Source organism: Schistocerca americana, chromosome X (assembly GCF_021461395.2).
Source record: "Schistocerca americana isolate TAMUIC-IGC-003095 chromosome X, iqSchAmer2.1, whole genome shotgun sequence".
NCBI classification, from domain to species: domain Eukaryota; kingdom Metazoa; phylum Arthropoda; class Insecta; order Orthoptera; family Acrididae; genus Schistocerca; species Schistocerca americana.
Window position 1 is genome coordinate 359,134,084 of NC_060130.1, and position 144,179 is coordinate 359,278,262.

Sequence of the window (144,179 nt, forward strand, 5' to 3'; positions counted from 1 at the left end):
AAGTTAAGTCCCATAGTGCTCAGAGCCATTTGAACCAGTATAATGGTATTTTTTGTAAAGAAGGAGAAAACAGATGAAAAGCGGAGTGAAAAGGAGGAAACAGACAGTCCCAACTTCGTTCTTCAGTGGAGAAAGTACGTGTTCAAGCTCAAATTCGATATTTCATCTTCATGTGTGACGAAATGTCATAACAGTCTGCCGGAGCTGTAGCGTAATGTTTCACTTTAATTTTTTGCATTTACCGTGGCATTCAGTACATCATCGCAACACCGCAATGCTATACCGAAGGGAGTAATTACACTTTAATAATTTCTAAATTAACGTCAATGAGCTTTAGGAAATTGCTGCAGTTTTGTTGTGCATGCAAAAACACATTTAATTTTTTCTGCACCGACACTGCTTGGTACAAGAAGAGTTCTATATAGAATAGTCACAACTCCTTTGTTAATTTAAATTAATTTGTCATTTAACCTAGTTTAGCTTAATTGATTGACTTATTTTTAGTAAGTGTAACCGCCCTTTAGAGAGTGGTTATACAGAAAAGAGTATTAGATTAAGTTCTGTAATACGAAATTACCTAAGAGCCAAAAAACGGTAGTAGTATTTCGAAGTAATAATTAGTTAAAATTTTACAAAGAGTAGATATTCGAAATAGCGTAACGCAAAGTAGTACAAAGGGAATCCAAGGAAGACATAACAGAGCTGCGTTTTGTTTTGAATGTCATATATAAACCAATGCGCAACATTGTTAGCTCTCTTGAGTTTTTGTTTTCAGCTGTGGCGAGTGTGTTCGCAGTTCTTCCGTGGTAGTCGGAATTTTGGGATTAGAATCCTAATTAAATTGCGTTCTTAGAACTGGATTAGACATTGGAGTGGTGGAGAATAGATTATTTTGGGACAAATTCAGAGACGGAGTCAATTAGAGGTGATTGTGTGTACGAACATTGATATTCAAGTGAATGGTGATTGTACGTGTTAAACGAAACGCTACGATCGTATACTTACGATTGTGAAGAGATTTATTGACAATAAGGGAATTTTTATGTTGAATTAGCACTTTATTCACTGTATGCGAATTATTAAAGAGTATTGGGACCGAAAATAGTTTGGACCTTATCACACTAGTATCTTTGCCGCTCGTTGTCGAGGTGATTCCGCTAATAAACGAGAAGTGAAAATGATCGACTCTCCTTTCATTGATCCCCTGGTACCAACTCTCATTAATTTAAGAACTTAATTGTGTCAATAAAACAGAAATATACGAGACATTCCCAGTGTTTACTAAATTCCATAATCAGCTAGTACAGAGACAGTAATATCTGCGAACGTACAAGGGTTATTGAATGAAGCTGATAAACCTTTTTACAAACAGATTTAATGGGATTCAATGAACTCATACAGAATGCTAAAGTAACTAAATCAAATTACTGAGGGCAAGAAATTATTAAAAATAGAGTGGAACTCAATTGATATCTTACTCCAGAGTGATAAAAAAACAGTTTTTGGATCCTTCGTGGTTGAAAGTGTATGAAAAATCTCTGGAAAAAACGCGATCAATTTTCAACTGCTAGTTTACACGACGAGATTCCCATCGTGATTAAGAGATATTTTATGCCCGAACCACGCGGCAGGGAATGGTTCTTAACTAGCCGGGGCAATATATACACAAACTTTTGAGATCAGCTCCAATGCCAGGGGGGAAACGGCGAAGCGATATCTGTGCAATCGCGACGACGGTAATTGTGCGGCCATATAAGGAAGTCACGAACCAAACGACTGAATGCAGACCATAAGTCTTGAAATTGACTATATTCCCACAATTCATAACTTACTTATTTTTCGTTTTACCTCATGGTTCATATGAAACAACAGTTATGGCATTATTGAGGATGGTTAACAATTGCAGTCTTACAAGGGGAAGGCCTGTTTAAGAAATTTAGCCTTCATGTCGCTCAATCGACTCAAAATTGTCAGGATCAATAGATAATTAAAAACCGGGCATTTTTCATCATCATACATGGGGTCCGCAAAAGCATGGTTTCCTAGAATTCGAGGAAAGAACGTTTTTGGCTGCTGGTTATGTATCCACAAAGCAAACGCTGTGCAGCAAAAGCACCGCTGGAGCACTGACCAACGCATAGGGCTGGCGAACAAAGAACCTGTGTTGGGATCCCAAATTTATTTCTTTACTTGTGTATTTTCTCCATTTCGAAATTGGTAGGAACAGGACCGTAAGTAAGTTAAATAAATCAATAACAAATAATAACAAGGTAGATAAATTTCTCGAATGAAATGGATTAATAAAGAATTAAATTTTTAAGCCTCATTGTATGAACAGTTATGAGTAACAGTGATGCAAAGACGATCATTCACCACATTTTATCGCATGAGGGGAAAAAACGAACCCTTGTGAGCCGTGTTTCCTTCTCGAGTTTACGGGCGCCACTGTGTTTGCTAACGTTGTCTGTCCACGAGTGGCAGCAGCGGCGGTTATCGATATCTAGCACTGTGGTACTATCTTTGGAGAGATATCAAGTGTTTTCTGGGTTGGAGAGTGTTGCGGGAGTTCGGCTGATACCGAGCAGCAGTGAGGTCCGGCAGCGCGAGGACATACCGGGACCGCTGGCGGCACACAGACACTACCGGAGCGAGAGACTGTAGTTGCAAGGGCCGCAGCCTCGTTGTCCACTGGACCCTGGACGTTTCAGTTGAGTGAACATTAACCCAGTTCTGAAACCTCCACTATTTTGAGATCACATCAGTTGTTCAAGCGTTGCTGCTCGCAGGGTCGCTGAGACGAAGAGCAACGAGTGAGTGTTTGCAGCCGGTGAAATTAATTAACCATCCTCCACATCTTATTATTAATCATTGAATTCCTTGTGTTATTCAAATGGTTCAAATGACTCTAAGCACTATGGGACTTAACACCTGAAGTCATCAGTCCCATAGACTTAGAACTACTTAAACCTAAGTAACCTAAGGACATCACACACATTCATACCTGAGGCAGGATTCGAACCTGCGACCGTAGCAGCCTCGTGGTTCCGGACTGAAGCACCTAGAACCGCTCGGCCACCACGGCCGGCCCTTGTGTTATTATTGGTGAAGTTCAACCAGCGGTATTTTTCTGCCTAGTGGCCTCTAACGCCCCAGTTACCTGCCCTGAAGGTTAGCGTATTTTTGCGGCAGTGTACCTTTCCTCGCCTTGCCGCTGCTGTCCGGTAGGGCGTGTAATTCGACAGCCTCCTTGATTGTGGTTCAGATATTTTGTTTCTTTTGGTCGTTGTGGTTCTTTCTGCTTATGAATGTTCAAAACACCGGATTCTGAAGACGCAGTGCTGTCCGCCAGTTGAGCCTTGTCTGGGTTATTGCATTGTTGCATTGGTTATCAGACGTTAGGTAGATTTTGCAAGAGTGGTGGCCTTCGTTTAAACTGTCACTAGCTTGAGATGCCATTCGGTTAAATGACTAAAACGCTTGGCTACCTGTCTCATCGTCTACGAAGTTGAGTGACTTTCCCAGGTCGATCCTGAGAGCGCTGCCTGAGGCCCACTTCTCTCTTGATTTGGTCAGATTGTGATGATTTTTTTTAAATTTAATTTTGAATTATTACTGTTTGGGCCTTCACCCGACAAAAAGTTTGAATTTCTTGTTAATAAGGCCTTCTCCCGTGAGTGTAACTTGTCTTAAGAAATTTTAATTAGACAAAATATCCTGACATTGAAATGTTGATGATTGTTCTTTAACTATCTCTCGAAGAAGTTTAATTGCTTCTCAAAATTTTGCTATCCAGTCCTTCAGCCATCAAATTGTTTTTTGAGTTATTACTGTTGGGGACTTCAGCTGACAAATAATTTGAATTTCTTGTCAGTAAGGCCTTCAGATATGAATGCAATTGGTCTTTAGAAATTTTAATTAGATATTGCCTCTTAATAATGAAATTTTGATGATTGTCATTTTAAAAATATTTTAGTTTCTCTTGGAGAAATTTAACTGTTTCTTAAGAATTTGCTATCCAGGCCTTCAGCTGTGAAACTGTCTCTTGAGTTATTACTATTGGGGCCTTCAGCCAACAAATAATTTGAATTTCTTACCAATAAGGCCTTCAGCCGTGAATGCGATTGTTCTTAAGAATTATATTAGATATTGTCTCTTAATAGTGTAATTTTGATGATTGTCTTTTTTTAAAAAAAATATTTAAGTATCTCTTGGAGAAGTTTAACTGGTTCTTAAGAATTTTCTATCTAGGCCTTCAGCCGTCAAATTGTTTTTTGAGTTATTACTATTGGGGCCTTGACAAAGAATTTGAATTTCCGGTCAATAAGGCCTTCAGCCGCAAGTGCAACTTGCTTAAGAATTTCTTAAATTAGACAGTGTGTCTTAACAGCAAAATTTGATAATTGTTCCTTATTGTCAACTTTATTTGTAATTGTTTCCAAATAAAGTGTACGTGATTTAAAAAAGAAAACTGAGCAACCAATGGTAATTGATTACAGCCACGTCCATATTGAATCTTGCCTTCCCTTAGTACCAGGTTTCAGCTTCTCTGGGTTGGTAATATACATAAAACACGCAATATTGCATCACAACATCTGAAAACTTGTTTCGTGAAGCTCTCCTGTGCTTATACAGAACGAATGATTAACATGTTTACATCACTTGTTCCAAATTCAGTAAATTGACAAACTAAACTTCCAAAACGTATCTAGAGAACGTTTTGAAACCGTATGTTTCTAATAACAAGTTCTGTTTGCCTCTGGAATCCTGGGATGGACAAACCAATACCGTAATGTTTGATTGCATGTTTATAGATGATGACGGTCAACTAACTTGCACAGCACGAGTAATACCGGCAAACTGCACGCATGTGTGCTAGCTATGTGATTTTTATTTTTATCGTCAAGTTAAAAACTTTATTTCGAGGCTTCTAAATTGTAATTTTTAATTCTTTACTAATCCAAGTCGTTTGAGAAATTTATTTGTCAACCTTACTACCAACCTCGAAATAAAAAAAATTGAAAATTGTATGCTCTTGGGAGTCGAACATAATTTCTCTGCTCACCAGTCAGATACTTTGGTGGCGTTCACAACGTTTATTTTATGGCTACATAACCAGAAGGCAAAAACGTTTCTTTCCTCAATTTATAAGAGAATACTGGTTTGTAGATTCTGTATATGATGATGAAAAGCAATCGGATTTGAACTACTTATCATTCCCGTCAGTTCTGAGTCGATTGCGCCTCATGAACTTTATACGTGGCTTTCTCAAAAACGGGGCGGTAGTGGGGGTGTTGAAACTAGATATCTTAGAGACTAATTTCAGGTTGTTCACAAGCGACCTGCCAAATAGAAGCCGAATCGGTTGGCCGTGTCTGAGACCTTCCCCTTGTTCGTGTATCCATATTATGATCATGTACAACACACAGTAAAACGCTAACAAGGTCTAGTCATACTATGAAAGAATGCTATTCGTCAAGTGTAGCTGCCACCTATACTCCACTGCTTCACTGTAACATGTAAAACAGGTAACATCTGTGAGAGAGAAATACATTAAAAGCGAGCACGCAGAGGCTGTCTATGTCGGCGTGGATCTGAGATCGGTATCTTGTGATTGGAATACACTCAAAACCCTGAAGGAAAATTTTATCCATAGATTGGTTTACATTCTATTTATTTAGCCTATTTATAAATAAATAAGTAAATAAATGCGTTCTGTCTAACGTACGTAGGGGACGGCCCTTCGACATGATATGCTACGTACTGCAAGGGGATCAAAATTGTCGTAAGAACTATATTACAGGAACTCTTTCAAAATATTTAACGTCAACGAATTAATTTCCCCATTGAGGAAAGTCGTCTGTAATGTAAAGTCATACACTACCTTGTTTCCCTTCCTCTGCTACTCATTTGTGTAAAAAGTACATTCGCAGCAATTTTGCTGTCGATATGAACTACAAGTTACCTAAGAATTAATGATCTCAGACATTTTTAGGTTGGATTTAAATGTTTAAAACACATTTGTGTGGAGCCCGGTCCTCGCACTACGCTGCGCTACGTCCTCTTGTCATTGCTGCGTCAACTTCTTCGCCAATGTCCACGCTAGGAAGAAAGGGCTGAACAAACCTCAGTTACAAGCAGTTTGTCGTGCTGCAAAGATGAGATGATTTAACATTTTAAAAAATACTTTCAGTGCGCCCTAGCAGCTGCAATTGTGATAGTGCATTTCTTCCCATATATTCATCCTGCGTGAAATTTTTCGGGGTAAGTTTCCATATGTCGGACTGGAACATTCCCTTGTGAGTTGTGTTTGAACCACTATTAGGAAACGCAGAGCAATATCAGGGAAGGCAAAAATTCGAATTACTGATTTTACACTGCTGTATATCTACGTGGAAACTCTGCAATTAACACTGTTTGGAAGAGGGTTCATAGAATCGCTTTCAAGTCACTGCGCTACCATTTCACTCTTGAATGGCTTGTGGGAAAAACGAATACTTAAATCTTCCTGTGCCAGCTCTAATTTCTCTTATCTTATTGCGATGTACATTTCATCCCCATGTAGATGAGTGTAAACGAAACATTTTCGCATTCGCCACACTGGGCGACGTGCGCGCCGTATGGGGATGAAATGATGATGAAGACAGCACAACACCCAGTCCCTGGGCGGAGAAAATCCCCGACCCAGCCGGGAATCGAACCCGGGCACGTATGACGTTAATCCTTCACGCTGACCACTCAGCTATCAGGGTGGACTGCATTCGGAGGTGAAAGTTCGTGACTGAAATTTCGCGGAAAGATGTCACCGCAATGACAAACTCTTCTGCTTCGATGTGTGCTACCCCAATTCACGTACCATATCTCTGACAGTTTCTCACCTTTTACGCAATGATACAATACTAGCTACTCGTATTACAACTTTTTCTATGTCCTCCGTCAATCATATGTGGCATGCATTCCATACAGAGTAGCAATACTGCAGAAAATAACGCAAAAGCATAATGTAAGAAGTTGTTTAAGTATATTTGTTGCATCTTCCAAGTGTTTTGCCAGTAAAACGCAGTCCTTAAATAGCCTTCCTCACTGTATTTCCTATGAAGTGGTTCCAATTTAAGTTGTTCGTAAGTCTGTTGCTATCCGTGGCTTGAAATATGTGAGCAGCCAATAGTGGCTTGCCTTCCACGGATTATTTATTAAAAATTTTGTGACTAAAGCCTTACCACACGATATGTATTTTATACGTGACGTGTACGTACTGTTCCTTTCTTGTGCTGTTAGACAGTACTTACACTTGAAAAAAAATCCCATAATAATTTCTACTTATGTTATAGGCCAATTTCAATATTTAATTTTCTGATGAAGGCGTTCATAGAAGTATCGAAACCGAGTCAAAAGACTTTAATTTGTTCATAATTGTATTTGCTAAGTATTTAGCTGAATTTATAACATTTAAATTATTGTGAAATAATCGCGTAACCGAAAGTTAAAGGATTCCCTTTAGTATTCATGTGGATAACCTAACAGTTTTTACAGCTTAGAGTCAATTGCTCCTTTTTGCACCCCATGATTATCGTCTCTAAATCATTTTACAATTGGTTTTGATTTCCTGATGATTGTGGTGGACGGCAAAGGACAACATCATCTGCAAACAATCTAAGAAAGCGACTTAGGTTGTCTCCTACATCATTTATATAGATTAAGAAGAGCAGAGGATTATAACTAACATCAGTTATTTAATGACAAGAATAAAAATAGCGTCTGCTAATTCATCTAACAATGGTACAATGTATGAAGTTTGAATAGCAGACATACATTTCCTGCATTTCCGATGATATAATAAGTGCTTTTTCAGAATAATTATATTTCTTTGATAGGAAACGTGCATTGAGTCTTAAGACAAGCGGAAGATTATTTGATGTTTGCTAATTTTGATAGCCCTTCAGCGCTCTCAGCCGAATAGCACTTTTCTTGTCCTTCTGCTAATACTTGGTTTAATCTGTAATGTGGCCACCACTGACATGAGTAACAACCACAGAGAATTTCGCAAGCAAGGAATTTCCTAAACCGTAATGTACGAATGGTAAATAGCTTCTCTTGTACCTGAGGCTGCCGTATCACGGCATAAATGGACGGGAAATGTATATACACATTAACTTTATACTGTGGAGTACTAAAGAAATAAATGTTGTGGACAGGCAATTACAGGTTGTGTAATGTAATGCTACAGATCCAGACTGGACATGGTACTTCTGTTTTCGTACTGTTTGTAAACATCTCGCTCTATCAAATTTCGCTGTTTAACAAAGTTGCTATTTGAGCTTTAGTTGTGAATTTTATGTCAGTTCCCTTGAAGGGATTGTTAATGCGACCATACGTATGAATTTGTGACTGTAGGACGCAGGAGTTGCGTTTGTAGTATTTTTTAACAATCGATCAACAACCGGTAAGAAAATATTGTAATTTGTTCATAGGACAGGCTATTTAAATCACAAGACATCCTACTATTTTACTTTTTGTAATAACAAAAAGTGGTTAACAGCGGAAGGAAGCAGCTGACTAACATGGTATTTAGACAGTGTTGTCAGCCACTTCTTTTCAGCTGTTGTCCATAAAATGCAAATTCAGATCAGAAGCTTACTCCCGGCAAAACGATGGACCATTGTTTCATCATGATCGGATAGAACTGGCCATGGCCACATAACCAAAAGGCAGAAAAGTTTCTTTCCCCAATTTCTAAGAAAAGACTAGTTTTTAGATTTGTATATGATGATGAAAAACGCTCAGATTTGAACGACTTATCAATCCCGTCAGTTCTGAGTCGATTGCGCCTCGTGGGCTTTAGACGTGGCTTTCTCAAAAACGGGGCGGTAGTGGGGGTGTTGAGCCTAGATACCTTAAAGGCTCTCATTTCAGGTTGCTCACAAGCGACCTGCCAAATAGAAGCCAAATCGGTTGACCGTGTCTGAGACCTTCCCCCTGTTAGTGTATTCATATTATGATCATGTCCAACGGGCAGTAAAACGCTATCAAAGTCTAGTCATATTATGAAGGACTGCTATTCGTCAAGTGTAGCGGCCACCTACACGCCACTGCTTCACTGTAACATGTAAAACAGGTAACATCTGCCTATGTCGGCGTGGCTCTGAGATCGGTATCTTGCGAATGGAATACACTCAAAACCGTGAAGGAAAATTTTATCCATAGATTGGTTTACAATCTATTTATTTAGCCTATTTATAAATAAATAAGTAAATAAATGAGTTCTGTATAAGGTATGCAGGGAACAACCCATTGACTACGTACTGCAAGGGGATCAACGAGACCTGAAGGTCAGTAAATAGAGAATGACGGAAAACTACAGAGAGTTAACAAAGAACCGTTTCACTGTTAGAAAAATATACATTATTCCAAAAATTTCGCAAGAACTATGTTACTCATGCCAGATGTGGCCACATTACAGATGAAACCAAGTATTAGCAGGAGCGCAAAAAAACTGCTGTTCGGCTGAGAGCGCTGAACGGCTATAAGAATTAGCGCACCTCAAATAATCTTTCGCTTGTCTTAAGACTCAATGCACGTTTCCTATCAAAGAAATATAATTATTCTGAAAAAGCACTAATTATTTCATCGGAAATGCTGGAAATGTATGTCTGCTATTCAAACTGCATACATTGTACCTTTGTTAGAGGATATAGCAGACTCTCTTTTTATTCTTGTCATTAAATATCTGATGTTAGTTATAGGCCTCTGCTCTTCCTAATCTATATAAATGATGTAGGAGACAACCTGAGTCGCTTTCTTAGACTGTTTGCAGATGATGTTGTCTTTTAGCGTCCACCACAGTCATCAGGAAATCAAAACCACTTGTAAAATGATTCAGAGACGATAATCAAAGGGTGCGAAAAGGAGCAATTGAATCTAAACAATGAAAAGTGTTAGGTTATCAACATGAATACTAAAAGCATTCCGTTAACAATCACAGACAATTTCGCAGGCAAGGAATTTCCTAAATCATAATGTACGAATTATAAATAGCTTCTCTTATACCTGAGGCTGCTGTATCACGGCGTAAATGGACGGGAAATGTATATACATATGGACTTTATACTGTAGAGTACTAAAGAAATAAATGTTGTGGACAGGCAATTACAGGTTGTGTAATGTAATGCTGGGCGGGAGATACCGTTACAGAGTCAGACGGGACATGACACATTCCTTTTCGTACCGTTTGTAAACATCTCGCTCTATCAAATGGTTCAAATGGCTCTGAGCACTATGGGACTTAACAGCTTAGGTCATAAGTCCCCTATGACTTAGAACTACTTAAACCTAACTAACCTAAGGACATCACACACACCCATGCCCGAGGCAGGATTCGAACCTGCGACCGTAGCAGCCACGCGGTTCCGGACTGCAGCGCCAGAACCGCACGGCCACCGCGGCCGGCTCGCTCTATCAATTTTCGCTGTTTAACACAATTGCTATTTGAGCTTTAGTTGTTAAATTTATGTCAGTTCCCTTGAAGGAATTGTTAATGCGACCATAGGTATGAATTTGTGACTGTAGAACGCAAAAGTTGCGTTCGTAGTATTTTTTAACAATCGAGCAACAACTAGTAAGAAAATATTGCAATTTGTTCATAGTACAGGCTATTTAAATCACAAGACATCCTACCATTTTAGTTTTTGTAACAACAAAAAGTGGTTAACAGCTGAAGGAAGCAGCTGACTAACATGGTATTTAGACAGTGTTGTCCGCTACCTCTTTTCAGCTGTTGTCCATAAAATGCAAATTCAGATCAGTAGCTGAACAAACCTCAGTTATAAGCAGTTTGTCGAGATTCAAAGATGAGTTAATTTAACATCTAAAGAAAACTTTCAGTGCGCCTTAGCAGCTGCAATTGTGATAGTGCATTTGTTCCTGTATATCCTGCTTGGAAATTTTCAGGGTAGGTTTCCATATGTCGGACTGGATCATTCCCTTGTGAGTTGTGTTTGACCACTATTAGGAAACGCTGAGCAATATGAGGGAAGGCAAAAAATCAAATTACTGATTTTACACAGCTCTATATCTACATGGAAACTCTGCAATTAATACTGTTTGGAAGAGGCTTCATCGAATCGCTTTCATGTCATTGCCCTACCATTTCACTCTCGAATGGCTTATGGGAAAAACGAATGCTTAAATCTTCCAGTGCCAGCTTTAATTTCTCTTATCTTATTGCGATGTACATTTCATCTCTATGTAGATGAGTGTAAACGAAATATTTTCGCATTCGGAGGAAAATGGAATTGAGCGTTTGGCGTCATTGGACGGGAGGCCCCTTGCGTAGCAGGTCCGACCGCCTTGGTGCAGGTCTTATTACACTCGACGCCACATTGCGCGACATGCGCGCCGGATGGGGATGAAATTATGATGAAGACAGCACAACACCCAATCCCCGAGCGGAGAAAATCTACGACGCAGCCGGGAATCGAACCTGGGCACGTATGACGGCAACCGACACGCTGACCACTTAGCTATCGGGGCGTACTGCATTCAGAGGAGAAAGTTCGTGATGGAAATTTCGCGGAAAGATGTCGCCGCAATGAAAAACTCCTCTCCTTCGATGTGTGCTACCCCAATTCACATACCATATCTCTGAGAATTTCTCAGCTTTCACGCGATGATACAAAACTAGCTACCTTTATTACCACTTTTTCTATGTCCTCCGTCAATCCTATGTGGTAAGGATTCCAAACAGCGTAGCAATGCTCCAGAAAAGGACGCCAAAGAATAATGTAAGAAGTTGTTTAAGTATATTTGTTGCATCTTCCAAGTGTTTTGCCAGTAAAACGCGGTCCTTGAATAGCCTTCCTCACTGTATTTCCTATGTGGTGGTACCAATTTAAGTTGTTCGTAAGTCTGTTGCTATCTGTGGCTTGAAATATGTGAGCAGCCCATAGTGGCTTGCCTTCCACGGATTATTTTTTTAAAGTTTTGTGACTAAAGCCTTACCACATGATATTTATATTGTACGTGTCGTTTAAATACTGCTTCTCTCTTGTGCTTTTAGTCACTACTTACACTTTTATTAAAATTTTTCCCATAATCTTTGTTCTTACGTTATAGGCCAATTTGAATATTCAATTTTCTGATGAAGGCACTCATAGAAGCATCGGAACCGTGTCATAAGACTTTAATTTGTTCATAATTGTATTTCTAGGTATTTAGCTGAATTTATAACATTTAAATTATTGTGAAATAATCACGTAACCAATAGTTAACGGATTCCTTTCAGTATTCATGTGGGTAACCTAACACTTTTCATTGTTTAGAGTCAATTGCTCCTTTTTGCACCCCATGATTATCGTCTCTAAATGATTTTACAATTGGTTTTGATTTCCTGGTGACTGTGGTGGACGATAAAGGACAACATTATCTGCAAACAATCTAAGAAAGCGACTCAGATATTCTCCTACATCATTTATATAGATTAAGAAGAGCAGAGGCCTATAACTCAAATCAGTTATTTAATGACAAGTATAAAAATAGCGTCTGCTATTTCTTCTAACAAAGGTACAATGTATACAGTTTGAATAACGGACATACATTTCCAACATTTCAGATGACATAATAAGTTCATTGTCAGAATAATTATATTTCTTTGATAGGAAACGTGCAATGGGTCTTAAGACAAGCGAAAAAATGGTTCAAATGGCTCTGAGCACTATGGGACTTAACATCTATGGTAATCAGTCCCCTAGAACTTAGTACTACTTAAACCTAACTAACCTAAGGACAGCACACAACACCCAGTCATCACGAGGCAGAGAAATAAGGCAAGCGAAAGTTTATTTGAGGTGTGCTAATTTTGATAGCCGTTCAGCGCTCTCAGTCGAACAGCACTTCTTTTTGTCCTTCTGCTAATACTTGGTTTCATCTGTAATGTGACCACCACTGGCATGAGCAGCAATCACAGACAATTTCGCAGTCAAGGGATTTCCTAAATCATAATGTACGAATTATAAATAACTTCTCTTACACCTGAGGCTGCCGTATCACAGCATAAATGCAATTTATACTAAGGAGCACTAAAGAAATAAATGTTGCGTACAGGCAATTACAGGTTGTGTAATGTAATGCTGAGCCGGAGATACCGTTACAGATCCACACGGGACATGACACTTTCGTAATGTTTGTAAACATCTCGCTCTATCAATTTTTCGCTATTTAACGCAGTTGCTATTTGAGATTTAGCTGTCAAATTTATGTCAGTTCCCTTCAAGGAATTGTTAATGCGACCATACATATGAATTTGTGAGTGTAGAACGCAGGCGTTGCGTTTGTATTATTTTTTAACAATCGATCAACAACTAGTAAGAAAATATTGTAATTTGTTCGTAGTACAGGCTATTTAAATCACAAGACATCCTACCGTTTTACTTTTTGTAATAACAAAAAGTGGTTAACAGCTGAAGGTAGCAGCTGACTAACATGGTATTTAGACAGTGTTGTCAGCTACTTCTTTTCAGCTGTTGTCCATAGAATGCAAATTCAGATCAGTAGCTTACACCAGGGAAAACGATGGACCATTGATTCATCATGGTCGGATAGAACTGCAGTAAATTATTGCTTGGCGCTTTTATTTATACCAATAGCCCAAGGTTTAATTTCGCTTGGATTTTCCGTAATTTTTTCTGCATAGGTAAATACGTGGAGACGCTAATTTCCGGCTTTATGTAATTTATCTTGTTCATATACACCAGCGCTGTATTAGTGATTAATCGATGAATAGAAAACGCCTGGCAACAGTTTTTCACAGGATAATCTAGAATTTTAGGAAAGGTAGGTCTGAATTTGACTCGTTTCTTTATCTTCAGTCTAAGCAACAGTTCCCAAGTATTCACTCTTCATGTCGAATTGAAGAATAATAGGAGAAAGACGAAGAAGAAGTATACGATTACGTAGCCTGCAAAAGCTGTTGGTGACTTCGAATATTTCATCTACTAACAGGACGCCAGATAGGTGGTGAGAGTATTGTGGTGTTGGGGATATTTACGTCGGATGAAGCAGGACCGTTGATTATCTCACATCTGCTTTCACCATTGAATAACAAATGAAAGTAGTGTCCGATCAAACGTACACGTTTTTTACACCTTCTGCACACCCGAAGTCACTTGTACGCTTGTCTAAACGATGCAAAACCAATACCTCCTCAATTGTGTCAAAATGGGTTGAGGAAATCTGATTGGACCTAATGGTGGTTGTGTGCCTTGCCGCTCCCTCCTCTACCACGTACCTCAGACTACTTCAAGTTAGATAAATTTAACACATCTAGGATGCCATAGAATAAGATTAGCTTCCCCAGGGCCCAACTCCGATTACTGCCTGTGGATTTTGGGCGACGGTTGAGCAGTCATCACTCAGTGTGGTCCGTAGGTGTGGAACTACCCTTATAAAACAAAAGCAGGTGGATAACCAGAAATTTTAAGTGGAATAGTTAGAGATGGAAGAGCGAGAAAACTTATGAGCTTCTGTTAATAACATGACGTCTATTTCGGAAGCCGTCATCTTGGGTGCAGATCCCAATATTCAACTAGAAATAGGGTCATGTGAGACATGTAACAGGTAGGCGACTACACTAGAAGAATAAAGGTGTCTTCGATATGAGCAATTCATTCTAGAGTTATGACTGATGTTTCTTTCTTACAGGCTAAGTGAGAGCTGATGGTGTTAACACAAGAAGGGCGTACCGAGATCGTCCAGTTATTAGGAGGGAGGAGAAGTTGTGTTGTCCCGGAGGGTTTCAGCCAACACCACACCGGACACAACCCATTACCAACAAAGCGGATAGTGAAATTTCTCGTGAAATTCCTCCCCCCTTCCAGTCCCCACCCCTCCCAGGAAACAGGGAATTGGCTCCGTAGCGAACAGAAAGGAGACTGGACGATCGAAAACAGCTACGAATGAAACAACATCAACTTCTGTTCTGGTGTCGTTGGGTAAGAGGAAAGAACGCATTCTTTGATGCATTCCGCAGGGGTAAAATGAAAATTTCGGAGGGGTAAAAGCAAAATGTATTCATTTACGATTTAGTGACCTCTCAAAACAAGTTTTTGAAAGTAATCACTATTATTGTATAGTCTAATATACAAGAGAGCATCATCGTCTGCCATTTGGCATCCACTGCTGAATAAAAGCCTCCACTAAATATTTCCATGCACTGCGATTTTGGGTGATACTGTCCTGACTATTTTCTATTACCATCTACCTACCTACCTTCCGTTAAATTTTCTCAGTCTTCAGGTATTTGTTGGAATCCACAAGCGAATTTCCTTTGGCCCTGTATCATCTATAACGAGAATTTTGACTATACACAAAGCAACATAACACGGGAATGATAGTATGCTCAAATGGAAGATACCATTGCTTTTATAGTGCAATTCTTTGTCTGTATGATATGTCTCATGATCTCCTTTCCATTTGAAAGTAACGAGCTGCATACAAGATGGCGACTTTAAAACTGGCCACCATATTAGTAAAATAGCCTCATATTTTATAGGGATTAATTCCAGTCCAAGTGAGCTTGATAGGGATTAATTCCTGTCCAAGTGAGTTTGATGCACTGGTAGTTTTGAGGTGGGCAGTAAATACAATCAGACATCTACAAAAAGATAACTCATTAATAGGTTTATTTACAGTCTGTACACTTAATGTACTTTGAAGTGCTGAGTTATAACCAGTCAGAGTAAAGTTCTATATGGGAACAACTAGCCTTGAATGCTAACAGCAATCTGATAAGACACCGACATGTAGTGGAGTGTAGTAGCGTGGTGCTGTGTCGATGTATTGTCGTCACTGCAGTCTAACATACTAATATTGATAAGCCAGTAGATGCACTTAATCTCGGTCGATGCTCTGAGTGCGGGTGTTTAAACAGACGTGACGGCCAATCAGAGTCACAGGCAATGAGGTCACGTGCATCTAGCGTCCTCTGGTGGCGTGTATGCATGTGGGCCCCTCAGAACTTTAGACGTGGCTTTCTCAAAAACGGGGCGGTAGTGGGGGTGTTGAGCCTAGATACTTTAGAGACTTTAATTTCAGGTTGTTCACAAGCGACCTGCCAAATAGAAGCCAAATTGGTTGGCCGTGTCTGAGCCCTTCCCCTTGTTAGTGTATCCATATTATGATGATGCCCAACGGGCAGTAAAACGCTAACAAGGTCTAGTCATACAATGAAAGACTGCTATTCGTCAAGTGTAGCGGCCACCTATACTCCACTGCTTCACTGTAACATGTAAAACAGGCAACATCTGTGAGAGAGAAATACATTAAAAGCGAGCACGCAGAGGCTGCCTTGCTTGTGATCGTAATAAAGAATATCCCATTAAGTACAAAATAACAACAATAATTATACAGCTTTTTATAGCTGTCAATGTAAACTGTATTTGCATAAAAAATAAATGCTTTAGTTACGTATGAGCGCAGAAATTACGTGGCCGACTAATTTTTGCTTTCTATAAAATGCAGTTTGAATTTTGTAAGGATATGAAATACACAATGGACTATCATCGAATCACATGTGGTTGTCATAATATGGAAAACAAACAAACAAAAAACAAAAAGAAGTCGTTGGCTCTCAGTTTCTCTCATTCACATTCGCTTATGTTTCCAGTGCCACCAAAACTGTTGGTGAGCCTAACACTTACTACGTCATTTATGTGCCGTACCAAAATTACTGAATCATAGTTTTGGTACAGAGTAACGCTCTTTTAGAGCGAGATGGGCCAACGACGCGCTGGCGGGGGATTTAAAAGTGCCTTTTCCCGTGTAGCTATGGGCAGCTCTTGGCGCGCTATGTGGGGTGGACGAAGATGCCGTCAATACTGCCGAGTTGCTGAAGAAGAACAAAATACTGACTTCGACTATTTCTTCGTGCATCCTCATTGTGACTTTCAGCATTGGCTCATCTGAGCGAACTTTAACACCAGAACAGCTCGCAATGAGACCAATCAACATCGTAAGAGAATCTTAGAATGCAGAGGATCAAACGGAACTTATTGAGGGCTAATCCGAGCCCATCAAAACTGTTAACGCAAAAAATGTATAGAAAGATTATTTAATGGAGTGAGATTAGTCATGAACAAATAGAATACGCTCATAACGTTAGTGGAATACAGATTCACTTAATCTGTGGAAAGGTTTATGATTGATGAGGGATCACACACATGAATTGCGACTTTATTGAAACCACAATTCACTGAATTATGGATTTAAGATATAAGTTTATATAAATGGGAATTAAAAAAAGGAACGTGTTAAGAATCAAGTGTAAGGACAGTAGAAGAATAAACATAAACATCCTTGAGTTGGGGGACGATGCATCACTGTGAACCAAAAAGCGTGTAAATGATGTCATAAACAATGAAGTATTCGATCAATCGTGAACAAAAAATCAATAAGGAGAACGTAATAAATTATGTTAGAACTAATACTCATGATCATAATTTCTGCAATACAGTCCTATAACGGAAGCAGGGTATGAGCTAGAATTAGGAAAGTCGTAGATAATGGTGTTACTGTGCGCTAATGGAGAAATCGTTTGCTGGGGCTGATTATAGCGGGAATACCTTACAGCCCATACGCTACTTGTGGTGTCACCGCCAGACACCACACTTGCTAGGTGGTAGCCTTTAAATCGGCCACGGTCCCTTAGTATACGTCGGACCCGCGTGTCGCCACTGTCAGTGATTGCAGACCAGGCGCCGCCACACGGCAGGTCTGGTCTAGAGAGACTCCCTAGCACTCGCCCCAGTTGTACAGCCGACTTTGCTAGCGATAGTTCACTGTCTACATACGCTCTCATTTGCAGAGACGACAGTTTAGCATAGCCTTCAGCTACGTCATTTGCTACGACCTAGCAAGGCGCCATATTCAGTTTCTATGAATGCATTCTGAACAGATAATATTGTGAATCATGTACCGTCAAGAGCGACGCTCATCATTAATGGATTAAAGTTAAGTATCAAACTAATTCCGCCCGCTTTCTGAATTCTAATTCCTTGTCATGTTCCAGACCTCACGTCAGTATAGTTCTTCCCTCCTCTCGCCAGCCTGCGTGAGCTAAAACGCGTGGATTTCGGCCTCCACTAGTAACACTGTGTTGGCTCTTCTGCCAACACAACGTTACCTATGACGGACTCATTAGTATACTGAACATAAAACGCGTGGCAATAAAAGGAATCCACCATGTTTACCTCCTAAATTATTGAAGACGACTGCCTGATGACGACGAAATTATGTTATAAAGCAATCACGGGCGCTTACTCAGCCTGCGAGGCTCAGTCTGGCGTGCGGCGCTTCGTGGTGTAGCAGACAGGACATGTAAGCAAGTGTTATTGTACGTGTTAGAGGTAACATCAGGAGTGTCCCAGGGATGTTTGATATGAGCGGTGCTATCTTCTACATACAAAAATGATCTGGCAGACAGGGTGGGTAACACTCTGCGGTCGTGAGCTGATAATGCTGTGGGGCACAGTAAGGGGTCAAAGATAAGTGACTGTAGGATAATACAAGATGACCCAGTCAAAATTTATAGTTGGTCTGATATATGTCAGCTGGCTCATAATGTAGGGGAATGTAAGTTAAAGGGAATGAGTAGGAAAAACAAACCCGTAATCTTCGGGTACAGCATTAGTAGTGTCCTGCTTGACACAGTCACGTCTTTTAAGTATCTGGGCGCAACGTTGCAAACCGATATGAAATGGAACGAGCATGTGAGGACTGTAGTAGGGAATACGAATGGTCGACATCGGTTAATTGGGAGAATTTTAGGGAAGTGTGGTTCATCTGTAAAGGAGACCGAATATAGAACACGAGTGCGACGTATTCTTCAGTAATGCTCGAGTGTCTGGGACCCGCATCGGGTCGGAATGACAGAACGCATCGAACCAATTCAGAGGCGACCTGCTAAATTTGTTATTGCTAGGTTCGATCAGCATGCAAGAGTTGCGGTTATGCTTTGGGAGCTCAAGTGGGAATCCCTGGAGGGAGGAAGACATTCATTCCGAAGAACACTACTGAGAAATTTTAGAGAACCGGTATTTGAAGCTGACTGTAGAACGATCCTGCTGTTGCCAACATATATTTAGCCCAGGACCACGAAGATAAGATACGAGAAATTAGGGTTCATACGGAGGCACATAGACACTCGTTTTTCCTCGCTCTATCTGCGAGTGGAACTGGAAACGAAACAAGTTGTGGTACAGGGCACCCTCTAACACACAACGTACGGTGGCTTGCGGAGTACGTATGTAGATGTAGATGTAGACATACATATCATGTTCCTTGTGAAGCCACCGAACTTGAAAGTAGTTAATCCTAATTGTTCATCCCCTTTTTTGTGTCGTTGGTGAAACAGAGGTTCCGCTTAGAACCCGTAAATCATCTTATGTATTCGATCAGAATAAATACATTGAGGTTCGCCTTTGACAATAAACAAGGCATATTCAGTGTACAACGTTGGAAGTTTATGATAGGTTGTATGATAATTTCGGTATTTCTGGTGATAATGCTGAGTTTATTCAAACGGGTAGTGAGACATACTGCGTTTTTGCTAAATTGTATAATTCTGTTTTTATGAATGTTACCGAAAATCCAGGCAAAAGTGAATTCCATGCCTCTGTCATTACTGTTGAAACAAGTAACGCAAATAGTGAACTTAGAACTGTGACGACGCTAAATCTTCCTCTAGAATTAATCAGCAAGAACTTCATACGGGTACTTTCTAAATGTGGACAGATAAAAGGTATTGTATTCGAAAAGTGGTCTAATAGATACAAGACTGTGCAACAACGGGATTAGTTCTGTGCGATTGTTTGCTACTTCCGGTATTACATTGTTGTAGGCGGTTACAAGGATGACGTAAACATTCACATGTCACGTGTGCCATGAGCCAGAGCATTATTGAGAAAACTGCCTAAATCGAGCGTTCATTCTATGAAATATTCTGCAATAGCGGATAAGACTAGAGTGGCAGGATATGGCCCCCTCCTGTAATGCAACAGGTGACACCGAGAACACTGCCAATGATCCACTGGACAATCCCTTATTTAGGATGAAAAGAACTTCGGACTCGGCGAGATACCAGACAACGCTGAAACGAATGAAACGAGTAAAGATCAGTCTGAAAATACTTTCCAGGAATAAAGCTTACAGAGTGCATCAAATTTCAGTTCATCATCAATACAGTGAACTATAAATGATAAATTATAGTGCTTCCAGTTCTAATCCAGATCACAATTGAAGAAAAGGCCATCAGAAAATGAAAGAACAAATTTCGAAGAAGATGCAAAAGAAAAAGCAGCACAGATATCAAGGAAACATAAGTCTGATAACATTACAATATTACAGGATATTAAGAAACGAAAAAACATGCAGAAGGGATGTTATCAACTTATTGCTTCCTAATGAAGAAATATTTTCTTTCAACACTGAAAAACTAACAGAAGATGAAGACATGTTTTGTTAACTGTTACTTCCGTCTCTTCATGGTAGAGCAACTTCATAAATATAAGTGAAAGGCACAGAATTATATTTGGTGTACACTATCCGTATAGTTCATTAACCGGTTATCAGCCTACAAGACTGACTGATGATAGCCTTCTAAATCGAAAACCGGATAACGAAATAAATTAATACTGTAGGACACACACAATTTAGTGTGTATCATTTATAGTTAGGAATTTTTCGTGCCGAAAGAAGACGGTGTCAAGGGTGGCGATATTGAACAGTAAAATCAATGCTGTGAACGGAGATTTGAAGCGAAATAATATGAATAAAAACCAAAAGAACAATAAAAAGAAGTAGCTCTGTCACCACCGAATTAAGATGCAGTACATATTAGTGAAAGTAAATGCCGAATTTTACTTAAGTGTAACTGATATCGAGGAAATGGTTTTATAAAATTTTTGCGATTGAAGAATTTTTGTTTTAACATTGAAGATAACGTGTTTTCTTACAAACACAGAAGAAGATTAAAGTGCCAATAATGACGGTTTTGAAGAGTAAAAGGCAGACTATAAGTGAAGCTGGAGGAATGAAATGTGAAAAAAATAGATAAAAGAGCTATCTTCGATTTGATATTGACAAGCAAAAGCCCAACTTAAAGCTCAGATTTTCTTTCATCGAATTAGAAAATATCATATAGTCCCCCTGATCTGTAGAGTAATGAACATAGAATTCGTGCAAGTGAAGCGAATCACAAAGTTAATTTCGAAAATTACGTAAGAAGCTAGGATGTAGTGCCATGCGGAATGATATGCGTTTATCAACGGAAACATGATATACACGTGGAACTATCTATTTCATTTAGATCGACTGCAGAATACGTAAATAACCAGTTAGTTTCCTCCGGCTGCTATATTAATTGTAGAGTCAGTGTTAGTTCTCATCCAGTACACATGAAGATAAAAACGAGCCTTTACTCAACTGAAGCTTATGTGAAGTATCCACCGTCTGAAGTCCCTAGATTTGTGTCATCGTATTTAACATGCAATTTCTTTGTAAATCGTTTTTTGTATAGAACTGCAGTTCATATTATTTCGGTCATTTCTTTATCACAATTCGATAATACGAAAAACAATGTTTTGTTTCTTTACTGTTATGTAGCTGTCGAAACGCATTATAATACATAGAGACTATGTGTCATATTGGCACTCTGTTCTAGCTTAAGCTGAAGCAGTAACAGTTTTATAAAAAGTCGAGAATTGACTTCTGTCAATCCAGAGTTTCTCTTAGATTTGTCAACCGCGGGCTCAGACATTATATACTTTCCATTTCTGACATTGTTATCCTATGCTATGTTCAGTACACATTATAAATCGTGAATACTGTAATAGATTGAAGTACGAAGCTCCTGCTGTGGATAACGGTAATTTCTCAGATGGAGCAGCAGTTGGTTTTTGATAATTTGATGATTTACGTCTGTTGATTCGTAGTGTTTCTCAGAATTGGCAACTGCTTCCATAGAATAAAACCTGTAATGCTATTTGTTTCCTTCCCATCACCGAACAATTTCCATTTTCATGAGGAATTAAGATGATAGATTTTCAGCTCGAGTCTTCCATTAACGTAAAGGGTAAAGCATCTCGTTCTAAATGCAGATTTTTTTCGAAGAAGCCGTTATATAGCTGGTACAGGACTATAACATGCAAAAAAAATTAACAAACTGAGTGTAACATCTAATTTAAAGAAATATGTTCAGACTAAGTTCTAAAGTAAGTGAAAAGTTTCGGGTATTTCCTTATCATTAGCTATACGATCGTTTCAGATCCAAAAGAAATTTTCTGTGGAAAACGGTATTCAATTTTAGAGACGAGCGGAAAATATAATTAGCTGAGCTACTTCCAACATAGCTTTAGTGTTCTGTTTTATGTTCGGCCAACTAAGTTACAACTTCCTGTATCTGTGCTCTCAAAAGCATCTACAGTGTAAGATCAACTGTAAACACCAGCAGTGTATCTCAGTTACTCAGGTAAGAGTATTCCTACATGCAGTGAAGAAACGCAATATAAAATCTGTAGCAACTGATTATCAATTCTTACAACGAACTTAGTGCAAGGAGGTAACAAATTGCTTTAGATTTCATTTTGAGTGACAAACGCTAAAGACAAGAAAGCTGTTCTTAAACAGCTGGTTTTTGAGCTATTTTAGGTTCATAACAAGAGATAAATAATATTCTAAAAATTATATGGGACCATTAAATTACGAAACTTAAAGTATTCGACACTTGTTAAGGTATTTCCTTACAATTTTCCTACCGACGGCAGTTTAACTAGTTCCCATACCTATGTCAAAGAATTCAGTATCTGTAACATACGGAGTAGTAGGAAGCTGTGATTAACAGCTACATGTTTTCGTTAACGAATCGTAAATGTGAACCCTGTTACACAATATATGTCTACAAAAATCAGGGGCAGTAATTATTGTTCATGTAAAGAGTCAGCGACAAAGATGTGATGAAATATGTGTTTAATTTCTTACTGAGTTGATTTTCCATTCTCAACAGTCTATACTGTTTGTAAGCACTGCCATGAAAGAGGATGTAAACTTCCTAAATGTTGAATGGTGCGGTGAATTATCATCCACTGTACCGACGCACGGTAATCCTAAGGACTTCATCTAGGAGCGCTTACATTACTTCGGACGCGGAACACTTGATACAAGAACTAGAATGTCTTACATGTGTATTCAAGCATAACTAATGTAGATTGTTTGCTTTCCTGCCATTTGCTGGAAGCGTATCTTCAAAGACAGGAAGGGTTCTGAAAAGATAAAATATTAAAAGAGAATTCGTTCGTCAGTCAACGTTAGGCTCGGTTAGAGATGACCTATGTAAGTAAAGCAGTTATCAATCCGAAGATCTCATGTGTTTTTCTTGGGACACCTGAGTTTCTCCCGTCGTATTGAATGTTGTGCTTTGAAAATGACAGCGTGTGCTCCTGTCGAAATATCGGCGATTGTCGGCGACGTCACCCGGTTGCAATCCCATTAGTTATTTTAATATTGTAATCTTGTTTGCAAATTCAGATTGCTGAAGGTGAAGATAAAAAAGCATTTGATAATGAACCTCACTCATCCATAGACGAGATTCATTCAAGAGCAGCTGTAAAGTTGAAGGTTGCTCTGGCTGAAGCCGAGGAAGAAGAATGTTAAGTAAGACGTTGCCCAGGAGGAACTGATCAACTGGAAGTCCTAGACAGCCTCCCCAATCCAAAGCACAAAACGTGATTTGATGTAAAACATTTTCAAGAACCAATTCTGAATATAATTGAACAAGACTCACATTCGTGTCAGAATCAGTATTGGTCTTCAAATATTTAATTTACTTTTATGTATGTGCGTAATATGACATTACTTAGGTAAATTCTATAAGTCAATATTGTTGGGAAATTACTTCTGCAGAAACGATGTTTCTGACTGAAATATGTTGTTAGGAAGGCATACAGTTTTTGACATACTAAAATCAGGATTTTTAGAAACTATAAAATTAAATTAAAAAAACACAAATACAAAATTAAAAGTGGGAAACTTACGAACTAAACATCAAGATGTCTCGGATTCGACATCTTTTTATTCTGATAATATTCTTGTCGGTTAGATGGAAGGCTACCAAAGAAATATAAAATGCTGAAGTGCAGATGTTTTCCGGTTTATCCATATGTTGCCAATGAGCTTAAGTGAACGTGGTGGCCTACAGTAAATGGAAAGACACTGAAATATCTGACGTTGAAGATGATACACATCCTTATATCGAGACGTCATCATTTCGATGGAGACATCAGGCACGAATAGCACGCATGGAAGAGCAAAGACGATGCAAGAAAGAAACTGAAAAAGGTAGAATAAAAAATGATAATAAAACAAAGAAACTAAAAAATTAACTATTGTGAAAGGAATGGGACAACTAACTCTTCTATAGCTTGAGAAAGAATCTAAAGAAAGAAAGAAAGGAGAAGAGAAATTCGAGAAGAAAGAAAATACAACTCAATGGACCGCTGATAGCATAGGTAAAACTGGATGCGTCAGAACCGTAATACACACAGCTCCAAAACCCCAAGAGGTACAAGGAATACTTTAGAAAGAACATATTGTGAAATATGAAAAGTTCGTAAAGAATTCTGAAATGCTACGACGGTATAATGACAGCAAGCGTTCCCTGACGCGTCAACCAGAACATGAAAGTGAACATACAGCAAATTATTTGGTTATTTGGTGCATACATTTGGAGATGGAGGAGAAACATGACCTAATGGATCATGTGTCTCACCTAAGTATTTGTATTCAGTACATACAGGAACGGCACAAAAAGTCTGTCTTTTTTGCTTCATATGTATTACCTACAAAGGAAGACAATGTTCAAGATATTAAAATCAGAACTTAAAAAAATACTGAAACAAAATAAAATTAAAAGTGGGGAAATGCCAGACTACAAATCTAAATGTATGGGGTTCTATCACCGGTCAGTCTCAGAAGTTTTTCTGTCACTTATCACTTCTTTCACGAAAGACAATGTTTGTTGGTGTGAAAAATGCCGAGTCAGAGCGTGGTTTCGAATGCATGACTATAGGGCCTCCTATAGCTGGCTGGGTAAGTTAGTTCAAAGGATAGAGGAAGGCAACGGCATGCCGTCTCGAACAGGACCATGTTTATTAAAACACTGGAGCGTTCAAAGGAGTCTTCGGAATGATTTCTGCTTTACTTACTTAGATCATCTTTAACCGTATCTGACCTTGACAGGCGGACGAAACTCTCTTCTAATATTTTATCCTTTCGAAACCGTTCGTGTGATTGAAGTTACACTCCCAGCAAATGGTAGAAACGCAAACGATCTACATTCGCTTTCCACCCATTGGTTTTCTGTAAACACTCATCACTTTTACCTAAGAAGTCTGCGGTGGCGCAGCACTGCCTAACCGAGGCATGGAATAATGTATAATGTGACACAGATATTTGGGATCTGTATCCACATTCATTGACTTGACATCCACCATCCTCAGATGAAGTTGAGTAATTGCTATTACTTGAAATCGGAATTCCTTATTTACGTTTCCCACAGTTTCCAGGTATTGTATTGCATACAACTTACGACGTAATTATAGAGACAAATCAAAGCCTTTTTCATTTAAAAAATGTTAATAAAATAACAACAAATATCAAGTAAACTAATGTTTTGGAAGAACAGCAGCTTTCTAACTGGTTGCTTATGGCAGATCTATGATAACAGCGACCTGAAACACACTAAATGATACTCACATTAAGATTCCTGTAAGAGAAATAACATTTCATCGTTTACCCTGACTAATGAACGGAGCATAATATTTCATTCTGCTAGTAATAGACAAGAGGAGAATACTCGTGGAGCTGGTGACAGATTCTACTATATATGTTAACAGGCAATCCGTTCAACTGTGCGCCATTTCATTTAGGTAGTCTACAACCTTTTCCATTATTTTCAAGCAGCGTTGATTATTGTAAATAGACAACGCTTAGGGTTCTTTGCCCCGTAAAATAGAAACCAGTTCTACGACAAAATAAATACACACAGAGTAGTTCTTCACATTTTTGTAACCGACTCTTTACGTGAACAGTAATTAGTACTCTTGATTTTTGTATATTTCTATTGTGTAACAAGATTTGTATTAATGATTCGTAAGGGAAAAAAGCTTCGTACTTTTTCGTATGCTAGCGATACTGAATTCGGTTTACAGTTACGTAAACAAGCAAACTTGTGTTCGGTACCGAAAACTGTTGTAGGAAATACCTGCGTAAGTGTTGAAAACTCGAAGTTTCGTATTTTAGTGGTTACAGGTCATTATGAAATCACTATTTATCTTTTGTTACGATTCCGAAATAGCTCACTAACCAATTGCTTCAGAACAACTTTATCGTCTTTACTGTTTGCCACTAAAAATGAAATTTGAGGCAGTTTTTTACTTCCTTCTACTAATTTCGTGTTAAAAATTGTTAATTAGTAGCTACAAATTTTATATTGCAGTTGTTCTTTGTGTGTACGAAAATTCTTACCTGAATAACTGAGTTACGTTGTTGGTGGTGTTTTATTGATCTTACTTTGCAAATTATTCTGCAAGCCACTTATACAGAAAAACGTAACGTGATTGGCTGAATGGAAAACGAAACGCTAAAGGTATGTTGAATGTAGCTCACCGTTTTATATTTTTTGCTCTTCCTTAAAGTGAAATACCGTTTTTCACGTAAGATTTCTTTTGGATCTGAAGCTATTTTGTAGCTAATTGTAAGAAAGCACTTGGAACCCTTCAATTCATTTAAGACTTTTCCTGTTCTGGATAACACTATGAGTCAGCAGAAGTAATTGAGTGATTTAACAGACACCAATTGCTGCTGCTTCTGAGCAGCTACCATCACACCTGGTTGGGGTTCATGCTTTAGTATATTACAGTATCCACGATTTATAACGTTAACTAAACATATTGTAATAGCGGAACAGATCGAAAGTACATGATGGCACAGCCCGTCGTTACGAGAACCTCCGGAATAACAGAAGTAAGTAATCAACTTTTCATAATACGTTTGTTTGCGTTGCTATTTTCCGCAGCGGCTGTTAACATCTGTTATTAAGTGTTATCTCTTTTGAACTGACTGCATTAGAGCATGTTGTCTTCATTTTCTTCCGTGTTTATAACGACACTCCTCAGTATTAAAACAAAAATATCTTAAATCGCAAAAATTTTATAAAATTATTTCATCGATGTAAGTTACTCCTAAATTAATTTCACGATTTCTTTTCGCTAACATGTACTTCATGTTCATTCAGTGGTGAAAATGGACCTTCTTTTTGTTTTTATTCATATTATTAGGCTTACAATGTCCGTATTACCATGCTTTTCACAGTCCAATATCGCCATCTTGACGCCATGAAAAATTTCTAATTATAAATGGAAGAGATCAAGTTGTGCATGTTCTATGTAAAGGCTCTCTGCTGTTTCACTCCAGACTAAACTACGGGCGACGGACTTTTTCCGCTGACACCAACGTCCGCAAGAATGGCTTACGCTATTTCGGTCGCGGAAACCTTGAAACAAGAACTAGAATGCCATATGTATGTATTCAAGCAGACTAGCTGCACAGCGAAACAGATCCGTTGTGCTTTGGTGTTTGGACCTTCCACGGAACCTATAGAAGATGAATGCATAACGTTTGCCTTCCTATCATAAACTATGGCGACACAAGTTATGGGATAGCCATATACACACATACAGAAGGCGGTCGCATCGCCTACACAACGTATAAATGGGAAGTATATTGGCGGCGCTGTCATCTGTACTCAGGTATTTCGTGTAATAAGGTTACCGACGTGACTGGGACGGTACGACAGGCTTTGAATGCGGAATGGAAACTATAGCTAGACGCTTGGGACATCCCATTTCTGAAATCGTTATGGAGCTGAGTATTCCTCAGGTGATTCATGTGAAAAAGTTTCCGAGGTGGCTGTGGCCGTACGACGGGAATTAACAGACTCTGAACGTGGAACTGTAATAGGAGCTGGACTCATGGGAATTTCATTTCGGAAATCCTTACGGAATTCAGTATTCCTACATCAGCAGTATCTAGAATGTGCAGAGAAAACCAAATTTCGGGCATTACGTCTCACCATGGACAGAGTAGCGGCTTTTGCGTAGTTTTGTCCGTGTTGACGGACAAGCAACACAGCGTCAAATAACCTCAGAAATCAACCTGAGACGTACGACGAACATATAACAGTGTGGTGACATTAGGCGTTAATGGGCTCTGTCAGCAGATGACCGGCACGAATGCCTTTGCTAACTGCACGATATCGCCTGCAGCGCCTCTCCTGGCCCCGTGACCATATGGGTTGGATCTTAGACGACTGGTACACAGTAGCCTGTTCATATAAGTCCCGATTTCATTTGGTAAGAGCTGATGGTAGGGTTTGAGCGTCTTGCAGACACCAGAGTATGGACCTAATTGGTCAACAAGGCACTGAGCAAGGTGATGGTGGTTCTGTATTGGTATGGATTATGTTTACATGGAATGAACCGACAGTTGATTGAAAATCATTACGTTCGGCTTCTTGCAGACCATTTGCACCCATTTATGAATTTCATGTTCATGAAAAACGATGGAAATTTTATGGACGACAAAGGCTACATCACCGGCCACAATTTTTTGCGATTAGTTTGAGAAAAATTCAGGACAATTCGAGCGAATGATTTGGCAGCCAGATCGCCCATCCAGTATGAATTGGACGTAATTGAAAAGTCAGTTGTGAAGAAAATCCTGCACCGGAACTACGTTAACAGTTATGAACGACTATAGAGGCAGCATGTCCCAATAGTTTTGCAGGGTACTTCGAACGACTAGTTCAGGCTATGCCACGTCAAGGTACGGAAATACACCCGGCGAAAGGAGGGTCCGACACGACATTAGGAGTTATCCCATGAGTCCTGTCACCACAGTGTATGATGTGAGCGTGTCTTCAAAGACAAGAAGGGTTTTCAAAGAGTAAAACGTTAGACTAGAATTTCGTGCGAAATCCAAGGTTAGGCTGATGCTCTATTGAAGTCAAGCAACCATCATTCCAAAGATACCTTTGAACCCCACAGCACTTGAATAGTCGTGGTCCTGTTGGAGGTGGTATGCAATTGCCTCCTCCGACTTTTAAATTGTCTTACCCAGCCAGCTACAGGGAAATCTAAAGTTTAACGTGGATTTCCAAACACATCCCGATTCGTCACTTTTCACAGCAACAAAGACTCCATTCGAGAAAGAAGTGATAAGTGATAGATAAAACTACTGTGAATGACTGGACATAGAACACGAGACATTTGGATTTGGAATATGGCACTTTTCCACTTTTAATTTAATTTTGTTTTAGTATGTATTTAGCTCTGATTACAGTATGTCAAAAATTGTCTGCTTTTGTAGTAAGACAAATAAATCACAAACAGACATTTATCTTTAAATCAGAAATATCTTCATCTCTGCAACTAAATGTTATTGACTGATATTCAATATTTGCCTTATAATATTTGCGTAAGTACTTTAATATTACTTACATTCATGAAAACATATGAAATATTTTAAGTTTAACACTATTTCAAAACAACTTAATGGTCATCAGAAGCTGTAATTTCTCTTTCTGTAGATTCTTTTTTTTGTGTCTGGAACCCACAAATCCAGAACCTATGCAGCGTTTCATGTGGTACTGTGCTTCTTGTTCAGGCACGTTCAGATTTATTTGTTGAAGTAGTCTTACATCTTGACCTTCAAAACACTTTTCCAATTGTCTTGAGAGGGTTTCTAATATTTTCAGTATATTAAATCCTCCTGAGGCAAGTCTTGCTTTACGTTCCTCTTCTTCGGCTTCAGCCAGAGCGGTCTTCCGTTTCATAGTTGCTCTTGCCTGAATCATTTCTCTGAATGAGTAGAATTAATCATCAAATGGCGTTTTACATTCCTTTCAGTTATCTCAATAAAACAGGATCCAGTACATTCTCGTGCCTTAATATCTAGTTTTTGTGCCATTCCTGTGTGTGCTAAATACAGATACGTAGGTGAGCCACATGATACATTAGGTCATGTTTCTCCTCCATCTCCAAACGAATGCACCAAGTAACCAAATAATTTGCTGTATGTTCACTTACATGTTCTGGATGGTCCTTCAGGAAACACAGCATTTCAGAATTCTTTATGAACTTTTCATATTTCGCAAATTGTTCTTTCAAACGTTTTCCTTGTTCCTCTTCAGACAAAACTTCTCGTTTTGGTTTTGGAGCTGTGTTTATTACGGTTCTGACGAATCCTGGTTTACCTATGGCATCAACGCTCCATGGATAGAAGAGCTAGTTTCAGCTTATCCAAATTTTCTTTCTCATTCCTTTCACTTTAGTTAATTTTTTATTTTCTGTGTTTTATTTTCATTTGTTGTTCTACCATTTCCAGTTTATTCCTTCTATCGTCTTTGCTCTTCCATGCGTTCTATTCGTGCCTGATATCTCCATCGGAATAACGATGACGTGTCAATATTAATATGTGTATCATCCTCAAAGTCAGATATTTCAATGTCTTTCCATTTACTGTAGTCCACCATGTTCACTTCAGCTGATTAGGAACATATGGATACACCTGAAAACAACTGCACTTCAGCATTTTATATTTCCATGGGATCTATACCTCTCGCTCATTTCTGTGAAAACATGCATCAAACAGTGCCATTTCCATATTTTACAAAACGCTTTTTTGTCTGTAGGTCTCGACTAGATTACGGTAATTTTATCCCGTAAAATATCCCAAAGATTGGTTGCTTCAACGGATGGCTCCATCTACACAGGGGATAGGGGGCTGCAGCGATGGCTTCTGGCCCACACACTTTTGGTTTTCCGCGGCATATAAAGGAGCTGCCGTTTACGGTATTAATCAGTTCTGGCGAGACGTAGCAAACAGTGTTCTGACTTGAAGATGGCGGCCAGGGGGACCCATGAAATATCGTGTCAAGATGATTGCATAATAAGGCAGCATAACCGACAAGAATATTAACAGAACAAGAAGATACGTTATGTTCATGCCCGACGTCAAGTGTCGTGATATTGGAGAGTGAAAGGAAAACTGTAGTTTCAGGATGGATGTTTAAAAAAGGAGAGACAGATGAAAAGTATAAAGTACTGATACGTCAGAAAATATCACAGGAACGTGCCATAGCTGCAGAGTAACGAGTCATTATTGTTCTTGCTGCTTATTACAGCATTATAAACATTCTCGTAAAGACACATTGAAGCAAATAGTATCACTTATTTTCGCTTTTGACGCTATCAGTCTTTCAAAATATTTTATAGTGCGATATATTATGCTTCCTGTGTCGAAATGAAGCTGTAGGCTAAGGAAAGGTACGTCCACATTAAGCTGTAAAGAAGTAATCAGAATACGTTGCGGTGTGTACTGCACAAAAAAATTAAGGGACTGATATCATTCTTACTTACACGTTATATAAGATTTTATCAACGCTCATTTCATATAAGGCAGTTCCGTGTTTCCAGTGCTCCACATAATCTCCCAACAAAGCTTCCACAGCCCTTCGCCCTTCCTCCCCCACCTCCTAGACAACTGAATTCGCCCTGAGATATGTCCCTCCTGACAGGTACAATCCATTCGTCCCTATCTTTTCTCACATCACAGCTCTCTTCCCACAGTAGACTCTTCTTTTCTTTCCATAATCTTGATCTGGTTCTTATGCAAGTCACATCGATTCCAAATATATTCTCTCCTACCACCAACCCTCCAACATTACACATCTCCACATACCAATCCTCGAGCTTCAGTCACACTCCTCTCAGCAGCACTTAACCCTCTTAACAGCAGTTTATTCTGTCCTGATACAGTGTTCAGAGTTTCTAGAGTAAAATGAAGGATTCCGTCTTTATTAGAAGGAATGCCATCAGAATTTGTGTTTTAAAAGATAGCTATCGGTTTTTAACATTATCGTGATAGAACAGTTCTCTTTAATACTAGCAATACCAACGAATTTTTGGTAACGCCCATTGCCAATGGTGGGTGGGCGATCGGAGGGAGTACTTTATAGCAACCATCAAAAGTTTGAAAAAAGTATAATTAGTTATTTGTTGTTTACTTACGTGGACAACGTACTTTTTAAAGACATAATGGTTTGTAAGTAGGGTACAGAAACTGAAAGTATCTTTCAGCACGCTCTTATTTATATCAACTCTCTTTCAATCTACTACCGATGCGGGGGTTACTTTAGTCCCACAGTAAAAAATTTAGGAAATAAATTTCTTTAGTTGTTATTGTCTTCGCCTTGCAACATACTCCATGAATAGATATTCATATATAAGTAAGTAAGGCATAAAGTACCCCGACCACTTGGTTATCTGAGGGTTAGTTAAATGAACAAGTAAATCTTTTTGATTAATGTAGACCACCAACTGAAGAACAGAAGCGTTGAGTTCTTGAAAGAAAGAAAAATTACTAGATTCTGGAGTTATGCTTTGACAAGATAGAGTGAAATGCATATAGAAAACTCTCATGTCCCTGTGGCATACCAAGGTACAAGACTTGCCTATTCCATAGATCCAGCACCTCCTACTCCAGTCCTGTCACACGCTTATCCTTCCTGATCATAGTATATGCCACCTGTGAAAGCAGCTGTGTCATATACCGACTCTGCTGCAAACACTGCACAACTTTTAAGGTCGGTATGACTACGAGCTAGCTGCCCACCAGGACGAATGGCCACTGCTAAACTGTTGCTTAGAACAAAGCTGAACACCTGGTGGCACAACATGCTGATGAGCACAGCGTGATGAATTTCAATGGCTGCTTCACAACTCTGGCCACTAGGATATTTCCCTTCGCCACCAGCTTCTATAAATCGTGCAGATGGGAGCTATCCTTCAACACAACTTCTGTTCCCGTTATTTTCCTGGCCTCAGTCTCTGGTAACCCACTGTCCCCACACCCTCCATCCAAAACTTCTTCCTTCGTCCATCCTGTCAACCACGTCCCAGTTTACGTCCCCACATCGCCTTCAGTGAGCATCGCTTCCCACCGGCCTCTACCATCATACATTACATGCCCAGCCCATATACTTGCCATCCTCCCCTGGCACATTTTTAGCAGTCAAACTGCGTGCTTCCCTCTGAGACACCAGTCAGCGACCTAGAAGAAAACTACAGAGAACGGGCATTTAAAGCTGACTGCAGAACGATCCTACTGTTGTCAACATATAATTCGCGTAAGACCACGAACACAAGATACAAGAAATTAAGGGTCATACGGAGGCCCATAGACAGTCGTTTCCATCGCTGTATAAGCACAGAAAAAGAAACGATAGGTTGCGGTACATGGTAACCTCCAGTTCGCACCGCGGAGTATGTATGTAGATGTAGATAAAGGTATCATGTTCCTTGTGAAGCCGCCGAACTTGTAAGTAGTTAACCCTAATTGTTCATCCCCTTTTGTATGTCGTTTGTGAAACAGAGATTCGTCTTCGAACCTGTAAATCATGTTGCGTATTAGATCGGGATAAATACACAGAAGTTCTCCTTCGACAAGAAAAAAGGCATGTACAATCTACAACGTTGGAAATTTATGATAGGCTGTATGATAATTTACTTATTTCTGGTGAAAATGCTGAGTTTATTCAATCCGAAAACCCAAGACAAAAGCGAATTCCATGATCATGATTGCTCTGTCATTACTATTGCTATAAGTATCGCAAACAGCGAACTTAGAACTGTCAGGACGCTAAATATTCCTGCAGAATTAAACAGCAAGAACTTCATTGGGTAATCATTAAATGTGGCAAATAAAAGGTACTGAATTCGAAAAGTGGTTTAATTGACAGAAGATTGTGGTACAAAGGGACTGGGTCTGTCCGAATGTTTGCTACGTCCGATATTACATTCTTGTGGGAGTTTACGTAATCCTTCTAAATACCTACATGTCATGTGTGCAATGAGCCAGAGCATTTTTGAGAAAACTGCCTAAATCGAGTTTTCATTCTATGAAATATTCTGCAATAGCGGATAAGACTAGAGTGGCAGGGAATGGCCCCCTCCTGTAACGCAACGGGTAACACCGAGAACACTGCCAATGAGTCCACTGGACAAACCCTTATTTAGGATGAAAAAAAAAAATTCGCACTAGACGAGATATCGGACAACGCTGAAACGAATGAAACGGTTAAATATCAGTTTAAAAATACTTACCAGGAAAAAAGCTAACAGAGTGCATCAAATTTCTGTTCCTCATCAGTATAATGCAAGAAAGGTGCCGTAAGAAAGTATCAGGGCGACGAAATGGGAGAAACGGAAAATGAATCTATTTGAAGCGAATCCGAACAAGTCAATTAAATGCAGGAATAAGAAGGAACAGGAAAACTTCGAAATAGCTTGCAATGGGCGATATGACAATGCTGACTCTACTCATGCGTCATGTCTGTGGAATAACAAATGAAACGAGGATGAGGATTTTGGGGAATTTCTTAAAAGCCAATGACGTGGACATTGCTTTCCGTCAAGAAATAGCTTGCTAAGAGATGAACCTGCTGCCGCAATACAATCTATAGAACAAGATTCGTCTCTAGCGTCTGGGGCTGCCGAATCTTAACCAAAATGGGACTAGAATCAGAGAACTTAGAAAAGCAGCAGGATGGACGTGTCGTCAAAGCCAAACCATACGAAACTAAAATATTGTACTTTTATGTCCCATCAATATCAGATAACAGAGGTAGCAGATGAAAGTTTCTTAGTGAAACAATCCCGAACTTTCTGAGGCATACAAAGGGTGATGTTAGAATGGGGGAACAATTCAGTTGTCTTGTAAAGTAAGCAGGCACAACAGGATCAACCCCTACACAACATGATTAGAGGACTAAATCTGACCGATGTCATAGATCGAGCAGTCATCACGGTATCCCACTGGAAGCCTGCGGTTGAACGAAATTTTATAACTCATACCACAGTCATTTACAGAATACGACTAAGTGGAAGCGTTTGGCGTTAAACTGTGAAAGAACACGGCTAACTCTTACATAATAATTCAGAATCAATAGCTTAGGAAGTAAGAGGCGCCTTAATAGTGAACAGCAGTAGAAACGTAATTTTTATTCAAAAAAATCAATACGTTAATGTGCTGGCACTCTAAAAATGTGTTATACAGCTAAATAATACCCACAGAGCGAAAATGTAATGCTCAAATACAGAAATACTTAGAATGGTCCAGGGGGAAAGAGGTGCTACTCCGTATAACCACATACCAGTTAACTAAACAATCAAATGAGGGTGGATTAGGCTGAATAGACTGTGAGGAATAAAGCACAGCTCTCTTAGTTACAAATCTCGAAAGCCCCTTGAAACGACCACCGAGACAATCGTATGTATTGGAATTCGCATGACGAATTACCAGAAGATGTAGAGCTTATCGACGGATACCAAAATATATAACTCACACTCTCAAAATCACAACGAGAATTCTGTAAAAACTCCTAAATGAAAAGAACTCCATTACGAAAAGAATTACGGGAGAACTGCAGAATGAAACAGTACACACACCACTCGCCCAAATCAAACACAATTATATTAACTGAAAGATAGCGTAGTCTAAAGTTTCGGATGCGTCTGTAAGTTCAATGCTGCACTCCTCCTTAAAGAATCTGTTTCTGGCGGCGACACCAAGTGAGATTCATGTGAAATTCGCATTGCGAACACTGTGGTTTGACTGACACAGTGCGTATCTGAACAATAGGCTTTTCAAGAATCCTACGCTAATGGAAGTGGATTAAAATGAAATGTACAATGTTATTAACAACAATACGGCTTAAATTAACGCCACAAAAAAACAATGTATGCAGATCTCAAAATGTCCCTGCTTCAAAGACGATCACACGAGAACAGTCACGTGGCTTATAAATTCCTATAGAAACTACTTCATCAGCTATGGAAGTGAATCTGTAACTGAATTCAAACAGTACTTAAACCAAGGAAGGGACAACATAGTCAACAGCATCTGGAAAAAGAAAGAAATTGGCCCGTTCATACAATTTTTGTAAATACCAGGAATATTAAAAATATTTAACAGGAAAACCCAAAACTTACGTTTCAGAGGAAGAAGTTTCGAGTTTATGTTCAAGTACAATTGAATTCCATAATTTCGAATAAAATAAGAACATACTTGTAATACTTGTAAATCTTTGTAGACTCCACAAATGAATTAATAACACGCACTTAATAAGAAGAATCAATTTAATTAAGGAAAATATAGATATAGCTGAAGGAAGCTAGCTGATGAAGGCATAATCTGGAGAGGGAAAGGACGGGCTGTAGGGGTGGATGGAGGCCCGAAAAAAAAGTAAATGAAGAAATAAAGTGATATTGTGCGAAGGTGGAGACCGTGAGGTCGCGGAACTGAAGCAAGATCAGACACTGGAATTTTAAATTTTGCGTTTACTTTAGCCTTCAGGTCTCATAATGTGAACTTGCACCAGGAACAACACGTGGTTTAGATTCCAAATTAAACTGTAGTCTTTATCCAGTGGCATTACTGGGGTAGGTTGAGGGCGCACAAGTCTCAGAAGTAGAGTCCAACCGAGGAAACTTGCGAAGAGCCAGCTGAACATACCTGTTGAGGGACTCACAGTCAATCAAGGACATACGTATTTACTTTTGTCCTTACAAACATAACAGAACGCGAAGTCAACATGTGTTCGTGTTAAATGATAGCGACGTTACTAGTGACATTTTGGAGAGTGAAGGAAAGGCTGTAAGGGCAGAATTGAAGTCTAAATGTAGGAAATAAAGTAAAGAACAGTTCAAAAAGAAAGGACAGTGGCAAGTGTGCTAGTGAATGCTAATAGGCCAGGTTGAGGCTCATTTTTATTTACACAGCAGGAAATACTGCAGTCGGCCGCAAGTTTATTTGAAATGGTTTTATTGTACAATAATTATTTCCCGATTGAGCCCATTTTCAAATGGTTGCATTGACTTCTTTGCAAGTTTTACATTTGTGTCCTAAAACATAACAAAATTTTTGTAATTGTATAGTTTAAAAAAGGTTTTATATCTGCGTCCTAAAGTATAATGAAGTTTTTGTGATTATGTAGTTCTGCGCTTATATGATCTGTACATTGTATTTACTACATAAAAAGCCATCTTTTACGCATTGTGATACATAGGTTTAATTTTCTTTTACAGTCGTGTATTTAATTCAGTTCAATGATCAGCATGGATTGTAAAAGAAAATTGAGCCCACGTCGTAGAATATGTATACTGATCAGCATGGATTGTAAAACGAAATGCGGTGTTCTCTAACCAAAATGGATAAAATAACGTCATTTTTAATTATTTTTGGCGACTCTAAAGAAGTCACGATAGTCTTTGGGTGATATAGAGAAATGAATAAAGCATACGTGAAAGTGAAACGAATCACGAAGTTAGTTTCTAAATTATTTTGAAGACTGTTTGTCGACAAAAAGATGTTATCAACTCATTGTGTACTAATGAAGAAATGTTTTCTTCCAACACTAAAAAACTAACAGAAATGAAGACATGTTTTGTTATCTGTTACTTTCGTCTCTTCTTGGTAGAGCAACTTCATAAATATAAGTGAAACGAACAAAACTGAATGTGGTCTACGCCATCGGTGTAGTTCATTAACTGGTTGTCAGCTTGCAAGGCCATTAAATGATTGATAATAGTCTTCTAAGTCGAGCACCAGTTAACGATATAAATTAATACTGTAGAAAATACACAATTTAGTGTGCTTCATTTATAATTAGGTATTTTTCATGCTGAATGAAGACGCCATCGAGAGTGGCGATACTGGACAGTAAAAACAATGCTATAAACAGAGACTTGATGCCGAATAACATCATTAAAAACGAAAAGAAGAACCGAACGCAGTTGCACTGTCAACACTGAAGGAGTTTGCGGTATATGTTACTAAAAAGAAATGACGAATTTAACTTAAAAGTAACTGATATCGAGGAAATGTTTTTATAAAATTTTTCGGATTGAAGAATTTTTATTTTAAAATTGAAGGTAATGGGTTTTCTTACAAACACAGAACTAGATGAAGACAACATGCGTGAAAGGGGGCTGAAGCCGACGCCAATAATGACGGTTTGGAAGAGTAAAAGGTAGGATATAAGTGAAGGTTAGAGGAATAAAATGCGAAGAAAAATAAAAAAAAGATATCTTGCATTTGTTATTGACAGGCAAAAGATCAGCTTAACGCTCGTATTTCGTTTTAACGGATTAGAAAGTACCATATAGTCCCTCTGGTCTATATCATAATGAAAAAAAGAATTCATGGAGGTGAATTACGTAAGAAGCCAGGATGTTATGAAAGCAGGATCTGTGTGTGTGTGTGTGTTTTCCTTTTTCTTTTCAACTCAAGAAATGTCTCCATCTAATCCCGAAGACATTGAAGGTTAGACGTTTGGTTTTTTAACTGACGAAGTTTATGTGGCTCAATATCTGGCATTTTTTACAATAATTAATATTGGAGTGTAGTCTCATGCGAAACGTTATGCGTTTCTCAGGTGAAACATGGTATACACGCGGAACTGCAGAATAAGTAATCAGTCAGCTGCTGTATTAATAGCACAGTCAGTGTTAGTACTCATCTAGTACACATGACGATAAAAACGAATCTTTGCTCCACTGAAGCTAATGTGAAATATCCGCCGTCTGAAGTCTGTAGATTTGTGTCATCGTATTTAACGTGCAGTTACTTTGTAAATAGTTTTTCTTTTAGAACTGCACTTCATCTGATTTGGGTTATTTCCTTATCACAATTCGAAAATTCGAAAGACATTTTTTTATTATTTTCTATTATGTAGATATCAAAACGTATTATAATACGTAGAGAGTATGAGTAATATTGACACACTGTTCTAGCTTACGCTGAACCAGTAACAATTTTATGAAAAGTCGATTTCTCACTTCTGTTAATCCAGAGTTTCTCTTAAATTTGTCAACAGGGGGCTCAGATATTATATACTGTCGATTTCTTCCTTTGTTATCTTATGCTATGTTTAGTACACATTATAAATCATGAGTACTATAAAAGATTGAAGTACGAGGCTCCTGCTATCGGTAACGGTAATTTCCCAGATGGAGAAGCAGTTGCTTTTTGATAAATCGATGATTTACTTCTGCTGACTCGTAGCGTTTCTCAGAATCGGCAATTGCTTCCATAGATTTAAGCCTGTAATGCTATTTATTTCCTTCCCATCACCGAATAATTTCCACTCTCATGAGGAACTGATATGATACATTTTCAGCTCGAGTCTTCCAATAATAGTCTTGTTCTAAAGATAGACTTTTTTGACGAAGCCGTTCTATAGCTGGTACAGGACTATAACGTGCTAAACAAATTAACAAACTGAGTGTAGCACCTAATTCAACGAAATATGTTCATACTAAGTTTTAAAATAGCTGAGAAGTTTCGGGTATTTCCTTATAATTAGCTGTCCGCTGAGGCCGAGCGGTTCTAGGCGCTTCAATCCGGAGCCGCGCTGCTGCTACGGTCCCAGGTTTGGATCCTACCTCGGGCATGGATGTTTGTGATGTCCTTAGGTTAGTTTGGTGTAAGTAGTTCTAAGTCTAGGGGACTGATGACCTCAGATGTTAAGTCCCATAGTGTTTCGAGCCATCTGAACCATTTGAGCCTTATAATTAGATACGATAGTTTCAGATGCAAAAGGAATTTTCTGTGGAAAACGGTGTTCCATTTTACAGACGAGCGAAAAATATAATAAGGAGAGCTACTTCCAACATAGCTTTAGTTTTCTGTTTTATATTCGGCCAACTAAGTTACATCTGCCTGTATCTGTGCACTCAAAAGCATCTGCAGTGTAAGATCAATTGCATACACCAACATTGTATCTCAGTTCCTCAGGCAAGAATATTCCTACAGGCAGTGAACAAATACAACATAAAATTGGTAGCAACTGATTATCAGTTTTTACCTCTAACTTAGTATAAAGAGGTAAAAAATTGCCTCAGATTTCATTTAGAATGACAAACGCTAAAGACAAGAAAGCTGTTCTTAAACAGCTGGTTTTGAGCTATTTTAGGTTCATAACAAGAGATAAATAGTATTCTATAAATGATTTGGAATCAATAAATTACGAAACTTCAAGTATTCGACTCTTGGTAAGGAGTTTCCCTATAACTTTTGCTACCGAGGTCAGTCTTAGTGGTTTCCAGAACTACGTCAAAGATCTCAGTAGTAGGAAGCTATGATTAACAGCTACATGTTTTGCTCAACGAATCTTTGATATGAACCCTGTTACACAGTAGAAGTCTACAAAAATCAGGCGTAGTAATTGCTGCTCATGCAATGAGTCAGCGACAAAGATGTGACGAAATATGTGTTCATTTTCTTACGGAACTGGTTTCCATTTTCAACAATCAATATTGTTTGAAAGCAATATCACGAAAGAGGATGTAAACCTCCTGAATGATGAATGGTGCGCAGCTGAACGGAGTGCCTGTTGGCATAGAGGGTAAAATATGTCCCCAGCTACCTTTACGAGTTTTCTGCAGATTTTTATTACTAGTAGTATAAAATATAACGTTCCGTAGCACCAGTCATGATATGCGATGTACATATACTCCACCGACAAGAATATTACCATACGTTTTATAACTACGTCGTTGTTATCAAACATCTGCCGTGCGCCACCAGTAGGAAAGCTGCTGTTCTTCCAAAACTTTACTTTATTCGACATTGTTGTTATTTTGTTAACATTTTTGTGTCTATTTTACGCAGTAAATCGTTTAGTAGAATACCTGGAGACTGTATGAAATGTGAATGCAAAATTCCGACTTGGAGTAACAGTAATTACTCAGCTGCATCTGTGGATGGTGCATAACAACGTATTGGTTGGAGAGACCGGTCCCACTCATTTTACACCACTCTGGGTGCGTCGGTTAAACAGTGCTCTGCCACTACAGTCTTCTCAGGTTGTAAGTAATCTGTGTTTACAGAAAACCAACGCATGCTGACATGTATCCACATGTGGTGAGTACCACATCCTGAGGAGTTGATGTAGAAGCGCTTACATTACTTCGGACGCGGAATCCTTGATACAAAAGCCAGAACGTCTGAAATGTGTATTCAAGCAGACTATCTACACTGAGAAGAGATATGCTATGCTTTGGTGACTGGCCATTAGTCAGAGCCATTAGAAATCTACTGTAGATTGTTTGCTTTCCTATCATTTACTGGGAGATATCTTCAAAGACAGGAATTATTTTGAAAAGGTAAAATATTAAACGAGGTTTCGTTCGTGAGTCATCGTTAGACTCGGTTAGAGATGATCAATGTAAGAATCCGAAGACATCCGTTATGTTGTGTAGACAATTTTCAAAGATATAGTTAAACATCAGTTACGTCTGTTTCTGATTCAAATGTCTCATTACGAAGGCAGACAGTGTAGGACATATTAAAGGAAGAATTTAAAAACAATAATAAAATAAAATTAAAAAGAAAATACAAACAATTTTCAAGTGAGAACACTATTTGCTGCATCTCGTCGGAACTGATTCCTACCGTAAATGGCAGCTCTTTTGTATACTGCGGAAAATCAACACTGTGTGGACCAAAAGCCGTCGCTGCTACCCTCTGTAGCAGACTTCCGATGATGAGAATGATGTACATCCCAGTATTGATACGGCATCACTATTCCGTTGGAGACATCAGGGACGAATAGAACACTTGCAAGAGAAAAGACGATACAGCGAAGAAACTGAAAAACCCAGAACAACAAATGAACAAACGAACGTAGTAGGAATTGGGCAGAAAATATGAATAAGCTGAAACCAGATCTTCTATCGATGGAACGTTGATACCATAGGAAAACGATGATTCGGTAAAACCGTAATAAACACAGCTCCAAAACCATAACGAGAAGTTTTGTCTGAAGAGGTACAAGGAAAACGTTTGAAAGAACATATTGCGAAATATGAAAAGTTCATGAAGAATTCTGGAATGCTGCGATGGTATAATGACAGCAAGCGTTTCCTGAAGGATCGTTCAGAATTTGTAAGTGAATATACAGCAAATGTTTTGGTTACTTGATACATTAATTTGGAGATGGACGAGAAATATAACCTAATGAAGCGTGTGGGTCATCAATGTACTTTCATTTAGTATACGCTAGAATGGAACAAAAACTTTATATTCAGGCACGAGAATGTGCTGGATCCTTCTTCAGCAAAATTGACTTAACTGTAAGAAATATAAAACACCATTTGATGATGAGCTCTACTCATTCATAGAAAGGAGCTCCACTCATTCAAGAAAGGATTCAGGCAAGAGCAACTGCGAATACTAAGGCCGCTCTGGCTGTAGCCAAAGAAGAAGAAGGTAAAGCAAGACTTGCCTGAGGAGGCTTTCATGTACTGCAAGTCCTAGAAAGCCTCCCACCACAACTGAAAAAGTGTTTTGAAGATCAGGATGTAGGACTACTTCAACAAATAAATCTGAAGATGCCTGAACGATACGCACAGTACCACATGAAACGCTGCATAGTTTCAGGATGCAAAAAGGAAAGAATCTACAAAAAAAGATACTACAGCTTCTGATGACCAAGAAGGTGTATAGTAACAGTGTTGAACTTAAAATGTTTCATGGATTTTCATCTATTTATTTAATATCAAATCATTTATCCAAATCGTATAAGTTACGTATTGAAAATCAGTTAGTAGTATCTGAAAAAGCTTTTGTAGTTTGCGAAATTTCTTTTTGACATTTTTCGAAGATGAAGCTATAAGTAAATTTTCTCTTTTTTGCTTCATATGTCTTACTACAAAGGCAGACATTGTTTGACATATTAAAGTCAGAACTCAAAATAATACTAAAACAAAATAAAATTAGAAGTGGGAAAGTGCCAGACTACGAATCTAAATGTGTCGCATTCGATCACCGGTCAGTCTCAGGAATTTTATCTGTTACTCAGCACTTCTATCATGAATGGCAGTTTGTTGCTGTGAAACACGCCGAGTCAGAGCGTGGTTCGGAATCCACGACTGTATGGCCTCCTATAGCTGGCTGTTAAGTTTGTTCAAAGGCTGGAGGAAGACAAACGGCCATGTCTAATAAAATACTGTGGCGTTCAAAGGAATCTACGGAATGATTACTGCTTTACTTACTTAGTCATCTTTAACCGTACCTGACCTTGACCGGCAGACAAAACTTTCTTTTAATATTCAATCGTTTCGAAACCCTTCGTGTGGTTGAAGTTACACTCCCAGAATATGGTAGAAATACAAACGATCTGCATTCGCTTTCTACGTATTCGTTTCGTGTCAACACTGATCACTAACCGAGACATGGAATGATGTATAATGAGACACGCGTTTTTGGGACCGGTATCCATATTCCATGATTTGACGTCCACCATCCACAGATGAAGCTGAGTAATTGCTATTACTTCAAATTGGAATTTTGCATTTACGTTTCCTACAGTCTCAAGATACTCTATTGCATACCACTTATGACGTAATGATAGAGACAAATCAAAGCTATTTCATTAAAAAAATTTAATAAAGTAAACATTAAGTAAACTAATGTTTTGGAAGAACAGCAGCTATCCAACTGGTCGCTTATGGCAGTTATGTGATAACAGCGACTTGAAACAAGGAAAATGATGCTCACATTAAGATTCCTGTCAGGAGCAGTTCATCGTTCACCCAGACTGATGCAATGGAGTAATTTATTTTATTCTGAATTAACGGACGTCAGTAATTGACTTTTCATAAATCTGTTACTGCTTCAACTGCGCAGCTGAGCAATGTATCTCATAGTCTCTTCGTATTATAACACGTTTGACAGATACATAATAGTAAATATACAAATAATCGTTTCTGTGTTAACAATTTGCGGTAAAAAAACTCTCGAAATAACAAGAAGTATATTTAGATAGGAAAAACTATTTAAATGCATATTATATACGATGACACAAACCTAGTGACTTTAAACGGCGTTTATTTCACATTAACTTCAATGGAGTAAAAGGTGGCTCTTATCTTTGTGTGTACTAGATGAAAACTAACTCTTATTCTGCAATAAATATACAGCAACCAGAGGAAACTGTTTGATTACTTATTCTGCAGTCGATCTAAATGCACAGCAACCAGACGAAACTGCCTGATAACTTATTCTCCAGTCTATCTAAATGAAATAGGTAGTTCCACGTTTACACCGTGTTTCAGTTCAGAAACGTATATCTTTCCGAATTTCGCTATCTCCGTGAGTGATTAATTGTTGTAAGAAATGTAAAATGTTTGTGTCGCAAAAATTTTGTTAGTCAAAAATGCAAACGCATAACCCTTATTTACACCTGGATTAAAGGTAAACGTGTGTTGAGTAAGATGAAACAGAATTCCTTCTTTTATAACGTCCTTTCGCCGACAACAGCTAGGCCTGCGGCAGCTCTTTTTTTCTAACTTCCTTTTAAGCCTCCCACCTTTCTTTATAGCCTTCCTTTCAGTCTCAAAAAACGTCATTCTTGGTGTCGGCTTCGTCCCCCATTAGAGGATGTTGTCTTCAACTTCTTCTGTGTTTATAAGGAAACTCATCCTCAGTATTAAAACAAAAATATCTTAAATCGCAAAAATTTTATAAAATTATTTCATCGATATCAGTTGCTCTTAAAATAATTTCAGGATTTATTTCACTAACATGTACTTCATTCAGTGGCGGAAATGGAACTGATTTTTTTATACATATTATTAGGCTTACATCCACCCTATTAGCACTCTTTTCATCGTCCAATATCGCCACTCTTGACGCCATGGAAAATTCCTAGTTATAAATGGAAGAAATCAAGTTGTGCATGTTTCACGTAAAGGCTCTCTACTGTTTCACGCCAGACTAAACTTGGGGCGACGGACCTCTTCCGATGACACCAACTTCCACAAGGAGGGCTTACACTATTTCGGACGCAGAAACCTTGGCACAAGAACTGGATCCCCGTAAGTCTGTATTCAAGTGGACTAAGTACACTGAGAAATAGATCAGTTGTGCTTTGGAGTTTGGACCTTCGTTTTAACCTGTAGAAGACGAATGCAGAACGTTTGCTTTCCTGTCAGAAACTGTGGTGAAAAAAGTCATGGGATAGCCATATTCACATATACAGACGGCTGTCGTTTCGCATACACACGCTATAAAAGGGCAATATATTGGCTTAGCTGTCATATGTACACAGCTGATTCATGCGATAAGGTTTTCGACGTGATCGTGGCCGTACGACGTGAATAAACGGGCTTTGAACGCGCAATGACAACTGGAGCTAAATGCATGGGACATTTAGTAAATCGTTATGGACTTCAGTATTGCGACATCAACAGGGTCAAGAATGTGTCGAGAATACCAAATTTCAGGCATTATGTCTCACCTTGGACAGAGCAGTGGCCGACGGCCTTCACTTAACGACCGAGAGCAGCGGCTTTTGCATAAATTTGTCAGTGTTGACAGACAAGCAGAAATCAATCGGAGACTACGACGAACGTATCCGTTTCGACAGTTCGGCGGCATTTCGTTCAAATGGTTCAATTGGCTCTGAGCACTATGGGACTCAACTGCTGAGGTCATTAGTCCCCTAGAACTTAGAACTAGTTAAACCTAACTAACCTAAGGACATCACAAACATCCATTCCCGAGGCATTGTCAGATGTGAAAGAAGTAGTAAGTGGCAGCTAAAACCCCTATGACTGACCGGAGAGACATCTGCATTTGGAAGCTGCCACTTTTCCACTTTTATTTTCATTTTGTTTTAGTATTTTTTACAAACATTTTCTACCTTTGTAGTAAGACAAATAAGTCACGAAGAGACATTTACATTTAGCTTTATCTTCGAAAATTAACTGTATGAAATCATAAATTTCTTCATTTCTGCAACTACATGCTATTGGCTGATATTCAATATTTACCTTATAATATTTGTATAAGTACTTTAATATTACATACATTCATGAAAAAAACATGAAATATTTTAAGGTCAACACTATTTCAAAACAACTTATTGGTCATCAAAGCTGTATTTTCTTTTTCTGTAGATTCTTTCTTTTTTGCATCTGGAACCCACAAATCCAGAAACTATGCAGCGTTTCATGTGGTACTGTGCTTCTCGTTCAGGAATGTTCAGATTTCTTTGTTGAAGTTACATCCTGATCTTCAAAACACCTTTTCAATTGTCTTGAGGGGGTTTCTGATACTTCCAGTAGATCAAATCCTCCTGAGGCAAGTCTTGCTTTACGTTCTTCTTCTTCGGCTTTAGCCAGAGTGGCCTTCAGCTTCGCAGTTGCTCTTCCCTGAATGAATGAATAGAGCTAATGATCAAATGGTGTTTTACATTCCCTTCAGTAACCTCAATTTGCTAACGTAGGATCCAGTACATTCTCGTGCTTCAACATCTAGTCATTCGTGAAGGAAGTGATAAGTGTCAGATAAAACTCCTGAGACCGACCAGTGATGGAACCCCCTCATATACATCTGTAGTCTGGCACTTTCCCACTTATAACTTTTTTCAGTATTTTTTTTAGGTTTTGATTTTAGTATCTCAAACATTGTCTGCTTTTTAGGTAAGACATATCAAGCTAAAGACAGAATTTTCTTGTGTCGTTCTAGTACGTGCTGAATACAAATACGTTGGTGAGCCAAATGCTTCATTAGGCCATGTTTCTCCTCCATCTCCAAATGCATGCACGAAATAAAGAAATAATTTGCTGTGTATTCACTTACAAGTTAAGGATGGTCCTTCAGGAAACGCTTGCTGTCATTATTCCGTTGCAGCATTTCAGAATTCTTCATGAAGTTTTCATATTTCGCTATATCTTCTTTCAAACGTTTTCCTTGTTCCTCTTCAGACAAAACTTCTCGTTTTGGTTTTGGAGCTGTGTTTATTACTGTTATGACGAATCCAGATTTACCTATGGTATCAGCGTTCCATGGATAAAAGAGCTAGTTTCATCTTATCCAAATTTTCTGTCCGATTCCTTTCACTTTAGTTAATTTTTTATTTTCTTTGTTTTATATTCATTTGTTGTTTAACCATTTTCAGTTTCTTCCTTCTATAGTTTTTGCTCTTCCATGCGTTCTATTCGTGCCTGATGTCTCCATCGGAATAATGATGACGTATCAGTATTAGGGTGTGTCTCATCCTCATCGTCAGTTATTTCAATGTCTTTCCATTTGCTGTAGTCCATCACATTCACTTCACCTCATTTGCAACATATATATTTACACGTGGAAACAACTGCACTTCAGCATTTTATATTTACATGGTATCTATCCCTCTCGTTCATTTCTGTAAAAGCATACATCAAACACTACCATTTTCATAATTTACAAAACGTATTTTTGACTGTAGGTCTCGATTAGATTACGGTGATTTTATTTCGTACAGTATTCCAAAGATTCGTTGCTTCACCGAATGGCTCCATCTACACAGGGGATAGGGGGAAGCAGCGACGGCTTCTGGTCCACACACTGTTTGTTTTCCGCGGGATGTAAAGGAGCTGCCGTTTACGGTATTAGTCAGTTCCGGCAAAAGGTAGCAAACAGCGTTCTTACTTGAAGATGTCGGCCAGATGGATTCCGTCTTTATTATAAGGAATACTATCTACATCTACATCTACATGACTACTCTGCAACTCACTTTTAAGTGCTTGGCAGAGGGTTCATCGAACCACAATCATACTATCTCTCTACCATTCCACTCCCGAACAGCGCGCGGGAAAACCGAACACCTAAACCTTTCAGTTCGAGCTCTGATTTCTCTTATTTTATTTTGATGATCATTCCTACATATGTAGGTTGGGCTCAACAAAATATTTTCGCATTCGGAAGAGAAAATTGATGACAGAAATTTCGTAAATAGATCTAGCCGCGACGAAAAACGTCTTTGCTAGGATGTTTTAATGGCAGGATCTATGGTTTTATTTTCCTTATTCAAGAAATGCTTCCCTATAATCCTGAAGATACTCAGGTTAAGCATTTGGTTTTTTAACTAACGAAGTTTTGTGGCACAAATATTTTGCATTTTTTTACATTAATTTATATTGAGGGTAGTGCCGTTTGGTTTTTTTAACTAACGAAGTTTTGTGGCACAAATATTTTGCATTTTTTTACATTAATTAATATTGAGGGTAGTGCCATGCGGAATGATGTGCGTTTATCAACGGAAACATGATATACACGTGGAACTATCTATTTCATTTAGATCGACTGCAGAATACGTAAATAACCAGTTAGTTTCCTCCGGCTGCTATATTAATTGTAGAGTCAGTGTTAGTTCTCATCCAGTACACATGAAGATAAAAACGAGCCTTTACTCAACTGAAGCTTATGTGAAGTATCCACCGTCTGAAGTCCCTAGATTTGTGTCATCGTATTTAACATGCAATTTCTTTGTAAATCGTTTTTTGTATAGAACTGCAGTTCATATTATTTCGGTCATTTCTTTATCACAATTCGATAATACGAAAAACAATGTTTTGTTTCTTTACTGTTATGTAGCTGTCGAAACGCATTATAATACATAGAGACTATGTGTCATATTGGCACTCTGTTCTAGCTTAAGCTGAAGCAGTAACAGTTTTATATAAAGTCGAGAATTGACTTCTGTCAATCCAGAGTTTCTCTTAGATTTGTCAACCGCGGGCTCAGACATTATATACTTTCCATTTCTGACATTGTTATCCTATGCTATGTTCAGTACACATTATAAATCGTGAATACTGTAATAGATTGAAGTACGAAGCTCCTGCTGTGGATAACGGTAATTTCTCAGATGGAGCAGCAGTTGGTTTTTGATAATTTGATGATTTACGTCTGTTGATTCGTAGTGTTTCTCAGAATTGGCAACTGCTTCCATAGAATAAAACCTGTAATGCTATTTGTTTCCTTCCCATCACCGAACAATTTCCATTTTCATGAGGAATTAAGATGATAGATTTTCAGCTCGAGTCTTCCATTAACGTAAAGGGTAAAGCATCTCGTTCTAAATGCAGATTTTTTTCGAAGAAGCCGTTATATAGCTGGTACAGGACTATAACATGCAAAAAAAATTAACAAACTCAGTGTAACATCTAATTTAAAGAAATATGTTCAGACTAAGTTCTAAAGTAAGTGAAAAGTTTCGGGTATTTCCTTATCATTAGCTATACGATCGTTTCAGATCCAAAAGAAATTTTCTGTGGAAAACGGTATTCAATTTTAGAGACGAGCGGAAAATATAATTAGCAGAGCTACTTCCAACATAGCTTTAGTGTTCTGTTTTATGTTCGGCCAACTAAGTTACAACTTCCTGTATCTGTGCTCTCAAAAGCATCTGCAGTGTAAGATCAACTGTAAACACCAGCAGTGTATCTCAGTTACTCAGGTAAGAATATTCCTACATGCAGTGAAGAAACGCAATATAAAATCTGTAGCAACTGATTATCAATTCTTACAACGAACTTAGTGTAAGGAGGTAACAAATTGCTTTAGATTTCATTTTGAGTGACAAACGCTAAAGACAAGAAAGCTGTTCTTAAACAGCTGGTTTTTGAGCTATTTTAGGTTCATAACAAGAGATAAATAATATTCTAAAAATTATATGGGACCATTAAATTACGAAACTTAAAGTATTCGACACTTGTTAAGGTATTTCCTTACAATTTTCCTACCGACGGCAGTTTAACTAGTTCCCATACCTATGTCAAAGAATTCAGTATCTGTAACATACGGAGTAGTAGGAAGCTGTGATTAACAGCTACATGTTTTCGTTAACGAATCGTAAATGTGAACCCTGTTACACAATATATGTCTACAAAAATCAGGGGCAGTAATTATTGTTCATGTAAAGAGTCAGCGACAAAGATGTGATGAAATATGTGTTTAATTTCTTACTGAGTTGATTTTCCATTCTCAACAGTCTATACTGTTTGTAAGCACTGCCATGAAAGAGGATGTAAACTTCCTAAATGTTGAATGGTGCGGTGAATTATCATCCACTGTACCGACGCACGGTAATCCTAAGGACTTCATCTAGGAGCGCTTACATTACTTCGGACGCGGAACACTTGATACAAGAACTAGAATGTCTTACATGTGTATTCAAGCATAACTAATGTAGATTGTTTGCTTTCCTGCCATTTGCTGGAAGCGTATCTTCAAAGACAGGAAGGGTTCTGAAAAGATAAAATATTAAAAGAGAATTCGTTCGTCAGTCAACGTTAGGCTCGGTTAGAGATGACCTATGTAAGTAAAGCAGTTATCAATCCGAAGATCTCATGTGTTTTTCTTGGGACACCTGAGTTTCTCCCGTCGTATTGAATGTTGTGCTTTGAAAATGACAGCGTGTGCTCCTGTCGAAATATCGGCGATTGTCGGCGACGTCACCCGGTTGCAATCCCATTAGTTATTTTAATATTGTAATCTTGTTTGCAAATTCAGATTGCTGAAGGTGAAGATAAAAAAGCATTTGATAATGAACCTCACTCATCCATAGACGAGATTCATTCAAGAGCAGCTGTAAAGTTGAAGGTTGCTCTGGCTGAAGCCGAGGAAGAAGAATGTTAAGTAAGACGTTGCCCAGGAGGAACTGATCAACTGGAAGTCCTAGACAGCCTCCCCAATCCAAAGCACAAAACGTGATTTGATGTAAAACATTTTCAAGAACCAATTCTGAATATAATTGAACAAGACTCACATTCGTGTCAGAATCAGTATTGGTCTTCAAATATTTAATTTACTTTTATGTATGTGCGTAATATGACATTACTTAGGTAAATTCTATAAGTCAATATTGTTGGGAAATTACTTCTGCAGAAACGATGTTTCTGACTGAAATATGTTGTTAGGAAGGCAGACAGTTTTTGACATACTAAAATCAGGATTTTTAGAAACTATAAAATTAAATTAAAAAAACACAAATACAAAATTAAAAGTGGGAAACTTACGAACTAAACATCAAGATGTCTCGGATTCGACATCTTTTTATTCTGATAATATTCTTGTCGGTTAGATGGAAGGATACCAAGGAAATATAAAATGCTGAAGTGCAGATGTTTTCCGGTTTATCCATATGTTGCCAATGAGCTTAAGTGAACGTGGTGGCCTACAGTAAATGGAAAGACACTGAAATATCTGACGTTGAAGATGATACACATCCTTATATCGACACGTCATCATTTCGATGGAGACATCAGGCACGAATAGCACGCATGGAAGAGCAAAGACGATGCAAGAAAGAAACTGAAAAAGGTAGAATAAAAAATGATAATAAAACAAAGAAACTAAAAAATTAACTATTGTGAAAGGAATGGGACAACTAACTCTTCTATAGCTTGAGAAAGAATCTAAAGAAAGAAAGAAAGGAGAAGAGAAATTCGAGAAGAAAGAAAATACAACTCAATGGACCGCTGATAGCATAGGTAAAACTGGATGCGTCAGAACCGTAATACACACAGCTCCAAAACCCCAAGAGGTACAAGGAATACTTTAGAAAGAACATATTGTGAAATATGAAAAGTTCGTAAAGAATTCTGAAATGCTACGACGGTATAATGACAGCAAGCGTTCCCTGACGCGTCAACCAGAACATGAAAGTGAACATACAGCAAATTATTTGGTTATTTGGCGCATACATTTGGAGATGGAGGAGAAACATGACCTAATGGATCATGTGTCTCACCTAAGTATTTGTATTCAGTACATACAGGAACGGCACAAAAAGTCTGTCTTTTTTGCTTCATATGTATTACCTACAAAGGCAGACAATGTTCAAGATATTAAAATCAGAACTTAAAAAAATACTGAAACAAAATAAAATTAAAAGTGGGGAAGTGCCAGACTACAAATCTAAATGTATGGGGTTCTATCACCGGTCAGTCTCAGAAGTTTTTCTGTCACTTATCACTTCTTTCACGAAAGACAATGTTTGTTGGTGTGAAAAATGCCGAGTCAGAGCGTGGTTTCGAATGCATGACTATAGGGCCTCCTATAGCTGGCTGGGTAAGTTAGTTCAAAGGATAGAGGAAGGCAACGGCATGCCGTCTCGAACAGGACCATGTTTATTAAAACACTGGAGCGTTCAAAGGAGTCTTCGGAATGATTTCTGCTTTACTTACTTAGATCATCTTTAACCGTATCTGACCTTGACAGGCGGACGAAACTCTCTTCTAATATTTTATCCTTTCGAAACCGTTCGTGTGATTGAAGTTACACTCCCAGCAAATGGTAGAAACGCAAACGATCTACATTCGCTTTCCACCCATTGGTTTTCTGTAAACACTCATCACTTTTACCTAAGAAGTCTGCGGTGGCGCAGCACTGCCTAACCGAGGCATGGAATAATGTATAATGTGACACAGATATTTGGGATCTGTATCCACATTCATTGACTTGACATCCACCATCCTCAGATGAAGTTGAGTAATTGCTATTACTTGAAATCGGAATTCCTTATTTACGTTTCCCACAGTTTCCAGGTATTGTATTGCATACAACTTACGACGTAATTATAGAGACAAATCAAAGCCTTTTTCATTTAAAAAATGTTAATAAAATAACAACAAATATCAAGTAAACTAATGTTTTGGAAGAACAGCAGCTTTCTAACTGGTTGCTTATGGCAGATCTATGATAACAGCGACCTGAAACACACTAAATGATACTCACATTAAGATTCCTGTAAGAGAAATAACATTTCATCGTTTACCCTGACTAATGAACGGAGCATAATATTTCATTCTGCTAGTAATAGACAAGAGGAGAATACTCGTGGAGCTGGTGACAGATTCTACTATATATGTTAACAGGCAATCCGTTCAACTGTGCGCCATTTCATTTAGGTAGTCTACAACCTTTTCCATTATTTTCAAGCAGCGTTGATTATTGTAAATAGACAACGCTTAGGGTTCTTTGCCCCGTAAAATAGAAACCAGTTCTACGACAAAATAAATACACACAGAGTAGTTCTTCACATTTTTGTAACCGACTCTTTACGTGAACAGTAATTAGTACTCTTGATTTTTGTATATTTCTATTGTGTAACAAGATTTGTATTAATGATTCGTAAGGGAAAAAAGCTTCGTACTTTTTCGTATGCTAGCGATACTGAATTCGGTTTACAGTTACGTAAACAAGCAAACTTGTGTTCGGTACCGAAAACTGTTGTAGGAAATACCTGCGTAAGTGTTGAAAACTCGAAGTTTCGTATTTTAGTGGTTACAGGTCATTATGAAATCACTATTTATCTTTTGTTACGATTCCGAAATAGCTCACTAACCAATTGCTTCAGAACAACTTTATCGTCTTTACTGTTTGCCACTAAAAATGAAATTTGAGGCAGTTTTTTACTTCCTTCTACTAATTTCGTGTTAAAAATTGTTAATTAGTAGCTACAAATTTTATATTGCAGTTGTTCTTTGTGTGTACGAAAATTCTTACCTGAATAACTGAGTTACGTTGTTGGTGGTGTTTTATTGATCTTACTTTGCAAATTATTCTGCAAGCCACTTATACAGAAAAACGTAACGTGATTGGCTGAATGGAAAACGAAACGCTAAAGGTATGTTGAATGTAGCTCACCGTTTTATATTTTTTGCTCTTCCTTAAAGTGAAATACCGTTTTTCACGTAAGATTTCTTTTGGATCTGAAGCTATTTTGTAGCTAATTGTAAGAAAGCACTTGGAACCCTTCAATTCATTTAAGACTTTTCCTGTTCTGGATAACACTATGAGTCAGCAGAAGTAATTGAGTGATTTAACAGACACCAATTGCTGCTGCTTCTGAGCAGCTACCATCACACCTGGTTGGGGTTCATGCTTTAGTATATTACAGTATCCACGATTTATAACGTTAACTAAACATATTGTAATAGCGGAACAGATCGAAAGTACATGATGGCACAGCCCGTCGTTACGAGAACCTCCGGAATAACAGAAGTAAGTAATCAACTTTTCATAATACGTTTGTTTGCGTTGCTATTTTCCGCAGCGGCTGTTAACATCTGTTATTAAGTGTTATCTCTTTTGAACTGACTGCATTAGAGCATGTTGTCTTCATTTTCTTCCGTGTTTATAACGACACTCCTCAGTATTAAAACAAAAATATCTTAAATCGCAAAAATTTTATAAAATTATTTCATCGATGTAAGTTACTCCTAAATTAATTTCACGATTTCTTTTCGCTAACATGTACTTCATGTTCATTCAGTGGTGAAAATGGACCTGCTTTTTGTTTTTATTCATATTATTAGGCTTACAATGTCCGTATTTCCATGCTTTTCACAGTCCAATATCGCCATCTTGACGCCATGAAAAATTTCTAATTATAAATGGAAGAGATCAAGTTGTGCATGTTCTATGTATAGGCTCTCTGCTGTTTCACTCCAGACTAAACTACGGGCGACGGACTTTTTCCGCTGACACCAACGTCCGCAAGAATGGCTTACGCTATTTCGGTCGCGGAAACCTTGAAACAAGAACTAGAATGCCATATGTATGTATTCAAGCAGACTAGCTGCACAGCGAAACAGATCCGTTGTGCTTTGGTGTTTGGACCTTCCACGGAACCTATAGAAGATGAATGCATAACGTTTGCCTTCCTATCATAAACTATGGCGACACAAGTTATGGGATAGCCATATACACACATACAGAAGGCGGTCGCATCGCCTACACAACGTATAAATGGGAAGTATATTGGCGGCGCTGTCATCTGTACTCAGGTATTTCGTGTAATAAGGTTACCGACGTGACTGGGACGGTACGACAGGCTTTGAATGCGGAATGGAAACTATAGCTAGACGCTTGGGACATCCCATTTCTGAAATCGTTATGGAGCTGAGTATTCCTCAGGTGATTCATGTGAAAAAGTTTCCGAGGTGGCTGTGGCCGTACGACGGGAATTAACAGACTCTGAACGTGGAACTGTAATAGGAGCTGGACTCATGGGAATTTCATTTCGGAAATCCTTACGGAATTCAGTATTCCTACATCAGCAGTATCTAGAATGTGCAGAGAAAACCAAATTTCAGGCATTACGTCTCACCATGGACAGAGTAGCGGCTTTTGCGTAGTTTTGTCCGTGTTGACGGACAAGCAACACAGCGTCAAATAACCTCAGAAATCAACCTGAGACGTACGACGAACATATAACAGTGTGGTGACATTAGGCGTTAATGGGCTCTGTCAGCAGATGACCGGCACGAATGCCTTTGCTAACTGCACGATATCACCTGCAGCGCCTCTCCTGGCCCCGTGACCATATGGGTTGGATCTTAGACGACTGGTACACAGTAGCCTGTTCATATAAGTCCCGATTTCATTTGGTAAGAGCTGATGGTAGGGTTTGAGCGTCTTGCAGACACCAGAGTATGGACCTAATTGGTCAACAAGGCGCTGAGCAAGGTGATGGTGGTTCTGTATTGGTATGGGTTATGTTTACATGGAATGAACCGACAGTTGATTGAAAATCATTACGTTCGGCTTCTTGCAGACCATTTGCACCCATTTATGAATTTCATGTTCATGAAAAACGATGGAAATTTTATGGACGACAAAGGCTACATCACCGGCCACAATTTTTTGCGATTAGTTTGAGAAAAATTCAGGACAATTCGAGCGAATGATTTGGCAGCCAGATCGCCCATCCAGTATGAATTGGACGTAATTGAAAAGTCAGTTGTGAAGAAAATCCTGCACCGGAACTACGTTAACAGTTATGAACGACTATAGAGGCAGCATGTCCCAATAGTTTTGCAGGGTACTTCGAACGACTAGTTCAGGCTATGCCACGTCAAGGTACGGAAATACACCCGGCGAAAGGAGGGTCCGACACGACATTAGGAGTTATCCCATGAGTCCTGTCACCACAGTGTATGATGTGAGCGTGTCTTCAAAGACAAGAAGGGTTTTCAAAGAGTAAAACGTTAGACTAGAATTTCGTGCGAAATCCAAGGTTAGGCTGATGCTCTATTGAAGTCAAGCAACCATCATTCCAAAGATACCTTTGAACCCCACAGCACTTGAATAGTCGTGGTCCTGTTGTAGGTGGTATGCAATTGCCTCCTCCGACTTTTAAATTGTCTTACCCAGCCAGCTACAGGGAAATCTAAAGTTTAACGTGGATTTCCAAACACATCCCGATTCGTCACTTTTCACAGCAACAAAGACTCCATTCGAGAATGAAGTGATAAGTGATAGATAAAACTACTGTGAATGACTGGACATAGAACACGAGACATTTGGATTTGGAATATGTCACTTTTCCACTTTTAATTTAATTTTGTTTTAGTATGTATTTAGCTCTGATTACAGTATGTCAAAAATTGTCTGCTTTTGCAGTAAGACAAATAAATCACAAACAGACATTTATCTTTAAATCAGAAATATCTTCATCTCTGCAACTAAATGTTATTGACTGATATTCAATATTTGCCTTATAATATTTGCGTAAGTACTTTAATATTACTTACATTCATGAAAACATATGAAATATTTTAAGTTTAACACTATTTCAAAACAACTTAATGGTCATCAGAAGCTGTAATTTCTCTTTCTGTAGATTCTTTTTTTTGTGTCTGGAACCCACAAATCCAGAACCTATGCAGCGTTTCATGTGGTACTGTGCTTCTTGTTCAGGCACGTTCAGATTTATTTGTTGAAGTAGTCTTACATCTTGACCTTCAAAACACTTTTCCAATTGTCTTGAGAGGGTTTCTAATATTTTCAGTATATTAAATCCTCCTGAGGCAAGTCTTGCTTTACGTTCCTCTTCTTCGGCTTCAGCCAGAGCGGTCTTCCGTTTCATAGTTGCTCTTGCCTGAATCATTTCTCTGAATGAGTAGAATTAATCATCAAATGGCGTTTTACATTCCTTTCAGTTATCTCAATAAAACAGGATCCAGTACATTCTCGTGCCTTAATATCTAGTTTTTGTGCCATTCCTGTGTGTGCTAAATACAGATACGTAGGTGAGCCACATGATACATTAGGTCATGTTTCTCCTCCATCTCCAAACGAATGCACCAAGTAACCAAATAATTTGCTGTATGTTCACTTACATGTTCTGGATGGTCCTTCAGGAAACACAGCATTTCAGAATTCTTTATGAACTTTTCATATTTCGCAAATTGTTCTTTCAAACGTTTTCCTTGTTCCTCTTCAGACAAAACTTCTCGTTTTGGTTTTGGAGCTGTGTTTATTACGGTTCTGACGAATCCTGGTTTACCTATGGCATCAACGCTCCATGGATAGAAGAGCTAGTTTCAGCTTATCCAAATTTTCTTTCTCATTCCTTTCACTTTAGTTAATTTTTTATTTTCTGTGTTTTATTTTCATTTGTTGTTCTACCATTTCCAGTTTATTCCTTCTATCGTCTTTGCTCTTCCATGCGTTCTATTCGTGCCTGATATCTCCATCGGAATAACGATGACGTGTCAATATTAATATGTGTATCATCCTCAAAGTCAGATATTTCAATGTCTTTCCATTTACTGTAGTCCACCATGTTCACTTCAGCTGATTAGGAACATATGGATACACCTGAAAACAACTGCACTTCAGCATTTTATATTTCCATGGGATCTATACCTCTCGCTCATTTCTGTGAAAACATGCATCAAACAGTGCCATTTCCATATTTTACAAAACGCTTTTTTGTCTGTAGGTCTCGACTAGATTACGGTAATTTTATCCCGTAAAATATCCCAAAGATTGGTTGCTTCAACGGATGGCTCCATCTACACAGGGGATAGGGGGCTGCAGCGATGGCTTCTGGCCCACACACTTTTGGTTTTCCGCGGCATATAAAGGAGCTGCCGTTTACGGTATTAATCAGTTCTGGCGAGACGTAGCAAACAGTGTTCTGACTTGAAGATGGCGGCCAGGGGGACCCATGAAATATCGTGTCAAGATGATTGCATAATAAGGCAGCATAACCGACAAGAATATTAACAGAACAAGAAGATACGTTATGTTCATGCCCGACGTCAAGTGTCGTGATATTGGAGAGTGAAAGGAAAACTGTAGTTTCAGGATGGATGTTTAAAAAAGGAGAGACAGATGAAAAGTATAAAGTACTGATACGTCAGAAAATATCACAGGAACGTGCCATAGCTGCAGAGTAACGAGTCATTATTGTTCTTGCTGCTTATTACAGCATTATAAACATTCTCGTAAAGACACATTGAAGCAAATAGTATCACTTATTTTCGCTTTTGACGCTATCAGTCTTTCAAAATATTTTATAGTGCGATATATTATGCTTCCTGTGTCGAAATGAAGCTGTAGGCTAAGGAAAGGTACGTCCACATTAAGCTGTAAAGAAGTAATCAGAATACGTTGCGGTGTGTACTGCACAAAAAAATTAAGGGACTGATATCATTCTTACTTACACGTTATATAAGATTTTATCAACGCTCATTTCATATAAGGCAGTTCCGTGTTTCCAGTGCTCCACATAATCTCCCAACAAAGCTTCCACAGCCCTTCGCCCTTCCTCCCCCACCTCCTAGACAACTGAATTCGCCCTGAGATATGTCCCTCCTGACAGGTACAATCCATTCGTCCCTATCTTTTCTCACATCACAGCTCTCTTCCCACAGTAGACTCTTCTTTTCTTTCCATAATCTTGATCTGGTTCTTATGCAAGTCACATCGATTCCAAATATATTCTCTCCTACCACCAACCCTCCAACATTACACATCTCCACATACCAATCCTCGAGCTTCAGTCACACTCCTCTCAGCAGCACTTAACCCTCTTAACAGCAGTTTATTCTGTCCTGATACAGTGTTCAGAGTTTCTAGAGTAAAATGAAGGATTCCGTCTTTATTAGAAGGAATGCCATCAGAATTTGTGTTTTAAAAGATAGCTATCGGTTTTTAACATTATCGTGATAGAACAGTTCTCTTTAATACTAGCAATACCAACGAATTTTTGGTAACGCCCATTGCCAATGGTGGGTGGGCGATCGGAGGGAGTACTTTATAGCAACCATCAAAAGTTTGAAAAAAGTATAATTAGTTATTTGTTGTTTACTTACGTGGACAACGTACTTTTTAAAGACATAATGGTTTGTAAGTAGGGTACAGAAACTGAAAGTATCTTTCAGCACGCTCTTATTTATATCAACTCTCTTTCAATCTACTACCGATGCGGGGGTTACTTTAGTCCCACAGTAAAAAATTTAGGAAATAAATTTCTTTAGTTGTTATTGTCTTCGCCTTGCAACATACTCCATGAATAGATATTCATATATAAGTAAGTAAGGCATAAAGTACCCCGACCACTTGGTTATCTGAGGGTTAGTTAAATGAACAAGTAAATCTTTTTGATTAATGTAGACCACCAACTGAAGAACAGAAGCGTTGAGTTCTTGAAAGAAAGAAAAATTACTAGATTCTGGAGTTATGCTTTGACAAGATAGAGTGAAATGCATATAGAAAACTCTCATGTCCCTGTGGCATACCAAGGTACAAGACTTGCCTATTCCATAGATCCAGCACCTCCTACTCCAGTCCTGTCACACGCTTATCCTTCCTGATCATAGTATATGCCACCTGTGAAAGCAGCTGTGTCATATACCGACTCTGCTGCAAACACTGCACAACTTTTAAGGTCGGTATGACTACGAGCTAGCTGCCCACCAGGACGAATGGCCACTGCTAAACTGTTGCTTAGAACAAAGCTGAACACCTGGTGGCACAACATGCTGATGAGCACAGCGTGATGAATTTCAATGGCTGCTTCACAACTCTGGCCACTAGGATATTTCCCTTCGCCACCAGCTTCTATAAATCGTGCAGATGGGAGCTATCCTTCAACACAACTTCTGTTCCCGTTATTTTCCTGGCCTCAGTCTCTGGTAACCCACTGTCCCCACACCCTCCATCCAAAACTTCTTCCTTCGTCCATCCTGTCAACCACGTCCCAGTTTACGTCCCCACATCGCCTTCAGTGAGCATCGCTTCCCACCGGCCTCTACCATCATACATTACATGCCCAGCCCATATACTTGCCATCCTCCCCTGGCACATTTTTAGCAGTCAAACTGCGTGCTTCCCTCTGAGACACCAGTCAGCGACCTAGAAGAAAACTACAGAGAACGGGCATTTAAAGCTGACTGCAGAACGATCCTACTGTTGTCAACATATAATTCGCGTAAGACCACGAACACAAGATACAAGAAATTAAGGGTCATACGGAGGCCCATAGACAGTCGTTTCCATCGCTGTATAAGCACAGAAAAAGAAACGATAGGTTGCGGTACATGGTAACCTCCAGTTCGCACCGCGGAGTATGTATGTAGATGTAGATAAAGGTATCATGTTCCTTGTGAAGCCGCCGAACTTGTAAGTAGTTAACCCTAATTGTTCATCCCCTTTTGTATGTCGTTTGTGAAACAGAGATTCGTCTTCGAACCTGTAAATCATGTTGCGTATTAGATCGGGATAAATACACAGAAGTTCTCCTTCGACAAGAAAAAAGGCATGTACAATCTACAACGTTGGAAATTTATGATAGGCTGTACGATAATTTACTTATTTCTGGTGAAAATGCTGAGTTTATTCAATCCGAAAACCCAAGACAAAAGCGAATTCCATGATCATGATGGCTCTGTCATTACTATTGCTATAAGTATCGCAAACAGCGAACTTAGAACTGTCAGGACGCTAAATATTCCTGCAGAATTAAACAGCAAGAACTTCATTGGGTAATTATTAAATGTGGCAAATAAAAGGTACTGAATTCGAAAAGTGGTTTAATTGACAGAAGATTGTGGTACAAAGGGACTGGGTCTGTCCGAATGTTTGCTGCGTCCGATATTACATTCTTGTGGGAGTTTACGTAATCCTTCTAAATACCTACATGTCATGTGTGCAATGAGCCAGAGCATTTTTGAGAAAACTGCCTAAATCGAGTTTTCATTCTATGAAATATTCTGCAATAGCGGAAAGACTAGAGTGGCAGGGAATGGCCCCCTCCTGTAACGCAACGGGTAACACCGAGAACACTGCCAATGAGTCCACTGGACAAACCCTTATTTAGGATGAAAAAAAAATTCGCACTAGACGAGATATCGGACAACGCTGAAACGAATGAAACGGTTAAATATCAGTTTAAAAATACTTACCAGGAAAAAAGCTAACAGAGTGCATCAAATTTCTGTTCCTCATCAGTATAATGCAAGAAAGGTGCCGTAAGAAAGTATCAGGGCGACGAAATGGGAGAAACGGAAAATGAATCTATTTGAAGCGAATCCGAACAAGTCAATTAAATGCAGGAATAAGAAGGAACAGGAAAACTTCGAAATAGCTTGCAATGGGCGATATGACAATGCTGACTCTACTCATGCGTCATGTCTGTGGAATAACAAATGAAACGAGGATGAGGATTTTGGGGAATTTCTTAAAAGCCAATGACGTGGACATTGCTTTCCGTCAAGAAATAGCTTGCTAAGAGATGAACCTGCTGCCGCAATACAATCTATAGAACAAGATTCGTCTCTAGCGTCTGGGGCTGCCGAATCTTAACCAAAATGGGACTAGAATCAGAGAACTTAGAAAAGCAGCAGGATGGACGTGTCGTCAAAGCCAAACCATACGAAACTAAAATATTGTACTTTTATGTCCCATCAATATCAGATAACAGAGGTAGCAGATGAAAGTTTCTTAGTGAAACAATCCCGAACTTTCTGAGGCATACAAAGGGTGATGTTAGAATGGGGGAACAATTCAGTTGTCTTGTAAAGTAAGCAGGCACAACAGGATCAACCCCTACACAACATGATTAGAGGACTAAATCTGACCGATGTCATAGATCGAGCAGTCATCACGGTATCCCACTGGAAGCCTGCGGTTGAACGAAATTTTATAACTCATACCACAGTCATTTACAGAATACGACTAAGTGGAAGCGTTTGGCGTTAAACTGTGAAAGAACACGGCTAACTCTTACATAATAATTCAGAATCAATAGCTTAGGAAGTAAGAGGCGCCTTAATAGTGAACAGCAGTAGAAACGTAATTTTTATTCAAAAAAATCAATACGTTAATGTGCTGGCACTCTAAAAATGTGTTATACAGCTAAATAATACCCACAGAGCGAAAATGTAATGCTCAAATACAGAAATACTTAGAATGGTCCAGGGGGAAAGAGGTGCTACTCCGTATAACCACATACCAGTTAACTAAACAACCAAATGAGGGTGGATTAGGCTGAATAGACTGTGAGGAAAAAAGCACAGCTCTCTTAGTTACAAATCTCGAAAGCCCCTTGAAACGACCACCGAGACAATCGTATGTATTGGAATTCGCATGACGAATTACCAGAAGATGTAGAGCTTATCGACGGATACCAAAATATATAACTCACACTCTCAAAATCACAACGAGAATTCTGTAAAAACTCCTAAATGAAAAGAACTCCATTACGAAAAGAATTACGGGAGAACTGCAGAATGAAACAGTACACACACCACTCGCCCAAATCAAACACAATTATATTAACTGAAAGATAGCGTAGTCTAAAGTTTCGGATGCGTCTGTAAGTTCAATGCTGCACTCCTCCATAAAGAATCTGTTTCTGGCGGCGACACCAAGTGAGATTCATGTGAAATTCGCATTGCGAACACTGTGGTTTGACTGACACAGTGCTTATCTGAACAATAGGCTTTTCAAGAATCCTACGCTAATGGAAGTGGATTAAAATGAAATGTACAATGTTATTAACAACAATACGGCTTAAATTAACGCCACAAAAAAACAATGTATGCAGATCTCAAAATGTCCATGCTTCAAAGACGAGCACACGAGAACAGTCACGTGGCTTATAAATTCCTATAGAAACTACTTCATCAGCTATGGAAGTGAATCTGTAACTGAATTCAAACAGTACTTAAACCAAGGAAGGGACAACATAGTCAACAGCATCTGGAAAAAGAAAGAAATTGGCCCGTTCATACAATTTTTGTAAATACCAGGAATATTAAAAGTATTTAACAGGAAAACCCAAAACTTACGTTTCAGAGGAAGAAGTTTCGAGTTTATGTTCAAGTACAATTGAATTCCATAATTTCGAATAAAATAAGAACATACTTGTAATACTTGTAAATCTTTGTAGACTCCACAAATGAATTAATAACACGCACTTAATAAGAAGAATCAATTTAATTAAGGAAAATATAGATATAGCTGAAGGAAGCTAGCTGATGAAGGCATAATCTGGAGAGGGAAAGGACGGGCTGTAGGGGTGGATGGAGGCCCGAAAAAAAAGTAAATGAAGAAATAAAGTGATATTGTGCGAAGGTGGAGACCGTGAGGTCGCGGAACTGAAGCAAGATCAGACACTGGAATTTTAAATTTTGCGTTTACTTTAGCCTTCAGGTCTCATAATGTGAACTTGCACCAGGAACAACACGTGGTTTAGATTCCAAATTAAACTGTAGTCTTTATCCAGTGGCATTACTGGGGTAGGTTGAGGGCGCACAAGTCTCAGAAGTAGAGTCCAACCGAGGAAACTTGCGAAGAGCCAGCTGAACATACCTGTTGAGGGACTCACAGCCAATCAAGGACATACGTATTTACTTTTGTCCTTACAAACATAACAGAACGCGAAGTCAACATGTGTTCGTGTTAAATGATAGCGAAGTTACTAGTGACATTTTGGAGAGTGAAGGAAAGGCTGTAAGGGCAGAATTGAAGTCTAAATGTAGGAAATAAAGTAAAGAACAGTTCAAAAAGAAAGGACAGTGGCAAGTATGCTAGTGAATGCTAATAGGCCAGGTTGAGGCTCATTTTTATTTACACAGCAGGAAATACTGCAGTCGGCCGCAAGTTTATTTGAAATGGTTTTATTGTACAATAATTATTTCCCGATTGAGCCCATTTTCAAATGGTTGCATTGACTTCTTTGCAAGTTCTACATTTGTGTCCTAAAACATAACAAAATTTTTGTAATTGTATAGTTTAAAAAAGGTTTTATATCTGCGTCCTAAAGTATAATGAAGTTTTTGTGATTATGTAGTTCTGCGCTTATATGATCTGTACATTGTATTTACTACATAAAAAGCCATCTTTTACGCATTGTGATACATAGGTTTAATTTTCTTTTACAGTCGTGTATTTAATTCAGTTCAATGATCAGCATGGATTGTAAAAGAAAATTGAGCCCACGTCGTAGAATATGTATACTGATCAGCATGGATTGTAAAACGAAATGCGGTGTTCTCTAACCAAAATGGATAAAATAACGTCATTTTTAATTATTTTTGGCGACTCTAAAGAAGTCACGATAGTCTTTGGGTGATATAGAGAAATGAATAAAGCATACGTGAAAGTGAAACGAATCACGAAGTTAGTTTCTAAATTATTTTGAAGACTGTTTGTCGACAAAAAGATGTTATCAACTCATTGTGTACTAATGAAGAAATGTTTTCTTCCAACACTAAAAAACTAACAGAAATGAAGACATGTTTTGTTATCTGTTACTTTCGTCTCTTCTTGGTAGAGCAACTTCATAAATATAAGTGAAACGAACAAAACTGAATGTGGTCTACGCCATCGGTGTAGTTCATTAACTGGTTGTCAGCTTGCAAGGCCATTAAATGATTGATAATAGTCTTCTAAGTCGAGCACCAGTTAACGATATAAATTAATACTGTAGAAAATACACAATTTAGTGTGCTTCATTTATAATTAGGTATTTTTCATGCTGAATGAAGACGCCATCGAGAGTGGCGATACTGGACAGTAAAAACAATGCTATAAACGGAGACTTGATGCCGAATAACATCATTAAAAACGAAAAGAAGAACCGAACGCAGTTGCACTGTCACCACTGAAGGAGTATGCGGTATATGTTACTAAAAAGAAATGACGAATTTAACTTAAAAGTAACTGATATCGAGGAAATGTTTTTATAAAATTTTTCGGATTGAAGAATTTTTATTTTAAAATTGAAGGTAATGGATTTTCTTACAAACACAGAACTAGATGAAGACAACATGCGTGAAAGGGGGCTGAAGCCGACGCCAATAATGACGGTTTGGAAGAGTAAAAGGTAGGATATAAGTGAAGGTTAGAGGAATAAAATGCGAAGAAAAATAAAAAAAAGATATCTTGCATTTGTTATTGACAGGCAAAAGATCAGCTTAACGCTCGTATTTCGTTTTAACGGATTAGAAAGTACCATATAGTCCCTCTGGTCTATATCATAATGAAAAAAAGAATTCATGGAGGTGAATTACGTAAGAAGCCAGGATGTTATGAAAGCAGGATCTGTGTGTGTGTGTTTTCCTTTTTCTTTTCAACTCAAGAAATGTCTCCATCTAATCCCGAAGACATTGAAGGTTAGACGTTTGGTTTTTTAACTGACGAAGTTTATGTGGCTCAATATCTGGCATTTTTTACAATAATTAATATTGGAGTGTAGTCTCATGCGAAACGTTATGCGTTTCTCAGGTGAAACATGGTATACACGCGGAACTGCAGAATAAGTAATCAGTCAGCTGCTGTATTAATAGCACAGTCAGTGTTAGTACTCATCTAGTACACATGACGATAAAAACGAATCTTTGCTCCACTGAAGCTAATGTGAAATATCCGCCGTCTGAAGTCTGTAGATTTGTGTCATCGTATTTAACGTGCAGTTACTTTGTAAATAGTTTTTCTTTTAGAACTGCACTTCATCTGATTTGGGTTATTTCCTTATCACAATTCGAAAATTCGAAAGACATTTTTTTATTATTTTCTATTATGTAGATATCAAAACGTATTATAATACGTAGAGAGTATGAGTAATATTGACACACTGTTCTAGCTTACGCTGAACCAGTAACAATTTTATGAAAAGTCGATTTCTCACTTCTGTTAATCCAGAGTTTCCCTTAAATTTGTCAACAGGGGGCTCAGATATTATATACTGTCGATTTCTTCCTTTGTTATCTTATGCTATGTTTAGTACACATTATAAATCATGAGTACTATAAAAGATTGAAGTACGAGGCTCCTGATATCGGTAACGGTAATTTCCCAGATGGAGAAGCAGTTGCTTTTCGATAAATCGATGATTTACTTCTGCTGACTCGTAGCGTTTCTCAGAATCGGCAATTGCTTCCATAGATTTAAGCCTGTAATGTTATTTATTTCCTTCCCATCACCGAATAATTTCCACTCTCATGAGGAACTGATATGATACATTTTCAGCTCGAGTCTTCCATTAATAGTCTTGTTCTAAAGATAGACTTTTTTGACGAAGCCGTTCTATAGCTGGTACAGGACTATAACGTGCTAAACAAATTAACAAACTGAGTGTAGCACCTAATTCAACGAAATATGTTCATACTAAGTTTTAAAATAGCTGAGAAGTTTCGGGTATTTCCTTATAATTAGCTGTCCGCTGAGGCCGAGCGGTTCTAGGCGCTTCAATCCGGAGCCGCGCTGCTGCTACGGTCCCAGGTTTGGATCCTACCTCGGGCATGGATGTTTGTGATGTCCTTAGGTTAGTTTGGTGTAAGTAGTTCTAAGTCTAGGGGACTGATGACCTCAGATGTTAAGTCCCATAGTGTTTCGAGCCATCTGAACCATTTGAGCCTTATAATTAGATACGATAGTTTCAGATGCAAAAGGAATTTTCTGTGGAAAACGGTGTTCCATTTTACAGACGAGCGAAAAATATAATAAGGAGAGCTACTTCCAACATAGCTTTAGTTTTCTGTTTTATATTCGGCCAACTAAGTTACATCTGCCTGTATCTGTGCACTCAAAAGCATCTGCAGTGTAAGATCAATTGCATACACCAACATTGTATCTCAGTTCCTCAGGCAAGAATATTCCTACAGGCAGTGAACAAATACAACATAAAATTGGTAGCAACTGATTATCAGTTTTTACCTCTAACTTAGTATAAAGAGGTAAAAAATTGCCTCAGATTTCATTTAGAATGACAAACGCTAAAGACAAGAAAGCTGTTCTTAAACAGCTGGTTTTGAGCTATTTTAGGTTCATAACAAGAGATAAATAGTATTCTATAAATGATTTGGAATCAATAAATTACGAAACTTCAAGTATTCGACTCTTGGTAAGGAGTTTCTCTATAACTTTTGCTACCGAGGTCAGTCTTAGTGGTTTCCAGAACTACGTCAAAGATCTCAGTAGTAGGAAGCTATGATTAACAGCTACATGTTTTGCTCAACGAATCTTTGATATGAACCCTGTTACACAGTAGAAGTCTACAAAAATCAGGCGTAGTAATTGCTGCTCATGCAATGAGTCAGCGACAAAGATGTGACGAAATATGTGTTCATTTTCTTACGGAACTGGTTTCCATTTTCAACAATCAATATTGTTTGAAAGCAATATCACGAAAGAGGATGTAAACCTCCTGAATGATGAATGGTGCGCAGCTGAACGGAGTGCCTGTTGGCATAGAGGGTAAAATATGTCCCCAGCTACCTTTACGAGTTTTCTGCAGATTTTTATTACTAGTAGTATAAAATATAACGTTCCGTAGCACCAGTCATGATATGCGATGTACATATACTCCACCGACAAGAATATTACCATACGTTTTATAACTACGTCGTTGTTATCAAACATCTGCCGTGCGCCACCAGTAGGAAAGCTGCTGTTCTTCCAAAACTTTACTTTATTCGACATTGTTGTTATTTTATTAACATTTTTGTGTCTATTTTACGCAGTAAATCGTTTAGTAGAATACCTGGAGACTGTATGAAATGTGAATGCAAAATTCCGACTTGGAGTAACAGTAATTACTCAGCTGCATCTGTGGATGGTGCATAACAACGTATTGGTTGGAGAGACCGGTCCCACTCATTTTACACCACTCTGGGTGCGTCGGTTAAACAGTGCTCTGCCACTACAGTCTTCTCAGGTTGTAAGTAATCTGTGTTTACAGAAAACCAACGCATGCTGACATGTATCCACATGTGGTGAGTACCACATCCTGAGGAGTTGATGTAGAAGCGCTTACATTACTTCGGACGCGGAATCCTTGATACAAAAGCCAGAACGTCTGAAATGTGTATTCAAGCAGACTATCTACACTGAGAAGAAATATGCTATGCTTTGGTGACTGGCCATTAGTCGGAGCCATTAGAAATCTACTGTAGATTGTTTGCTTTCCTATCATTTACTGGGAGATATCTTCAAAGACAGGAATTATTTTGAAAAGGTAAAATATTAAACGAGGTTTCGTTCGTGAGTCATCGTTAGACTCGGTTAGAGATGATCAATGTAAGAATCCGAAGACATCCGTTATGTTGTGTAGACAATTTTCAAAGATATAGTTAAACATCAGTTACGTCTGTTTCTGATTCAAATGTCTCATTACGAAGGCAGACAGTGTAGGACATATTAAAGGAAGAATTTAAAAACAATAATAAAATAAAATTAAAAAGAAAATACAAACAATTTTCAAGTGAGAACACTATTTGCTGCATCTCGCCGGAACTGATTCCTACCGTAAATGGCAGCTCTTTTGTATACTGCGGAAAATCAACACTGTGTGGACCAAAAGCCGTCGCTGCTACCCTCTGTAGCAGACTTCCGATGATGAGAATGATGTACATCCCAGTATTGATACGGCATCACTATTCCGTTGGAGACATCAGGGACGAATAGAACACTTGCAAGAGAAAAGACGATACAGCGAAGAAACTGAAAAACCCAGAACAACAAATGAACAAACGAACGTAGTAGGAATTGGGCAGAAAATATGAATAAGCTGAAACCAGATCTTCTATCGATGGAACGTTGATACCATAGGAAAACGATGATTCGGTAAAACCGTAATAAACACAGCTCCAAAACCATAACGAGAAGTTTTGTCTGAAGAGGTACAAGGAAAACGTTTGAAAGAACATATTGCGAAATATGAAAAGTTCATGAAGAATTCTGGAATGCTGCGATGGTATAATGACAGCAAGCGTTTCCTGAAGGATCGTTCAGAATTTGTAAGTGAATATACAGCAAATGTTTTGGTTACTTGATACATTAATTTGGAGATGGACGAGAAATATAACCTAATGAAGCGTGTGGGTCATCAATGTACTTTCATTTAATATACGCTAGAATGGAACAAAAACTTTATATTCAGGCACGAGAATGTGCTGGATCCTTCTTCAGCAAAATTTACTTAACTGTAAGAAATATAAAACACCATTTGATGATGAGCTCTACTCATTCATAGAAAGGAGCTCCACTCATTCATAGAAAGGATTCAGGCAAGAGCAACTGCGAATACTAAGGCCGCTCTGGCTGTAGCCAAAGAAGAAGAAGGTAAAGCAAGACTTGCCTGAGGAGGCTTTCATGTACTGCAAGTCCTAGAAAGCCTCCCACCACAACTGAAAAAGTGTTTTGAAGATCAGGATGTAGGACTACTTCAACAAATAAATCTGAAGATGCCTGAACGATACGCACAGTACCACATGAAACGCTGCATAGTTTCAGGATGCAAAAAGGAAAGAATCTACAAAAAAAGATACTACAGCTTCTGATGACCAAGAAGGTGTATAGTAACAGTGTTGAACTTAAAATGTTTCATGGATTTTCATCTATTTATTTAATATCAAATCATTTATCCAAATCGTATAAGTTACGTATTGAAAATCAGTTAGTAGTATCTGAAAAAGCTTTTGTAGTTTGCGAAATTTCTTTTTGACATTTTTCGAAGATGAAGCTATAAGTAAATTTTCTCTTTTTTGCTTCATATGTCTTACTACAAAGGCAGACATTGTTTGACATATTAAAGTCAGAACTCAAAATAATACTAACACAAAATAAAATTAGAAGTGGGAAAGTGCCAGACTACGAATCTAAATGTGTCGCATTCGATCACCGGTCAGTCTCAGGAATTTTATCTGTTACTCAGCACTTCTATCATGAATGGCAGTTTGTTGCTGTGAAACACGCCGAGTCAGAGCGTGGTTCGGAATCCACGACTGTATGGCCTCCTATAGCTGGCTGTTAAGTTTGTTCAAAGGCTGGAGGAAGACAAACGGCCATGTCTAATAAAATACTGTGGCGTTCAAAGGAATCTACGGAATGATTACTGCTTTACTTACTTAGTCATCTTTAACCGTACCTGACCTTGACCGGCAGACAAAACTTTCTTTTAATATTCAATCGTTTCGAAACCCTTCGTGTGGTTGAAGTTACACTCCCAGAATATGGTAGAAATACAAACGATCTGCATTCGCTTTCTACGTATTCGTTTCGTGTCAACACTGATCACTAACCGAGACATGGAATGATGTATAATGAGACACGCGTTTTTGGGACCGGTATCCATATTCCATGATTTGACGTCCACCATCCACAGATGAAGCTGAGTAATTGCTATTACTTCAAATTGGAATTTTGCATTTACGTTTCCTACAGTCTCAAGATACTCTATTGCATACCACTTATGACGTAATGATAGAGACAAATCAAAGCTATTTCATTAAAAAAATTTAATAAAGTAAACATTAAGTAAACTAATGTTTTGGAAGAACAGCAGCTATCCAACTGGTCGCTTATGGCAGTTATGTGATAACAGCGACTTGAAACAAGGAAAATGATGCTCACATTAAGATTCCTGTCAGGAGCAGTTCATCGTTCACCCAGACTGATGCAATGGAGTAATTTATTTTATTCTGAATTAACGGACGTCAGTAATCGACTTTTCATAAATCTGTTACTGCTTCAACTGCGCAGCTGAGCAATGTATCTCATAGTCTCTTCGTATTATAACACGTTTGACAGATACATAATAGTAAATATACAAATAATCGTTTCTGTGTTAACAATTTGCGGTAAAAAAACTCTCGAAATAACAAGAAGTATATTTAGATAGGAAAAACTATTTAAATGCATATTATATACGATGACACAAACCTAGTGACTTTAAACGGCGTTTATTTCACATTAACTTCAATGGAGTAAAAGGTGGCTCTTATCTTTGTGTGTACTAGATGAAAACTAACTCTTATTCTGCAATAAATATACAGCAACCAGAGGAAACTGTTTGATTACTTATTCTGCAGTCGATCTAAATGCACAGCAACCAGACGAAACTGCCTGATAACTTATTCTCCAGTCTATCTAAATGAAATAGGTAGTTCCACGTTTACACCGTGTTTCAGTTCAGAAACGTATATCTTTCCGAATTTCGCTATCTCCGTGAGTGATTAATTGTTGTAAGAAATGTAAAATGTTTGTGTCGCAAAAATTTTGTTAGTCAAAAATGCAAACGCATAACCCTTATTTACACCTGGATTAAAGGTAAACGTGTGTTGAGTAAGATGAAACAGAATTCCTTCTTTTATAACGTCCTTTCGCCGACAACAGCTAGGCCTGCGGCAGCTCTTTTTTTCTAACTTCCTTTTAAGCCTCCCACCTTTCTTTATAGCCTTCCTTTCAGTCTCAAAAAACGTCATTCTTGGTGTCGGCTTCGTCCCCCATTAGAGGATGTTGTCTTCAACTTCTTCTGTGTTTATAAGGAAACTCATCCTCAGTATTAAAACAAAAATATCTTAAATCGCAAAAATTTTATAAAATTATTTCATCGATATCAGTTGCTCTTAAAATAATTTCAGGATTTATTTCACTAACATGTACTTCATTCAGTGGCGGAAATGGAACTGATTTTTTTTATACATATTATTAGGCTTACATCCACCCTATTAGCACTCATTTCATCGTCCAATATCGCCACTCTTGACGCCATGGAAAATTCCTAGTTATAAATGGAAGAAATCAAGTTGTGCATGTTTCACGTAAAGGCTCTCTGCTGTTTCACGCCAGACTAAACTTGGGGCGACGGACCTCTTCCGATGACACCAACTTCCACAAGGAGGGCTTACACTATTTCGGACGCAGAAACCTTGGCACAAGAACTGGATCCCCGTAAGTCTGTATTCAAGCGGACTAAGTACACTGAGAAATAGATCAGTTGTGCTTTGGAGTTTGGACCTTCGTCGTAACCTGTAGAAGACGAATGCAGAACGTTTGCTTTCCTGTCAGAAACTGTGGTGAAAAAAGTCATGGGATAGCCATATACACATATACAGACGGCTGTCGTTTCGCATACACACGCTATAAAAGGGCAATATATTGGCTTAGCTGTCATATGTACACAGCTGATTCATGCGATAAGGTTTTCGACGTGATCGTGGCCGTACGACGTGAATAAACGGGTTTTGAACGCGCAATGACAACTGGAGCTAAATGCATGGGACATTTAGTAAATCGTTATGGACTTCAGTATTGCGACATCAACAGGGTCAAGAATGTGTCGAGAATACCAAATTTCAGGCATTATGTCTCACCTTGGACAGAGCAGTGGCCGACGGCCTTCACTTAACGACCGAGAGCAGCGGCTTTTGCGTAAATTTGTCAGTGTTGACAGACAAGCAGAAATCAATCGGAGACTACGACGAACGTATCCGTTTCGACAGTTCGGCGGCATTTCGTTCAAATGGTTCAATTGGCTCTGAGCACTATGGGACTCAACTGCTGAGGTCATTAGTCCCCTAGAACTTAGAACTAGTTAAACCTAACTAACCTAAGGACATCACAAACATCCATTCCCGAGGCATTGTCAGATGTGAAAGAAGTAGTAAGTGGCAGCTAAAACCCCTACGACTGACCGGAGAGACATCTGCATTTGGAAGCTGCCACTTTTCCACTTTTATTTTCATTTTGTTTTAGTATTTTTTACAAACATTTTCTACCTTTGTAGTAAGACAAATAAGTCACGAAGAGACATTTACATTTAGCTTTATCTTCGAAAATTAACTGTATGAAATCATAAATTTCTTCATTTCTGCAACTACATGCTATTGGCTGATATTCAATATTTACCTTATAATATTTGTATAAGTACTTTAATATTACATACATTCATGAAAAAAACATGAAATATTTTAAGGTCAACACTATTTCAAAACAACTTATTGGTCATCAAAGCTGTATTTTCTTTTTCTGTAGATTCTTTCTTTTTTGCATCTGGAACCCACAAATCCAGAAACTATGCAGCGTTTCATGTGGTACTGTGCTTCTCGTTCAGGAATGTTCAGATTTCTTTGTTGAAGTTACATCCTGATCTTCAAAACACCTTTTCAATTGTCTTGAGGGGGTTTCTGATACTTCCAGTAGATCAAATCCTCCTGAGGCAAGTCTTGCTTTACGTTCTTCTTCTTCGGCTTTAGCCAGAGTGGCCTTCAGCTTCGCAGTTGCTCTTCCCTGAATGAATGAATAGAGCTAATGATCAAATGGTGTTTTACATTCCCTTCAGTAACCTCAATTTGCTAACGCAGGATCCAGTACATTCTCGTGCTTCAACATCTAGTCATTCGTGAAGGAAGTGATAAGTGTCAGATAAAACTCCTGAGACCGACCAGTGATGGAACCCCCTCATATACATCTGTAGTCTGGCACTTTCCCACTTTTAACTTTGTTTCAGTATTTTTTTTAGGTTTTGATTTTAGTATCTCAAACATTGTCTGCTTTGTAGGTAAGACATATCAAGCTAAAGACAGAATTTTTTTGTGTCGTTCTAGTACGTGCTGAATACAAATACGTTGGTGAGCCAAATGCTTCATTAGGCCATGTTTCTCCTCCATCTCCAAATGCATGCACGAAATAAAGAAATAATTTGCTGTGTATTCACTTACAAGTTAAGGATGGTCCTTCAGGAAACGCTTGCTGTCATTATTCCGTTGCAGCATTTCAGAATTCTTCATGAAGTTTTCATATTTCGCTATATCTTCTTTCAAACGTTTTCCTTGTTCCTCTTCAGACAAAACTTCTCGTTTTGGTTTTGGAGCTGTGTTTATTACTGTTATGACGAATCCAGATTTACCTATGGTATCAGCGTTCCATGGATAAAAGAGCTAGTTTCATCTTATCCAAATTTTCTGTCCGATTCCTTTCACTTTAGTTAATTTTTTATTTTCTTTGTTTTATATTCATTTGTTGTTTAACCATTTTCAGTTTCTTCCTTCTATAGTTTTTGCTCTTCCATGCGTTCTATTTGTGCCTGATGTCTCCATCGGAATAATGATGACGTATCAGTATTAGGGTGTGTCTCATCCTCATCGTCAGTTATTTCAATGTCTTTCCATTTGCTGTAGTCCATCACATTCACTTCACCTCATTTGCAACATATATATTTACACGTGGAAACAACTGCACTTCAGCATTTTATATTTACATGGTATCTATCCCTCTCGTTCATTTCTGTAAAAGCATACATCAAACACTACCATTTTCATAATTTACAAAACGTATTTTTGACTGTAGGTCTCGATTAGATTACGGTGATTTTATTTCGTACAGTATTCCAAAGATTCGTTGCTTCACCGAATGGCTCCATCTACACAGGGGATAGGGGGAAGCAGCGACGGCTTCTGGTCCACACACTGTTTGTTTTCCGCGGGATGTAAAGGAGCTGCCGTTTACGGTATTAATCAGTTCCGGCAAAAGGTAGCAAACAGCGTTCTTACTTGAAGATGTCGGCCAGATGGATTCCGTCTTTATTATAAGGAATACTATCTACATCTACATCTACATGACTACTCTGCAACTCACTTTTAAGTGCTTGGCAGAGGGTTCATCGAACCACAATCATACTATCTCTCTACCATTCCACTCCCGAACAGCGCGCGGGAAAACCGAACACCTAAACCTTTCAGTTCGAGCTCTGATTTCTCTTATTTTATTTTGATGATCATTCCTACATATGTAGGTTGGGCTCAACAAAATATTTTCGCATTCGGAAGAGAAAATTGATGACAGAAATTTCGTAAATAGATCTAGCCGCGACGAAAAACGTCTTTGCTAGGATGTTTTAATGGCAGGATCTATGGTTTTATTTTCCTTATTCAAGAAATGCTTCCCTATAATTCTGAAGATACTCAGGTTAAGCATTTGGTTTTTTAACTAACGAAGTTTTGTGGCACAAATATTTCGCATTTTTTTACATTAATTTATATTGAGGGTAGTGCCGTTTGGTTTTTTAACTAACGAAGTTTTGTGGCACAAATATTTTGCATTTTTTTACATTAATTAATATTGAGGGTAGTGCCATGCGGAATGATATGCGTTTATCAACGGAAACATGATATACACGTGGAACTATCTATTTCATTTAGATCGACTGCAGAATACGTAAATAACCAGTTAGTTTCCTCCGGCTGCTATATTAATTGTAGAGTCAGTGTTAGTTCTCATCCAGTACACATGAAGATAAAAACGAGCCTTTACTCAACTGAAGCTTATGTGAAGTATCCACCGTCTGAAGTCCCTAGATTTGTGTCATCGTATTTAACATGCAATTTCTTTGTAAACCGTTTTTTGTATAGAACTGCAGTTCATATTATTTCGGTCATTTCTTTATCACAATTCGATAATACGAAAAACAATGTTTTGTTTCTTTACTGTTATGTAGCTGTCGAAACGCATTATAATACATAGAGACTATGTGTCATATTGGCACTCTGTTCTAGCTTAAGCTGAAGCAGTAACAGTTTTATAAAAAGTCGAGATTTGACTTCTGTCAATCCAGAGTTTCTCTTAGATTTGTCAACCGCGGGCTCAGACATTATATACTTTCCATTTCTGACATTGTTATCCTATGCTATGTTCAGTACACATTATAAATCGTGAATACTGTAATAGATTGAAGTACGAAGCTCCTGCTGTGGATAACGGTAATTTCTCAGATGGAGCAGCAGTTGGTTTTTGATAATTTGATGATTTACGTCTGTTGATTCGTAGTGTTTCTCAGAATTGGCAACTGCTTCCATAGAATAAAACCTGTAATGCTATTTGTTTCCTTCCCATCACCGAACAATTTCCATTTTCATGAGGAATTAAGATGATAGATTTTCAGCTCGAGTCTTCCATTAACGTAAAGGGTAAAGCATCTCGTTCTAAATGCAGATTTTTTTTCGAAGAAGCCGTTATATAGCTGGTACAGGACTATAACGTGCAAAAAAAATTAACAAACTGAGTGTAACATCTAATTTAAAGAAATATGTTCAGACTAAGTTCTAAAGTAAGTGAAAAGTTTCGGGTATTTCCTTATCATTAGCTATACGATCGTTTCAGATCCAAAAGAAATTTTCTGTGGAAAACGGTATTCAATTTTAGAGACGAGCGGAAAATATAATTAGCAGAGCTACTTCCAACATAGCTTTAGTGTTCTGTTTTATGTTCGGCCAACTAAGTTACAACTTCCTGTATCTGTGCTCTCAAAAGCATCTGCAGTGTAAGATCAACTGTAAACACCAGCAGTGTATCTCAGTTACTCAGGTAAGAATATTCCTACATGCAGTGAAGAAACGCAATATAAAATCTGTAGCAACTGATTATCAATTCTTACAACGAACTTAGTGTAAGGAGGTAACAAATTGCTTTAGATTTCATTTTGAGTGACAAACGCTAAAGACAAGAAAGCTGTTCTTAAACAGCTGGTTTTTGAGCTATTTTAGGTTCATAACAAGAGATAAATAATATTCTAAAAATTATATGGGACCATTAAATTACGAAACTTAAAGTATTCGACACTTGTTAAGGTATTTCCTTACAATTTTCCTACCGACGGCAGTTTAACTAATTCCCATACCTATGTCAAAGAATTCAGTATCTGTAACATACGGAGTAGTAGGAAGCTGTGATTAACAGCTACATGTTTTCGTTAACGAATCGTAAATGTGAACCCTGTTACACAATATATGTCTACAAAAATCAGGGGCAGTAATTATTGTTCATGTAAAGAGTCAGCGACAAAGATGTGATGAAATATGTGTTTAATTTCTTACTGAGTTGATTTTCCATTCTCAACAGTCTATACTGTTTGTAAGCACTGCCATGAAAGAGGATGTAAACTTCCTAAATGTTGAATGGTGCGGTGAATTATCATCCACTGTACCGACGCACGGTAATCCTAAGGACTTCATCTAGGAGCGCTTACATTACTTCGGACGCGGAACACTTGATACAAGAACTAGAATGTCTTACATGTGTATTCAAGCATAACTAATGTAGATTGTTTGCTTTCCTGCCATTTGCTGGAAGCATATCTTCAAAGACAGGAAGGGTTCTGAAAAGATAAAATATTAAAAGAGAATTCGTTCGTCAGTCAACGTTAGGCTCGGTTAGAGATGACCTATGTAAGTAAAGCAGTTATCAATCCGAAGATCTCATGTGTTTTTCTTGGGACACCTGAGTTTCTCCCGTCGTATTGAATGTTGTGCTTTGAAAATGACAGCGTGTGCTCCTGTCGAAATATCGGCGATTGTCGGCGACGTCACCCGGTTGCAATCCCATTAGTTATTTTAATATTGTAATCTTGTTTGCAAATTCAGATTGCTGAAGGTGAAGATAAAAAAGCATTTGATAATGAACCTCACTCATCCATAGACGAGATTCATTCAAGAGCAGCTGTAAAGTTGAAGGTTGCTCTGGCTGAAGCCGAGGAAGAAGAATGTTAAGTAAGACGTTGCCCAGGAGGAACTGATCAACTGGAAGTCCTAGACAGCCTCCCCAACCCAAAGCACAAAACGTGATTTGATGTAAAACATTTTCAAGAACCAATTCTGAATATAATTGAACAAGACTCACATTCGTGTCAGAATCAGTATTGGTCTTCAAATATTTAATTTACTTTTATGTATGTGCGTAATATGACATTACTTAGGTAAATTCTATAAGTCAATATTGTTGGGAAATTACTTCTGCAGAAACGATGCTTCTGACTAAAATATGTTGTTAGGAAGGCAGACAGTTTTTGACATACTAAAATCAGGATTTTTAGAAACTATAAAATTAAATTGAAAAAACACAAATACAAAATTAAAAGTGGGAAACTTACGATCTAAACATCAAGATGTCTCGGATTCGACATCTTTTTATTCTGATAATATTCTTGTCGGTTAGATGGAAGGATACCAAGGAAATATAAAATGCTGAAGTGCAGATGTTTTCCGGTTTATCCATATGTTGCCAATGAGCTTAAGTGAACGTGGTGGCCTACAGTAAATGGAAAGACACTGAAATATCTGACGTTGAAGATGATACACATCCTTATATCGACACGTCATCATTTCGATGGAGACATCAGGCACGAATAGCACGCATGGAAGAGCAAAGACGATGCAAGAAAGAAACTGAAAAAGGTAGAATAAAAAATGATAATAAAACAAAGAAACTAAAAAATTAACTATTGTGAAAGGAATGGGACAACTAACTCTTCTATAGCTTGAGAAAGAATCTAAAGAAAGAAAGAAAGGAGAAGAGAAATTCGAGAAGAAAGAAAATACAACTCCATGGACCGCTGATAGCATAGGTAAAACTGGATGCGTCAGAACCGTAATACACACAGCTCCAAAACCCCAAGAGGTACAAGGAATACTTTAGAAAGAACATATTGTGAAATATGAAAAGTTCGTAAAGAATTCTGAAATGCTACGACGGTATAATGACAGCAAGCGTTTCCTGACGCGTCAACCAGAACATGAAAGTGAACATACAGCAAATTATTTGGTTATTTGGTGCATACATTTGGAGATGGAGGAGAAACATGACCTAATGGATCATGTGTCTCACCTAAGTATTTGTATTCAGTACATACAGGAACGGCACAAAAAGTCTGTCTTTTTTCTTCATATGTATTACCTACAAAGGCAGACAATGTTCAAGATATTAAAATCAGAACTTAAAAAAATACTGAAACAAAATAAAATTAAAAGTGGGGAAGTGCCAGACTACAAATCTAAATGTATGGGGTTCTATCACCGGTCAGTCTCAGAAGTTTTTCTGTCACTTATCACTTCTTTCACGAATGACAATGTTTGTTGGTGTGAAAAATGCCGAGCCAGAGCGTGGTTTCGAATCCATGACTATAAGGCCTCCTATAGCTCGCTGGGTAAGTTAGTTCAAAGGATAGAGGAAGGCAACGGCATGCCGTCTCGAACAGGACCATGTTTATTAAAACACTGGAGCGTTCAAAGGAGTCTTCGGAATGATTTCTGCTTTACTTACTTAGATCATCTTTAACCGTATCTGACCTTGACAGGCGGACGAAACTCTCTTCTAATATTTTATCCTTTCGAAACAGTTCGTGTGATTGAAGTTACACTCCCAGCAAATGGTAGAAACGCAAACGATCTACATTCGCTTTCCACCCATTGGTTTTCTGTAAACACTCATCACTTTTACCTAAGAAGTCTGCGGTGGCGCAGCACTGCCTAACCGAGGCATGGAATAATGTATAATGTGACACAGATATTTGGGATCTGTATCCACATTCATTGACTTGACATCCACCATCCTCAGATGAAGTTGAGTAATTGCTGTTACTTGAAATCGGAATTCCTTATTTACGTTTCCCACAGTTTCCAGGTATTGTATTGCATACAACTTACGACGTAATTATAGAGACAAATCAAAGCCTTTTTCATTTAAAAAATGTTAATAAAACAACAACAAATATCAAGTAAACGAATGTTTTGGAAGAACAGCAGCTTTCTAACTGGTTGCTTATGGCAGATCTATGATAACAGCGACCTGAAACACACTAAATGATACTCACATTAAGATTCCTGTAAGAGAAATAACATTTCATCGTTTACCCTGACTAATGAATGGAGCATAATATTTCATTCTGCTAGTAATAGACAAGAGGAGAATACTCGTGGAGCTGGTGACAGATTCTACTATATATGTTAACAGGCAATCCGTTCAACTGTGCGCCATTTCATTTAGGTAGTCTACAACCTTTTCCATTATTTTCAAGCAGCGTTGATTATTGTAAATAGACAACGCTTAGGGTTCTTTGCCCCGTAAAATAGAAACCAGTTCTACGACAAAATAAATACACACAGAGTAGTTCTTCACATTTTTGTAACCGACTCTTTACGTGAACAGTAATTAGTACTCTTGATTTTTGTATATTTCTATTGTGTAACAAGATTTGTATTAATGATTCGTAAGGGAAAAAAGCTTCGTACTTTTTCGTATGCTAGAGATACTGAATTCTGTTTCACAGTTACATAAACAAGCAAACTTGTGTTCGGTACCGAAAACTGTTGTAGGAAATACCTGCGTAAGTGTTGAAAACTCGAAGTTTCGTATTTTAGTGGTTACAGGTCATTATGAAATCACTATTTATCTTTTGTTACGATTCCGAAATAGCTCACTAACCAGTTGCTTCAGAACAACTTTATCGTCTTTACTGTTTGCCATTAAAAATGAAATTTGAGGCAGTTTTTTATTTCCTTCTACTAATTTGGTGTTAAAAATTGTTACTTAGTAGCTACAAATTTTATATTGCAGTTGTTCTTTGTGTGTACGAAAATTCTTACCTGAATAACTGAGTTACATTGTTGGTGGTGTTTTATTGATCTTACTTTGCAAATTATTCTGCAAGCCACTTATACAGAAAAACGTAACGTGATTGGCTGAATGGAAAACGAAACGCTAAAGGTATGTTGAATGTAGCTCACCGTTTTAAATTTTTTGCTCTTCCTTAAAGTGAAATACCGTTTTTCACGTAAGATTTCTTTTGGATCTGAAGCTATTTTGTAACTAATTGTAAGAAAGCACTTGGAACCCTTCAATTCATTTAAGACTTTTCCTGTTCTGGATAACACTATGAGTCAGCAGAAGTAATTGAGTGATTTAACAGACACCAATTGCTGCTGCTTCTGAGCAGCTACCATCACACCTGGTTGGGGTTCATGCTTTAGTATATTACAGTATCCACGATTTATAACGTTAACTAAACATATTGTAATAGCGGAACAGATCGAAAGTACATGATGGCACAGCCCGTCGTTACGAGAACCTCCGGAATAACAGAAGTAAGTAATCAACTTTTCATAATACGTTTGTTTGCGTTGCTATTTTCCGCAGCGGCTGTTAACATCTGTTATTAAGTGTTATCTCTTTTGAACTGACTGCATTAGAGCATGTTGTCTTCATTTTCTTCCGTGTTTATAACGACACTCCTCAGTATTAAAACAAAAATATCTTAAATCGCAAAAATTTTATAAAATTATTTCATCGATGTAAGTTACTCCTAAATTAATTTCACGATTTCTTTTCGCTAACATGTACTTCATGTTCATTCAGTGGTGAAAATGGACCTGCTTTTTGTTTTTATTCATATTATTAGGCTTACAATGTCCGTATTTCCATGCTTTTCACAGTCCAATATCGCCATCTTGACGCCATGAAAAATTTCTAATTATAAATGGAAGAGATCAAGTTGTGCATGTTCTATGTATAGGCTCTCTGCTGTTTCACTCCAGACTAAACTACGGGCGACGGACTTTTTCCGCTGACACCAACGTCCGCAAGAATGGCTTACGCTATTTCGGTCGCGGAAACCTTGAAACAAGAACTAGAATGCCATATGTATGTATTCAAGCAGACTAGCTGCACAGCGAAACAGATCCGTTGTGCTTTGGTGTTTGGACCTTCCACGGAACCTATAGAAGATGAATGCATAACGTTTGCCTTCCTATCATAAACTATGGCGACACAAGTTATGGGATAGCCATATACACACATACAGAAGGCGGTCGCATCGCCTACACAACGTATAAATGGGAAGTATATTGGCGGCGCTGTCATCTGTACTCAGGTATTTCGTGTAATAAGGTTACCGACGTGACTGGGACGGTACGACAGGCTTTGAATGCGGAATGGAAACTATAGCTAGACGCTTGGGACATCCCATTTCTGAAATCGTTATGGAGCTGAGTATTCCTCAGGTGATTCATGTGAAAAAGTTTCCGAGGTGGCTGTGGCCGTACGACGGGAATTAACAGACTCTGAACGTGGAACTGTAATAGGAGCTGGACTCATGGGAATTTCATTTCGGAAATCCTTACGGAATTCAGTATTCCTACATCAGCAGTATCTAGAATGTGCAGAGAAAACCAAATTTCAGGCATTACGTCTCACCATGGACAGAGTAGCGGCTTTTGCGTAGTTTTGTCCGTGTTGACGGACAAGCAACACAGCGTCAAATAACCTCAGAAATCAACCTGAGACGTACGACGAACATATAACAGTGTGCTGACATTAGGCGTTAATGGGCTCTGTCAGCAGATGACCGGCACGAATGCCTTTGCTAACTGCACGATATCGCCTGCAGCGCCTCTCCTGGCCCCGTGACCATATGGGTTGGATCTTAGACGACTGGTACACAGTAGCCTGTTCATATAAGTCCCGATTTCATTTGGTAAGAGCTGATGGTAGGGTTTGAGCGTCTTGCAGACACCAGAGTATGGACCTAATTGGTCAACAAGGCACTGAGCAAGGTGATGGTGGTTCTGTATTGGTATGGGTTATGTTTACATGGAATGAACCGACAGTTGATTGAAAATCATTACGTTCGGCTTCTTGCAGACCATTTGCACCCATTTATGAATTTCATGTTCATGAAAAACGATGGAAATTTTATGGACGACAAAGGCTACATCACCGGCCACAATTTTTTGCGATTAGTTTGAGAAAAATTCAGGACAATTCGAGCGAATGATTTGGCAGCCAGATCGCCCATCCAGTATGAATTGGACGTAATTGAAAAGTCAGTTGTGAAGAAAATCCTGCACCGGAACTACGTTAACAGTTATGAACGACTATAGAGGCAGCATGTCCCAATAGTTTTGCAGGGTACTTCGAACGACTAGTTCAGGCTATGCCACGTCAAGGTACGGAAATACACCCGGCGAAAGGAGGGTCCGACACGACATTAGGAGTTATCCCATGAGTCCTGTCACCACAGTGTATGATGTGAGCGTGTCTTCAAAGACAAGAAGGGTTTTCAAAGAGTAAAACGTTAGACTAGAATTTCGTGCGAAATCCAAGGTTAGGCTGATGCTCTATTGAAGTCAAGCAACCATCATTCCAAAGATACCTTTGAACCCCACAGCACTTGAATAGTCGTGGTCCTGTTGGAGGTGGTATGCAATTGCCTCCTCCGACTTTTAAATTGTCTTACCCAGCCAGCTACAGGGAAATCTAAAGTTTAACGTGGATTTCCAAACACATCCCGATTCGTCACTTTTCACAGCAACAAAGACTCCATTCGAGAAAGAAGTGATAAGTGATAGATAAAACTACTGTGAATGACTGGACATAGAACACGAGACATTTGGATTTGGAATATGGCACTTTTCCACTTTTAATTTAATTTTGTTTTAGTATGTATTTAGCTCTGATTACAGTATGTCAAAAATTGTCTGCTTTTGTAGTAAGACAAATAAATCACAAACAGACATTTATCTTTAAATCAGAAATATCTTCATCTCTGCAACTAAATGTTATTGACTGATATTCAATATTTGCCTTATAATATTTGCGTAAGTACTTTAATATTACTTACATTCATGAAAACATATGAAATATTTTAAGTTTAACACTATTTCAAAACAACTTAATGGTCATCAGAAGCTGTAATTTCTCTTTCTGTAGATTCTTTTTTTTGTGTCTGGAACCCACAAATCCAGAACCTATGCAGCGTTTCATGTGGTACTGTGCTTCTTGTTCAGGCACGTTCAGATTTATTTGTTGAAGTAGTCTTACATCTTGACCTTCAAAACACTTTTCCAATTGTCTTGAGAGGGTTTCTAATATTTTCAGTATATTAAATCCTCCTGAGGCAAGTCTTGCTTTACGTTCCTCTTCTTCGGCTTCAGCCAGAGCGGTCTTCCGTTTCATAGTTGCTCTTGCCTGAATCATTTCTCTGAATGAGTAGAATTAATCATCAAATGGCGTTTTACATTCCTTTCAGTTATCTCAATAAAACAGGATCCAGTACATTCTCGTGCCTTAATATCTAGTTTTTGTGCCATTCCTGTGTGTGCTAAATACAGATACGTAGGTGAGCCACATGATACATTAGGTCATGTTTCTCCTCCATCTCCAAACGAATGCACCAAGTAACCAAATAATTTGCTGTATGTTCACTTACATGTTCTGGATGGTCCTTCAGGAAACACAGCATTTCAGAATTCTTTATGAACTTTTCATATTTCGCAAATTGTTCTTTCAAACGTTTTCCTTGTTCCTCTTCAGACAAAACTTCTCGTTTTGGTTTTGGAGCTGTGTTTATTACGGTTCTGACGAATCCTGGTTTACCTATGGCATCAACGCTCCATGGATAGAAGAGCTAGTTTCAGCTTATCCAAATTTTCTTTCTCATTCCTTTCACTTTAGTTAATTTTTTATTTTCTGTGTTTTATTTTCATTTGTTGTTCTACCATTTCCAGTTTATTCCTTCTATCGTCTTTGCTCTTCCATGCGTTCTATTCGTGCCTGATATCTCCATCGGAATAACGATGACGTGTCAATATTAATATGTGTATCATCCTCAAAGTCAGATATTTCAATGTCTTTCCATTTACTGTAGTCCACCATGTTCACTTCAGCTGATTAGGAACATATGGATACACCTGAAAACAACTGCACTTCAGCATTTTATATTTCCATGGGATCTATACCTCTCGCTCATTTCTGTGAAAACATGCATCAAACAGTGCCATTTCCATATTTTACAAGACGCTTTTTTGTCTGTAGGTCTCGACTAGATTACGGTAATTTTATCCCGTAAAATATCCCAAAGATTGGTTGCTTCAACGGATGGCTCCATCTACACAGGGGATAGGGGGCTGCAGCGATGGCTTCTGGCCCACACACTTTTGGTTTTCCGCGGCATATAAAGGAGCTGCCGTTTACGGTATTAATCAGTTCTGGCGAGACGTAGCAAACAGTGTTCTGACTTGAAGATGGCGGCCAGGGGGACCCATGAAATATCGTGTCAAGATGATTACATAATAAGGCAGCATAACCGACAAGAATATTAACAGAACAAGAAGATATGTTATGTTCATGCCCGACGTCAAGTGTCGTGATATTGGAGAGTGAAAGGGAAACTGTAGTTTCAGGATGGATGTTTAAAAAAGGAGAGACAGATGAAAAGTATAAAGTACTGATACGTCAGAAAATATCACAGGAACGTGCCATAGCTGCAGAGTAACGAGTCATTATTGTTCTTGCTGCTTATTACAGCATTATAAACATTCTCGTAAAGACACATTGAAGCAAATAGTATCACTTATTTTCGCTTTTGACGCTATCAGTCTTTCAAAATATTTTATAGTGCGATATATTATGCTTCCTGTGTCGAAATGAAGCTGTAGGCTAAGGAAAGGTACGTCCACATTAAGCTGTAAAGAAGTAATCAGAATACGTTGCGGTGTGTACTGCACAAAAAAATTAAGGGACTGATATCATTCTTACTTACACGTTATATAAGATTTTATCAACGCTCATTTCATATAAGGCAGTTCCGTGTTTCCAGTGCTCCACATAATCTCCCAACAAAGATTCCACAGCCCTTCGCCCTTCCTCCCCCACCTCCTAGACAACTGAATTCGCCCTGAGATATGTCCCTCCTGACAGGTACAATCCATTCGTCCCTATCTTTTCTCACATCACAGCTCTCTTCCCACAGTAGACTCTTCTTTTCTTTCCATAATCTTGATCTGGTTCTTATGCAAGTCACATCGATTCCAAATATATTCTCTCCTACCACCAACCCTCCAACATTACACATCTCCACATACCAATCCTCGAGCTTCAGTCACACTCCTCTCAGCAGCACTTAACCCTCTTAACAGCAGTTTATTCTGTCCTGATACAGTGTTCAGAGTTTCTAGAGTAAAATGAAGGATGAAAAAAAAATTCGCACTAGACGAGATATCGGACAACGCTGAAACGAATGAAACGGTTAAAAATCAGTTTAAAAATACTTACCAGGAAAAAAGCTAACAGAGTGCATCAAATTTCTGTTCCTCATCAGTATAATGCAAGAAAGGTGCCGTAAGAAAGGATCAGGGTGACGAAATGGGAGAAACGGAAAATGAATCTATTTGAAGCGAATCCGAACAAGTCAATTAAATGCAGGAATAAGAAGGAACAGGAAAACTTCCAAATAGCTTGCAATGGGCGATATGACAATGCTGACTCTACTCATGCGTCATGTCTGTGGAATAACAAATGAAACGAGGATGAGGATTTTGGGGAATTTCTTAAAAGCCAATGACGTGGACATTGCTTTCCGTCAAGAAATAGCTTGCTAAAAGATGAACCTGCTGCCGCAATACAATCTATAGAACAAGATTCGTCTCTAGCGTCTGGGGCTGCCGAATCTGAACCAAAATGGGACTAGAATCAGAGAACTTAGAAAAGCAGCAGAATGGACGTGTCGTCAAAGCCAAACCATACGAAACTAAAATATTGTACTTTTATGTCCCATCAATATCAGATAACAGAGGTAGCAGATGAAAGTTTCTTAGTGAAACAATCCCGAACTTTCTGAGGCATACAAAGGGTGATGTTAGAATGGGGGAACAATTCAGTTGTCTTGTAAAGTAAGCAGGCACAACAGGATCAACCCCTACACAACATGATTAGAGGACTAAATCTGACCGATGTCATAGATCGAGCAGTCATCACGGTATCCCACTGGAAGCCTGCGGTTGAACGAAATTTTATAACTCATACCACAGTCATTTACAGAATACGACTAAGTGGAAGTGTTTGGCGTTAAACTGTGAAAGAACACGGCTAACTCTTACATAATAATTCAGAATCAATAGCTTAGGAAGTAAGAGGCGCCTTAATAGTGAACAGCAGTAGAAACGTAATTTTTATTCAAAAAAATCAATACGTTAATGTGCTGGCACTCTAAAAATGTGTTATACAGCTAAATAATACCCACAGAGCGAAAATGTAATGCTCAAATACAGAAATACTTAGAATGGTCCAGGGGGAAAGAGGTGCTACTCCGTATAACCACGTACCAGTTAACTAAACAATCAAATGAGGGTGGATTAGGCTGAGTAGACTGTGAGGAAAAAAGCACAGCTCTCTTAGTTACAAATCTCGAAAGCCCCTTGAAACGACCACCGAGACAATCGTATGTATTGGAATTCGCATGACGAATTACCAGAAGATGTAGAGCTTATCGACGGATACCAAAATATATAACTGACACTCTCAAAATCACAACGAGAATTCTGTAAAAACTCCTAAATGAAAAGAACTCCATTACGAAAAGAATTACGGGAGAACTGCAGAATGAAACAGTACACACACCACTCGCCCAAATCAAACACAATTACATTAACTGAAAGATAGCGTAGTCTAAAGTTTCGGATGCGTCTGTAAGTTCAATGCTGCACTCCTCCTTAAAGAATCTGTTTCTGGCGGCGACACCAAGTGTGATTTATGTGAAATTCGCATTGCGAACACTGTGGTTTGACTGGCACAGTGCTTATCTGAACAATAGGCTTTTCAAGAATCCTACGCTAATGGAAGTGGATTAAAATGAAATGTACAATGTTATTAACAACAATACGGCTTAAATTAACGCCACAAAAAAACAATGTATGCAGATCTCAAAATGTCCCTGCTTCAAAGACGAGCACACGAGAACAGTCACGTGGCTTATAAATTCCTATAGAAACTACTTCATCAGCTATGGAAGTGAATCTGTAACTGAATTCAAACAGTACTTAAACCAAGGAAGGGACAACATAGTCAACAGCATCTGGAAAAAGAAAGAAATTGGCCCGTTCATACAATTTTTGTAAATACCAGGAATATTAAAAGTATTTAACAGGAAAACCCAAAACTTACGTTTCAGAGGAAGAAGTTTCGAGTTTATGTTCAAGTACAATTGAATTCCATAATTTCGAATAAAATAAGAACATACTTGTAATACTTGTAAATCTTTGTAGACTCCACAAATGAATTAATAACACGCACTTAATAAGAAGAATCAATTTAATTAAGGAAAATATAGATATAGCTGAAGGAAGCTAGCTGATGAAGGCATAATCTGGAGAGGGAAAGGACGGGCTGTAGGGGTGGATGGAGGCCCGAAAAAAAAGTAAATGAAGAAATAAAGTGATATTGTGCGAAGGTGGAGACCGTGAGGTCGCGGAACTGAAGCAAGATCAGACACTGGAATTTTTTTTTTTTTGGTAGGGTTTAAGGGCGCTCAACTGCTGAGGTCACTAGCGCCCCACTGGAATTTTAAATTTTGCGTTTACTTTAGCCTTCAGGTCTCATAATGTGAACTTGCACCAGGAACAACACGTGGTTTAGATTCCAAATTAAACTGTAGTCTTTATCCAGTGGCATTACTGGGGTAGGTTGAGGGCGCACAAGTCTCAGAAGTAGAGTCCAACCGAGGAAACTTGCGAAGAGCCAGCTGAACATACCTGTTGAGGGACTCACAGCCAATCAAGGACATACGTATTTACTTTTGTCCTTACAAACATAACAGAACGCGAAGTCAACATGTGTTCGTGTTAAATGATAGCGACGTTACTAGTGACATTTTGGAGAGTGAAGGAAAGGCTGTAAGGGCAGAATTGAAGTCTAAATGTAGGAAATAAAGTAAAGAACAGTTCAAAAAGAAAGGACAGTGGCAAGTGTGCTAGTGAATGCTAATAGGCCAGGTTGAGGCTCATTTTTATTTACACAGCAGGAAATACTGCAGTCGGCCGCAAGTTTATTTGAATTATTTCCCGCTTGAGCCCATTTTCAAATGGTTGCATTGACTTCTTTGCAAGTTTTACATTTGTGTCCTAAAACATAACAAAATTTTTGTAGTTGTATAGTTTAAAAAAGGTTTTATATCTGCGTCCTAAAGTATAATGAAGTTTTTGTGATTATGTAGTTCTGCGCTTATATGATCTGTACATTGTATTTACTACATAAAAAGCCATCTTTTACGCATTGTGATACTTAGGTTTAATTTTCTTTTACAGTCGTGTATTTAATTCAGTTCAATGATCAGCATGGATTGTAAAAGAAAATTGAGCCCACGTCGTAGAATATGTATACTGATCAGCATGGATTGTAAAACGAAATGCGGTGTTCTCTAACCAAAATGGATAAAATAACGTCATTTTTAATTATTTTTGGCGACTCTAAAGAAGTCACGATAGTCTTTGGGTGATATAGAGAAATGAATAAAGCATACGTGAAAGTGAAACGAATCACGAAGTTAGTTTCTAAATTATTTTGAAGACTGTTTGTCGACAAAAAGATGTTATCAACTCATTGTGTACTAATGAAGAAATGTTTTCTTCCAACACTAAAAAACTAACAGAAATGAAGACATGTTTTGTTATCTGTTACTTTCGTCTCTTCTTGGTAGAGCAACTTCATAAATATAAGTGAAACGAACAAAACTGAATGTGGTCTACGCCATCGGTGTAGTTCATTAACTGGTTGTCAGCTTGCAAGGCCATTAAATGATTGATAATAGTCTTCTAAGTCGAGCACCAGTTAACGATATAAATTAATACTGTAGAAAATACACAATTTAGTGTGCTTCATTTATAATTAGGTATTTTTCATGCTGAATGAAGACGCCATCGAGAGTGGCGATACTGGACAGTAAAAACAATGCTATAAACGGAGACTTGATGCCGAATAACATCATTAAAAACGAAAAGAAGAACCGAATGCAGTTGCACTGTCACCACTGAAGGAGTATGCGGTATATGTTACTAAAAAGAAATGACGAATTTAACTTAAAAGTAACTGATATCGAGGAAATGTTTTTATAAAATTTTTCGGATTGAAGAATTTTTATTTTAAAATTGAAGGTAATGGGTTTTCTTACAAACACAGAACTAGATGAAGACAACATGCGTGAAAGGGGGCTGAAGCCGACGCCAATAATGACGGTTTGGAAGAGTAAAAGGTAGGATATAAGTGAAGGTTAGAGGAATAAAATGCGAAGAAAAATAAAAAAAAGATATCTTGCATTTGTTATTGACAGGCAAAAGATCAGCTTAACGCTCGTATTTCGTTTTAACGGATTAGAAAGTACCATATAGTCCCTCTGGTCTATATCATAATGAAAAAAAGAATTCATGGAGGTGAATTACGTAAGAAGCCAGGATGTTATGAAAGCAGGATCTGTGTGTGTGTGTGTGTTTTCCTTTTTCTTTTCAACTCAAGAAATGTCTCCATCTAATCCCGAAGACATTGAAGGTTAGACGTTTGGTTTTTTAACTGACGAAGTTTATGTGGCTCAATATCTGGCATTTTTTACAATAATTAATATTGGAGTGTAGTCTCATGCGAAACGTTATGCGTTTCTCAGGTGAAACATGGTATACACGCGGAACTGCAGAATAAGTAATCAGTCAGCTGCTGTATTAATAGCACAGTCAGTGTTAGTACTCATCTAGTACACATGACGATAAAAACGAATCTTTGCTCCACTGAAGCTAATGTGAAATATCCGCCGTCTGAAGTCTGTAGATTTGTGTCATCGTATTTAACGTGCAGTTACTTTGTAAATAGTTTTTCTTTTAGAACTGCACTTCATCTGATTTGGGTTATTTCCTTATCACAATTCGAAAATTCGAAAGACATTTTTTTATTATTTTCTATTATGTAGATATCAAAACGTATTATAATACGTAGAGAGTATGAGTAATATTGACACACTGTTCTAGCTTACGCTGAACCAGTAACAATTTTATGAAAAGTCGATTTCTCACTTCTGTTAATCCAGAGTTTCTCTTAAATTTGTCAACAGGGGGCTCAGATATTATATACTGTCGATTTCTTCCTTTGTTATCTTATGCTATGTTTAGTACACATTATAAATCATGAGTACTATAAAAGATTGAAGTACGAGGCTCCTGATATCGGTAACGGTAATTTCCCAGATGGAGAAGCAGTTGCTTTTTGATAAATCGATGATTTACTTCTGCTGACTCGTAGCGTTTCTCAGAATCGGCAATTGCTTCCATAGATTTAAGCCTGTAATGCTATTTATTTCCTTCCCATCACCGAATAATTTCCACTCTCATGAGGAACTGATATGATACATTTTCAGCTCGAGTCTTCCATTAATAGTCTTGTTCTAAAGATAGACTTTTTTGACGAAGCCGTTCTATAGCTGGTACAGGACTATAACGTGCTAAACAAATTAACAAACTGAGTGTAGCACCTAATTCAACGAAATATGTTCATACTAAGTTTTAAAATAGCTGAGAAGTTTCGGGTATTTCCTTATAATTAGCTGTCCGCTGAGGCCGAGCGGTTCTAGGCGCTTCAATCCGGAGCCGCGCTGCTGCTACGGTCCCAGGTTTGGATCCTACCTCGGGCATGGATGTTTGTGATGTCCTTAGGTTAGTTTGGTGTAAGTAGTTCTAAGTCTAGGGGACTGATGACCTCAGATGTTAAGTCCCATAGTGTTTCGAGCCATCTGAACCGTTTGAGCCTTATAATTAGATACGACAGTTTCAGATGCAAAAGGAATTTTCTGTGGAAAACGGTGTTCCATTTTACAGACGAGCGAAAAATATAATAAGGAGAGCTACTTCCAACATAGCTTTAGTTTTCTGTTTTATATTCGGCCAACTAAGTTACATCTGCCTGTATCTGTGCACTCAAAAGCATCTGCAGTGTAAGATCAATTGCATACACCAACATTGTATCTCAGTTCCTCAGGCAAGAATATTCCTACAGGCAGTGAACAAATACAACATAAAATTGGTAGCAACTGATTATCAGTTTTTACCTCTAACTTAGTATAAAGAGGTAAAAAATTGCCTCAGATTTCATTTAGAATGACAAACGCTAAAGACAAGAAAGCTGTTCTTAAACAGCTGGTTTTGAGCTATTTTAGGTTCATAACAAGAGATAAATAGTATTCTATAAATGATTTGGAATCAATAAATTACGGAACTTCAAGTATTCGACTCTTGGTAAGGAGTTTCCCTATAACTTTTGCTACCGAGGTCAGTCTTAGTGGTTTCCAGAACTACGTCAAAGATCTCAGTAGTAGGAAGCTATGATTAACAGCTACATGTTTTGCTCAACGAATCTTTGATATGAACCCTGTTACACAGTAGAAGTCTACAAAAATCAGTCGTAGTAATTGCTGCTCATGCAATGAGTCAGCGACAAAGATGTGACGAAATATGTGTTCATTTTCTTACGGAACTGGTTTCCATTTTCAACAATCAATATTGTTTGAAAGCAATATCACGAAAGAGGATGTAAACCTCCTGAATGATGAATGGTGCGCAGCTGAACGGAGTGCCTGTTGGCATAGAGGGTAAAATATGTCACCAGCTACCTTTACGAGTTTTCTGCAGTTTTTTATTACTAGTAGTATAAAATATAACGTTCCGTAGCACCAGTCATGATATGCGATGTACATATACTCCAACGACAAGAATATTACCATACGTTTTATAACTACGTCGTTGTTATCAAACATCTGCCGTGCGCCACCAGTAGGAAAGCTGCTGTTCTTCCAAAACTTTACTTTATTCGACATTGTTGTTATTTTATTAACATTTTTGTGTCTATTTTACGCAGTAAATCGTTTAGTAGAATACCTGGAGACTGTATGAAATGTGAATGCAAAATTCCGACTTGGAGTAACAGTAATTACTCAGCTGCATCTGTGGATGGTGCATAACAACGTATTGGTTGGAGAGACCGGTCCCACTCATTTTACACCACTCTGGGTGCGTCGGTTAAACAGTGCTCTGCCACTACAGTCTTCTCAGGTTGTAAGTAATCTGTGTTTACAGAAAACCAACGCATGCTGACATGTATCCACATGTGGTGAGTACCACATCCTGAGGAGTTGATGTAGAAGCGCTTACATTACTTCGGACGCGGAATCCTTGATACAAAAGCCAGAACGTCTGAAATGTGTATTCAAGCAGACTATCTACACTGAGAAGAGATATGCTATGCTTTGGTGACTGGCCATTAGTCGGAGCCATTAGAAATCTACTGTAGATTGTTTGCTTTCCTATCATTTACTGGGAGATATCTTCAAAGACAGGAATTATTTTGAAAAGGTAAAATATTAAACGAGGTTTCGTTCGTGAGTCATCGTTAGACTCGGTTAGAGATGATCAATGTAAGAATCCGAAGACATCCGTTATGTTGTGTAGACAATTTTCAAAGATATAGTTAAACATCAGTTACGTCTGTTTCTGATTCAAATGTCTCATTACGAAGGCAGACAGTGTAGGACATATTAAAGGAAGAATTTAAAAACAATAATAAAATAAAATTAAAAAGAAAATACAAACAATTTTCAAGTGAGAACACTATTTGCTGCATCTCGCCGGAACTGATTCCTATCGTAAATGGCAGCTCTTTCGTATACTGCGGAAAATCAACACTGTGTGGACCAAAAGCCGTCGCTGCTACCCTCTGTAGCAGACTTCCGATGATGAGAATGATGTACATCCCAGTATTGATACGGCATCACTATTCCGTTGGAGACATCAGGGACGAATAGAACACTTGCAAGAGAAAAGACGATACAGGGAAGAAACTGAAAAACCCAGAACAACAAATGAACAAACGAACGTAGTAGGAATTGGGCAGAAAATATGAATAAGCTGAAACCAGATCTTCTATCGATGGAACGTTGATACCATAGGAAAACGATGATTCGGTAAAACCGTAATAAACACAGCTCCAAAACCATAACGAGAAGTTTTGTCTGAAGAGGTACAAGGAAAACGTTTGAAAGAACATATTGCGAAATATGAAAAGTTCATGAAGAATTCTGGAATGCTGCGATGGTATAATGACAGCAAGCGTTTCCTGAAGGATCGTTCAGAATTTGTAAGTGAATATACAGCAAATGTTTTGGTTACTTGATACATTAATTTGGAGATGGACGAGAAATATAACCTAATGAAGCGTGTGGGTCATCAATGTACTTTCATTTAGTATACGCTAGAATGGAACAAAAACTTTATATTCAGGCACGAGAATGTGCTGGATCCTTCTTCAGCAAAATTGACTTAACTGTAAGAAATATAAAACACCATTTGATGATGAGCTCTACTCATTCATAGAAAGGAGCTCCACTCATTCATAGAAAGGATTCAGGCAAGAGTAACTGCGAATACTAAGGCCGCTCTGGCTGTAGCCAAAGAAGAAGAAGGTAAAGCAAGACTTGCCTGAGGAGGCTTTCATGTACTGCAAGTCCTAGAAAGCCTCCCACCACAACTGAAAAAGTGTTTTGAAGATCAGGATGTAGGACTACTTCAACAAATAAATCTGAAGATGACTGAACGATACGCACAGTACCACATGAAACGCTGAATAGTTTCAGGATGTGTGGGTTCCAGATGCAAAAAGGAAAGAATCTACAAAAAAAGATACTACAGCTTCTGATGACCAAGAAGGTGTATAGTAACAGTGTTGAACTTAAAGTGTTTCATGCATTTTCATCTATTTATTTAATATCAAATCATTTATCCAAATCGTATAAGTTACGTATTGAAAATCAGTTAGTAGCATCTGAAAAAGCTTTTGTAGTTTGCGAAATTTCTTTTTGACATTTTTCGAAGATGAAGCTATAAGTAAATTTTCTCTTTTTTGCTTCATATGTCTTACTACAAAGGCAGACATTGTTTGACATATTAAAATCAGAACTCAAAATAATACTAAAACAAAATAAAATTAGAAGTGGGAAAGTGCCAGACTACGAATCTAAATGTGTCGCGTTCGATCACCGGTCAGTCTCAGGAATTTTATCTGTTACTCAGCACTTCTATCATGAATGGCAGTTTGTTGCTGTGAAACACGCCGAGTCAGAGCGTGGTTCGGAATCCACGACTGTATGGCCTCCTATAGCTGGCTGTTAAGTTTGTTCAAAGGCTGGAGGAAGACAAACGGCCATGTCTAATAAAATACTGTGGCGTTCAAAGGAATCTACGGAATGATTACTGCTTTACTTACTTAGTCATCTTTAACCGTACCTGACCTTGACCGGCAGACAAAACTTTCTTTTAATATTCAATCGTTTCGAAACCCTTCGTGTGGTTGAAGTTACACTCCCAGAATATGGTAGAAATACAAACGATCTGCATTCGCTTTCTACGTATTCGTTTCGTGTCAACACTGATCACTAACCGAGACATGGAATGATGTATAATGAGACACGCGTTTTTGGGACCGGTATCCATATTCCATGATTTGACGTCCACCATCCACAGATGAAGCTGAGTAATTGCTATTACTTCAAATTGGAATTTTGCATTTACGTTTCCTACAGTCTCAAGATACTCTATTGCATACCACTTATGACGTAATGATAGAGACAAATCAAAGCTATTTCATTAAAAAAATTTAATAAAGTAAACATTAAGTAAACTAATGTTTTGGAAGAACAGCAGCTATCCAACTGGTCGCTTATGGCAGTTATGTGATAACAGCGACTTGAAACAAGGAAAATGATGCTCACATTAAGATTCCTGTCAGGAGCAGTTCATCGTTCACCCAGACTGATGCAATGGAGTAATTTATTTTATTCTGAATTAACGGACGTCAGTAATCGACTTTTCATAAATCTGTTACTGCTTCAACTGCGCAGCTGAGCAATGTATCTCATAGTCTCTTCGTATTATAACACGTTTGACAGATACATAATAGTAAATATACAAATAATCGTTTCTGTGTAAACAATTTGCGGTAAAAAAACTCTCGAAATAACAAGAAGTATATTTAGATAGGAAAAACTATTTAAATGCATATTATATACGATGACACAAACCTAGTGACTTTAAACGGCGTTTATTTCACATTAACTTCAATGGAGTAAAAGGTGGCTCTTATCTTTGTGTGTACTAGATGAAAACTAACTCTTATTCTGCAATAAATATACAGCAACCAGAGGAAACTGTTTGATTACTTATTCTGCAGTCGATCTAAATGCACAGCAACCAGACGAAACTGCCTGATAACTTATTCTCCAGTCTATCTAAATGAAATAGGTAGTTCCACGTTTACACCGTGTTTCAGTTCAGAAACGTATATCTTTCCGAATTTCGCTATCTCCATCAGTGATTAATTGTTGTAAGAAATGTAAAATGTTTGTGTCGCAAAAATTTTGTTAGTCAAAAATGCAAACGCATAACCCTTATTTACACCTGGATTAAAGGTAAACGTGTGTTGAGTAAGATGAAACAGAATTCCTTCTTTTATAACGTCCTTTCGCCGACAACAGCTAGGCCTGCGGCAGCTCTTTTTTTCTAACTTCCTTTTAAGCCTCCCACCTTTCTTTATAGCCTTCCTTTCAGTCTCAAAAAACGTCATTCTTGGTGTCGGCTTCGTCCCCCATTAGAGGATGTTGTCTTCAACTTCTTCTGTGTTTATAAGGAAACTCATCCTCAGTATTAAAACAAAAATATCTTAAATCGCAAAAATTTTATAAAATTATTTCATCGATATCAGTTGCTCTTAAAATAATTTCAGGATTTATTTCACTAACATGTACTTCATTCAGTGGCGGAAATGGAACTGATTTTTTTTTATACATATTATTAGGCTTACATCCACCCTATTAGCACTCTTTTCATCGTCCAATGTCCGCCCCAGTAGCTGAGTGGTCAGCGTGACGGATTGCCGTCCTCTGGGCCCGGGTTCGATTCCCGGCTGGGTCGGAGATTTTCTCCGCTCAGGGACTGGGTGTTGTGTTGTGTTCATCATCATTTCATCCCCATCCGGCGTGCAGGTCGCCCAATGTGGCGCCGAATGTAATAAGCCCTGCGATATGGCGGCCGGACCTGCCCCGCGAGGGGCCTCCCGGCCACTGACGCCAAACGCTCATCATCATCATCATCATCGTCCAATATCGCCACTCTTGACGCCATGGAGAATTCCTAGTTATAAATGGAAGAAATCAAGTTGTGCATGTTTCACGTAAAGGCTCTCTGCTGTTTCACGCCAGACTAAACTTGGGGCGACGGACCTCTTCCGATGACACCAACTTCCACAAGGAGGGCTTACACTATTTCGGACGCAGAAACCTTGGCACAAGAACTGGATCCCCGTAAATCTGTATTCAAGCGGACTAAGTACACTGAGAAATAGATCAGTTGTGCTTTGGAGTTTGGACCTTCGTCGTAACCTGTAGAAGACGAATGCAGAACGTTTGCTTTCCTGTCAGAAACTGTGGTGAAAAAAGTCATGGGATAGCCATATACACATATACAGACGGCTGTCGTTTCGCATACACACCCTATAAAAGGGCAATATATTGGCTTAGCTGTCATATGTACACAGCTGATTCATGCGATAAGGTTTTCGACGTGATCGTGGCCGTACGACGTGAATAAACGGGCTTTGAACGCGCAATGACAACTGGAGCTAAATGCATGGGACATTTAGTAAATCGTTATGGACTTCAGTATTGCGACATCAACAGGGTCAAGAATGTGTCGAGAATACCAAATTTCAGGCATTATGTCTCACCTTGGACAGAGCAGTGGCCGACGGCCTTCACTTAACGACCGAGAGCAGCGGCTTTTGCGTAAATTTGTCAGTGTTGACAGACAAGCAGAAATCAATCGGAGACTACGACGAACGTATCCGTTTCGACAGTTCGGCGGCATTTCGTTCAAATGGTTCAATTGGCTCTGAGCACTATGGGACTCAACTGCTGAGGTCATTAGTCCCCTAGAACTTAGAACTAGTTAAACCTAACTAACCTAAGGACATCACAAACATCCATTCCCGAGGCAGGATTCGAACCTGCGACCGTAGCGGTCTTGCGGTTCCAGACTGCAGCGCCTTTAACCGCACGGCCACTTCGGCCGGCGCGGCATTTCGTGTTGGTGGGCTATGGCAGAAGATGACAGCACTATATCGCATGCAGCGCCTGTCCTGGCCTCGTGACCGTGTAGGTTTGATCTTAGACATCTGGTAAACCGTGGGCCGTTCAGATGAGTCCCGATTTCATTTGGTTAGAGCTGAGTGGGTTTCGAGTATGGTGCAGACCCCCGAGACCGTGGACGAAAGTGGTCAACAAGGCACTGTGCAAGGTGATGGTGGTTCCAGAATAGTGTGAGCTCTATTTACATGGAATGAACCGATCATTGACTGGAAATGGTCATGTTCGGCTCTTTGGAGACCATTTGCTGCTATTTATAATCCTCGTGTCCCCAAAAAAGATGGAATATTTATGGATGACAATGGCCATATCCTCGCGATTGTTCGCGTTTGGTTCGTAGAACATACAGGACAATTCGAGCGAATGATTTGACACCCAGATTGTCCATGCTATATGTATGCGAAGTAATCGAGGCGTCATTTCATGAACAAGTTCCTGCATCGGGGACCCGTTGCCAATTATGGACGGTTATAGAAGCAGCATGGCCCAATATTTCTGCAGGGGACTTTCAACGACTAGTTGAGTCCATGCCATGTCGAGTTGCTGCACTACACCGTGCGAATGGAGGGTACGACATGATGTTAGGAGCTGGCCCATGAATCCTGTTACATCAATGTATCCTGGGAGCGTGTCTTCAAAGACAAGAATAATTTGCAATGCGTAAAATGTTAGACTTGTGTTCTATCCGCCATCCAAGGTTAGGCTGATGCTCTATCGATGTCAAGCAGTCATTTTTCCGAAGTTACCTTTGAACCCCATAGTGCTTTACTAGACGTGGTCCTATTGGAGGTTGTATGCCGTTCCCTTCCTCCGACTTTTGAATCGTCTTACCCAGGCAGCTACAGGGGAACCTACAGTTAAGCGTGGATTTCGAAAGACGCCGCGACTCGTCAATTTTCACATAAACAAACATTGTCAGATGTGAAAGAAGTAGTAAGTGGCAGCTAAAACCCCTACGACTGACCGGAGAGACATCTGCATTTGGAAGCTGCCACTTTTCCACTTTTATTTTCATTTTGTTTTAGTATTTTTTAAGCTCTGATTTCAGTTTTACAAACATTTTCTACCTTTGTAGTAAGACAAATAAGTCACGAAGAGACATTTACATTTAGCTTTATCTTCGAAAATTAACTGTATGAAATCATAAATTTCTTCATTTCTGCAACTACATGCTATTGGCTGATATTCAATATTTACCTTATAATATTTGTGTAAGTACTTTAATATTACATACATTCATGAAAAAACATGAAATATTTTAAGGTCAACACTATTTCAAAACAACTTATTGGTCATCAAAGCTGTATTTTCTTTTTCTGTAGATTCTTTCTTTTTTGCATCTGGAACCCACAAATCCAGAAACTATGCAGCGTTTCATGTGGTACTGTGCTTCTCGTTCAGGAATGTTCAGATTTCTTTGTTGAAGTTACATCCTGATCTTCAAAACACCTTTTCAATTGTCTTGAGGGGGTTTCTGATACTTCCAGTAGATCAAATCCTCCTGAGGCAAGTCTTGCTTTACGTTCTTCTTCTTCGGCTTTAGCCAGAGTGGCCTTCAGCTTCGCAGTTGCTCTTCCCTGAATGAATGAATAGAGCTAATGATCAAATGGTGTTTTACATTCCCTTCAGTAACCTCAATTTGCTAACGCAGGATCCAGTACATTCTCGTGCTTCAACATCTAGTCATTCGTGAAGGAAGTGATAAGTGTCAGATAAAACTCCTGAGACCGACCAGTGATGGAACCCCCTCATATACATCTGTAGTCTGGCACTTTCCCACTTTTAACTTTGTTTCAGTATTTTTTTTAGGTTTTGATTTTAGTATCTCAAACATTGTCTGCTTTGTAGGTAAGACATATCAAGCTAAAGACAGAATTTTTTTGTGTCGTTCTAGTACGTGCTGAATACAAATACGTTGGTGAGCCAAATGCTTCATTAGGCCATGTTTCTCCTCCATCTCCAAATGCATGCACGAAATAAAGAAATAATTTGCTGTGTATTCACTTACAAGTTAAGGATGGTCCTTCAGGAAACGCTTGCTGTCATTATTCCGTTGCAGCATTTCAGAATTCTTCATGAAGTTTTCATATTTCGCTATATCTTCTTTCAAACGTTTTCCTTGTTCCTCTTCAGACAAAACTTCTCGTTTTGGTTTTGGAGCTGTGTTTATTACTGTTATGACGAATCCAGATTTACCTATGGTATCAGCGTTCCATGGATAAAAGAGCTAGTTTCATCTTATCCAAATTTTCTGTCCGATTCCTTTCACTTTAGTTAATTTTTTATTTTCTTTGTTTTATATTCATTTGTTGTTTAACCATTTTCAGTTTCTTCCTTCTATAGTTTTTGCTCTTCCATGCGTTCTATTCGTGCCTGATGTCTCCATCGGAATAATGATGACGTATCAGTATTAGGGTGTGTCTCATCCTCATCGTCAGTTATTTCAATGTCTTTCCATTTGCTGTAGTCCATCACATTCACTTCACCTCATTTGCAACGTATATATTTACACGTGGAAACAACTGCACTTCAGCATTTTATATTTACATGGTATCTATCCCTCTCGTTCATTTCTGTAAAAGCATACATCAAACACTACCATTTTCATAATTTACAAAACGTATTTTTGACTGTAGGTCTCGATTAGATTACGGTGATTTTATTTCGTACAGTATTCCAAAGATTCGTTGCTTCACCGAATGGCTCCATCTACACAGGGGATAGGGGGAAGCAGCGACGGCTTCTGGTCCACACACTGTTTGTTTTCCGCGGGATGTAAAGGAGCTGCCGTTTACGGTATTAATCAGTTCCGGCAAAAGGTAGCAAACAGCGTTCTTACTTGAAGATGTCGGCCAGATGGATTCCGTCTTTATTATAAGGAATACTATCTACATCTACATCTACATGACTACTCTGCAACTCACTTTTAAGTGCTTGGCAGAGGGTTCATCGAACCACAATCATACTATCTCTCTACCATTCCACTCCCGAACAGCGCGCGGGAAAACCGAACACCTAAACCTTTCAGTTCGAGCTCTGATTTCTCTTATTTTATTTTGATGATCATTCCTACATATGTAGGTTGGGCTCAACAAAATATTTTCGCATTCGGAAGAGAAAATTGATGACAGAAATTTCGTAAATAGATCTAGCCGCGACGAAAAACGTCTTTGCTGTAATGACTTCCATCCCAACTCGCGTATCATATCTGCCACACTCTCTCCCCTATTACGTGATAATACAAAACGAGCTACCCTTTTTTGCACCCTTTCGATGTCCTCCGTCAATCCCACCTGGTAAGGATCCCACACCGCGCAGCAATATTCTAACAGAGGACGAACGAGTGTAGTGTAAGCCGTCTCTTTAGTGGACTTGTTGCATCTACTAAGTGTCCTGCCAATGAAACGCAACCTTTGGCTCGCCTTCCCCACAATATTATCTATGTGGTCTTTTCAACTGAAGTTGTTCGTAATTTTAACACCCAGGTACTTAGTTGAATTGACAGCCTTGAGAATTGTACTATTTATCAAGTAATCGAATTCCAACGGATTTCTTTTGGAACTCATGTGGATCACCTCACACTTTTCGTTATTTAGCGTCAACTGCCACCTGCCACACCATACAGCAATCTTTTCTAAATCGCTTTGCAACTGATACTGGTCTTCGGATACCTTACTAGACGGTAAATTACAGCATCATCTGCGAACAACCTAAGAGAACTGCTCAGATCGTCACCCAGGTCATTTATATAGATCAGGAACAGCAGAGGTCCCAGGACGCTTCCCTGGGGAACACCTGATATCACTTCAGTTTTACTCGATGATTTGCCGTCTATTACTACGAACTGCGACCTTCCTGACAGGAAATCACGAATCCAGTCGCACAACTGAGACGATACCCCATAGGCCCGCAGCTTGATTAGAAGTCGCTTGTGAGGAACGGTGTCAAGAGCTTTCCGGAAATCTAGAAATACGGAATCAACTTGAGATCCCCTGTCGATAGCGGCCATTACTTCATGCGAATAAAGAGCTAGCTGCGTTGCACAAGAACGATGTTTTCTGAAACCATGCTGATTACGTATCAATAGATCGTTCCCTTCGAGGTGATTCATAATGTTTGAATACAGTATATGCTCCAAGACCCTACTGCAAACCGACGTTAATGATGTAGGTCTGTAAATAGATGGATTACTCCTACTATCTTTCTTAAACACTGATGCGACCTGCGCAATTTTCCAATCTGTAGGTACAGATCTATCGGTGAGCGAGCGGTTGTATATGATTGCTAAGTAGGGAGCTATTGTATCAGCGTAATCTGCGGCGACGCTGACCACTACACCATCAGAATTTGTGTTTTAAAAGATATCCACCAGTTTTTAACAATATTGTGATAGACCAGTCTTCTTTAATATTAGCAATACCAACACATTTTCGGTAACTCCCATTAGCAACGATGGGTGGGAGATCGGGGGGAGCACTTCATGCCATCCATGAAAAGACCGAAAAAAAAAAACAGTGGGAGGTCATCAGAAGGCTGTACGGCGGAGCTCCGCGATTTGCAGCTGTCGGGGAGATCATCCGCGGCCGGCTCACCTGACACACGTGACCTAGCCCCCTCGGACATCCACTCTTTTCGGCCATTAAAAGATGCCATTCCTGGAAGACATTTTGAGGAAGGTGAGGAGGTGATTCGCACAGTGAGGTACTGGCTCCGCCACCAGGACAAGGATTGATACCGACAGGCATACACGTCCTTGTTTCACGCTGGAGGAAGGCCATAGAACGGGACGAAGATTACGTGGAAAAATAGGTTGTGTAGATAAAACACCATTGTTTCGTGTGTGTGATTCTCATTATGTTCAGTAAAGAATTGTTGAAAAAAATGTGGTGCATTACTTTCTGCGCAACCCTCGTAATTGAGGGCACCGCCAGACTATGGGGAAAAGTTAGTTAACTGCAAAATTCCACCGAGATACAGTTTCAAGTATCACTAGTATACCATCAGAGTCGTCAACACGGAATCAGGTAAAAAGTGTGTGACTGATTTGCAAACATCTTGGTCGGATTTTAGTTCTTCACAAGATTACCATGGTACTTTTGAAAAAAAGAGATGTCTATGATGTTTTAAAGTCAAGGAAACGTTATCAGCGGTTTCCTGCAAATATTGAATTGCGTGTGAAATCCACTTTCTCATATTCTTCTTGATTAAAAAAAAAAACGGAAAGTAAATTTGTTCTGAGTTAGCCTCGTAAAAGGTGTAAAGTTGGGCTCAGTTTACGGCATGTGTAAAAACTTTCGTAAGTAAATACTGAATTTGAAGTTTTCAGTACATGAGACATAGAGTCCACTGTTTCTGACGTATGAAAATAAATCATACAAAATTTTGCGTAAGTACACTACTTAGGAGGCCTCCCAATTTCATAGAGGATAGCAAATCACTAAAGTTGCAATAAATTCGACTGAAACAAAGAAAGATCTCAACAAAAATCTGAAAATAAATGTGTGTTTCACCTTACATGATTAAGTTATTTATACGAATAAAACTCCGACCACCCTTGTTACGTGTTGTAGAGAACAATGACGATTGTTTAAGTATTTCAAGTATTTTAAGTATTTCTAGATCTTTCCAATACCAAATAATTGCCGTTGGTTGGACATGAACTGTCGAGTCACAGATCGTCAGCCGGCGACGCTGACCACTACACCACACTGCGTGCTCCACATCTTGAGGTAATATAATTGCTCCCAGCAAAAGAAAATTGGCTTGTTAGCTTAGTTTGCAAACGATATTCACAGCTGGTTTTTCTTTTCCTAGTGGCCGTGACGATCTCAATCGGTTTAACAATCTCAGTAAAACACCCAGAGATGAATATATGCATTCCAAAACAGGAAATTAAGGTTAAGAAGACAGGCTGATGTTGACTTATGGAAGTAATGATGTCATTACCTATGTCAATGTCACTTTGAACTACTGCTCCATTTGGTCCAAAAAATACAAGATCTTTTTTTCAAAATTAATGTGATGACGGCAATGTCAATAACAACAGTAGAAGAAGCAGGGATTTTGTTTTCATTGCGGCTCATGCCAACGTCCATAAGGTGATTTTGCAAAGTAAACGGAAACTTATAAAGTGGAGGTCGGATACCTCTACAGAAGAAAAAAAATTATGATTGGAAAAAGGAAGATGCGCCATTACCATTGAGTGGATGAAATTTTACTTCTAGTCGGTAATTGTCCAAGTGTGTTTAGGCTACATTAGGAAATGGCTTAGTTAAGTGCACAATGATATTAAATGGTGATTTATTCCTCCATCACTGTGTGTTATAACAATTTCATATTAGTAAAAGGAAAAGAAAATGTGGTTGTACAGTATTGATCTATTTAGTTGATCGGTTTTCGGCTTGAGAAGCTATCACAAGTCTATAGCTCTCATCTTCAAAGAGGAAACAGTAGTGGCAGAAACATTTTTTTTTTTCCTCTCACCCTTACCAGTACTATTTCTGCTTTAGAGACGATGGTCTTTTACAGTTTGATGATGGATTTGCAAGTCGCAACTGGTTAACCAAATTAGTTTATGCCGTAGAACAATAATATTTTTGAGCTTTGAAATGACGTATAGAAAACCTTTTTACAAATGGAATCTCGGCCGTGAGGCTCCAAATTTACAAATAACAAAAGACACGCAACTGCTCGAAAAATCCTCTCAGAGAGGTTAAAAAAAAAAAAAAAAAAGAACCGGACGTGTAGGTGGTCGTGTCCTGTCCCATGAAGTAGCCAGTCCTCATTAATTTTGTTATGGCACGCCACGATATCCAGTAAACAAACTTAGTGAATTGTAAGCGGCTGGCCGGCTGCTGTGGCCGAGCGGTTCTAGGTGCGACTGCTACGGTCGCAGGTTCGAATCCTGCCTCGGGCATGGATGTGTGTGATGTCCTTAGGTTAGTTAGGTTTAAGCAGTTCTAAGTTCTAGGCGACTGATGACCTCTGATGTTAAGTCCCATGAACCATATGATTTGTAAGCGGCTGCAGAGCAGTAATGGGTTAGAATACGTGTCGAATGATTCCGATGGTCGTGGATTTCATGTCACACTGCGTCTCCACCATGTATAGGCTGGAAAAGGTGCCACACGCATGGAGATACGTTTTGTTACTACAGTAGCTCAGAAGCGTAATTTTGTAGATGGGTGAATATGTTATACTACAATTAACTCATGACAGAATTTTCCACATGTCGGCAGTAGAGACCAACACTGCCATAAAACTGCGGCATTAATTCTTTGTCTCCCGCACATCTTGTGTAACACATGCTTTCTTCTGAAAAAACAATATCTGTTAGCACGTTACACTGGACTCGCATTCGGGAGGACGACGGTTCAATCCCGACTCCAGCCATCCTGATTTAGGTTTTCCGTGATTTCCCTAAATCGTTTCAGGCAAATGCCGGGAAGGTTCCTTTGAAAGGGCACGGCCGATTTCCTTCCCTATCCTTCCCTAACCCGAGCTTGTGCTCCGTCTCTAATAACCTCGTTGTCGACGGGACGTTAAAAAAACAGTAACTAACTAACTGTTCGCACGTTAGAAGCATGTTACAGCTATCATCCTATATTAGTTTTACTAGTCAAACAGTGACCGCTTCCGACCTTCACTGTAGTTTAATCTACAACCAGTTCCTGTTCTAAAAATAATATAACAACAGATGCTTGACAGATATTGTAATTCCTGTAATGACAAGTTACCGTGAGGAAATTGAAATCCCGGCCTTAGTCACAATCAGACATTGAAATAAATATCATGGCGACAAGTGAAAATTTGTATCGGACCAGGGTCCAAACCCGGATTTAGGTATACAGTCGCGTTAACGCTTTGGCTATGCGATCGCACTTCGCGTCCAGACCCAATTCCCTTCTGAAATGATAATTAAATCAAGACCCTACGCTGTCGACAGGCGTTGACGTACATCAACGGCGACAGTTGAAAATATGTGCCCCGACCGGCACTCGAACGCGGGATCTCCTGCTTACATGGCAGACGCTCTATCCATCTGAGCCACTGAAACACAAAGTGTCAGACATTTAAATTTATGCGTCTGAAGGCATTTTGGTAGCAGTTTTATTCCGTTTCCGAGCAACAACTGGAATGAGCAACCGCAGTTGGCTGGTTTAAAATCCCGGGACAACAGAAGTAATCACAGTTGGCAATTGGCAACCGCGGCGGAAGTTCGCACTCCGTGCGCCACGGCAGAACACCAGCAGCTGCGGAACGCTACGTGTCGGTTTGGATGCACTGCCGAGCTTTCCACAATTTCTGGATACTGACTACTTAATACTGTTGTTATAAACGTCGTAATTTCTTGAATTTTCATTTGTTTCGTGTTTTCTGTGATTTAAAATTAATGCTCAGTGAATATCGTTGGTGTGTTGACAACCTACTCTTAACGTCTGTCCTCCGTCTCCTCGTAACGAGTTTTTTTGGATTTATTACAGTGCTTTATAGCGTCTGTTTAAGATTGTTATTAAAAATATTGTGGTTTTTAGTTTTCTTTCATTTCGTGTCAGTTGCTACATAGAACTTACGTTCAGTGAACACCTGCGTGCTGTTTTCTTTCTCGTATTTCTGACGCCCGCCTGCAACTGAGAAATTAGCTGCGCACCTCACCGAATGATAAGTTTTTACTGATTATTGCTTTATAATATTTTAAGTGTGTTGTAGTGCTTTTTAGTTTACTGTAAATATTGCTTTACATTATTTTAAGTGTATTGTAGTGCTTTTTAGTTTACTGTAAAAGTAGAGTCATGTGTGACAAATTTAGATGTTGTAGTAGTTTACTTAGTGTGGCAGGTACTTGTCAGTAGTGTTACTTGGTATTTCACGTGACTGATTGTAGCGGGGAAGCCAATTAAGTGTCAGATGAGGCTCTTCCATGGAGTTGTAGATTATGTAATCGAGACAAGAAAATCACGGAACAGGGAAGAAAGATTTGTGCCCTTCAAGAAGAATTAGAAATGACGTATTTTGAATTAGATAATAAATCTTTTCTGTATTTGCGCCATCACTTGCACAGTTATACATTTATTCTCTACCGGTTCCTATTATATTAAAAGAACTCTAAGGTACAAAAGGGAGACGAATTTAAAATATACGTAAACGACATAAAAATTGTAGGAATTAAAAAGAAGTGTTTAAAAACCTTCGTACTCACACAATATACACCAATGGGAGAAAAATACATTTCCGTCAAATGCGACACAGCCAAATGTAGAACATACAGAACTGCCATAAGAGTCTTTGTGAATATAATCCATATAAACGTGCCGTACATGAGCACAATTGCAGTAATGTACACTTGGTGAGAACTTCGCACTTAATAAATGACATGTTATAATTTTCAAAGGTACAAGTACATTAAGGTGACAAAAGTCATCGGGTAGCTATATGCTCGTGTACAGACGGCTGTGGTATCGCTACACAAGGTATGAAACGGCACCGCATTGACGGATCTGTCATTTGTAGTCAGGTGATTCATGCGAAAAGGTTTCAGACGTGATTATGGCCTCACGACGGAAATTAACAGACTTTAAACGCGAATGATGGACCTAGAAGCATGGGACATTCCATTTCGGAGATCGTTGGGGAATTCAATATGTCGAGAAATCATATTATCATGAGTGTGCCGAGAATAACAAATTTCAGACATTATTTCTCACCACGGACAACGCAATGGACCGAGAGCAGCGGCGTTTGCGTAGCGCTGTCAGTGCTAACAGACCAGCAACACTGAATGAAATTACCGCAGAAATCAGTGTGGGACGTACGCCGAACATATCCGTTAAAACAATGTGGAGAAACCTGGTGTTAATGTGCTATGACAAAAGACGACCGATGCGATTGCCTTTTCTAACAGCACGACGTCGCCCACAATGCCTCCCCTGGGCTTGTGACCATATCGGTTCGACCCTAGGCAACTGGAAAACCGTGACCTGGTTAGATGAGTACCGATTTCAGTTGCTGTGGCCCCCACTAACAAGGGGAGGCCACAACGTTTGGAAGGCGGATTGACTGCAAACTGTTCGGTTAGAGGGTAAGCTATCCTCTGTAATAAAAAAACGGAGTGAATGGATCAACGAACACACTAAACGGCTGTCATCGGAAGTCCGCAACGAAGAAATCAACGAACGTTGTAGAACAAAAATGAGACTAAAAAATATGGTTAGCGTTCAAGCCGCTGGATCGCTGGATCGAGTCCCGTTCGTCAGTTGGTTTTTTATTTTCAACACAGTCATTTTCTTTACTATTTATATCACAGTTAATATAATGGGAAAAATACGTGTAATAGGATGAAGTTTTATTAACTTTACAATGTTATTTGGCAATCTACAAGTTTTTGTTATCACAAATAATATAATATTCATAGCTATCGACTAGTAAACGACCAAACGCATAAAGTGATACTGAAAATATATGTGTGTCCGTGTCTTCAAAATTGTTTGTATTTAATCGAAGGAGAACGAGAAATTGCTTCTCGTGAAGACGCTATTAAAATACAGGGTGATCAAAAAGTCAGTATAAATTTGAAAACTGAATAAATCACGGAATAATGTAGATAGAGAGGTACAAATTGACACACATGCTTGGAATGATATGGGGTTTTATTAGAAAAAAAATACAAATGTTCAAAAAATGTCCGACAGATGGCGCTTCATCTGATCAGAATAGCAACAATTAGCATAAAAAAGTAATACAAAGCAAAGATGATGTTGTTTACAAGAACAAAACCAGAATCACGCATTTCCTCGAAGAAAAAAGGCCCGATAACGCAAATCGTAGAGGGAGACCAAGAGATGAATACACCAAGCACATTCAGAAGGATGTAAGTTGCAGTAGGTACTGGGAGATGAAGAAGCTTGCACAGGATAGAGTAGCATGGAGAGCTGCATCGAACCAGTCTCAGGACTGAAGACCACAAGAACAACAACGGTAGACGTGGTAAATCCAACCAATACCGTGACTTTCTCGTCGTACAATGGAGTTTCCACGACAGTTCTAGGATTTTCGGTAGCCCACATTCTGCCGTTGTGGGCGTTGACAGACCCTCGGAGCGTGAAATGAGCTTCGTCGCTCCACAACACGTTACTCAACCAATCGTCATCTTCCGCCATCTTTTGAAACGCCCACACCACAAATGCCCTCCGCTTCACTAAATCGCCAGGTAACAGTTCATGATGCCGATGGATTTTGTACGGATAGCATCGGGGGGTGCGCCTAAGTCCCAACCAAACAGTAGTGTATGGAATGCCGTTGCGACGTGCGACTGCACGAGCGGTGACTTCGCCGTGCATAGACGTACCGGCTACAGCCTCCATTTCTTCTTGAACTGCTCAGCAGCATTACGCCTTGTGCTCGGTCGGCCACTACGGGGTCTATCGTCTAAACAACCCGTGGCTTCGAACTTCCAAATCATTCTCTCCACAGCTGCATTTGTCAACGGACCTTTACCCGTTCGAATCCCCTTCCTATGGCGATAGGATCGTAACGCTGAACTAGCACAATCCCCACTCTGATAATACAGCTTCACTAAAAGCCCCTTTTCGGGTAACGTCACCATGCTGCGACTGCTGGCGCATCCGATTCTCTCTCTCATTACAGCTCCTTTTATACACGATTGTCATGCGCAGTCAATGACGTTTTGCTGTCCAGCGCCATCTGTCGGACATTTTGTGAACTTAGTTTTTTTTTTTTGTTTCTTCTAATAAAACCTCATGTCATTCCAAGCATGTGTGTCAATTTTTACCTCCCAATCTACATTATTCCGTGGTTTATTAAGTTTTCAAATTTATACTGACTTTTTGATCACCCGGTACATTCGATGCTCCATGAAAAATCATCAGCGCCGATATTTAAGTAAATACTGCGTTATGCACGGTTTGCTTCCAAATTATCGGCTGAAAGAGAGGTTTTTAAAAATGTTGAAGAGGTTTGTTTTTCCACAGAAAATCTCAAAAGACCTTGCGTATGCGGAAACATAGCATTTATTCAATACAGCTGGCGCCGTTTAACTTTGTTTTCCATGAAACTTCCTGGCAGATTAAAACTGTGTGCCCGACCGAGACTCGAACTCGGGACCTTTGCCTTTCGCGGGCAAGTGCTCTACCATCTGCGCTACCGAAGCACGACTCACGCCCGGTACTCACAGCTTTACTTCTGCCAGTATCTTGTCTCCTACCTTCCAAACTTTACAGAAGCTCTCCTGCGTTTTCCATGTTTTTACGAAAAATACCATCCTGCAACTTGTAATGTTGGAAGCGATGATTAATTGTACATCTTTCGAAAGCCGTCTGTGTCGGTCAAGACTTGGAGGTAACAAGTCATTTCGAGCTCCTTCCAGGTATAAGGGATTTCTCAAATCACGGACAAGCATACATTTTCAGTATCACTTTATGCGTTTGGTCGTTTACTAATCGATAGTTATGAATATTATATTATTTGTGATAATAAAAAATTTTAGACTGCCAAATAACATTGTAAATTTAATAAAATTTCATCCGTATTTTTTGCTTTATATCAATTGTAATGTATATAGTAAAGGAAATTACTGTGTTGAAAAACAAAAAGAAACTCACGAACGGGTCTCGATCCAGCGATTACGGGGATTGGACGCTAACCACTTTTTTTTTAGTTGTTCTCATTCCGTTCGATTTTGTTCGTTGCTTTCGTTCGGTGCGGATGTCCCGTAACACTCGTCCAAGTTCAGTGTTGAGCCGTTGATTTCGTTTTTTATTACAAAGAGCAGTTAACCCTCTAACCGAACACGCTGGGCTACCGTGCCGGCTCCATTCGGCTGCCACCGCTTAAAGGTAAAAGTGGCCACGCACAGGTATATATTTGACGACCGAAATTATCTTGCGGTTTTCTCAATAACGCTTGAGAAGTACGCGCTACTGCTTACTCATTTTGTTGTCCTCATGGAGTACTACGAGTGTACGAAGTTTGCAGTAAATCCGCGTTCCAAACGTCGTGACCTCCCCTTGTAAGCCATGGACCCAATTGGTCAACAAGATACTGTGCAAAGCTGGCGGTGGCTCCATAATGGTGTGGGCTGTGTTTACATGGATTTAAAAAATGGTTCAAATGGCTCTGAACACTATGGGACTTAACTTCTGAGGTTATCAGTCCCCTAGAATTTAGAACTACTTTGGATTCGAACCTGCGACCGTAGCGGTCGCTCGTCTCCATACAGTAGCACCTAGAAGCGCTCGGCCACTCTGGCCGGCTTAGATGGGTTTGATTGGGCCCGCTGGTCTAAGTACTGTTCGACTACTTGGAGACAATTTGCATTAATTCATAAACATCATATTCCCAAACAACGATCTCATGTAACTGGGCCACAGTTGTTCGCGACTGGTTTGAAGAACAGTCTGGGCAATTCGAGCGGAAAAATTGGCCACACAGATCGCCCGACATGAATCTAATCGAACATTTATGGGACATAATCGAGAGGTCAGTTCGCGCACAAAATCCTGTGCCGGTGACACTCTCGCAATTATGGGCTGCTATAGTGGCAGCATGGCTCAATATTTCTGAAAGTTTTTTCCAGCAACCTGTTGAGTCCATGCCACGTCACGTTGCTGCACTATTCTGGGCAAAAGGAGCTCCGACACGAGTTTAGGAGGCATCCCTTGACTTTTTCCATCTCAAGCAGTATGTGGTCGTCAAAGATATCAGCTGAAACAAATACAAAGTGTGGATAACTAACAGGATAAAAATGATCTTTGCTCTAGTCAAGGATTAGACTAACAAAAATATAGCTGTGGTATGGCGTCCATTCTCTGAAAAACAACATCGACCCCTAACCTGATATAATGTAGTTTGTAGACCTTGATATTAGAGGTATTAAATAGGACGTATTTATTTGAACTAAACACTGTGTAAGAACTCAGCCTAGAGGATCGTAATGGAGTAGGACTTTGGAAACATCATACTGTGTGATAAATTGTAGACATGGTTGCTGGTATATGTAGATCGACAGTAGCAGTTCTATCATGGATTATGGATCTAAATGAATATTAAGTCAACAGAAGAATCCACGAGGGCGTGCTGAAAAGAAATGCCCCCATAATTTTTATTCTGGTCACAATATCAGTTGAGGTGTTACATGTCATGCATTTTACTCGGTAAACTCTTCCGGTTCCCTGACGCAAGACGCAAACCGTTGTAGATAGAGGACTCCGAACTGTAGCGTAAAACGTGGCAGAGTGTAACGTAACTGAAAGCACGAATTTGGATAGTTCGTCCATGCATGGAGAACATTCTCCTTCAGCAAGACAATGCCAGTCCACACACAAGCGCTACGACATCTGCGACAACGCGACGCCTTGGGTTCACTGTCATCGCTCATCCACCATACAGTCCCCACTTGCTTCCATCCGATTTTCATCTGTTTCCAAAACTTAAAGAATACCTTCGAAGGCTTCACTTTGACAGCGATGTAGTGGTGCAAGCAGAATTGAGGTCACTCCGTCATCAAAGTCTTACACTCTGCAGTGACGGTGTCAATAAACTGGTCTCTAGCTGGGAGAAACGTGTTCCTCGCTAGAGTGACTTGTTGAGAAACAAATATGTAGACATGAATAATAAAGATGTAGTACGTTAATAACGTTTATTTGATTTGAAAATCTTTACGTTTTTACATGAAAAATTAGGAGGCATTATTTTCCAGCATGCCCTCATATGAGAGAATAGGCAATAGACATTATAGTACACAGTCTCATCCTACCTCTTAAGTTAACTTGCTGACAGAAAAGATAAGAAAATCACCTACACAATAAGAAATAATTACTAATCAGTAAAGAACTGAAACCAAAAACTTACGAGGAAGAAACTAAATGTATTGTATTACGGACTGCCACCCATTCGACAGTTCTGGAAACTGACATCGTCGAGAATCAGATAACTGTAACATATGAAGTAGGTTCAGAGGGCGAAGAGAATAATACTTATAAATTTTCTTGTAATGAATCAGCAATCTGTCACTACGGACAGATGACTACAAGACTTTGGAGCGGTATTAGCAGTTTCATAAGAATGGAAATACCGTTTCAGATAACAAAGGTATGCCCCACAAACGTTTTATTCTTTAACAACAATTAACTTTGGATGGCGGTACTACTATCATGAAATATTTACCCTTCACAACTGAAAAATGGACCACAGCGGAAAGAAGTTTCCGATTGACATGGCTTATGGAATGTGTCATTGGAGACTTCTTTCAGCTGCTGTCCATGACTCTCAATATCGAATGCAGCGCTCATTTGGCAGACACCAGGAAAAACGATGAGCATTTACTGCTTTGGCGGTAATATCGTTTAGATCGACTATGAAAATCCTTCTAATTGGGTTCACCGTGCATAGGCTGTAATTGTTTGATAAAGTGTTGTTCTCATCGCATTACAGTTCGTTGTTCTTTGTGCTGTTCACTAACATATAAATTAACTGGCGTTTCTCTCCCTTACGACGTAAGTCTCGGTAGGCATTTGGAGACTATAAGACATCTCAGAATGATATTTCATAACTTCATAACTGGAATAATTGTACTTGCTGAGCTGGTGCTGAAGTCTGCGACTGAATCAAAACTGATTTCAAGAGAGACAACAGTTAAGGATATATAAGTCTGCAATGCAATTTGTTGTTACCAGTTAATGGAGCATTTTCTTTACCATATTTAAATAAGAAATAATCGTCAACTCGAACTGCCCATTAACAGTATTTGATATGTGTTACTTTCTCGATCGGTAGTTACTCTTCGAGGTAGACATTTTATTATGTGATAATTAAATCAGGACCCTAAGCTGTCGATAGGCGTTGATACACATCAACGGGGACAGTTGAAAATGTGTTCCCCGACCCGGACTCGAAAGCGGGACCTCCTGCTTACATGGCAGGCGCTCTATCCATCTGAGCCACCGACGGCACAGAGGATAGAACGACTGCAGGGATTTATCCCTTGCACAATCCCCGTGAGACCCACATTCCCAACTTAATGTCCACACACTACATGCGTAGTGTCCCTGCCCACTGCACTCATTAACTGCGGCAGACAATCTTACCGAGTCCTGTAAGAGATCAGGCAATGCGTGTGCATCCACACAGAAGAAGAAGGTCTACGGCCGGTTAGCCTTACCTATATGGAGATGGTATCTGTTCTTTCGGACATGGCGAAATAATAATACCATCGGTGACCATGCAGCTCTCTAGAATGAAGTGATAATTAAATCAAGACCCTAAGCTGTCGACAGGCGTTGATATACATCATCGGGGACAGTTGAAAATGTGTTCCCCGACCCGGACTCGAAAGCGGGACCTCCTGCTTACACGGCAGGCGCTCTATCCATCTGAGCCACTAAGGGCACAGAGGATTGTGCGACTACGGGGATTTATCCCTTGCACGCTCCCCGTGAGACCCACTTCCCAACTTAATGTAGTGGGCAGGGGCACTAAGCATATAGTTTGTGGACATTAAGTTGGGAATGTGGGTCTCACAGGGAGCGTGCAAGCGATAAATCCCTGCAGTCCTACTATATTCTGTGCCCACGGTGGCTCAGATGGATAGAGCGTCTGCCATGTAAACAGGACATCCAAGGTTCGAGTCCCAGTCAAAGAGATGCATGGTTACCGATGGTATCCGTTCTTTCGGACGTGTCCCAGAGAACAGATACCATCTACATATAGTTAAGGCTAACCGGCCGTCGACTTTCTTCTGTTGGGATGCACACTCATTGCCCGAACTCTTACAGGTCTCAGTAAGATTGTCTGCCGCAGTTAATTAGTGCAGTGGGCAGGGGCACTACGCATGTAGTGTGTGGACATTAAGTCGGGAATGTGGGCCTCACAGGGAGTGTGCAAGGGATAAATCCCTGCGATCGCACTATCCTCTGTGCCGTCGGTGGTGCAGATGGATAGAGCGTCTGCCATGCAAGCAGGAGGTCTTGGGTTGGAGTCCCGATCGTGGCACACATTTTCCACTGCCCCCACTGATGTATATCAACGCCTGTCGACAGCGTAGGGTCTTGATTTAATTATTATTTCATTCTAGAGAGGTGCATGATCACCGATGGTATCTGTTCTTTCGGACTGCCCGAAAGAACAGATAGCATCTCCATATATTTTATTATGTGGTTGGACTGTAACGTACACAGACAAAAAAAAATACGACTGAGGATAAAAAGAAACATATTTTGAATAAAAAATGAGCCAATGGAATTTAGACGGGGAAAAAATACGTTTGGTGGTGTACGCCTGCACTTGTTTGTGAATATACCTTACTTTTCCCAGCGTGTAGAGTCCACAGTGCGTGATATGCGGACTCATTGCAGACGAATTCCAAGTTCATATCAAGAAGTCAAGGAACGGTGGGAAAGGAAATCATCCGTGCCCCTTTCAAAGACATTACCCCTGCATTGGCTTTAAGCAATTTAGTGAAATCACATAAAAACCATTCCGCCATTTCATTCAGTACAAATTTGTTTATAATGTTACTAAAAGCAATGACAGTTATTACATTACATTTCTATTATTTTCTGTAAATCTGTAGAACATTCGTCTACTACAGAAGGGGTGCATAGTGAATGCAAACATCAACATAAGGGCATGATACTAGGAAGAACTCCACTTACAACTGGTAAAATTGGTGTGTATTAAAACACAACCGTTTTCTCGGCTTAAAGCCGCATCATCAGGAGCAACAACGATAAAAGATCATAGGCATATCTATCGCTTCTAGTCAAAATTTGCTATTCAGACTACTGTTTTAACTAGGAGCGATGAGTATGCCTCCGATCCTTTAACGTTGTTGCACCTGATGATGCGGCTTTAAGCCGCGAAACAGATTGCCTTTTAATTAACAAGAATTTTACGAGCTGTAAGCGGAGTTCTTCCCAACATCACACCTTTCAACAGCTGCGGTTGCCCGGAGTATAAAATAATTTCTAATACAAGGGCAGTTTTCAAAGCAAGTCAAAATTCGTGAATGCGGCATATATTCTTATATCCCAGTGAAATGTAGTTGGGAGTGGATTAATGTGACCTCACCACTCTTAGTAAATTAGGGAGTTCCTGTTTAATTATAGCCAGCAAAATGTTAAATCTGCAGATTCCTGTGGAACAAAAATCTCCATAGAGAACTAATTTGTGGTTGCTGCATTATAATCTACTAAAGCAAGTTCACATTGGGTACGTAGTCAGACTATGGATAAAAATTAGTCAGTGACAAAATTCCATTTAGAAACTGATGTAGCACTAATATACCACTAGATCCCTCCAAAAGGGATTGGATAATAAGACTGTGAGTGACGTACAAACAACTTGGATGAGCATGAGTTCTTCACAAGCTTAGCATGGCAGTGCTGAATGAAGGAATAATTGGAAATTTGTGGTAAGGTATTATTGGACCAAACTGCTGAGGTCATCGGTCCCTAAGCTTACACACTACTAAACCCAATTTGAACTACCGTGCTCTAACGACGACGACACACACACACACACACACACACACACACACACACACACACACACATTCCCGAGGGAGGACTGGAACCTCCGAAGGGGGGTGGGGGGGGGGGGGGGGGGGAGGGTGAGCCGCGCGGACCGTGGCAAGACGCCCCAGATAGCGCGGCTACCCCGCGCGGCCAAGGAAATTTATACGAAGTTTTAGATGCAATGATACTTTATCAACTATTTCCTGTAAACGTTGAATTGTGTACAAAACATAGATTTCCATATTACTGTTAGGTTAAATAAAACAAAATATTCGGAATTAATATCTAATGAATGTGGCATTTAAGGGAAAATGAAATACAGAAATGTGGAACCAAAATAGAGCAGCAACAAATATTTTACATGTGACGTAAACAGCATAAAGACATCTGGCTTAAAAACTTTCAAAAGTGAGCATAGAATGTGTACTTTTCTACGTCAGCAACATAGAATCCAGTGTCTCCAAACTACGAAAATAGCACAGAGGGTATTAATAGTTGATTGATTTGTTCTCGCACACTGTTCGCGTAGTCTCGCAATGTAACAGACAGTGATGAACGCTACAGCTACATGAAGTTTGTCTGAAGAGAGATAACGGTCCTCACCAAAAAGATCTTAAAATATATATTAAGTTTACTTACACGTATGAGTTATTAATTTATATATCAATTACATGACCAATCTTACATGTTATAAACAATAACGACGAATGATTACATTTTATCACGACCAAAGAACTTTGTTTCCCAACTAAAAGCGTTGGTGCTAACAGAAGTAAATGATTTATTAACAGTGTAGATATACTTTCTTCTCCTGTTGACCATGGCGATCTTCATCCGTTTAAATAATGTCAAAGATACAAGGCGAAATGAATATTTGCAGTGCTGAACAGGAAATTGTGTATAAGAAGCTGATGTTGACGAAAGGACGTTATGAAAACAATATCCATAGCAATTTAACATTCAAAGAAACACCATTTGGTAACATAAAGAAAAGCTGTTGATTTAATAATAGATGAGACAGTGTAAATTTCAAGAATAATGGAAGAAGACGGTGATGAAGAAGAAGAAGAAGAAGAAGAAGAAGAAGAGGTGGAATGCGATTTTGGGCAGTGAAAGAAAGTCTGTAAGGAGTGGTTGGAGGCCTAAAAGAAAAGAAGAAAACAATGAAAATGGCGACGTTACCTACGCGAATAGCAGAAGGAGGCGACCTTACATTTTACGTGGTGTATACAGCTAACACCACACAAAGGGATTCTGAGGAGCCAACATATAGGAAGGTGACGTTGGAGAGTGAAAGTGAGGCCATGTAAGAGGAGGTTGGAGGCTGAGAAACCAAGGAAAAAGAAATGGAGTTGACGACGTTAATCAGACGTGTAGCAAGAGAAGGTAATGTTTTGGTGTATATGGCAGACATAGCCAACACCTAATATGGTTAGGAGTATGAGAGGAGGCCTATAAAGGGAGGTTCGGTGTCTAAACATAAAATGCAATGAATAATAAGGAATTATTAACAAAAATAACTGAAGAAGAAATCTGTTTGGTTTAAGTGGTAGACAAAACTAAAGACAACGGAAACGATTCTGGAGAGTAAAGGAAGGCTATAATGGTAGGGGGAGGAAAGGAAAAAAAAAGTGAAAATGACAACGTTAATCACAGGAATAGGAGAAGAAGAAAACGTTTTGTTTTACACGCAATATGTATTTCGCACCACGGGAGGAGTTCTTGGAAAGTGAAAGAATGGCCATAAGGGATGTTGAAGATGTAAAATTCGAAGGAAGAAGCAGTGGAATCATTGACAACATGAAACACATAACTAACAGAGGAAGAATATGTTTTTGTCTTATTGGAGATACAGCCAACACACTGAAAGGTGATACTGGAGAATGAAGGGATAAGGTGAGGCAGGAGGCTTAAAGAAATTGAAAGAGCAATCAACGTTACGACGTCAGTCACACGAATAGCGGAAAAAGATTATTTTTGGGCTACAAGGCAGATATAATCAACACGTATGAAGGTGGTATTGAAAAGTGAATATTATAAGTCGAATCCTAAAACTGGAAACAAACGCAATAAATAAAGCGAGATTAGTGACAGGTATAAAAGATGAAGAAAATATTTTGTATTAAGTGGTGTATAAGGCTGACGCTAACGGAGACGATTATGTTGACTATAAAAGGAGATTGAACGTCGAAGAAAAGAACGAAAAAGCAATGAATATGACAAAGTTAATCACAGGAATACCAGAAGAAGAATATGTTTTGGTTTGCATATCATATATAGCAAACACCTAGGAAGATGATTTAGAGAGTGAAAAGAAGGCTATAAGGGAAGGTTAGAGACATAGAAAAAAAGAAAACTGCAATGAAAATGGCCACATGTATCACATGAATAGCAGAAGAAAAAAAAGTTTTGCTTTACATAGCGAATATATTTAACATAACAGAAGGAGTTTTGTAAAATGAAAGGAAGACCAAAAAGGGAGGTTGGAGACCTAAACTTAGAAGAAAAAACAATGAAAATGACGATGTTAGTAGTATAACTAGGAGAAGAGGACATAGGGATACTGGAGAGTGAAAGGATGTTTATAGGATGAGGATGAAAGCTAAAAAAATGAAAAAAAGGCAATCAAAATTACGACGTTATTCACACCAATATCTGATGAATAGTATGTTCGGTTTAAATGGCACTTATATACTACACCCGTGGAGGTGACTTTCGAGATTTAAAGGCAGGCTATTAGCCGTGGTTGGAGGCCTAAAAAGGGAAGCGAAAGTAATACGATGTTAGTGACAAGTATGAAAGTAGAGAACGTTTTTCTTTAGGTGGTGGATAAAACCAACGCCAAGGGAACTATTTTGTAGGGTGAAAGGAAGTCTATAATAGGAGGTTGAAGGCGTGAAATGAAGGAAAAAAGAATGAAAATGACGACGTCAGTCACATTAATAGCAGAAGAAGAATATGTTTTGTTTCCATATCAGACATAACCAGCACCTAGGAAAGTGATTTTGGAAAGTGGAAGGAAGGATAAGTAGGGAGGTTGGAGGCGTAAAGGAAAGGAGAAAGTAATGAAAATTACAACGTTAACCACAGGAATAACCGCAGAAGAAAATGTTCCAGACTACATGGCAGATATAGCCCTCATCACGGAAGGTGTTCTGAACAGTGAAAGGAAGTCAGTAATGTGAAGTTGGAGGCTTAGAAAAAGGAAAGATAATGAAAATTACTACGTCAATAACATGAATAGCAGAGGAAGAAAATGTTTTGGTTTGTATAAGAGATGAAGTCTATACCTAGTGAAACAAATGCTGTAAGGAGAGGATGAATATTTTTAAAAAAGTGAATAGCAATAGCAAAAGAAGGAAATGTTTTGGCTTCCATAGCAAATATAGCCAACATCTAGGAAGATTATTTTGGAGAGTGAAAGCAATGCTGTGAGATGGGCATGGATATTTAAAAGAAATACAGCCAGAACCTAGGAAGATGATTTTGGAGAGTGAAAGGAGCTGCATATTGGAGTCAAAAAAGTAAACAAACCAAATAAATAAAATGATTTTAGTAACAAGAATAACACAATAAGAAAACTCTTCGTCTTAAGTGGTGTATAAAATAGAGGCCAAAGAGACGATTATTCAGAGTGAACGGAAGGCTATAAGTGGAGGTTGGACAACTGAGAAAGGAAGGAAAACAATGAAGATGACGTCGGTAACCGCCGTAGCAGCAGAAGAAGGAAGTTTTTTGGTTTACATGGAAGATATAACCACAGGTAGGAAGTTCATTTGTAGTGTGAAAGAATAACTAAAGGGGAAGTTGGAGACCTAAAAAGGAAGCGAGCATAATAAATTCCACGATGTTAGTAGCAAGAATAACAGCAGGAGAAAGTGTTTTGAATTAGGTTGTTAAAAAACCTAGAGTCAAAGGTGACGATTATGGAGCGTAAAGGAGGACTTTAAGGGAATTTTGGAGGCCTCAAAAAGCAAGCAAACGCAGTGCATACAACGATGTTAGTAACAAGAATAACAGAAGAAGAAAATGTTCTAAGTGATGTTTAAAAAATCAAATAGACGATGTTGGAGAATGAGAGGAAAGCTATAACAGGAGGTCGGAGGCCTGAAAAAGGAAGCAAACGCAGTACATATAACGATGTTAGTAACAAAAATAAACAAGAAGAGAATGTTTTGTTTTAAGTGAAGATTAAACCTAACGGCAAAGAGACGATGTTGGAGAGTGAAAGGAAGGCTATAAGGGGAGGTTGGAGGCCTAAAAAAAGAAGGTAAACGCAGTGCATATAACGATGTTAGTAACAAGAATAACACAAGAAGAAAATGTTTTATTTAAGTGATGTTCAAACCTAACGCCAAAGAGACAATGTCGGAGAGTGAAAGGAATGCTATAAGTGGATGTTGGAGCCGTAAAATAAAGGAAAAAACTATGAAAATGACGAAATTATTCAGACGAATAGCTGAAGAAGAAAACGTTCTATTTTTCGTGGCCTACATATTCAACATCACGGATGGAAAATTAGGAAAGTTAAAGGACGCTCATAAGGGGAGGTTGGGTGCCTAACATGAGATGGAAAAAGTTGTTGAAATGACAACGTTTACCAGAAAAAAAGCAAAAGAAGAATATGTTTTACTTTATGTATTAACTAAAACCAACAACTAGGTAGGTGACTTTGGAGACAAAGAGGAAGGCTATAAGGGAAGTTCGGAGGCATAAAATAAGGAAAAGCCAATGAAACGGGCATCGTTAGACGTATGAATAGGAGAGGAAGAAAATATTTTACTTTACATGGTGGATACAGCCAACAAGAAGAATTTTGGAAATTGAATGGAGAGCTATAAGAATTTTCTAGATGCCTAAAAAAGGAAACAGATGTAATGGACAACACAGTTTTAATAACTAGAATAACGGAAGAGGAAAACATTTGGTTTATGTTGTGGGTAAAGCTAACACCGAAGTAGGCGATTGTGGAGTGTGAAAGGGAGGCTGTAAGGGGTGGTTGGAAGCCTATAGAAGGAAGCAAATGCAATATATACAAAGATGTTAGTAACAAGAATAACAAATAAGGTAAATGTTTTGTTTTAGGTGATGTTCAAACCTAACACCAATGGGACAATGTAGGAGAGGGCGAGGAAGATTATAAGTGAAGGTTGGAAGCCTAAAGAAGGAAGCAAACGCAGTACATATAACGATGTTAGTAACAAGAATAAGAGAAAAAGAAAATGTTTTGTTTTAAGTGATGTTTAAAACAAATGCAAAAGAGACGATTTTGGAGAGTGAAGGGAAGGCTATAAGGGGAGATTGGAGGCTTAAAAAAGGAAGCAAATGCAATACATACAACGAAGTTAGCAACAAGAATAACAGAAGAAGAAAATGTTCTAAGTGATATTTAAAACTGACGTCAAATAGGCGTTGTTGGAGAATGAAAGGAAGGCTATAAGGGGAGGTTGGAGGCCTAAAGAAGGAAGCAAATGCAATAAATACAACGATGTTAGCAACGAGAATAACAGAAGAAGAAAATGTTCTAAGTGATGTTTAAAACTAACGTCAAACAGGCGATGTTGGAGAATGAAAGGAAAGCTATAACAGGAGGTCGGAGGCCTGAAAAAGGAAGCAAACGCAGTACCTGCAGCGATGTTAGTAACAAGAATAACACAAGAAGAAAATGTTTTGTTTTAAGTGAAGATTAAACGTAACGTCAAAGAGACGATGTTGGAAAGCGAAAGGAAGGCTATAAGGGGAGGTTGGAGGCCTAATAAAGGAAGCAAACGCAGTACATACAACGATGTTAGTAACAAGAATAAGAGAAAAAGAAAATGTTTTGTTTTAAGTGTTGTTTAAAACTAATGCCAAATACACGATGTTGGTGGCAGGAGGTTGGAGGCCTGAAAAAGGAAGCACACGCAGTACATACAACGATGTTAGTAACAAGAATAACACAAGAAGAGAATGTATTGTTTCAAGTGAAGATGAAACCTAACGGCAACGAGACGATGTTGGAGAGTGAAAGGAAGGCTATAAGGGGAGGTTGGAGGCCTAAAAAAAGAAGGCAAACGCAGCGCATACAACGACGTTAGTAACAAGAATAACAGAAGAATAAAATGTTTTGTTTAAGTGATGTTTAAACCTAACGCCAAAGAGACGATGTCGGAGAGTGAAAGGACGGCTATAAGACGATGTTGGAGCCGTAAAATAAAGCAAAAATATGAAAATGACGAAGTTAATCAGACGAATAGCTGAAGAAGAAAACGTTCTATTTTTCGTGGCCTACGTATTCAACATCACAAATGGAAAATTAGGAAACTTAAAGGACGCTCATAAGGGGAGGTTGGATGCCTAACATGAGAAGGAAAAAGCTGTTGAAATGACGACGTTTATCAGAAAAAAATCAAAAGAAGAATATGTTATGATTTATGTATTAAGTATAGCCAACAACTAGGTATGTGACTTTGTAGACAAAGTGGAAGGCTATAAGGGAAGTTTGGAGGCATACAATAAGGAATAACCAATGAAACGGTCATCGTTAGACGTATGAATAGGGGAGGAAGAAAATATTTTACTTTCCATAGCGGATACAGCCAACAAGAAGGAGGACAATTTTGGAAATTGAATGGAGAGCTATAAGAATTTTCTAGATGCCTAAAAAAGGAAACAAATGTAATGAACAACACAGTTTTAATAACTAGAATAACGGAAGAGGAAAACATTTGGTTTATGTTGTGGGTAAAGCTAACACCGAAGTAGGCGATTGTGGAGTGTGAAAGGGAGGCTGTAAGGGGTGGTTGGAGGCCTATAGAAGGAAGCAAATGCAATATATACAAAGATGTTAGTAACAAGAATAACAAATAAGGTAAATGTTTTGTTTTAGGTGATGTTCAAACCTAACGCCAATGGGACAATGTAGGAGAGGGCGAGGAAGATTATAAGTGAAGGTTGGAAGCCTAAAGAAGGAAGCAAACGCAGTACATACAACGATGTTAGTAACAAGAATAAGAGAAAAAGAAAATGTTTTGTTTTAAGTGATGTTTAAAACAAATGCAAAAGAGACGATTTTGGAGAGCGAAGGGAAGGCTATAAGGGGAGATTGGAGGCTTAAAAAAGGAAGCAAATGCAATACATACAACGAAGTTAGCAACAAGAATAACAGAAGAAGAAAATGTTCTAAGTGATATTTAAAACTGACGTCAAATAGGCGTTGTTGGAGAATGAAAGGAAGGCTATAAGGGGAGGTTGGAGGCCTAAAGAAGGAAGCAAATGCAATAAATACAACGATGTTAGCAACGAGAATAACAGAAGAAGAAAATGTTCTAAGTGATGTTTAAAACTAACGTCAAACAGGCGATGTTGGAGAATGAAAGAAAAGCTATAACAGGAGGTCGGAGGCCTGAAAAAGGAAGCAAACGCAGTAGCTGCAGCGATGTTAGTAACAAGAATAACACAAGAAGAAAATGTTTTGTTTTAAGTGAAGATTAAACGTAACGTCAAAGAGACGATGTTGGAGAGTGAAAGGAAGGCTATAAGGGGAGGTTGGAGGCCTAATAAAGGAAGCAAACGCAGTACATACAACGATGTTAGTAACAAGAATAAGAGAAAAAGAAAATGTTTTGTTTTAAGTGTTGTTTAAAACTAATGCCAAATACACGATGTTGGTGGCAGGAGGTTGGAGGCCTGAAAAAGGAAGCAAACGCAGTACATACAACGATGTTAGTAACAAGAATAACACAAGAAGAGAATGTATTGTTTCAAGTGAAGATGAAACCTAACGGCAACGAGACGATGTTGGAGAGTGAAAGGAAGGCTGTAAGGGGAGGTTGGAGGCCTAAAAAAAGAAGGCAAACGCAGCGCATACAACGACGTTAGTAACAAGAATAACAGAAGAATAAAATGTTTTGTTTAAGTGATGTTTAAACCTAACGCCAAAGAGACGATGTCGGAGAGTGAAAGGAAGGCTATAAGACGATGTTGGAGCCGTAAAATAAAGCAAAAATATGAAAATGACGAAGTTAATCAGACGAATAGCTGAAGAAGAAAACGTTCTATTTTTCGTGGCCTACATATTCAACATCACAAATGGAAAATTAGGAAACTTAAAGGACGCTCATAAGGGGAGGTTGGATGCCTAACATGAGAAGGAAAAAGCTGTTGAAATGACGACGTTTATCAGAAAAAAATCAAAAGAAGAATATGTTATGATTTATGTATTAAGTATAGCCAACAACTAGGTATGTGACTTTGTAGACAAAGTGGAAGGCTATAAGGGAAGTTTGGAGGCATAAAATAAGGAATAACCAATGAAACGGTCATCGTTAGACGTATGAATGGGGGAGGAAGAAAATATTTTACTTTCCATAGCGGATACAGCCAACAAGAAGGAAGACAATTTTGGAAATTGAATGGAGAGCTATAAGAATTTTCTAGATGCCTAAAAAAGGAAACAAATGTAATGAACAACACAGTTTTAATAACTAGAATAACGGAAGAGGAAAACATTTGGTTTATGTTGTGGGTAAAGCTAACACCGAAGTAGGTGATTGTGGAGTGTGAAAGGGAGGCTGTAAGGGGTGGTTGGAGGCCTATAGAAGGAAGCAAATGCAATATATACAAAGATGTTGGTAACAAGAATAACAAATAAGGTAAATGTTTTGTTTTAGGGGATGTTCAAATCTAACACCAATGAGACAATGTAGGAGAGGGCGAGGAAGATTATAAGTGAAGGTTGGAAGCCTAAAGAAGGAAGCAAACGCAGTACATACAACGATGTTAGTAACAAGAATAAGAGAAAAAGAAAATGTTTTGTTTTAAGTGATGTTTAAAACAAATGCAAAAGAGACGATTTTGGAGAGCGAAGGGAAGGCTATAAGGGGAGATTGGAGGCTTAAAAAAGGAAGCAAATGCAATACATACAACGAAGTTAGCAACAAGAATAACAGAAGAAGAAAATGTTCTAAGTGATATTTAAAACTGACGTCAAATAGGCGTTGTTGGAGAATGAAAGGAAGGCTATAAGGGGAGGTTGGAGGCCTAAAGAAGGAAGCAAATGCAATAAATACAACGATGTTAGCAACGAGAATAACAGAAGAAGAAAATGTTCTAAGTGATGTTTAAAACTAACGTCAAACAGGCGATGTTGGAGAATGAAAGGAAAGCTATAACAGGAGGTCGGAGGCCTGAAAAAGGAAGCAAACGCAGTACCTGCAGCGATGTTAGTAACAAGAATAACACAAGAAGAAAATGTTTTGTTTTAAGTGAAGATTAAACGTAACGTCAAAGAGACGATGTTGGAGAGTGAAAGGAAGGCTATAAGGGGAGGTTGGAGGCCTAATAAAGGAAGCAAACGCAGTACATACAACGATGTTAGTAACAAGAATAAGAGAAAAAGAAAATGTTTTGTTTTAAGTGTTGTTTAAAACTAATGCCAAATACACGATGTTGGTGGCAGGAGGTTGGAGGCCTGAAAAAGGAAGCAAACGCAGTACATACAACGATGTTAGTAACAAGAATAACACAAGAAGAGAATGTATTGTTTCAAGTGAAGATGAAACCTAACGGCAACGAGACGATGTTGGAGAGTGAAAGGAAGGCTGTAAGGGGAGGTTGGAGGCCTAAAAAAAGAAGGCAAACGCAGCGCATACAACGACGTTAGTAACAAGAATAACAGAAGAATAAAATGTTTTGTTTAAGTGATGTTTAAACCTAACGCCAAAGAGACGATGTCGGAGAGTGAAAGGAAGGCTATAAGACGATGTTGGAGCCGTAAAATAAAGCAAAAATATGAAAATGACGAAGTTAATCAGACGAATAGCTGAAGAAGAAAACGTTCTATTTTTCGGGGCCTACATATTCAACATCACAAATGGAAAATTAGGAAACTTAAAGGACGCTCATAAGGGGAGGTTGGATGCCTAACATGAGAAGGAAAAAGCTGTTGAAATGACGACGTTTATCAGAAAAAAATCAAAAGAAGAATATGTTATGATTTATGTATTAAGTATAGCCAACAACTAGGTATGTGACTTTGTAGACAAAGTGGAAGGCTATAAGGGAAGTTTGGAGGCATAAAATAAGGAATAACCAATGAAACGGTCATCGTTAGACGTATGAATAGGGGAGGAAGAAAATATTTTACTTTCCATAGCGGATACAGCCAACAAGAAGGAAGACAATTTTGGAAATTGAATGGAGAGCTATAAGAATTTTCTAGATGCCTAAAAAAGGAAACAAATGTAATGAACAACACAGTTTTAATAACTAGAATAACGGAAGAGGAAAACATTTGGTTTACGTTGTAGGTAAAGCTAACGCCGAAGTAGGCGATTGTGGAGTGTGAAAGGAAGGCTGTAAGGGGTGGTTGGAGGCCTTAAAAAATAAAAATTAAATGAAATTGAAGACGTTAATTATAAGAAAAGGCGAAAAAAAAGCTTTATTTTAAATGGCACATATAACTAACATTATATAACGGGATTTTATGTAGTGAAAGGAACTCTGTAAGAATGAAGAGGATGCCATGAAAATGAAGTTGTTACTGAGACGATTATAAGAAGAGGAACATGTTTCGTTTTAGATGGCAGATATAGCCAGTACCTAGGAAAGCGTTTTTGGATTGTGAAAGAATGGCTTAAATACTACGTCAGAAACCTTAAAGGGAGAAAAGAAAATGAAAACCCAAAGGGATCAAATGACGTAATGTGTGGTTCTTGCTGCTGCGCGGTGTTTATAGCTAATGCGCCATAAAGTATTATAGCAGCCTACCTCAGATAAAATGCACAGTCTCACTGTGGACACTAATTAACATTTAACGAAATATCACAATTAAAAAAATTAGATTTTTTAAAAATATCTTCACATTAGGTGTAAGAACTTTGATTCTCAGAGAACAGTGATAACCCAAGATCACTTGTAACAATCTTTACAACGGCTGTATTTGGTACAAGAATAAATGTATTCGAAGTATTATAATCATTTCAACATTTATGTGCCACTTTCATTTCTTGCTAACTTTTACATAGTTTACGCTTTAACCGAGTTTAGCGTTAACTGTTTGCCTTTTACATAGACAGAGACCCAAGGATTTTCTGGCGGTTTAGTATTATAGCTAAGTTAACATAAAATCTTGAAATATTCTTTTTCTCGGAAAGCATACTTACTACAGTTCGCCTTAATCCCACGAAAAATCCAAACTATTTAGCGAATATTCACAATCCTGCAGCTCAGTATCTGTATTACGATCATATAATGCTGCTAGGACTGCTCCTAGATCGTGTAATCTTAATGTACGACAGTTTCAAGTCTTCCTTTCGCTGTGACAGCGCATATCTCTCTTGAATCGAGTCCAAGTACTGCTAATATCTGCAAAAGTGATTGAACATTATCACCAGATTCAATGATGGGAAAGTTTTATTTCTGAGTGTGATATGGGAAACGTATACTAGCTATATTTGCGGTAAGGTTTCTGCAAGATAACCGATCATAAAATTGAAAAAGGGATATTGCTGTTTTCCTGACGGAGAAAAACATTGGAGATACGATCTTTCAGTACAAAACTAACAACAGAATATAACAGTCTGTGTCATGGTATACAACAGAAATCTCCCGAGCTTGCCGATACGCCCAATGTAGAATGCCAAAGATAGTGATGATCCTAAGTAGTGTTTTCCTCCTCACTGGTCGATCCTTTGACCCACACCCGTCTGACAAGAGCGACTTTTCTATTCGCTGGCAGCGTAGCTAGTTATAGCGTTGAAGATGGCTTAATGATGTGATCCTTACCACATGCAACGAATTCGTAGCAAGGAGCAACGCGTAGCATTGCCACTTGTTTAGCTTTCTGTGCGATATGTTTCTTATATTCAAAAAGTTTCTCTTTAATGAATTGGAACACCAAGACACTAGGAATGTTTGTAAGTAATGATGCTGTAGAACATAGCCAGCCGCAAATACTTTTAAAAAGCTTTATTTGAAAGCCACATTTATGGTTAGTTGTGTTCGTCATCAACCAGCCTTGACGACAGCAGAGTTCAACAAGATGAGGCATAGCTAACGTAATATACACTATGTGATCAAAAGTATCCAGACACCTCCAAAAACATACGTTTTTAATATTAGGTACATTGTGCTGCCGCCTATTGCCAGGTACTCCATATCAGCGACCTCAGTAGGCAATAGACATCGTGAGAGGGCAAAATGGGCCGCTCCGTGGAACACACGGACTTCGAACGTGGTCAGGTGATTTGTACGCGAGACTTCCACACTCCTAAACATCCCTAGGTCCACTCTTTTCGATGTGATAGTGAAGTGAATACGTGAACGGACACGTACAGCATAAAAGCGTACAGGGCGACCTCATCTGTTGATTGACAGAGGTTCGTAATGTGTAAGAGGCAGACATCTATCCAGATCGTCACACAGGAATTCCACACTGCATCGGGATCCACTGAAAGTACTATGACAGTTGCTGGAGGTGAAAAAACTTGGATTTCATGGTCTAGCGGCTAATAATAAGCTACACATCACGCCAGTAAATGCCAAACGACGCCTCGCTTGGTGTAAGGAGCGTAAACAGTGGACGGTTGAACAGAGGAAAGACTTCGTGTCGAGTGACGAATCACGGTACACAGTGTGGCGATCCGATGGCAGGGTGCGGGTATGGTGAATGCTCGATGAACGTCATCTGCCAGTGTGTGTGGCGCCAAAAGTAAAATTCGGAGGTGGTGGTGTTATCATGTAGTCACATTTTCGTGGAGCGGGCTTGCACCCCTTGTTGGTTTGCGTGACCCTACCCCAGCACAGGCCTACATTGATGTTTTAAGCATCTTCTTGCTTCCCACTGATCAACAGCAATTCAGGGATGGCGACTGCATCTTTCAACACGATCGAGCACCTATTCATAATGCATGGCCTGTGGGGGAGTTGTTACACGACAATAACATCTCTGTAATGGACTGGCCTGCACAGATTCCTAGTCTGAATCATACAGATCACCTTTGAGATGTTTTGGACTTCGTGCCAGGCCTCACAGACCGACATAGATACTTCTCCTCAGTGCAGCACTTCGTTAAGAATGGGCTGCCACTCCCCAAAAAACCTTCCAGCACATGATTGAACGTATGGCTGTGGGAGTGGAAGCTGTCATCAAGGCTAAGAGTGGGCCAACACCATATTGAATTCCAGCATTACCGATGGAGGGCGCCATGAACTTTTAAGTCATTTTTAGCCAGGGGTCCGGATACTTTTGATCATATAGTGTATATAAGTTGTGTTGTGGGTAGCATCAGCGTCTTTGTTGCTTGTGCACCACCACTCCATTTGTGTGGGAAAAGTTTGGTTTTGCATTCAAGGCTTGTTCTTGAGTAAGCCGAACCGCCACTTCTGTATGGAAGGTTTTTGAAGCAACAGCGGGAAATTTGGTCGAGTATATTATGAATAGTAATTTGGTCTGTATTTTATACTGCTTATTTCTTGTTTTCCCTTGCGCATTGTGTCAAGTAGTTACATGTATGTTACCTGTGAGTGCAACTGTTCACTAGCGTTGCAGTAATAGAAGATTAGATGAAGGGTCTTCCATGCGATGTGGCAAATAAGTAGTTTCGTCTGACAATTAAGTAAACTGAAGGACTGTTAATATCACTGGTTACCTCTTAGTCTGCTGTCAACATTGCGAAGTCAGAATCTCAAAAGGTGTCACTGACAGTGTGTCCTGCGCTCTAGAGAGTTCTTATATTACATTATGTTTAATAACATAGTTCGTTGTCCCATCGTTTCAGCAGAAAACCAGTGTGCTCCGCAGGATTTTAAGAAAACTGCATGAGAGGAGGTTCGTGCTATTCAGTAACGAGTTTAATGAAAGTTCGTGAGAAATGCGTGTTCTGCGAAGGATGAGGATTGTGACGCCTACCGTTCGCACGCAACAGTCTTACCAGAAGTGCCATCCAGTGATAAGTATTTATCTCCATGTACGACTCAATTCTCCTGTTGTTCACCTTCAATAATGTCCTCGTTGTCGACGGGACGTTAAACAAAGATCTTCCTTCCCTCCTTCCTGTTGTCGATAGCGCTCCAACATTGTTGTTTGGTAGCTCAGCACTCACTGATAGTTTAAATCTGTGTATCAGATCAGTATGTGTTAATAACGACGCCCTAACGGTCGGAACCATCTAGCCATGCATCCTCGTCCTGGTAGGTAGTTCCTTAAGTATGTTCAGCATTATTACTCTTCTGGTTCATTTAGCAAATGCGTTACCGGCCAAAATCAGCAGTCAGAGTTCTCGAGTAGTGTCGCGCGAACTACTTTAATTTTGTTACAATGAATACTCAGCTGAAAATTTTTCTCCGCTTTTCATCGTAGCCTTACGGGTATCAGCCTTAATTGATTTATGTACAACTAAATCTGGTTTGCCGTTGGGGTTTTGAATATTTCCTCACACTAATGCGAGATAAGTACCATGTGGATACTCTGTGCCCGGTTAACGTGTACCTAAGCGAAATGGAAGTATGGGACAAACCACTTTAAACTTATGTAGGTATGAAAGCCAATAAGATCCGTAGACATTGTCTCATTTTCAGAAGAATTATGTTATTGTTAAATGTGAAACAATGTATATATCAACTACGCAGCATACGAAATGCCAAAGAAGAGTTTCAATAGACACGCCTCCTCAAACATGTAAATACTTCGTGACATCGAAGTCGTTAGAGACCAGTTAACTGTTAGGGAATGAGAGGGTGTCGCGGCTGAAGCTTACTGTGGTATTTTATCGGAACAAAGATGTAAATAATAAGATACTGAGGTGAAATAGGTTACTACAAATTAAAACTTGATCAAGAAACTGTGGATGCAAGTAAATATTGATACTGCACAGTAAATAAATAGAAGACGCATCGACAATTTCTGATGTAATCAAGACTACCCATATATGTAATATACGCTCAATAACACAACTAACTGATAGGTCACCTAAAGACAGTAAATGACATCGGACGTTCTATTAGGCATCGCAAATCAGAAGATTACGTTATTAACATGCAACAACAACTGACTTCCAAGAGCGCTGTTGTGATGCTGTCTGATGAGAAACGAGTAACACTTACCCTAAAAATTATAGTTCTAAAAACAGAAAACGTATCCAATAGTTCTAGACACGTCTGTAATATATTACAATACGCATTAAACAAAAATCCTACATAAAATACGGATTTTTGCTGTGAACTCACGAGAAACATTTTATTAAACTGCCCTACTTTAAAACTGCCATTAGCGCACTTTCTGCGAATTACTTCACATCCACAACGTGCTGCTTCTTTAAGGTATTTGTTTAAATATCTGTTAACTGATGGTACATTTTTTTACTGAAGTTATAAAATGCCGTGACAGCCATATTCTGTGATAAAAGTATTTGATTAGCTATGTAACTATGGTACAGAACAAGCCGCACTAGATGACCGTGAAGTTTCAGAGTCACATTGGCGTTAATTTACAATTATGTCATTTGCACTTCAGATGACAAATGTTTGTCATTACGAATGGTTTACATGTTATCAACAATAACGATGGTTGGAGGTACTATCATCAACTAATATCTCCACTTCACAAGTGAAAAATGGTGCACTGTGGAAGACAGTGTTTGGTTTATCGGGCCTATGAATAATGTCACCGGAGACTTCCTCTCAGCTGCTGTCCACAGACAGCAACATCGTTAACCTTCGAATCGTGATCTTCAGCGGAATGTCTCATTAGTAAGTGAAATCTTCTTTACACTCAGCTGCAGTTCTTTGTGATCTGTAGTTTTTGTGTGCCACAATTTAATAAACTATAATATATTTTACATTTTTTTCGTATTATCTAACTCTTGGAAAGGATTTTACTATGTAGAAACTACAAGCGCATATAAATACGAGGCTGAAGATTGCAGCAGTGGTAATTTCTTTGTTGGTAGTTAAATCGATTGGATAATTATCGGTAAGCAACTTTCACAGATTCAGAACTTATTTCAGAATGGACAACGGTTTTAAGCGATTTGGACCTGAACTGGAGCTTTCTTTCCTCCTCGTAATGGAGTATTTATTTCTGTCATTATTAACTAAGACCTTATATCGTTAGTTCGAAGAGTTCATGAAAACGGGAGTTTCGTGTCGCTTCCTCGAACAGTAAGCAACTTCAGAGGTAGCCATTTTATTTCCGTTGTTTCAACAAAACAAATCTGCAAGCTAAGGATAAAATGATAGATTGTTTGAATACACACGTCAATAAACTGGATCTATTAATCAAAAGGAATATGTTTGCTGATGTATGCCAGAACTGTATGGTAAATATACCTAACATCTTTCAGGGTCAACCACAAATAGTCTATGACACTCATATTTACTGAAAGAAGATAAGGCTTAAACAAGCAATCAACAGGGTCTTAAGACTCAAGGTGGAAGCACAGACAACGTCGGGGCACATATCGGCTGATTACCTTCAAAGGATTCATCAGTGTATTGTCCCACATGATGCCAAGGTTGTTTCAACTACGCTGCGGAAGCTTTGCTGTTCTGCCCTTACACATCCTCCATACAGTCCCGGTCCCTCCTCATGCGATTTCCAAATTTTTGGAGCCATGAAGAAAGATATTCGTGGCCGTCGATTTGCTTCGGACGACGTGCACTCCTGGGTACACTCATAGTCCCATAGGCAACCGCAAACATTTTTCCATCAACGCATTGACCGTCATGTCTCACGGTGGGATAAACATATTAGCAGTTATGGCGATTACTTTTGAAATAATAAACAGTTGACTTGGTTCTTTCCAATAATGTCGTTTCATTTGACTGCCGATATAGATGACGTGGCTCCTCGTCTACATAGCTTTCTCGACAAACTGACCAATGACCGACCAGCACACAAAGCCACCAACAATGGATGCCTAAAGAGGAAGGGAAAAGTTAATGAATATGACGACTTTACGTATAAGGATAACAAAAGACGTATGTGTGATGTATTGCATGGTACATGAAGTGAACGTTACGTAGGGATATTTTCGAGCATTGTTCCCAACGGAGGAAATGTGGTAGGTTAAAATGACTTGTAACGATGTTACTGCTACCTTTCTTCTGTTGGTATCCATGACGCTTTTCATCACCTTCAGTTAAATTTGACTAACATCTGGACTAACTGTGAACTGCACATCCATTTGTGGCAATGTGCCTTCTTGCTAGCTCCCCACCTGTCAGATAATTGTATCTGGGGTATTGATTTTTTGCGGGTACGAGACGCAATGCTCGGCTTCGCAGGCGGTCAATGTATCTTAAGCAATCTTGGAAAGACAATTACCATACCGTTAATCCGGAAGTTAGAGTATCAGCCGAACCTTAATAGCAAAGTAAGTTTTATTAAACGGAAAGCAAAAGTTTTGTAGTTATATCAAAATAGCTGTTTGTACTCTTTAGATTGTAATGCTGTGTCCGAGATGCAAGAATTAATTTCAACCAAGACTAACGAGTCTGAGTATTTGCTGGAAGAACAGAAAAGGGAACTGGAATCTGTACTAAATGAATTTGTGCAAGTGTTTGATGTTAAGCCTGGTGTTATCAAGGATTATGTATATCACATGGAAGTATACCCCCACCAAACTTACTGTAAGGCAGCTTATTCCATACCGTGGGCCCAGAAGGAGAGGGTGGCCGCGGAAATAAGTAAAATGTTAAATTGGGGCATAATTGAACCCTCGACTTCACCCTACAGTAGTCCGTTAGTTTTTGTGGGTAAGGCTGATGGCAGTTGTAACTGGATTAAAGGTTTACCACATATCTTAGATAATAAGATGGACTATGCAGATGTCATTGATCACGTTCAAGTGGCTTTAAATAAAAAAGCAGAGTTAAGAAAACGTAAATATGATAAGAAGTTATCTAGAGTATGTGTTTATAAAATTTACGATATGTTCCTGTTGTAGAAGCATGTAAAGTCATCATCTGTCGCCGGCCGGTGTGGCCGTGCGGTTAAAGGCGCTTCAGTCTGGAACCGCGTGACCGCTACGGTCGCAGGTTCGAATCCTGCCTCGGGCATGGCTGTGTGTGATGTCCTTAGGTTAGTTAGGTTTAATTAGTTCTAAGTTCTAGGCGACTGATGACCTCAGAAGTTAAGTCGCATAGTGCTCAGAGCCGTTTGAACCATTTCATCATCTGTAATTAAGATTAACAAAAAGTGGCAACATTTGTACGCGGGTCCATTCCAGATAATCGACATCCCACATGCCGGGAGTTATTTGTTACGAGATGTAAGTGGAGACTATAAAACAGGTGGATTGTATCCGCATAAAGACTTGAAGAAATTTTATGAGTGAGCCTAATTGTGGAATTGAGAAAAGTGAATGACGTTATTTAGTATTAGTACAATACAACAATATAGCAAATTAAAATGGTGTTTAGAAGCATTTGAAAGTTAGTAGAAATTTTAAAAAACAAGAAATTATTCAACAGTCATGCATGGAGAGTACAGTCAGTGCCCGGGTAATCAGGGCAACACGAATGGACAAGCGCGAATTGCGTACGTGGAAACTAGATTTTCTTCTTGGAAGTAATACGTTGTGCTACGGATATCACAATTTTATAGGAAACACCTCTCTGCCAATTGAGTCACTGAAATGGAGAAAATATGGACCGTGAACTTTTATTTAAAGTGGTTAAGTCAACGAAGATGTCAGATAGGGCAGAAAAAATGTTGCCTCTGATGGAACTGGAAGAAGCCGCAGATGGATTTACTAAATCAATGCGAAACTGAGATTAGCGAGGAACAAAAGACGACATTCGTAATTGGAGGACTATATCTCCGACTTATCAGCAGAGCGTTTAACGCGTTATATATCAGAGCACAGACGAGAAAGATATAAGGTATTTTCGATGGCTTAACTGACCGAAATATGTGTGTAGAATATAATATTTTCTGAACGGAAAATTATGAATTGGTATTACAAATCAAAGGCATATACTTGTGCTACTGGAAGAAGCATTACACCAGAGGAAAGAACGCGATGACGACAGAGTTTAAGCTATATCATTATCAGAGAATTGAATGACAAAATACATGAGTACATAAAATATTTAGATGGAGAATATAATAAAATTTCTAGAAACGTCCGCTGAAAGCATATGCCGTTTTCTGGAAAGACAGTGGAGTGTTTCTTTGTGATAAGTCTCCTTGTGTCGGTCGTGTGATATACATGATCTGCGAAGCCTCATAAATACGCCGTAATCAGAGTACGTGCAATTCAAACCTAAACAGGAAGCTATTTTTATCAGTATTTAAGAAGACAAGTTGATGTTGAAATTAGGAGGTTATAAAGTTATTGTCTAAGGAACTGTAACGAACTCTTCATTTTACCCAATGGAAGAAAAGTTTTTGATTTAACAATGATGATGACATCGTTAATTACAAGAATAACAGAAGAAGAAAATATTTTCGTTCCATTTCGGACGAAGCAAACTCCAAGGTAGACTATTCTAAAAATTGAAAGGAAGTCTATAAGGTGAGATTGGAGGCCTTACGGGAAGAAGAAATAAAAATGAAAGTGAAAAGAACAGTTAAACTTTAGCCTTTGATTGGCAAAGGAAAAGCCCTGGTTCTAGCTCCTGTTCAGTATTTAGTTTTAATGTGTTGGGAAAGATCATATCTGTCTACCGCTGTCTAGTATTTATAAAATGTGTTTACCTTCGTAGAATAACGTGCAGTAGAATATGAGAATGGTACAGTGAACAAGACAAATTTTCTTTAAAATCTCAATATTTAATACCACTGAACCTCATAAAACTACTACTGTGTTAATGACCATTCGAATTCGGAATTAGGTACATTTCTTTTATTGCCAATATTCTTTTCAAAATTAAAAATGCTACTAGATAGTCTTTTACCAGTCATTATTTTGTAGCCTTTTCCGATTATTTTGTGCTTTCAACAAGATTAACGTAATCTATCGTCGTATGTTTGTACTGGAACTCATACTTTGTGACGATGTTGTAATGATCGGTTATTACGAATCACATCTTGAAGTCTCCCAAAGGCATAACACACTAATGGCTACTTTTATGGCATGTAAAATGTCGAACTACTTATTTAAGACTATTTATTAGGGTTCGAGAATGTCGCTCTTAGCGCAAGATTGTGTCCGGTGCCCAGAGTAATACAGCCACAGCTAGGTACGCTAATCCAAACGACCTCTCTTCTGCAAAAAGCCCACTGCCTGTCTTCTTCTGTCTCGTATGAGAGGTGGCAGTCAAAATTTGGTGCGATCTACAAGAGATATAAGTCACAATTAGGGCAACTAGGGATATTAAGTTAGACGTGGACGATTCCAGATGGGCCAGACAGAATTTGATACCCAGCACACGGAAAATACAAAATTCGGAACTGAGTACCAAGCAGGAAAATAGTTTTCTAAAATGTATACGAAAACAATTGATTTAAGGATGCATGAAACTTTATCTGCAGCATTGTGTTTTTTATTTATGACGATGTCCTGTCAAAGAAAAATTTTTATTTCAAGAGTGATGATAGCGAATCTTATTACAAAAAAGAGATAATTGTATTTTCAAAGCTGATGACATGACGCCAAAGAAGGCAATATGGAAATAAAATTGCAACAATAACTCAAGACCAAATTCTTTGATTTAGATGAGGGATGAAGCCAACATCAACAAAGACGATTTTGGAGTGTGGCTTTAAGGGAATGTTGGAGGTCTAAAGAAAGAATGAAAACACAGCAAATTACAAGTCTAACAGAAGCAGACGAAATCTTCTTTCACATGGCGGATGTAGCCAACGCCTGGGAATGTGACGCTGGAGAGTGAAAGGAAGGATATAAGGGGAGGATGGAGGCCTAACGAAGGAAAGAATAATAAATATCACCAGGTTAGTGACATGAAGAACAGACAGAGAAAAATGTCTTGTCTTAAATGGCAGATGAAGACAACGCAAAGGAAGGCGGATTTGAAGTGTGAATGGAACGCTGTAAGGGGTTTTTGGAGCCCTTAAAAGAAGAAGAAATGAAAATGAAAACGAAATGGACACACACACTTTTGCCACTGAACTGAGTAAGTCTGTTAAAGCTCCGACATCGGTTGCTAGATTCAATGTATTTAGCAGAGCAGCTAAGCTGTAACGTCTCATTTTTAATTTTGCCATTTTAATACGCTGAGAAGATAATCACAATGCTACATTAAGGAACATAATGTTGTTCGCATGTTCAGATATAATAGCTGTGAGCACGAGAAAACTGTGATAGTCTAACTTTAGACACGCGTATAACAATTTATTCATCGACTGTATTTGGAACAGGAAGACTTTCTCTTTAGAGTATGATTATAGTCGTCTAAGCAATCATTTGTCAGTCTCATTTCGTGTGAACCACAACATTATTTTGTACCGTAACTTACACTACCACAAATAACTTCATTCTAAACAGGTATCTAGAAATCACGAGACAGTTCTATATTAGGGCAAGATTATCCTTCAGTCTTGAAATGTCTCTTTCTCTCACAAGGTCATATTCAGGCATAAAAGTTCTATATTCCCCTTTTTATGCACTAGCAGAAATGAAAAGTGAATCCATAAAATATTGGTAAGAGCTGTAAGAGAGTCAAAATGCCCAAAAAGACCAAAAACACAATGGAGAACTATAATTTCGCAGGTACTCATGGGATACACTCAAAACTTAAGACCAACGTTTATCAATATTATCTACGAATAGGTTTATGCAAGATAACCTCTGACAAAGTTGAAATAGCGATGTTCTTGTCACATTAATCCACCAAGTTACGAAAGTTGGATATAATATTACGTGATAAGACATTTAAATTTGAATGTTGCAAAATAAAAGCAAGACGATATTGGGGTAAAGACAAAAATAATCCTGCTGAAACCACCATACGTATTATACAGAGTACAAGAAACAGCTGTAGTGAATATACGCAAGCTCTATAATAAAAAAATGAAGTTAATGTTTATCAGTGTGAAGGATAAGAATGTAATAGTATATGTATGATGAATAACTAAAATCAGAAATGCCGACAAAATTGTTACGATGCTGGGCTGGACCAGTAGTCAGGATGCTATTCAAGGATGATGGGGAAAGCGCGGGGAGAGAGGCATCAGTTCCTCGGTGGTCATAGAATCAGGAATGCAGCGACAGTTCATTGTACACAGCGCCATATTATGCAAACCTCGAGCAGCATTTTGCAGTTCCGGTCACGTAATGGAACGAAGTGTTAAAACAGGTTCATTATAACGTGATATGTGGCCATAGACACCACAGGACCACAAAATGGCGAGTGGACAAGCATTTCTGTCGGTGTACACGAGAACAGGATATTGATCAACATCGGAGAAACTGTATAGCATGTGTCCAACAGGCTGAATTGAGCCATCAACACATTCTCCTGCGAGGGTTACCAGAGGCTAGTAACCCATCTGAACTAATCCGTGAAGATACCTATGGTCCTTTTCCACAAACACCGGCAGGGAAGCACTATGTACTCATAGTTAAAGATAATATTTCATACTACTTGGGATTGAACGCTATCCCAAATCAGCAAGCCGACACAGAGGCAGAGCCAGAGGTGAACATTTGGTTATTAAAATTTGCTGCTCCAGATATGTGAATTACAGATCAGGGCACCAGTTTTGTGTCAGAGTTAATGAAACAAATGAGTAATCTGTTATGGATTAATAAGGTAAAGACGAGTGCATTACATCTGCAGGTGAATGCAAGAATGGAGCCTCTGCATTGGACAATAGGATAATACTACGCCACTATGTGAATAACCTTCGAACGATTGGATACTCTGTTGGCGTACGTTGTATAATTCTAAGATTCATCGACCTACATACAAGCCTATTACAAAACAAAGTAGTATATGGCTGGATGCAGAGACTCCAGCAGCCTGCGCCAATGTGACGCCAGCATACTTCCTTGTGTAATAATGAGGCAGACAATGCTGCTGAGGGTAAAGACACACCATTGAGACACTGCCTGCAGCTGCGAACAAGTTCTTCCTAAATAGAGCATAAAGTTTAATTTGGCTACATTTCTGATTCCACAACGGCAGAAGAACTGGTTCTTCGCAGCCCATGCTCTTCCCACCATCCTGGAACAGCTTCCTGACTATTGGACCATCGTGGCACTGTAACAGCTGGTGCCAGAAGTGTGCCAGCCCATAGCACCTAATACAGAAGTGGAGTATAAATGTTTGCCTGGAGTGAAGTATATAGCGTCGAATGAGTCTTCATTTATTTATCCTTGAGGATCAGAACAATGGTTGCATTCTGTAAATATAAGTACTGTAATGAAATAAACATAAACAGTATGACAAATATATGTTCTGCAGTGGTGTCTCTTTCTATGATCTTCCTCGCTAAGCAGTGAGCATGTTCCAGTCAATAAATGTGAAATTGTGTTTTAGGCTACATTAAGAAATGGTTTAGCAATTTTTAGAATGTTTTTAAGTATTAACTAATTTTTCTGTTGCTGGTCATATTTGCAAACAAAAAGCACATATTTTGGGTGTTCTACAGCACAAACGTATCTAGTTAGCCAGTTTCACCACAAATGTTCATTATAAGAATTATAAAAAAAGCTGTGCCTGAAACACTTCGTTTACATTCCGAATCTCCCATGACAAGCCGCAGGTCCCTGTTATGCTGTCCTGCCACGCTGGAAGACCTGAATTTTGCGCCGTGTTCAAAAGTATTCGATTATTTATGAAAAATGCGAAGTATACAGGCAATACTGGATTAACTTCGCACTAGTGATCGACTTTACAAATTAAGCAGCACTTGTCGACAAGTGTGGTTCGATTATTGTACCACACTTAGTCTAAGGCACAACAGAACCTCTGAATATTGTCACATCACTCTCTCTCTCTGACACACACACGCACACACACACACACACACACACACACAATGTTCATGTTACATATGACATTGTTATTTCCATGTCTAAAATATCCGTCAAAACTGATGCCTAAAACGTGTCTGTGGACTATCAACTAAGGGTCACAATGTTTTTCCCATGTCTAAATTGTGTGCAATATTTATAGAATACATAAAGATATTGGCATTTTCGTCCTAGATATATTCGAGGCAATGTTGCTGGTAGCACAGTCATCGAGCTTTCATCTCGCAATGTTTTTAGAAGTTTTTCAGTTACCCTTACCAAGCATCATTTTCGGGGGGAAGAAAATAATTCCTCACGTTATACACTAGAAAAGTATAATGGACTTAAGTGACTGGCTGATAAGGATTTTTTAATTAATTTTTCGATCTTGGCATCTAGCTGCATTATGTTACACTGGTCTTCAATAGATCGACTTCACATTTTCCGACGCTTTAGCGTAACAAACCATACTAAAAATGGTATACTTTTTGATGAGATATTTAATATATTGTATCACCTCAGATACATATTTTCGCAACATGTAATGCAAACTTCGTGATGCACGAAATACGAAATGTTACCCTAGCACAACATGGCCAACGACAATGATGGTACAAGCTTCCACAAAGACAGGCATGTTCTGTATTCCGAGAATACGATCTTTGCACCAAAATAAAATTATTTATCAAAATATGTAAGATTTCAAGTACAAAACAAATGTGGCACAACTCTCAGAATTTAAAGTGCGCTTATCAATGAGAATAAGTTGACTTTTGTACCAGAGTAAACAATGTTATTTCCACATCTAAACTGTATGTATTATTTGCCACAAACTTGTCTTAGTTCAGCTAAAATAGACATCAAAGTCAAACAGACATTATGGTGAACCCCCATGCTGGGGTATTAGTTTGTATTACAGTACAAAAAGTTTGTCGTTTTCTATTGATAATGTTACATTATATTGTCACTCAGTGGAATGTGCGTGAAATTTTCATGAAATAGTACACTGAACATCAGTAATAAACGTTTCATAGGTAAAAAACAAAGTTTTCTATGCTTTCAACTATCGACTTTCAACTACTTCTCAAAACGTTATAGCAACTTCTTGTTTGCGTGTTAACTTTATCTTGTTGTACAAAACGCTAATCGTCTGTTGATAATTGTACCTTATGCTATCGCCCAGTGGATACTACATGACTCTTTGCCCCATACATCACCATTTTACAGAAAAAATGTGAGAAATTGCCCCCTTAAATCTCCATGTGACGGCAAAATTGTAAGAAATTACTTCATACACCACGAATGCATAATGGGTAGCATTTTGGGACAACGATGTTCAGTTGACTTTGAGACTGCAATTATGCCAGATCCATTAGGAGCAATGATGGTCAGTTGACAAGTTGACTACTAATACCCCAGATACAATTGGATAGGGCAATGATAATCAATGGGCATGGTGATTGCCTTTACACCCAATATGCCATTATCTCAACTCAGAAAAATATGAGATGCTTGCAGACTGTGCAAATGTGTAGCTGCAGGCATCAGCAAGTATAATCATGATGTCATTTCGTTTATACCTCCTAAATTTAAAACAAGTCTCGACTCATGTGAGAGTCTAAGCGCACATACAAATCTGAGCTCAATCCTCACTGATAGCACACATACGTCGTGAGGAGGCAGGGAAAAGTGTGTGAGGGGGCTCTCTTGCTTACAATGTAAGGGATATTGAGGTAGTATGTGTATGTATTCTTAGTCAGCAAGTTCTCAGACGAGTTGAGACTTGTACTAAACTAAGAATGCATATTGGAGATAACATCCTCATTACACCTGCTGATGTCTAAACATGCACAGTGTTGGGTTGTGGCAGTTGTCCCACTAGCTGGCTGTCATTGCCCCAGTGCTATCGGGGTTATCACAGTCAGCAATTGTCAACTTACCGTCATTGCCCCACGACAATATCCACCATGTGCTTATGACATATGGGGCAATTTGTTACAATTTTGCTGTAACATGAAAATGGGTGTGGTTATTCGTTACGGTTTTGCTGTAAAATAGTGGTGCATGGAGTGAAGTGTTATGTAGTCTCCACTGTGTTGTAGCAGAAGCTAACATTATCACCACAAGATGACAAATATTTTGTACTGCAAGATAAAGAGAGTCGTATGAGGATCACTGTAATGTTTGGTTGAGTTTGATATTGATTTTACAGAACTAAGACAAAATTTGACGATTAATACAGACAGTTTAAACATGGAAATAACACTGTATATTCTTTCACAAAGATCAAACTATTCTCATCATTATGTGCACTTTAAGTTGCACACGTGTGTTTTGCAACATTACACATATAATTTTTCTCTATTTTGATAAGTTATAGAAACAATCAAAACAATCATTGTTTTCTTTAGTGTGTGGTACAAAGACAGAACTAAACTCAACAACAGGGGCTACTTACCCTGTAAGTTTTTCAGTAGTGCCACTATGAGAATGGTGAACAATTTTTTCTGTTGTATATCAATTAAGCTATGACGGTAGTGCCACATGTGTTTTGAACTCAGAATCATAATATTTTTGAGGAATGATTTTAGTTTGGTGCAAAGATCGAATTTTCGACATATACAAAATACCTTTTTCTGTGGAAGGTAGTTCCATCGTTATCTTTGGTCAGGTCGTACTGTTTTCAATAAAATTCTTCAAAATATGTGACCGCATTGTTAATATGTAAGATTTTCTGACGTTTTAGCCACTGTTGCACAAGGCCTTCCTCGGGGTGTTTTGGTAACTTCTGAACGAGAAAAATTTTAGTTCTTAAATACTAGTAGAAGAACCTGTACTTCTCTTCTCTATTCATGTTGGCAGATGTCTTTGCTATTTCTATCACATCTCTCATTTTACTCTTCAAGGTAAGTATACTTTTCTCCAGTCCACAGGCTTCTCGGAATATCTGTTCGCTGCACTTATCCTTGCTTTCTGCCATCACTGACTTGTTGTGTTGTCCTTGTATATTACACATTAAGAAATTCGAGTGCTAGTCAGTCGGGCCATCTGGCCCACATACAATGGTGCACAACTTAGGCCGATTTCATAGAATTCTGCAGTATGTAGCTTGTCAACTATATCTTTTGCTGAGCCAAGTTCTTTTACTTTGTTGCTGCTCCAGAAAAGTGATTTGATACCTGCCCGGGGGAGAATTTTGACCACACACTCAGTGACCCCTGGCACATTAGGTAATAGCGTGGTGTTTTGTGCTTTCTTCTGTTCTTCCCTACTGCCTTCATCCTTTGTCGCCTTAGTTTTGTTTGTCATTTTCATCACATAACCCCTGGTTCCAAACATGGGCCTGAGGACATCTATTTCCACCAATGACAAGAAATAAAGCAAACAGCAATAAAGGACATCTAACATCCTCCTACTCATCCTTAGTATCCTGTAAGATTAAGAAAACAGCTTCTTCCACAAGTGTACAAGAACTAAATTTTTTCTAATTGAGTAATCACCCTGAGGAAGGTCATTTGCAACAGTGGAGAAAACTTTGGAGAATATTACATACAGACAATTTGGTCACATACTCTGAATAATTTTATTTACAGTGACAAAGGCCAAAGGAGCCGCTGCTTACATGTTGTGTCGTATTTATAGTTCATATTTTGTTCTTTCTGATGTTCTCCTTGCGTCTTACGAAACTATGTACGTTAAGTAATACAACACATTAAACATTTCGTCACCATTTTTGTATGGATTGTTGTGGTGTCGTGTCCGAAAATGTGACGTCAGTGTATATAGAACACCAATGAAACGTAACTACGGTTGGTCTCAAAATTAAAATACCCATTTTAGCCAGCCAGTAATATTTTTCAAGTGTAGAACATGACGCATTACCTTGAATTCCCACTAAAATAGTGCCTGTTG

The 144,179-nt window shown here is 38.8% G+C and overlaps 6 protein-coding genes across 6 annotated transcripts; 1 reads left to right on the forward strand and 5 right to left on the reverse strand.

Annotated features, from left to right (window-relative positions):
* Positions 1 to 29,638: 29,638 nt before the first annotated feature.
* LOC124556023 (hsp90 co-chaperone Cdc37-like) lies at positions 29,639 to 30,631 on the reverse strand. The gene is made up of 3 exons (XM_047130060.1): positions 30,507 to 30,631; positions 30,112 to 30,366; positions 29,639 to 29,957 (listed from the first exon to the last, which is right to left on the reverse strand). The coding sequence occupies exons 1-3, from the start codon at positions 30,629 to 30,631 to the stop codon at positions 29,639 to 29,641; spliced, it is 699 nt and encodes a 232-aa protein (XP_046986016.1).
* A 16,178-nt stretch (positions 30,632 to 46,809) lies between these two features.
* Positions 46,810 to 48,736, reverse strand: LOC124556024. The gene is made up of 3 exons (XM_047130061.1): positions 48,605 to 48,736; positions 48,262 to 48,331; positions 46,810 to 46,994 (listed from the first exon to the last, which is right to left on the reverse strand). The coding sequence occupies exons 1-3, from the start codon at positions 48,734 to 48,736 to the stop codon at positions 46,810 to 46,812; spliced, it is 387 nt and encodes a 128-aa protein (XP_046986017.1).
* Positions 48,737 to 56,572: 7,836 nt separating this feature from the next.
* On the reverse strand, positions 56,573 to 57,565 carry LOC124556025 (hsp90 co-chaperone Cdc37-like). The gene is made up of 3 exons (XM_047130062.1): positions 57,441 to 57,565; positions 57,046 to 57,300; positions 56,573 to 56,891 (listed from the first exon to the last, which is right to left on the reverse strand). The coding sequence occupies exons 1-3, from the start codon at positions 57,563 to 57,565 to the stop codon at positions 56,573 to 56,575; spliced, it is 699 nt and encodes a 232-aa protein (XP_046986018.1).
* A 16,174-nt stretch (positions 57,566 to 73,739) lies between these two features.
* Positions 73,740 to 75,665, reverse strand: LOC124556026. Its single transcript, XM_047130063.1, has 3 exons — positions 75,534 to 75,665; positions 75,191 to 75,260; positions 73,740 to 73,924 (listed from the first exon to the last, which is right to left on the reverse strand). The coding sequence occupies exons 1-3, from the start codon at positions 75,663 to 75,665 to the stop codon at positions 73,740 to 73,742; spliced, it is 387 nt and encodes a 128-aa protein (XP_046986019.1).
* A 1,563-nt stretch (positions 75,666 to 77,228) lies between these two features.
* On the forward strand, positions 77,229 to 79,317 carry LOC124556027 (hsp90 co-chaperone Cdc37-like). The gene is made up of 6 exons (XM_047130064.1): positions 77,229 to 77,237; positions 77,433 to 77,553; positions 77,927 to 77,998; positions 78,084 to 78,242; positions 78,488 to 78,844; positions 79,142 to 79,317. Exons 1-6 carry the CDS (start codon positions 77,229 to 77,231, stop codon positions 79,315 to 79,317), a joined length of 894 nt encoding a protein of 297 aa, XP_046986020.1.
* Positions 79,318 to 83,502: 4,185 nt separating this feature from the next.
* On the reverse strand, positions 83,503 to 84,495 carry LOC124556030 (hsp90 co-chaperone Cdc37-like). The gene is made up of 3 exons (XM_047130065.1): positions 84,371 to 84,495; positions 83,976 to 84,230; positions 83,503 to 83,821 (listed from the first exon to the last, which is right to left on the reverse strand). Exons 1-3 carry the CDS (start codon positions 84,493 to 84,495, stop codon positions 83,503 to 83,505), a joined length of 699 nt encoding a protein of 232 aa, XP_046986021.1.
* Positions 84,496 to 144,179: the final 59,684 nt, after the last annotated feature.

Bases quoted from the DNA above. Each gene is read 5' to 3' on its own strand.
- LOC124556030 (XM_047130065.1), bottom strand. From the start codon at position 84,495: ATGGTGGACTACAGTAAATGGAAAGACATTGAAATATCTGACTTTGAG. The intron at 84,231-84,370 runs GCAAAGACGATA...CTATCCATGGAG, and splicing joins CGAATAGAACGCATGGAAGA to CGTTGATGCCATAGGTAAAC. The intron at 83,822-83,975 runs GTATCATGTGGC...CTACTCATTCAG, and splicing joins GAGGAGAAACATGACCTAAT to AGAAATGATTCAGGCAAGAG.
- LOC124556027 (XM_047130064.1), top strand. The intron at 77,554-77,926 runs GTTAAGTAAGAC...CAAAATTAAAAG, and splicing joins TGAAGCCGAGGAAGAAGAAT to TGGGAAACTTACGATCTAAA. The intron at 77,999-78,083 runs GTTAGATGGAAG...AATGAGCTTAAG, and splicing joins TTCTGATAATATTCTTGTCG to TGAACGTGGTGGCCTACAGT.
- LOC124556023 (XM_047130060.1), bottom strand. From the start codon at position 30,631: ATGGTGGACTACAGTAAATGGAAAGACATTGAAATATCTGACTTTGAG. The intron at 30,367-30,506 runs GCAAAGACGATA...CTATCCATGGAG, and splicing joins CGAATAGAACGCATGGAAGA to CGTTGATGCCATAGGTAAAC. The intron at 29,958-30,111 runs GTATCATGTGGC...CTACTCATTCAG, and splicing joins GAGGAGAAACATGACCTAAT to AGAAATGATTCAGGCAAGAG.
- LOC124556025 (XM_047130062.1), bottom strand. From the start codon at position 57,565: ATGGTGGACTACAGTAAATGGAAAGACATTGAAATATCTGACTTTGAG. The intron at 57,301-57,440 runs GCAAAGACGATA...CTATCCATGGAG, and splicing joins CGAATAGAACGCATGGAAGA to CGTTGATGCCATAGGTAAAC. The intron at 56,892-57,045 runs GTATCATGTGGC...CTACTCATTCAG, and splicing joins GAGGAGAAACATGACCTAAT to AGAAATGATTCAGGCAAGAG.
- LOC124556026 (XM_047130063.1), bottom strand. From the start codon at position 75,665: ATGTCTGAGCCCGCGGTTGACAAATCTAAGAGAAACTCTGGATTGACA. The intron at 75,261-75,533 runs GTATTATAATGC...CAATTAATATAG, and splicing joins ATATGACACATAGTCTCTAT to CAGCCGGAGGAAACTAACTG. The intron at 73,925-75,190 runs GTATATCATGTT...CTGATACCATAG, and splicing joins TGAAATAGATAGTTCCACGT to GTAAATCTGGATTCGTCATA.
- LOC124556024 (XM_047130061.1), bottom strand. From the start codon at position 48,736: ATGTCTGAGCCCGCGGTTGACAAATCTAAGAGAAACTCTGGATTGACA. The intron at 48,332-48,604 runs GTATTATAATGC...CAATTAATATAG, and splicing joins ATATGACACATAGTCTCTAT to CAGCCGGAGGAAACTAACTG. The intron at 46,995-48,261 runs GTATATCATGTT...CTGATACCATAG, and splicing joins TGAAATAGATAGTTCCACGT to GTAAATCTGGATTCGTCATA.